General features: G+C 39.5%; 4 protein-coding genes across 9 annotated transcripts; all 4 read left to right on the top strand.

Annotated features, from left to right (window-relative positions):
* The first annotated feature begins 2,955 nt into the window (after nucleotides 1–2,955).
* On the top strand, nucleotides 2,956–12,671 carry anxa13 (annexin A13). The gene is made up of 11 exons (XM_026180172.2): nucleotides 2,956–3,111; nucleotides 6,920–6,995; nucleotides 7,109–7,203; nucleotides 7,297–7,467; nucleotides 7,558–7,591; nucleotides 9,101–9,180; nucleotides 9,415–9,483; nucleotides 9,572–9,673; nucleotides 9,847–9,922; nucleotides 10,211–10,323; nucleotides 11,392–12,671. Exons 1-11 carry the CDS (start codon nucleotides 3,097–3,099, stop codon nucleotides 11,509–11,511), a joined length of 951 nt encoding a protein of 316 aa, XP_026035957.1. The 5' UTR covers nucleotides 2,956–3,096; the 3' UTR covers nucleotides 11,512–12,671.
* A 1,595-nt stretch (nucleotides 12,672–14,266) lies between these two features.
* On the top strand, nucleotides 14,267–25,641 carry LOC113029909 (uncharacterized). Of its 3 annotated transcripts, none has more exons than XM_080306107.1 (5): nucleotides 14,267–14,617; nucleotides 21,607–21,824; nucleotides 22,129–22,329; nucleotides 23,259–23,465; nucleotides 24,806–25,641. In XM_080306107.1, exons 2-5 carry the CDS (start codon nucleotides 21,617–21,619, stop codon nucleotides 25,183–25,185), a joined length of 996 nt encoding a protein of 331 aa, XP_080162233.1. In that variant the 5' UTR covers nucleotides 14,267–14,617; nucleotides 21,607–21,616; the 3' UTR covers nucleotides 25,186–25,641. The 3 variants fall into 3 exon arrangements, with proteins under 3 accessions (XP_080162233.1, XP_080162234.1, XP_026036711.1); XM_080306108.1 differs by having other exon boundaries at nucleotides 14,268–14,617; nucleotides 22,132–22,329; XM_026180926.2 differs by having other exon boundaries at nucleotides 14,275–14,617; nucleotides 22,117–22,329.
* Nucleotides 25,642–40,567: 14,926 nt separating this feature from the next.
* myo3a (myosin IIIA) lies at nucleotides 40,568–106,625 on the top strand. 4 transcript variants are annotated; one of them, XM_026180076.2, is made up of 38 exons: nucleotides 40,568–40,704; nucleotides 41,672–41,855; nucleotides 45,950–46,084; nucleotides 55,858–55,962; nucleotides 56,071–56,170; nucleotides 62,063–62,139; nucleotides 65,330–65,475; nucleotides 69,264–69,329; nucleotides 69,467–69,622; nucleotides 69,996–70,037; nucleotides 71,497–71,590; nucleotides 73,527–73,643; nucleotides 74,045–74,149; nucleotides 75,065–75,148; nucleotides 75,421–75,623; nucleotides 76,917–77,015; nucleotides 77,122–77,236; nucleotides 77,940–78,066; nucleotides 78,513–78,720; nucleotides 79,683–79,830; nucleotides 81,433–81,586; nucleotides 82,083–82,171; nucleotides 82,262–82,391; nucleotides 82,771–82,853; nucleotides 83,123–83,164; nucleotides 86,414–86,455; nucleotides 86,676–86,756; nucleotides 87,231–87,436; nucleotides 87,531–87,642; nucleotides 88,957–89,119; nucleotides 89,206–89,292; nucleotides 89,378–89,501; nucleotides 89,594–90,800; nucleotides 90,893–91,043; nucleotides 97,445–97,536; nucleotides 99,053–99,093; nucleotides 103,131–103,442; nucleotides 106,016–106,625. In XM_026180076.2, coding segments are annotated over exons 1-38 (5,544 nt in total). In that variant the 5' UTR covers nucleotides 40,568–40,702; the 3' UTR covers nucleotides 106,131–106,625. The 4 variants fall into 4 exon arrangements, with proteins under 4 accessions (XP_026035861.1, XP_080162230.1, XP_080162229.1 ...); XM_080306104.1 differs by lacking the exon at nucleotides 69,996–70,037; XM_080306103.1 differs by lacking the exon at nucleotides 86,414–86,455.
* A 1,714-nt stretch (nucleotides 106,626–108,339) lies between these two features.
* gad2 (glutamate decarboxylase 2) lies at nucleotides 108,340–123,939 on the top strand. Its single transcript, XM_026180074.2, has 16 exons — nucleotides 108,340–109,149; nucleotides 109,459–109,521; nucleotides 109,670–109,813; nucleotides 110,473–110,706; nucleotides 111,964–112,054; nucleotides 113,035–113,147; nucleotides 113,812–113,927; nucleotides 114,346–114,425; nucleotides 115,602–115,656; nucleotides 115,829–115,945; nucleotides 117,837–117,901; nucleotides 118,022–118,100; nucleotides 118,190–118,339; nucleotides 119,612–119,719; nucleotides 121,043–121,132; nucleotides 123,626–123,939. The coding sequence occupies exons 1-16, from the start codon at nucleotides 109,074–109,076 to the stop codon at nucleotides 123,797–123,799; spliced, it is 1,755 nt and encodes a 584-aa protein (XP_026035859.1). The 5' UTR covers nucleotides 108,340–109,073; the 3' UTR covers nucleotides 123,800–123,939.
* Nucleotides 123,940–125,877: the final 1,938 nt, after the last annotated feature.

Genomic DNA, 125,877 nt, shown 5'->3' with positions numbered 1-125,877 from the left:
CTCACCTAGCTTGGGGGTCACCACAACGTGCGCTCCAGGTACAGATGTTTGTGTATACTATGCCGACCACTTGGTTATGGCATTCCATGTATGCTCTGCCAGCTAGTATTTTGCACCCTGCTGTTATGTGCTGGATTGTCTCAGGGGCATCTTTACACAGCCTGCACCTGGGGTCTTGCCTGGTGTGATAGACTCCAGCCTCTATGGATCTTGTGCTCCAAGCTTGTTCCTGTGCTGCCATGATTAGTGCCTCTGTGCTGTCTTTCAGTCCAGCTTTGTCCAGCCACTGGTAGGATTTCTGGATGTCAGCCACTTCCTCTATTTGCTGGTGGTACATACCGTGCAAGGGCCTGTCCTTCCATGATGGTTCTTCCTCTTGCTCCTCTTCTTGGGTTTCTGCTGCCTGAGGTATTCACTGAGCACATGCCAGCATTAGAAATGTGTACATCAGAGGGACAGGTCAGGTTGAGCAGGACCACTCTGTGTGGGACTCTCTCAGCCCTCCTAACTTCACCAACCATCCTGTGAGTATATGTCTTATTTATTTATATTTAATCTAAGTTTAGTCCAGGTCTACAGCTCTGATGTTAGGAGGAATTTTGAATTGCATCAGCACAAGCATAATTGCACAAGACCTTGTTTACTAAGTGAGCTGCAAAAGTGAGAACCGAAGCTGCAGAAACTTTTATGAATGAGAAATTACAGTGTGGACAACTGTTATTTAATTGGTTTCAGCAAATTCATGTGAGCTTACAATGTGTGTCATTACGACATCCTACACAGGCCAGTGAGAATCACTACTGATGAAACTTAATCTGGCTAGTGATTGTTGTCGCTGAAAATGACTCACATTTTTTAGAATGTGTTGCTAATTTGCTTATTATAGTGTCTCACATTAAACTGTGTGAGTAATCAGCCGAAATAAGTTTAACTTTCCCTGATTGATGTTTCAGGAAATCAGCATTTAATGATATATCAAAGAGAGGTGACTCATTCCCTCTGATTATATGGCTTTGTAAGTGTGACGATATCAGGCATTTAATTGGAAACCGTGTATTATGGAGGGCAGCGGCAGCGCTATCATTCAGTGGGTGAGTAATTATGATGCAGTGACAGTTTTAAGGGACAGTAAAATACTCACTGTTGGAGCACAGGCTGGTAAGGTTGGTAATTATGCTGTAAGAAACTAAATTCTTTAACGATTTAACAGATCATCTTTCTGACTCTGGTTTATTAATTATATAAACGCTTGTTAAATTAAAGAAAAGGGGTACAATAACTATAATAAATGAATAAAGTGTTTAATTTCGTGTCTCTTTACTTCTTTGTGGGAAAAACACGATGTGTGAACAAGTTAAAAATAACATTAAAATATATGTAGGAAAATATTTCTGAATGATTCAATTAAATGAGATTCATTTTGGTCAAAGACATTAAAAATGGTTAAATCACACCTAAATCATTCTGGGTTGGTTCTGGCCAGCCAAGAACAGGAAACAAAGGAAATGATTCATACAGACAAGAGAATTAGACAGCAGAAGATTTGAAAAACATCGCCTGGTCTAATGAGTCTTGATCTTTGCTGCATTGTTCAGAAGGGTCAGAATTTGGTGTACGCAGCATGGATCCATCCTGCCTTGTATCAACAGCTCAGGCTATGGGTGATGTGGGGGTGTTTTCTTGCAACACTATGGGCCCCGTAGTATCAATTAAGAATCTTTAAACACTACACCCCACCTGACTCCTGAGTGTTGTTGATGACTGTGTCCATCCCTTTATGACCACCCATCTTTTGATGGCTGCTTCCAGTAGGATAATGAACCATGTCACAAAACAAAGATCATCTCCACCTGGTTTCTTGAACATGACAATGAGTTCACTGCACTTAAGTGACATCCACAGTCACCAGATCTCAATCTAATTGAGCACCTTTGGGATCTGGTAGAATGCCTTATTAAGTCTGACTAATTTGTACTGATCAGAAGCAGTCACACCAGGTGTGGTTAGTATCTGAGTTACTGATGGCGATCTAATAATCATTACCCAATGATTTATTATATCTACTACAAAGTCTTGTAAAGGGAGTGGACTGATCCATGACGATCTTTTCTGGGGGGGTCTGTATTATTGTACAGGAGGGCCACAGGGAATCCATATATTATCTAAATCACCTCGCTGCCTCCTATATGGGACAACATGGATTCTCAAAATGTTCTCATCTAATGTATCCATTCATATCAATGTATGGTATGCATATAGGACAGTGGATCTGCAAAAAGTACAAAATGTTCAAATGCGATGTTGTTTTTATATAACTAAACAATATTTCTTCTTTGTGATCCACACAGATTTTCATTATTTTTGTTGTAATTCTGGTATCACATAGGAAGAGGAAAAGGGGAAAAAAAAACCAATGCATTTTCCTGATTTGAGTTATTAATTAACTCGACTTTGGTGGGATGGCTTTGACTTCTGGGCTACGTTAGACCATTATAATTGTACTATAAATGTGTTTAAGATGCACACTGTCCCCAACTTGAAGGGGCATTAAGAGAAAAAAGTATATTCATACTAATTTTTTTAAATATTTTTGATAATGGTAAATGATCAGGAGCTAATCATGAAGTGAGCAGGAAGAGTAACTTCACTATAAATAATGACCATATAATCAATATTGGGGGGGGGGGGGGGGGGGGTTGGTGCCCTATGCCTCTCTTCAGTACACGCTCCTGGTTGCTGTGTAATAAAATCCTCGTTTGTGCACCATATCTTCATACCGACTATTAAAAATATTTGTATATTGGCTAATTAAACTATTTAATCGGAAGAATTACTAATATGTTCTTATATAACGCAACATTTCTGGAGTGGATCTTTACAGTAAGCATGATTAAGTCAGACAGAAACCGGGGGAAGGGCCATGGACGTTAACTGCGCACGTAACCGGGCCACGCTGTGCTCCGCGGTGACGTCACATTCCAGTATGTGCAGCTGAGTCGCAGTTTGGTCAGAAGAGGTCAAATATCCCCCAAACCCACCCAAAGGCTGCCAGTTCAACAAGAGATCAGCCGCTGCTGACGGATCATCTCCACGAAAATGGGCAACTGTCAAGTAGGCGTCATTCTCCTCCTAATCTCTCTGAGAAAAACACTGATTAAAGGCTAGATTTTTTTTTAAAAAATCTCTTGGCTTCGCTGGTTTAAGTCTGTATGAACCATACTTTCGGTTCGACCACCGCCAGGAATGACGGCTGGATTATGTCTTTGTAGGAGTTTAAAACATGTTTTATTTGCATCATTTTAGTCCGTATAATGCGAGCCGCCCTCCACTTTTAAGGCTTTACGCACAACCCATTTCATCATACGGAACCTCTATTATTGCGACTACACTGACGAGATAAAGAGCTGTGAATATAGATTCTCAGTTAGCGCTGTTTCTTTAAGGTTCAAGCGGTGTAAACGCTGCAAATGACACCGTCTGGGAGACGCCGTATCGGGGTTTACGCAAAGGAAAGGGCCACTCCTTTGCGGAATTTCATCACGGTCCCGTTACACTAGTTCTTTTTTTCTTTAATGAGTTCGACTGTGCGCAATGAAAGGATTTCACGGGAGGCTGGATCCTGTCCTATCACCATGTTATTAATCAGTACAAATGGTTGACACTACTCTTTTTATTTGAGTGAGCAAATACTACAGCTATACTTTTAATGATTCAGCGCTGGATGTAGAGAGAAGAGCGTGAGATGAATTGTTTTTGTCAACACTCGACCACTGGAAACGTACTAACCATGCTAACCACTTCCTGGCTGCATTTTCCAGCCTGAAATGTAAAAAAAAACTAACAAAAAAACAAGTACAATATATTTTCTGAATCCACAAAGGCTTATCTCAGTGAAAACATATTCTATCCACTGCAAAAGACCTCGACTTTAAAATCTCATCTGGAAATCAGGGACTTTTCAATATTAGTCATATTTAATATTATAGAAGGGCAGAGCAGAATAGTCCAGGAGATGTCTTTCAGATGCTTCCTTATATACTGCTATAGGTAATATGGCTTGGCACATTGTTGTGAATAACTTGTGAACCTATAATATGTCAAACATTTTAAGGCAGAAAGAAAATTTCTGTGAGAAGTTTTTGGCAAAGTTCCTTTAAAAATGCTATTGATATATTTTAACTGGGAAAAGAAAAATAACTGGACTGATTAAAATGCAGAAAGAAGAATAGGTAGAATAAGGTCCAGTTATAAGGATACTTGCAAAGGAGATTTATTTCATATTTATTTATTTTATATGTAAGTATACAGGCTCTAATACATCCATAGACTCCGCCTGATATTTTGTTAAAAGTTGATTTGAGGTGAAGCTGAAGAATTCAAAACTCTCCACCTTTATTATTCCATCCACTTTGTGCAATGTAGCAGCACCACTGGCAGCAAAACAGCCCCAGCGCATGATGCTACCACCACCATGCATGACAGCTGGTACAGTGGTCTAAGGTTTGAAAGTCTCATCTTTACTCCTCTTGTCATTGTAACCAAAATAAGTCAGTCTTTGGCTCGTCTGACCATAAAAAATTTTTTCCCAGAAGCTATTTGGCTCGTCCATTTATGGGGCTGGAAATTTCAGTTGATTTTGAAGATCTTGACTTCACATTTTAAGATTTGCTGAGTATTGTAAAACTCATTGCAATTATAATGTGATTTAATTGCAAATTATTATTATTATTAATAATAATTAATATTTTTGTTTGTGCCTTTCAAAACACTCAAGGTCACCTTACAATACAAAAATCAGGATGGATTATCACTGATGTGAAAATGAAAACAGATGAGTTTTGAGCTGAGATTTGAACTCTGTCAAAGACTCAAGCTGACAAAAGTGCAGCGATAATGGGTTCAGAAACAAGGTGCGGCACAGCTGAAAGCTTGAGCACCCGTGGTGTTAAATTTGAAATGAGGATCAGTCAGGAGATCAGCTGAAACTAAACAAGGGAAGGGGGCACAGGAAGGGGTCCTCAAAGTTAAACTTTGTCAGTATCTGTTTTATCCAGTATACAGTTATCTCACTTAAGTTATTTTTTTTTTTGCTTAGAAATGGACAAAAAAAAAACCCAAAAACATGCCAGCCCCTATCAGTAAAACCTGCCACAAATGCTGCCATAGGATGGAGTCAGTCTGCGATCAGTCTGCAATTAAAGGGTGTCAAGCCAGTTATTAAATTTTTTTGACAATACACCAATGAAATGTCATAAATCATCAAAAATCCCATATCTGATGTTGTCTACACAGACAGAAATTCACATTTGTTACCTTTGTGCTCAGAAACCTTTGTGTTCTATAGAAATATAACCAGAATAAAACCAGCTGGGAGCATACATGCCAACCCTCCAGATTTTTCCGGGAGAATCCTGAATTTCAATGCCCCTCCCAAAAATCTCCCGGAGCCATCATTCTCCCGAATTTCTCTCGATTTTCCACCCGGACAACAAAATTGAAAAACCATATCCCACACTGGCCCAGTCAATTCCAGTTTCCAACAATGGCTACTACTACTGCAGCTACTTAGTTTTTATATTACTCTTATTACTTTTTCTGGGTCGCAAAATAAACTTTTAACATATTTTCAGGCGAGAATGTAGCTGTGTAAACTTCAAATATCTGAGCTGACGAGAACAGCAAACTCCCGGCACATTAAACATGACATATAAGTCACTTAGATAACGTAAACATGTTATTGTTTGGCTTTTTTCAGTGTCTTATTTGTTCGTGAGTAAATCGGTTTGGCTGAGTTTAAAGTTATTAGATTAGATTAGATTAAATAAAACTTTATTAATCCCTCGGGAGGGTTTCCACACAGCTGAATAAACGTCAAACAGAAGAAGGTTAGACCCTCCAATTTCACAGTTTCTCACTTCCAGTCTACCTGGCTTTCGGAGTACCCGGCCCACTTAGACCGCGAAGGCCAGTTCCGCCGGACAATAATAACGGTGACATTTAACTTATTTTATCCGATAAATAAACACTGCAAAATTAAAGGTTTTTTTTGTAAATATATGTATATGTATACCCCCCCCCCCCCCCCCCTTTTGAATGTCTCCCTAATTCTGAGGTCTCAAGGTGGGCAAGTATGGCTGGGAGCCAGCTGAGATCAGACCCTTGAGTTGGGCTTATTGACAAAGACTCATTCAGACTGATGGCAACATGTTGGCATTGTCTGCAATTTTAGATTAGAGAGTAATACAGGCCTACGACAATCTTTCTACGTCTGTCCCAGGCAGATTGTGACTGCAGAAAGGTTGCCTCCCATCAGGCAGAGGTTTTTTGTAGATGCAGGAAGGTTGCTGTCCTGTCGAGCGAAGTGTGTCCAGTATTTGAATTTGTTTAATAACATATCGATATTTGGCGTTCCTATCGCCATACAAATATTAAGATACTCGGCTGTATCAATGTTTCCCCTCACCCCTAAAATATCGCATATGTTATTTTAGGGGTGTTGTATGAACCTGTATATATGAAAATACCATAATATTCATGCCCATATATGTAGTCTAATGTATCTTTGCTATGGGAGACTGTTCTCTCTCTCTCTCTCTCTCTCTCTCTCTCTCTCTCTCTCTCTCTCTCTCTCTCTCTCTCTCTCTCTCTCTCTCTCTCTCTCTCTCTCTGTGAAACCCCTCTCAGCTTGCTTTTGGTCCCTCGATTGCACTTCACTGACTGCTTTCATTCATGTGGCCTCCACCAAGTTTGTTTAAAGAGTTCAGTTGCTGAATTCCTCAACAAGGAGCACCATCCCTTCCCCCAGCTGCCAGCTGCTCTTGCCTGCGATCAGAAATCCTTGCATAAACAGTGATTAGCTGTAATCAGTGTGTGTCCATAACAGTTACTGCATGTAACATTATTATTTTTGTTTTCTCAGCCCACAGTTTTTCCCTATGAAGATTTTGATGTTGTTGCTGACATCAAGGCCATTCGCAAAGCCTGCAAGGGGTTAGGTAGGTTGTGAATATGATGAAAACGGTACATTATTTAATTAAACTAGTCTCTTTAAACTTTGAAAGGATGCATCTGATTTCTCTGCATCTGATCTGTTGTGACTTCTTTTCAGGAACTGATGAGCAGGCTATTATTGACATCCTGGCAAACCGGAGTTCAGCTCAGCGTCAGGAAATTAAACAGGCCTATTTTGAAAAATATGATGACGTGAGTGCCATTTGACATGTTTCTCATTTCAAATGTGTAAGAAACATTTTTTTTTTATGTTTCTGCTAAAATCAGCATGTCTGTCTGGGATAGGAATTGGTGGATGTGTTGAAGAAAGAGCTGTCAGGGAACTTTGAGAAGGCTGTCCTTGCCATGCTGGATCCGCCGGTTATCTATGCTGTGAAGGAGCTCAGGAAGGCAATGAAAGGTCCGGGCACTGATGAAGATGTCTTGGTGGAGCTCCTCTGCACCGCTACAAACGCTGTAACTAGCAAAATATATATTTATATTGACAATCATATTGCAATTCAATTTCAGAGGAAATGTCTAACTTCCTACTTTTTTTTTTAACAGGACATTGCCATGTTCAAGGAATGCTACTTTCAGGGTTAGTACAATAAGCAACTTAGCAGTTTTTAAATCTCTTCTCCGTTTGATGAAATTACTAAGTGTGAGTCATCAACCTACACCTCATACAGTAGCTTATTATTTTTGTCTCTAGTGCTATGTCACATTTTGTTTAGTCAAGGCCCATCCTGTTTCCACTTCCCTTTCATTATTGTGCTGGCGCTGAGAGTTGATTATACTTACCACTATAGCTGGCTATATCCTCTGTGGTTATAGGCACTGAAATCTTATGAGTTTTGAACAGAGTAACCTCTGTTTAGTTTTCTTTTTATAATTATGCATGGAAGGAATTACATCATCATTCAAGTTTGTCGTTGTAATTTTCTACAGAGTGCGTATGATTATTTAAGAGTTTGTTTTATTAGGATTTAGAATGACTAGAACATTCTTTGGTTGATGTGTTTGATGGCTTTTAATCAGCCTGTGGATATGCTGGTTAGCTGAACAGATTATTAGCATGCTTTGTCCTTATTCTTCGGGTGAACTAGCTAATATGCTATGTTAGCACACTGATAGCTAAAGCTTACATTTTATAGACCTGAGCGATGACTTTGCTGACTTTGCTAGGTATTGTTGTTTTACTTGGGACAGCATAAAGCTAGCACAATAGCATATGCAGGGCACACTGCTAATAAACGTATAATGAGAAAATTATTAAATGTAATAGCAAGCTTCCATATAGTAGTCAAGCACCATGTTATAGTTATCAAATGTTTTATTGATGCTTTACGGGCCAATAACGAATAGCATAAGAGATAAATAAAACACAAACAGCAATTCAACAGTAGTTCAACAATTTTTATTATTAATTTATTAATTATAATAAAATATTAATAAAATCTTATTTTCTCACTTCAAGTAAAAGAAGGTTTGTATTCAAAAATAAAAAGGCTGGTTGCAAAATCTTTAAATAAGTTCTCTTCCTGTTTCCATACATTGAGTGTAAATACAAAGGAAAAAGGCTGTGCAGGTTAATATAACTGTGACAAATGTTGCACAGAGTAAAATAGAAATGGTCAGACAAATCTAGAAAGACCACTAGATTTGTCTAGTAATTGGTCTGTTGGTCACCTCAGCTATAAAGAATAAATAATAGCTTGTTAGAAAGATGCCATCATTCCAGTGCCCAATCCTAATAGTTTAGAGTGCTGCCCCATTTAACCAGGACTATGACCAAGTATGTGAAAATATTTACTTGAGTCATGTGCTCTGCTTCCAATATTACTTGTGAAGCTAACTAAGCAGCTAACTGCACTACTTCACTTTACACTATTAACTAGTTTTCTGATTGTTGCTGTACACTTTTATGCACAGCAAGGAAATGAGAATAGGTGAATGGTTGCAGGAAATGGCTAAAATGGTGGATGAAATCTAGGAATATACTAACATAAAATACTATCCAGAAAACACCAACACACTTGTATCGTATGGTAAAAGAATATCTGGTGGTCCTCATGCTTTGTGACTTTTCTCGGTGTCACTCTTGCAGTGCACGAGCGTGATCTTGAAGCCGATATCGAGGGAGATACGAGCGGGGATGTTAGAAACCTTCTCACAGCTCTTTTGCAGGTAAGTGGCCCTGAGTTTCTACTCTACTCGTGTAACTAAATTCCTCCCATCTGTCCCTGGACTGAAATCGAGCTCACTCTCCCTTCGCCAAACCATGCCATGTGAACACACACACACACACTGGCCAACATCCAGACAGCCTCTCACGAGTAAAACGGAGCCCAGATAAAGTTGCGTGAGTCAGATAAATAGACCTCAGTAAGGACCAAAGTCCTCTTAATTGTCTTCTTCCAGGGCAACAGAGATGAGAGTTATGAGGTGGATGAGAATTTGGCTGAACAAGATGCTATTGCCCTGTTTGAGGTACAGTTTCATTTTTAAATTATTCATAATGGCATCGTGGCAGATTTATTGACCCTGAAAAACATTAATATTCGCTGAACTGATGCAGGCTGGTGAAAGCCGTTTTGGGACAGACGAATCCACTTTCACCTACATCCTGGCCACCAGAAATTACCTGCAGCTCCAGGCCACCTTCAAGATATATGAGCAGGTTGGTATTTGTGCCCACTGCTGCAGTGATATTGCATATCTGCTTGCACATATCACATCACTGTTTCCTGACACCTAAATCACTACATAAGAAATATTTGTATATGGAAAGTGAAAGGTTACTCTGTAAGACATTTACAGTGCTTAACTCAGCTAGTTATACTATCTCAACAGCTCTCTGGAACAGAAATCCTCGATGCCATTGAGAACGAGACTGGAGGGACACTGAAAAAATGCTACACTGCTCTCGGTTAGTATGAATTAGAAAGCTGTCCATATTAAAATCTATGATTCTAGATTTGATTTAATTTGATTAGAAGATTAGAGAAGCAGTGGTAGCATCAAAATCACATGGCAAACTGCTAGTTTTTTATATACTAGATGACAGGAAAGTACGTTGGGTAAACTCCTATTGTGCTATGCAAATAAAAGTTTCGTGTTTAATAAGCATATTGAAGAATAATAAATTGTTGCTGCAGGAACATATGGTTCATAATCTGCTGTGGAATTTAATGAAACCCTTTCCTCCTCCTCACAGTAAGAGTTGCCAAGAATCCCCAGCTTTACTTTGCGAGACGTGTGAACAAAGCGATGAAAGGAGCAGGCACTGATGAGGACACCCTGATTCGCATTATTGTGTGTCGCTCCGAGGTAATTCCGCTAATGATGCATGACCTTGTTTATAAGAAGGGGCCAAAGACTGTCAAGCTAAAATACACGATAAAAGATGATTAAAAACATTCACAACATGCTGCGATTACTAAACAGCTCACTGATTATTACATCTTTTTTTACAGTATGCATGTTCTTACACTTTAAAGTCACTTATAAGACTGTTCACTGCCATCTTCAGGCAAACTCTGGTAAATCCTGTCCCCTGGTTTATGTTAAGATACAAACGTATAGTATACAAGACATTTTTAAATGCTAATCAAAAAGAATTCAAACAAGTGCAGAATGTGGATCAGAAATCTACTCCAGAAAATGTAAATGATTTAGGCCCCAGTCACGTAGGTTAGAGACCAGTTGGCAACTGCCTGGCAACCTTTTGTCACTATGGAAAAATTTGTATTCTAGATAAATTATGAGTAGTTGCTTTAGGTTTCTGACAGTCACTGTGAAACTGATGTATAAGCCCTACTCACAGAGATTTAAAGTCAGTAACCTCATGGTAACCACTGGTTGCTAGAGAAAAATGTGTATTCCCAAAGTGGTTGGCAAGTGGTTGCAGAAGACTGGTGGCTCTAGCTTTGTAAAAACTGGTTGCAAAAACAGGTATATGTTGCTGCAACTAAAACTTCTATGTGATTGCTTTGGTCACCACAGTTATCAGCAATTTGCATAGAAGCACCACTTCAGAATTAACTCCCAGATGTTATCTGGTGATACTGGGCAGTACTCCCAGTAACTCCAGGTTGTCGATGCCACACCGTCTTTGCGACCACTTTCACCCAGTAACTTATAGTGACTGCTAATCAACCAGTTGGGGAATACACATTTTTCCCTAGTGACCAGAGGTTTCTAGGGAATCGCTGGCCTGTCTCTAGGCCTGTGTGAGTGAAACTTTAAACATGAGTTTGTCTTCTCCACATTTGTTAGAGGGTCAAGTTGAAACTGATTATTTCCATCATATTATATTTGGTAAATTCCCATGAGTTGACTTCTGGCAGGCTCGACATAAAGGCTAATTTAATTTTGTGGTTCTCTTTTTTTCAACAGTATGATTTGGAGACCATCAAGGACATGTACCTGGAGAAGTATGATGTGTCCCTTAAGGACGCCCTGAGGGACGAGTGCAGCGGTGACTTTAAGCGCCTCCTTCTCGCTATCTGCCACTGAAAGCCAGAGAGGCAGGCAGGATGGACGTGGGTTGTCTGGTTAACAAACTAACTTTACTCGGTCTCTCTGTATGATATTGTGACCGGAGCAGGAGGGTAGTGGGGCGATTAAATAATTAACTTGGCTCGTGTCTTGTCCAAACTGACTTACTGTTAATGTGGTTGGCTCTCTATTTTACCTCCTTCACAGACGCTGACCTTGATTCTCTTACTTAGAACTTATCAGTGAGTGAAGCTGTGTCTCACAATTACTGCCCATTTCTTAGTCAATTTTTAATCTTTAATTAACCAGCATTTATATAGTGGCCAGTATAAAGCACCAAGATTTCTACAACACAAACAGGAGCCAGCTGTAGTCACACTGAATCAATTAGATCGAGCGTGGTGTGATCAGGTGGCTTAAGACTTGATAAGATAATGACGTTAAAAACATAAGACCTGTATTTACTTCGCTACCTGATTCTCTTGCATTCACTAATCTATTAAGACTTTCATGTAAGTATTATGCTTCTTTAGATCAAATACTTCTTTGACCTTTTTCACCCTCCGTGCCCCAAACTGTGCCTGTTATAACTAATGCAATCAGTCAGCATGGCTTTGTGCTTTTAAATGAAGAAATGTGAAATTTCGAGTTGAAGGAGTATTAGCTGGCATTATGAAGGCTATGCAATGCAATGGACTTGAATCTGAACTGTTCTCACAGCAGCGGTTATATATTTTATCAGTTTCTCATTGAAATAAATTATATATTGATATATATTTAGTTGCAAAAAAAAGGAATTGACAAATCCAAATACACCTCTCCTTGTTATACATGTATTTTTTTTTTATATATTTTATGACTAACAAAGAAGAGTGTTTAATACGGAGCATTATTTAGCATACTGCTTAGAATAGACCAGAGGGTGTGTGAAAAGAAATCTGATCGTGATGTTCAGGTTGATTTTTAACATGTGGAGAATCTGATGTCTGTGTCACTTGTGTGTCCGTTAATGGCAGCTGAGATTTATTCTTATGAGTGACCACTATTATAAACATATTGCAAAAAGATACTCAAATGACTTACAGCACATGAGATAGTCACAGCATCAGCCTGCTTATTAGCTTCTATATAGCCAAAGAATTTTAGTCTTACTGCTAATAAAGTTTCCTTTAATGTCATCATGTCTGACTTTATTCATACCTCAGTAATCCAAATGGCCTGGAACATGAACACTGAACATGTTACACTGAATGGGAAAAGGCTTACTATCATTTTATGTTCCGTGAAAGGAGACCCCACCTTCAAGTTTGTCACCACCCCTTTGCTGCTTTCGAGGACAGTGGGAAATATGGGAACAGCACGTAAATGTAATTTAATTTAGGAAATCAAAATGGGAAATGTTCACATGTAAAGGACACAGTTAACCAAGTTGGGAGGTAAGTGTTGAGCTTTCTTTTATTAACCTCAAAATATCTTTGAGATTGTAAGAATATTTGTTGTAACTTAACAAACACATTAACTCTGTGGATAAAAACAAATAAAAACCAAAGAAAATAGGTTACTATTGTTGTGTGCACTGAGGAAGATGGAAGCCTCAGTAATGAAATTTACCAGAAACCCCAGACACAGACAAGTACCTACTCTTTGACTCACACTGGAACATAAATTTGGGGTGATCAGAACCATACAACACTAGCCAGAGAAAATTCTCTCTGTGGAAAAAGGAAAAGAAAAGAAATACACATTTGAAAAACAAAACAAAAAATAACTCTTAAAACATGTGGTTATCCTAACTTGGCCTTCATAAAATCAGCAAAGACGCATAAGAAATAATGTCAAACATGAATAAATATTATTTCCTATTCTAGTTCTGAACTTAAAGTACCTACTCTGGTGATGGTGTGAAAGAGTTTAAAAACTATTTTCCATAGTATTATTAGAAAGTTTAAAGATTTAGAAACACATTTGCAGTCATTTCTGGGGGAAAGAAGATCATGGGTGATTGGCATTTGCAACAGACAACATTTGCAACAGTGAATGCAGCCATGATTGTTGTGTCATTGTTGCATCATCATGGAGATGAATAATGAGCCCAGACACACATCAAAGCTTTGCAAGAACTATGTGAAGACCTTTTGAAAGGGAGAAACTATCCAAAGATTATTTTTAATTATTTAAAGTTCGACTTTTTAGCTCTGGATATCACAATCAATATGCTTTTGGAGCTAGCCTCAAATGGCCACTGCTTTGAACATGATTAATCAAATTTTGATCACAAGTCAATCACATCTTAAAGTTTTACAAACTCAGAAACAATTTGTTGGTGGGATCTCCTGAACCCATCTCGGCTATTATCCTAGTTGTTCTTTCTATAATTTTTTTAAGGTTTTCAAATTAAGGTCATATGCTTTATCCCATAGCTCAGAACAATAACTGAGATAAAGCAAGATTCAAAAAAGAAAATGCTTTTTGAGATTTGATTCACCATATCTTATATTTTCAAGAGAGCTTATGATCTGCTAGTAAGAAATTTGATTCAGTCACCATTTCAATCTTTGTTCCAGTAATATAACACCATTGTTATTTAATTATTAACAACGTCCAACAATGCATTTAATACATTGTAATCCAGCCGGCGAGAAAACACACATTTGCCTGGTAAGTAAAAGGTCTGGTTTGTTTCCAGCTGGTGACACAAGTCAGGGCATCCGGTGTACAACTCATCAGCAAAAGGTACATATTGGATATATAGAACATTCACACTCCAACTGTTACATCCAGAAATTGCTTTTTATAATCATGGAGCTCTACTAATGATTTCCTGTTACTTCAAGAACTTTGCAACCAGTTACATTGGCTATACCTCTGAAACGACAGCGCCACAGTTTTGAAATCAAAGTTACAGTTACGAGAAGCTTGACTTTCTGTGGAGCACCTGAAGGCAGCTCCATGGCCCCGCCCCTCTGCCAGACACGCACGTTACAGTACTCCCTCATTTTCTCACCCGTCTCTGTTTATATTTCCCTCCAACCAAGTGATTTACTCCAGGTGAATTTTCAGCTGACAGCAGGACAAACAGGACGACATTATCACCTCCACTTTTATCCACTGGACTCTCTTAAAGGTACGTTGTCCCGCGTGTTTCACCGGCTTTGTTGCTTGCTCCCCTTTCCCCTTCTTTTGCTGGTAATTACAGTCATTAGCATCCATCTTGGTAGGAGCTAATTAAACCCACTGCAAGGAGACATGTTTAGCCCTGTGTAGTCTTCTAAACGTTGCACCTTTGTGTGTTTTATAAGGTTTGTAACTTCTGTCATGCTAAATATCCTTATTTAAAACAGTTGCCGAACACATTTATGCTTCTGTAATTAACATAGAGGTTAAAAAAAATAACATTGGTCTTCCTTCTGCATTGAGCCCCATGTTTTTCTCTTAGTAGCTTAGGATCACCTCACGGATATTAATGTGTTTTTTGGACTCAGATTAATCACTGCAGCACTTACTCACTTACTTGTGTTTTGGTGCTTCAGCTTGTTAAAGAGTTAGTCAACATCTCCATGGAAACACCAAGTTAAGCAGTGATGTCCACTTCCTCCAGTTTACACAAGCAGATAAACTACTGTCATTTTGATATACTGCATTAAGGAATTGAGCACCTAAATGCACCACTTATCTTGTGGCTGCAGCCATTACATCTTACACTAATACTGTGCAATACTGCAAATTATCGATCGATAACTGGTATAGATCAGATACCTAGTAAATACAAGGCCAGTATTCTGAATCATCATGAGTTAATGCAGATGTGTCATTAGTTTTTTATCATGATGTTGTGATTCTGTGTTAATTTTGTGCTAATTTTACATATACTAAAGTCTCATTGAGATGAGACTGAATCTCTTTCCAGAGAGATCTGGCCAAGAGGTTAGAAGAAATTGCCACAAACATCACAAAACTTTAGTATTTCCACAAAAGTTGCAAGAGAGAAATTATACAATGAGGACTTTGATTACAACTACAAAAAATGCATCTTCAAATATTGATTCTGTTCATCTGGACGTAGCGTTTTCAGTGGGAGAAACGTTTCGTCACTCATCCAGTGACTTCTTCAGTCTCAGATGAACAGAATCAACTTTTGGAGATTTACTTACCTGGATGATTGAGCATGCTTCAAGATGTTTTAATACAAAACATACAGTTTGGTTGCATTCTGGGCAATGGAGGTTTGACATAGCTGCTTCATTTTTTGGCCCAGCCTTCAACGATTAAAATAATATATACATATATTGCATTCATTAAAAGGGATTTTTCTTACAAACGTTAACCACTGACATTTGTCCAGTCTCTCACGATTGGCGTCTGCTGGTGCAGGAATTTATGGAGACGTATGATGAACTATTTTTGCTTAGCATTTAGTCAGTGTGTTGTGATTTCATTATTTTGTTTTGTTTTTTCTTTTTTGGTTGACTTTTATACAGTGTTTAAACAGAATTAATGTGCTACAACTGAAATTGAAAGGTGCTGCTCAGTTGCATTATGGGAAATGTTTTGGCCTCACTGGTTTAAGATATGATGAGAAATTCTGCTTCAGTTTTGGCCCAACTTCCAGCAAATAAAGCTTCATATTTCTAACAGAAAATTGTATGTATCTACATTTTTTTAAGTTCAACTCCATCTGCCTCCATGGCACTCTATCCCTAGCATCCTCCTCTGTCACACCAACCACCTGTATGTCCTCCTTCACTACATCCATGAATCTTCTCTGTAGTCTTCCTCTCATCCCTCTACCAAACAGTTTATTATTCAACATTGTTTGTCCAATATATCCACTATCTCTCCTCAGCACATGTCCAAACCATCTCAGCCTTGCCTCTCCAACTGTGTCTCCAAAACATTCAGCAGAGCCGTCCTTCTGCAGCGCTCATTTTTAGACGTGTCCATTCTGGTTATTCCCAGTAAAAATGTTAGCCTTGAAAATCTTCAGCTACGTCACCTCCAGCTCTTTTTTTTTGTGTGCCACTGTTTCCAAACCATACATCATAGCAAGTCTCACTACCATCTTAAACCATTAGAGAGATTAAAGAGACATTAGATCATTTTGGTTTTCAGTGCATAATTGTACATGCTACACTTTGCTACTTTCAGACAAAAAGTTTGATTGATAGAAACCAATTTTGAGTTCATTTGGTGGCATAAAATTCATTATGTAAAGAGAAAAGTGTCTAAACTCACAAGTCATGTTATTTACATCTCTTTTATAGCTTGTCACCCACTCTTCCTCCTACCTTTAAGAGTTTTTATCGTTTCAACACAGAGCCAAGTTCACCCTTCAAAGTCTTGTAAATGCAGGGTGTGCGTCTTCATGTGTTGCAGGCAGCCTCTGATATTTGATCCCACTGTAAGTGCCACAGTAGAAATGGTAAACAAAGCTTTCTTTACCTGCAGAAGCAGCTGTTTGTTTTATGCATGTGAGGAGGCTGAGCCGCATTTGAAACTGCTACCAGAAGTTTGTGACAGTAAACACTAGAATTTAGCTTAAAACATACATCACTTTAGATGGAGCGTTGTTGCATTACTCAGAAATATTTTCCACCTGGAGTTTCCTTTCCACATCTTCCCAGCAAAGGTGTGTCTGATTCAGAAACCTCTCCTGACTAACAAAGTACATTTCATGCTAATGAGTGATAAAAAATTAGAAAAACAGCATAACACTGTAGTGAAGCAGAAATTAGGACATAATCAATCAATGCTTAACTTGTGCTTTGTTCATGATCTCCTATTGAGTGTAGTAATGTGTGATATGTTATGAACTCATGGTTCTTGATTAATAAATGACGAGGCCTTTGCACAAAGGTAAAAGCAATGCTCACTGCAGCAGTAAAGCAGACAGATTATTTTTAGTTTAGTTTTTTATCTTTTTCAATCATTAATCATCAATCATTTACCAAAGGCCCACAAACCCACTGATGTCATGAAAAGCTAACACTCGGGTCACTTACTTATTTAACTGCACTCAATTTCTGATCAATGTGACGTCAGTTATAGAGGATAAAAATACCTTAGTGGTTCCATTAATGCACTTAGTGCATTATTCTGATGTATAGATACTCAGAAGTTGCTATTCCTCGCTATTCCTCATGCATTATTACTGTGTTTCAGACGTGATAAACGTCATATAAACGTTTTGCAGTTTATACCTATTCAGTTCAATTTGATTGATATAGTACCAAATCACAAAAACAGTTGCCTCAAGCCACTTTAAGGTAAATGCCACAATATTAGGGTTAAATTAAACCACAACAGTCAAAGGCCCCCTGTGGGCAAGCACTTGGTTACAGGGGGAAAGAAAAACTGCCTTTTAACAGGAAGAAACCTCTGGCAGGGCTCAGGGAGGGGCAGACATCTACTGCAACCAATGGGGGTTAACAGGAGGGACACAGGACAAAAGACACACTGTGGATATTCATAGTAACTACTGATTAAAACAATAACTAATGATACATGTGCTTTTAACTAAGTGTTTTTGTTTCAGTGTTTTAGCACAGAAGAGATTATCTCATAATTTGGATTGAAGATCTCATAGTGCTGTTTAGTGTTTCATTCAGGAGCAGAAAAAGTAGCAAGCACCCTTCACTGATCCATGAAAGGTGTCTGAACATCGATGTCTGAACATAGTTTGAAATGTGAACATCTTCGGCCACCCAGTAAATAAAATTAGAAAACCTTCATCAAAAGTTCTTTAGAAGAACAGTAGAAACATTTCATAAAAATTTGATTTGATTTGATTGAATTTCAGAAAACCAAATAAAAAGTTTATTTATTGTAAATGACTGTGGCCCCTGCAGTGGATCAACTGCCTGTCTAGGGTGAAGCCTGCCTCTCGCACTATTACAGCTGGGATAGGTCCAAGTTCTCCATGACACCTACTGACATGACATGTACTGGATATGTAGAAGAAAATAGATATGTGGCCTACCTGCAGTACCCTCATATCCCACCAGAGGACTGTGGCCCACACTAGCATAGATGTTTTTGTGATGTTACACCAGGGGTGGGCAGTAATTTTCCCAAGGGGCCACATGACAAACAGGGATTATTTGGGTTGAACCAAAAAGCTGAAGTCAGTTCTACTCAAAATAAATTTTACCCTTTAGAAACTGTTGTTGGTTTCTGGTAGTGAATGATTCAATAGTGTAGAAGTTAAGATATTCGGCCAGCTCAAATATGTAGATCCATACTGGTTGTGGTGACTTCTTCTTCTTATACACTTTATTGTGTTGTTTCTTTGTTTGCTTTTTATGCAGTGTATGCAAACACGTTTGTTTTTCTTGAAAAATCTGCCACATCTCTATCTATCTTTGTTTAATAGTCTTTATCCAATAATTGTGGCCATATACGTTCAGGTTAGTATGTTAAACTATGACTCTCACTATACAAAGTCCGTGTGTGACCATTCCCATGTTTGGTAACAGTCAGCTCACAGAGGAAAACTTTGCACCTCTATGTTTTAGACTCACTGTCAACCTCTGGATCTGTTATGATGACGATGATGGGAAACAGAAACTATTATGTGGCTGTTTTCCATGAGAGGCCACATGAGTCATTCTACATGGAAAAAACCCTGCTAACTTCTTCAGGTATCCTGTATAATGTTATGTTAAAATAGAGGTAAATTAAATAATAATAATTAAACTTCTAATCAAGCATCTGATGACCTTTCCTTGTAATTATGAGTGAGTAAATTAGAATTATGAATGACAGAGATCATAATTGAAGAATAAAATATCCTGTTCATCTTTTCTTTAATGAACATAATGCATAAACAGATTTTCTTTCATTATTTAATATACAAAAGTCATATTTGCTTATTAGTTTGTTTCAAGCTATTTTAAGCATTGCTAATTAATAAATAATAGTTGTTTCAGTCCTTCATCCAGATGACAAATTCAGTCATCAACACTTCTAAAACTGGGTGCATCCTTATATACAATTTGGAAAATGTTCTTTTCTTTACAAGTGAATCTAGAAGATAAAATCTATTTTCTTCTCAGAGTAAACCTGACTGCAGCTAAAACTATATGCCTCAGACCTACGTATGGACTAAAGCCTGCTGTGCATGACCTACAGCGTGATAGTAATATCGCCTTTGTTATGTTAATTTTGAGTGACAGCTCTTGATGCAGCCAGCCATGCATTAAATGAGGCCGTAGAGGGCCGTCATACTGCGTGAGCATTGTTCAGGTACTAAAGCGCTTTGAGTCATGTTTCAGTTTTACATCAAGCCTTCATTTGCTCAGTAGCACGTTGCACGAACTGGTGATGTTATCTCGTAATTATGACTTCTGTAGCTCGTAATTTTAACGTACCATCTCATAATTAGAAGATCTGCATCTTTTAAAAATATCTCATAATTGCAAGATCTTCATCTCTTAATTACAAGATACACATCGCTTAATTACAAGATCATATCAAGTTGCCATGGATACAGCTTTGGTGCAGGTTTACTTGCAGAGAGCTGTTGATGGTAAACATTGTAACAATGCAAGCCACCACATGTGAGTAATCCTTTGGTTTGAACCTGTAGCTTTGTGCAGGAACAGAGGGTGGCTGACTTTTTTCATGGTTATAAATCACATTTGCTTGTTTTTTCTGAACAATAAAGAAATACTAAATGATCCATTCTTAAAACTGTGTTATGCATCAGGCAGTCCAAAAACCTCATGATGCTTCATTGTCTTAACTTTTTACCGAATGTACAGAATTGTTCTCACTTTGTATCATCTCTTGCTGACATCATGTAAAACCAACAATGAAAACCTGAGTGTCGAGAGCTGTCTGGAACCTGAGGCTGAACCTTGGCTCACAGGGATTACTTGCACATAGGCCAACCTCTTCATTTTAAACTGTGGTCACATTTAACATGAGTAACATAAGGAAGTCCACATATCCATTAATTAAACCAAAAAAATACAGCTGCAGTCCTGAGAAAAATCACTGCCAGTGGCATCCTGTAAATCTCCATGAACAGAAATTTGCAGATGATTTTGCAGAGTCAAACTCAAGATTGTTGGTAATCGAAGAATCCTGGTTTCTTTCTGTAGTAATGACTAGTTAACATTTGAGCATGGCCCCGTTGAACAGCACAGGAAGTACTACATTTGCTGAATAGTACTCTCAAAACCAGTAAATATTATTTAAAATGTGTCGACATTTTGTAAAGAAGTGCATGTGACGAGGCACCTTCTGTGGCTACACATGAGTCCCTGACATTACATTGTTTTTTCCAGAAGTTGAAGCCCTTTTTACAGTGACATCAAAACGCCTTTGTAACTTGATTCTGGTTCCCTAGAAGCACTTCAGTCTTCTCCTGAGCAGTACTGTTGCAACTTTGAAAAAACTCCTCAGTTGCTTTGTTGTTTTAATCAATGTTTCTCCAGATATTGCATTACCCCTATGCTCCTGCATTAATGTAAGACTGAAATTTCTGTGACACAGTAAAAGTTGTTTTAGGTTTAGTACTGGAGTCATCACCAGTACTAAAGGCCTCAGCAGGCCTACAGGCTAGTGTTCCCCTATTGCTTGGTGTGTGGTTGCTGGAGGTTTCTGGCTGTTGCTACATGAAATTGGTCAAAAGAGGCTGCTGCACCAAAAACCTCCTTTCTTTGGTCACTAGCAAATTACCCATAGTTTGCATGGAAAATGAAGATACTCAGCAACGACTCACCATGGGATAATGCAACCCTAAAACGTGCAACACAAACTTTACACTGCGAATGTTTGCCTTAAAAAAACCAAATTAAAGTGCTACCTTACCTTTCCCTTATCACTGGTGGTTGCCAGGGGGATGCTACCTGGTCTAAAGGACTGTGTGACTGAGGCTTAAGCACTTAATCTATCACACTCACTGATAAATGCATCAGGAGTGATTTTTGAGATTCATTGTCTTCCCAATGGGCACTTGTACAGGTGAGGTGTCATTTATACCGCCAATCTTCTGATTGGTGAAAAACCTGTTCTCTCTGGGGTGTCATCCATATAGGAACTCTTACATCATTCTGTCCTTTAGCCTTTGACCTTTTTGGCTTATGATACCCCCTTCTTGTCCTTTTCCAGGTTTGAAGAGATGTCATCTGTTTGGCATCAGGAGCCGTCATGTTATTCGCCCTGTGTAGAAATCGACTCCAGCTCCGTGAGGACCAAAGAGCGCCTCAGCTCTCCTGCCTGGCTAAAGCAGGAGCAAGACGACCTTCGTATCATTAAGTGGGAGAATTTTCAAACGGGAGCATCAGCAGATGCTGTTCAGGACAACACACCCAGCAGTGCCATGTCTGGTATGGGAAGCTCTGACAGTATTTGCTGCTTCATGTAGTTTACTTTTTATGGTTATGGTCCTTTAAGCTGAGCCAGCATCAGCCTCTGGCTTAGCAGTGATGTAAACATGTTGATAGTTAAGAAAATAGATAATAATTTGTTTGATTTTATCTTCTCATCCTGAACAAATACTGAAACGACTGCCTGAAAAGCACACCATCCTTTCTACAGACAAAAACTGATAGAAAAATGATAGAAGTTTAACTTGTGTGCTTGTAATCCTCTTTTGTGTGGCTGTCTTGTCTTTTCTAGCTGCTTCCCAAGTAGAGGGTCTTCCCCCGAGGGTGCTGCTGACCATCACCAAGCTGCAGTGCATGCTGGAGAGCAAACAAGAACGCATCGCTGCTCTCGAGAGGCAGGTGGAGGATTTGATGCAAGACCGCAAGTTCCTGAGAAGCCAGATTGAAAACCTCACAAGTAACCGCTCCATGCCAGCGTTTGCTGCCCCCAGTCCTGTGACTGAAAGTCAGTAACTGAAGTGAAGTATACTGTTTCTTTACTGTACTACAGGCCTTTTTTTATGAGAACTAGTCTAAAACTTTCACTTGCCTCTATATGGTCTATAGTTATTTTACTTGAAGAACTACATTTAAAAAACATAAAAGATGCAGATATTTTGCCCCACTGCCTCTTAGCTGTTCCCCTGTGGTTCCATCATTAGCCATCATCACCTGCTGCTCGTATGAGGATCAGATGATTCTTGAGGTTTTCTCTATAATACTGAAGTATCTTTACTGTATAAAGCATCTTAAATAAACTGTTGTTTTTAATTAAATAAATGATTTTATTTAAGTTGATCCTGTATTGCTATATTATGCTGAATAATGTTATAATAATAATGGATTGCATTTATATAGTGCTTTTCGAGACCCTTAAAGCGCTTTACAGTTCCAGTATTCGTTCACTCTCACATTCACACACTGGTGGAGGCAGCTACAGTTGTAGCCACAGCTGCCCTGGGGCAGACTGACAGAAGCGAGGCTGCCATATCGCGCCATCGGCCCCTCTGGCCAACACCAGTAGGCGGTAGGTGAAGTGTCTTGCCCAAGGATACAACGACCAAGACAGATCGGCAGATCGAACCGGTAACCTTCCGGTTACAAGATGAGCTTCCCAGCCCCCTGAACCACCGGTTGCTCCAATGTTGCTTTGCGCCAATTGTTACTAGCTGTGAATGATGCTAGTAACAATTGGCATCAATTGGCTATCGATCTAACAGCTAGCCAGCTAGGTGTTAGATCGATAGTATGTTTTGGTAGGTTGAACTGCCCAGGTCAACTTTGATGTTACTATAACGCTACTAAGGTATACAGCATATACTGTATAATATTATCGTGCACACAAAGTTATTTATCATACTGTCTCTTATACGCTTTTTTTTTGTCTTTTTTCAGCTCCCAAGCTGAGCAGAGTGCAGCATTCAGAAAATAAATCTCGAAAGAGAGAAAGAGCTTCTTCTAGTTCCTCCACCAGCAGCGACAGCGGCTCTGAGGCATCCGACTCATCGGAAGTGTCTGCAGCATCTAGTGAACACAGACGCAAGAAACACCATAAGGATAAGAAAAGATCAAAGAAAGGGAGGGACTACAGCAGGAAAAGGGGTAATAATTCAGTCTTGTATTGAGTTTGACTAGAATTTAGCGATGCATCAGTATAATCAGTACTCATTGGTCCTATGCTTCACTCATGAGCTATATGTATTCTTGTAACTGGGGATTTATGCTTCAGTGGGAAATCTACTTGTAGCTACGTCATAACTACAAACTGCTGTAAAACCATACGCCGTAACTCACAACTTAACCTGAATTGCACCGCCCTTGAAATGTAACAACACATCAGGTTGATGCAGTCGGTGACTTCTGTGATTGGCCCGTCCTGTACCATCGATTGCTTTTATGCATTTCCAGCTCTTTTTTTTTTTTTGTGCACAGTTTTTGAATTTCTCAGTGGCAGAATAACAATCATTGTCTGAAACTAAGGATTAATAATCATAGCATCAATATAAGGACTCGTAAATGTCAGCAGGTTCCTGGAGGGAGGCTGCTGAAGCTATCAGAATGTGAGGGAATGTACAAAGAAGTGGCAAAAACTTGAGGGATAGATGTATTTGCTCCCCCCCCCAAAAAACGGACCACGACAAAGCGCAGGGACCCAGGAGGGGAAAAAAGTCCTAGTATTTTACATGTTTCTGTCATCTGTCGCCACATATAAAACACAGTGAAATGATCACTTGGTAATTAACACGTAATATAGCACACAAGCATAAATGCCAGCACAGTCATCGGCACTTAAATAGGCAACATTGTAGACTCTAGAAAGATTCACTTAGGTCTGAATCAGGCCTAAGTCTTGTTCCAGCATCACCATTTTAAGGCAGCAGTAACTGGTTGGTTGAGCAGGCAAATGAAAAGCAGTCAGCAGGTTCTGCATAATAACCACACTTTCATAAAGACAACACTGCAGATAATTAGCTGCTGTTAAAAAACACAAGTTTGATGTGTTTTCCCACCTATCAGCTGCAGTCTTACTGTAGGTGTATGACTTTTTAAAAAGGACATTAACAGAAAATTAATTCTTCACTCAAACTGATGCAGGTGACATTTTTAACGTCATGTAATATTACAAAGGATAGTTAAGTACCCAAAGGTGGTATCAGTGCATCAGTAACAGAATTAAGATTTGTTTGTGGATATTAGCAGCTGAAGGCTTAGTGAATCCTAAAAGCAATGCTAAAAATTATAGGAATAAATAAACAAATGTTACAGTGAGTTAGACGATTTCCCTGTTTTCAAAATAAAATCTTTCAATTAAAATTGGAAGGCTGAAACTATATGCATGAATTATTTGTATGTGTGTCCAGTGAGAGTTGAGATTGTTACTAAAACTAATAAAAAGCAACAGCAACTCATATATTTCATAACCTGTCATCTATTTCCACAAGCCACCGGAGTCCAGTACGTCATTCACCGCTACAAACAAGTCCTGTCCGCTTTCATCAAGAAGAAAAGCATGAGCGAAGCGTTCCGCCATCTCGGAATTGACCGGAACACCATCGCCAACACGGCATCAATTGCCGAGCTCCACCTGGCGGGTAAAGACATGGTCTCCTTGGTTGGCAATTTTCGCCAAGGGGAAGAGACTCTGGTGAGCTACGCCCAAAGGTGCACTTTGGTCATTGACAGCGACGCCGACCTGTCCAGGAAAATAGACCAGATGAAAGCCAACGGCGAGCTTCTGCCCATCTCAGGGAAAAGGTCAAGGTTGTTGCATTCTCACCTGCCGCAGCTGGGTGGTCCTGCAGAGAGCATTTTAATAGGTTAATGGTTGGTGTGATAATATATTGAGATGGTGCACAATGCCTTCACAAAATTCTGTTCTTTGTTTGTTTGTTTCAAAATGAACTGCTGGATTTGAATGACTTGCACAGCATTGTTTTGTTCCCTATTTCTTTATGCTGATGCCTCAATGGCTCAGGAATGTTTTTAATATTCTCATTTATAATGAAAAATGTCGGCACCTGCTTTTTATTGATGCAAATATTTTTTCCTTCTGCATGTAGTATTGGAAATGGCCACAAGATGGCAGTGCTCACATGCTAAATTATGTTTACAGCTCATGTCGCTTGTCATTTACTTCAAAATGGTGGCTGGTCAATTTCCATTTTCAAGCCTTTTAAAGATGTAAAAAATATGTTTCATTATGTAGAGTTTCATATACTGCAAGTGATATAAAAGCTGCCTTTAAAGAAGGAATTAAAACACTACAGATTTCACTTAAGTTATGTTTCTGTTCATGTCTAAAGACGTTTGTACCAAGAAGCTATGACTCCTATTAAATCTGTATTTCTTCAGCCAGGGAGCAACAATTATTTAAACCCAGTTAAAATAATGAACCTGACATAATCTCGTCAACTGAAATGCGGCTGGACGTTTTCAAGGTGTTTTCTCGCTCTTGAGGAATAGGCCGAGCCAGTTTTGTACACAGATGGGTGAGACATCCTTGGCCAATCTTAAGTGTCAGTGCAAAGTGTTGCCATTGCCTTTCCTGCTGTTTGCTTTTCACATGGAGTGACAAATTACTTGTGCAAAGCCATTACAGGGGCTGCACCCAGGCTGTTTATCTTTCCATTGGACTCTGTCACTGTCACTCCCATTCTCACGCCCGCTATCTGCTTATCGTTCACATCCCTCCTCCCTCCCAGCATACTCCCTCTTCTGTTATGCACAGATTCAGTCATTTCCAATTATGTGTTGCTCCTTCCATCTCTTTTTATCCTTTTCTTTATGTCTTTTTATCCCGATACAAAGGTTGGACAGCATAGGGATATTTCATGGCAGTGGAGGCAATCGCAAGCGACCTGAAGTTTCTCTCAGGTTGTGTACAGCCAGAAGGGACAGGTGCATGCTGGTCTGCTCAGACGCATAAGGTGGAAAAGGGTGGGTGTATCTCCTGCCAGCACTCTTCTCTTCCCACCTCCTGAGGCATGCCAATGTCACTTCTGCTCTCTCTCATCACTGAGATGAGGTGTAAAGGCAGCTTTTCTGCAGAGAGCGAGTAAGGTGCACGATGTTGTTGAGGTAGATGACTATATCTTTTTTGCCTCCAAGGTTGATCAGCACGTTTCAAAAACCCCCCCCCAAAAAAAAAACAGGCCACATCGTGCAGCAGCTAATGCTGCAGAATGGCAACTGTGAATTTGGTGCTAATGACTCGGGGTGACAGAGCTCAGAGCAGAAGATGGAAATACGATGTGGGACTAATCGAGCCTGAAGCATTCTCCATTCCTCCCCCGGCTCTTTGACTCACACTCATGTGAGGCCAGCTGGGACTCCATTTTGTGCCTTTTTCTGGTTGCAGGTGCCACGTCACTGCGGAGGCTCCAAGTGCCTGATGGGTACAAATTTAAACCCCCGCCTCCTCCCCTGTCCACCTCCAATAATCCTGACCTTGACAAAAAGAGCATCTGGACGTTCTGACAGAGAGTAGCTTGTAATAACCACCAATCACAGTCTTAATGGTGCAAGTAAAATGTGTTTGAACTGGCGAGTTCAAATGGGCCGGGGTTATGTTTTGTTGTTGTAATGGTGGGGTGTTTCAGACCTGCTGCATAATAAATGCCTCAGACATGTTATATAAAGGATTACGAGGCTTGTAATGGAGCTAAAGCACTCAGACTGGTGAAAATAGGGTTTGAAAACAGCGAGTTTAATATCAGTATCATAATTACTGAGATTATTGTGAGATGTTGAGTAACGTATTGTGCCGGGCCTATTGTTTGAAGGTCTCAACAGATTTTAAATGATGTGCTATGATAATCTAATGAAAATGAGTAACAGCGTGTGCATAACACCCAGTTCATGGGTCTTGCATGTAAAGACTAGTTTTCTGTGTTTGCATCACTTTTAACCTTTGCCATTGAGACCCTGTTATGTTTTTATAATCCACTCTGTTGTAAGAACATGAGGTGCCATTCTTACAATTTGGTTCTTCGCTTGGATTGTTTGAGTACAGTGAACTCATTGCCATGTTCTAGAAAACCCTGAAACTATGCTTTGAGTTGGTACTAAGGAGCCGAAATTGTACCAATCACATCACCAACCCCATGACCCAACCGATAAGACGAGAAGGATCTGTGCTTTTATGTTGCTTGTGCAGCAGAAATGGACAGGAGTGACACTTAGTGTGGTCTTCTGTAACTGTAGCCCATCTGCTTCAATGTTTCATCTGTTATGAAACCAGAAGAGAGGCTCTTCTGCATACCTCAGTTGTAATGTGTGGTTACTGTTGCCTTCTTCTCACCTCGAAGCACTTTCTTCCTCATTTTGTTGCTTGGTTTAAATGTCAGGAGACTGTCTCGACCATGTCTGCATGCCTCTATGCACCAAGATGCTGCCGCATGATTGGCTAGTTAGATATTTGCATTAATGAGGAGTTGAGCAGTTGAAAAGATTCAACATGACAGCAAATTTCCTAAAAGAGTAAAAAAGAAAAGAAAATCGTTATGCCTTTTTAGATCAGAACTATTTTTCTTGATAGAAAAAAACAGACTACAATCTGTTATTTAAGTTTACGATTTTATTTATAATGTGTTTATTTACTCAGTTTGTCTCCAGGTGGTGTCTGGTGCTTTTGAGGAGGAGGGGTGACACGTTCTCCCTGAGGACATGTAACCATAACTGACAACTCGTCGCTTGTCATCAAAGTTACTTGGTCCTGCATTTAAACCTGGTTGAAATGTGGTTGCAATTCTTTTGCCAGCCAGGCTGCACAATAAAAACAGGACAGACGCTCAAACCAATTCCATTGAAAAAAGAACATGATAGTTCATTTGACTGCGGGTACGAGATTCTTCACCTTTCATTTGCCCTTGATGTTCCCGCTAATGAAATCCTAAAATAACCTGCCGGCTGCTGAAAAAGTGGGTCAGAGCACCATTGTGACGCGGACTCAGTACAAAAGCATCAAGTAGTGCATTGTGGGTATTTACCCCTTCGGTAGAATTGAGGTAGAGACCAGAGACTGCGCACTGGTGGATGCCTATTCTTGTGCTTTTCTCTGCAGTGACATGGTTTTGCCGGTGGAGCAGTCAGCATCAGTTTATGTCAACATGCAATCATATTTTTATCTCCAGATTTTAACTCGGCATATTTCTGCTCTGCCTGCTTTTATGTCTAATCTTTCTTTACTGCAGGACATCTCGTGGATGAGTTGCCACTAGTGGTAAGAAGCACTAGAGGACAGTGTGTACTGGTGTCTGTGTGGCCAAACCTATCATGCAGACAGCCCTTCGGTGAACATCTTCTCATACTGCAGTTGATTAGATTACATTTGATAGGCTATTAGGACATGTGTGACATCCCATTATTAAGCCAAATATGTGGAGGTGTGGACAAGACAACGTGGACCAATGCTTTAAAAAGGACACCATAAAAAATGCAACGCCAGAGTTTTCTTCTCCTTCAAGCTGTCCATGCTGACAAATCAATCCAACCAATGAACAATCATTAACGAGACCTCTCTTAGTAATTATAAAATGTAGAGGGGGAAACAAAGCCAAGATGCTAATCTCAAACCACAGAACCGCTCCACAATGACGGCCTTTCTGGCAGCACTGCTCGATCAACAAGTCTTGAGGTATTGCTGGTGCGCTCTCCATCTGGCTGCCACTGATAAGAACTTACTGGGAGCTGCTGGATAATAGTCTCGCAAGCTTAAAAGCGCAGAGGGGGGCATAATGTATTCTGAGGGTATCCAGCAGGCTTGGCCTTATAAAGCAAAACCTCATCTTCCCCTTTCTGAATGCATTTTGGGCAAAGACAGCCCCTTCGATGTAGCCAGTGGGTGCTGAAGGGATGGTACTGCGAGGACATCACGCTGACATAGTCATGATGTTGCCTCAAGCTCGTTTATTTCCTGAAGAAACAGGATGGCAGTATTCAGTCACAACATATGCGGAACATCCATGATATATGTCGGTGTTTGCAGGACATTTAAAATGAAATGTTCCTGTGTGGCAGGCCCCCATGGCTCTGCCTCTTTGTACTGAATGGAATATATAAAGCTTGTGTGACCTCTATTTTCAGGGTCAGAGCAACTCCATGTTTTTTTTTTTAGTTTGTACCCCTTAGGTGTCCTCAGACAGACAGAGGGGTGAAAAAAATGATGAATGGTTATATGCTGTAGGTTCTTTTAATATCTGACCAACTGTGCACATTTTTGTGATAGCAGTTGCACAAACAGTGGACATTTTGTTAATCTGCATTCTCCCACAAAAGTAAAAAGAAAAAACCCCAGAAAAGACTATTTTTTACCCTCTTCTCCATAGAAACTGGTGTTAAGAGGTGATGCTTGTGACGTAGAAGAACACGCAAAATGACAGCTTGAAGGAACCCCAACCCCACCCTTAAATCCTGTTGGTTATTCGTGCAGTGACGCAGGGCAAAGCAGACATCTTTGGGCCAAAAAAGAGAAAAAAAATCATTTGAAGGGGACTGGGTACATGCAGACAAACAACTTAGACAGTGAATGCATCACAATATGTTTCAGAGACGAGCTTGGATTTCATCCAAACGCCACACGAATCAGCATCATCTCAGCGGTGGCTGTTTGTCCCCAGATGTATTTCAGCATGAGTGATTCATTTGCAGGTCCTCTGGGTCTTTTGGGGTTTAATGATAAGGAAAAAAATGCGTAGATTATTTTAAAAGAAAACGAAGAAAGCGGAGGAGTGAAATGACTAAAATGCTGCTGGCCATTAACCGCTGATCAGAGCTGTCGTATTATCTGGAAACACAGACAGATGTGAGGTTTAGCCGCGAGGCAAATGCGAGTGTCTTTCATGATGACAGTAGAAAGCCAGTCAGAAAAGGCAATGAAAGAAAGACGTGATGATGTGTAACATACAGCATCTCTGGTATTTCTCTCATAGGATGAGTGTTTGCAGTTTTTCATGGAGGAGGGATTTTTATCAAATTAGCAGCAGCAGATCTTTCCTTCAACTTGACCTTTGTTCTGATAACACATGTTAATTTCACAGTGATGGGTTTTCCAGTCTGTCTGTTTTCACACATTGCATGTTCCCTTATACGTGCCTTTATAGATTCACAGGATAATAAATAAATAAATATATCTGCAGATAATGAAAGGTTTTAAGGACAACTGGCATTCTTGCTATCAGTTGCTGTTATAGTTTTTTTCATATGTGTGAGATCATATCTTGAGAAGACTTGTATATGTACCCATATTTGTTTGGGACTATACAAGTCTAGTAAAGATGGCAGCATTTGCTGACCATGTCCATCCCTTTATGTCCAAAGTGTAGCCATCTTCTGATGAGCAGGACAGCACTTCATGTGAAAAGCCCGGTAATGTCAAAGTGGTTTCCTGAACATGTCACTAAAATGGCCTCAGGCACAGTCACCAGATCTCAGTACTAAAATACTTGAATTTCATAGCTTCTAATGAAGCTCCAATATGCAGTTGGATGGAGAACCAGGCCATATGGGTATATTTTTAAGCCTTTTAATGTTAGGCATTTGTAACAGGTAATATGGGAGTGTAGCTATAAGTAAAATCAGAACTTTTTTTCTCTGGATGTCATCCTTTATATAAGTCAAGTCAACTTTTACCACGGCTTAAAGGGATGCTATAACAAAAACTCCCAAAATCACAGACAGAATTGTTGATAGATAGATATGAATACTGAAGCGCAAAGCGGGGCATTTGCATTGCCAAGTTATGCAACTCCTCTCTACCGGTGAACAGGACAAACTCTGTTTTGATGGTGAGTCATGGCTGGGACTGTTCAGCACAGGGTCATGAACCCCTTCTGGTTTTTCTAATGTGGGATGACAGTGGAGTGGGCAAACAGCGTGGTCAAAAGCTGTTTATTGTTCACAGTGTGTACTTTATTTAATGCACTTACTGAGATTCCTGGGCCACAAACTTTTTAACCATGCCTCTGGGGATGGCAGTGTTTTTCTTGCATTTAACTTATTGGTTTATTTGACTTGATTTATATTTATTTGATTTTTTTATTTATTTAGTGCTATCATGAAGTCAGCCTTTAACCCTTTAATATATTCTCCCCTTTTTGTTTCACCTTGAAAACCATGGTGAAACAAAAAGGGGAGAATTGAAGTAATTTATGACCACATTATATTCAATATAGGAATACTTTTTAATGGCTGTGTTTCCATACATATACCCTTAGTTTTATTTATTAGAGATATTCTTAAATTTAGTCATTAGAAGTTGAAAATAATATATTTAACACTTGTATTGTCAAAGAGGCATGAATGTATTTCCATATATCATAAATGACTCAACTACAAACTTTAAAGGCCCACACACAAAGTTTATGCTTTTGTTTAGTGAAGTCAGTCACAAAGCACTGTACCAAAACATTTTGGTTATTATGGTTGCTAACAGATTGCCATAATTGCCTGTAAGTTTGTTTGAAAGATCCAGACTAGCGTTTAAACACTAGCCAACACATCTTCGAAACAGTGACCAATCACCTTCAAGGTCAATGATGTGTCTTACTGCTGAAATCTACACATTTTAAAAGATGCAATGGCCTCTTTTTGTGTCACAGTTTCATTACTAATTAGTAAGTAGTTGGCCAGTGTTTGCACACAAGCTGGCATCTTTCATGCAATCTAGCACTGACCAGAGAAGTCTGCTAGCAACCAAGGCAATCGCAAGCATGTTTTTGGTACAACACGAAGAGCCTCAACTGCCAGAAACTAACCATTAACTGGTTGGAGAATGACCATTTTCCCTAGCATAAGTAGGCACCAGTGGGTTTTAGAACAGTCTCTAAGCATGTGTGACAGAAGGCTAAGATGGTAAACAACATGACTTAGCATAAATTAGATAAATTACCATGTTAGCATGCTGAAGTTTAGCATTTGACTCAAAGCACCGAACCAAGTATTTGATATCTATCAAACCCTTCCAGTATACACACTGTGGTAAAAGTCTTATGCATATTTATAGAAAACTAATAATTCAACATAATTATTAGCTTTCTGTGAATAGCTCGAATTAGCATTTGTAGAGTTGCAAAGGGTGCTAATGTCTCAAAGAAATACTGTGTCCGATTAAGGAGATCAAAATGAAAATTAAATGTCTGAATATCAAAGGCAGCTATAAATAGACTGTCATTCATCCAATTCACATCCTACAGCCTTCAATAAATCCATTCACGAAGCTCATGAGATACTTAGATTAGCTATATATGTTGAGGTTGTGCTGCAGTTCCCCAGTTTTCATGGTGTGCTTGCCTGCATGATAGCAAAAGAAACCAATTTGCAATTAGAGATTGTCTAATTTCATGTGACTCCCAGCAGTAAAAGTGTCCCAGACTATGCACATTAATGTTATAATGAGCAAGGTTGTCAGGTCAGCTGAACAAAGGCTGACCAAATTGAGCAGCATGCATGTATATTGTAGTAATGATTGCCTAATGATCTTTCTATCAACTGCACAATCCCAATACTCATTTCAGTGCTTCATGATATGTGTGCACCACAGCTGGGTAAGTCACAGCCCAGTGGTTTGCCACAATGGCGGCCAGTCATTGACGCCAGCCATGAGCCTGTCATGCATTCACACCACGTACCCACGGTCACAATAGCCTCATCAGTAGCCTTATTCAATCAGTCTTCACAGACTGAGTCGACTCGGGTGCTGCAGACCCAGCCAGCCATCCACTGATCTGCATGACAGCGGCATCAACAATCAGAGCGTCACTCCTTAAATCTCCTTGAAGTGATCTCTGATTTCCCTTGATTGTGTCCTACCATTATTCCACTCAGCATTTTCAAGTATGTCCATGTGATTAGTACAGCGAATGAAGGGAGAATGGGACACTGTGACACTGTTTCTACTAATTACTTTAGCAGCAGTGCACAAAATAGGTGGACGGAGACATTGGGCTTATGTAGGTCAACGAATAGACAGGAAATTCAAGATATTTACATAAACATTTACATTTCTGTGGCTTCGGAATAGAAGCTTGAAGGATAAAGCAATAAAACACTAAGACACGATGGTGGTGCAACACTCATGGCTACCAATATCATGAGAGCGGTATCGATTCCTACATTCCACATACAAAGTGTCAGATGGGACTTATCAATATCTTTATCAATCAGTCAATCAAACCTAATGAATTCTTGCTTGTCCTTCAGGCCAGCATATTATGAACAGAGGTTTGAGGCCACAAAAATGCTTATGGCTGCTTTTAAAGCAGCATGCTCTAGAAAAGGCATAAAAGGGAGAAATTGAGCCCAATCTTTATGAACATTTATGCTTCAGTTTTCTTTGTAATGTGACGTCAAAGTCACTAAAGTTGTGTAATGTTAAAGAAAACTTGCTCTAACCAAACTTTTAAGTGTTTATTGTGATTATCCAATCACTACTATGCTTTCATATACTGCACAATATTCATTATTTCTGCATAACACCAAAATAAATGAATAAATCACAATGCAGTGATATCTGTAATATTCCAGAGTTTAATGAGTGGGCTAGAGCAGACAAAGCTGAATGACTTGCTTGCAAGTGGCACTTCATTTTCAACAACATAATTGTTCTCAACCCTTGCACTACTCTGAATCCCAACACATTTCACAAATGATCTGCCTGTAAAGGACTGAAGACATGTCTGAAAGCAGCCTCTTTCATTTCAGGTAAGACTCTCTGTTTCTTAAACTGTGTTCCAGAGATTTTTTTTCTTTTTGTTGGAAAATTAAGGTAATATTTCTGCTTTTACAAAACATGCAGGACCTAAACTGACTGAAAAAAATCAGTGTCGGATCAAACTAGACGGATGCACAGTTCCATACTGTATGCAGAAAGGATTATTCAGCCATCATGCAGCCATCTTACGTGTGTCGAGCTATCTCGTCAGCGCAGCATCAGTGCGAAAGGATGATGCTTCACGGTGTAGAGACTAGCGACTCAGAGTGCAGCAGAGCAGTATGTAGGTTACCTGTCAGGAAATTAAGCCTATTAACCGCTTATGTAACACGTAACACATTTCACTGTGGGCACGTGGGTTCTCGTCCAATATTTCATATGTGGTATTTGGCAAGGAGGGATTTTTGTTAAACCGGTGTACTTTGGAGTAAGTTGTTACACAACCTACTTGTGTGTGTGTTGGACATATAATTTTGTAAGAGTGATGTGAATGTTTCAATGTGGGAAAAAATTGTTTAAATCAAAGAACAATCTCATACTTCTAGTTTTCAGTTCTCTGTATGTTTGTTTTCTCAAATGTCAAGCCTTAGATTCAAGAGGACCAATGCTCGTTAGGCTTCATGGGAGGGGGGTCATCATTAAGCCACTGACACTACAGAGTTTTATTCGTTTGTAAGAGTGTGAATGGGTGAATGAGAAACACACTGTGAAGCCCTCTATAGAAGCAACCTAAGGCTAAATAAGTCCAGACTGTTTCTCATTCCCTTGAAGAAGTCCTATAACCTTGTGTCCCAGGGAAACCTGTATGTGCTCATATGTGAGTGCAAGGTAATGGTGTGGTACTTCCAGCCATTAGGTTATTATGTAACCAAAGTGAGAGCTGTGTTGGTCCATTATATTTTCAGTGTGTGGTGGACTCTGTTCCTATCCCTGCATGCAGGATCTCAAGGTGCCGCTAGGATGTCAACTTTAGGAATCTCAAAACGGCACTTCAGTGTGTGCTTTTGGCACACAGTGACGAATCAGATGGTAATCTTCGCCAAGGTGTTTACATCTGAAAGTGAAGCAGCCAGGTTGAGAGTCAAATCTCCAATTCTAAGGCCAGTATCCTTTTGGATTGCCAGAGGAGTTTATGTCTTGTTCACACATGAAGGTAGAGTGTGAGATAAACAGGTTTGTTAGACCAGTGTTAATAGTAATGTGCTCATTTTACTGGTGAAGAAGGCAGCTTTGCCTCCACGAAGCAGAAGACAAAGCAGAAGAAGAGTTGTTGCATTTTTTAGCAACACATTCAAAAATATCAACTTAATAGTCAGAGCATTGCCATTTTTTGATCCATTGCCCAGTAACCATGAGTGAAAATGTCATATCCACAAAACATCCTGCGCTCTGCGTTTTGGTAAGTGAATAGTTTTTGATTGCTGTGGGAACTAATCAAAGTCAGATGATTGTGACAGTAAATGTTGGTATTTTGTGACAGTTTGTGCTTTAGCTTCATGACAATACAGATAATAGTTGCTGAAATATTTTACCTTGTACCTGGTGAACATAAAACAGTGCTGTAAATTAGCTAATATCAGAGGAAATGGGCAAAATGACCAAGTTGTATAAAAATCACAAGGACAAGCAGTAAATGAAAATCATCCCTGAGTTGTTTTCCTTTGTATGTTTCTGGTGCTAAACTGGTGAAATAGTGAGGACTGGAGCACAGGGAGAGTCTGCACACTGTACTGGACCTTTGCCCGCTCTAATCACGAGGCTATTATTGCCATCAGTGCATCTCCATCCTTGGTTTTGGTTCAGCTTCCAGGAGCCATTTGTGAAGCAGCAGAGCAGGAAATGAGGTTGGTGCACTGCAGTTGCCCAAGCCCGGAGGTTGTGCTTGAAGGACCCACACTTTAAGTCAGCACGTTGATTATTCAGCCACCCCACCCCCACTTTCCCCCTCCTCCCAAGGCCGGACAGTGTGGGTCATCGGTGGGGGGTACTGGTGCTGAAGACAGAACTAGGATTCATAAAGTGCCGGTAATAGACAGAGACATCACTGCTCGCCAGATTTATTATTGGCCAAAAAGCAGGCGCCGCAAAGCCAAATGATTGATGAGGCTTTGTGACATGGTCAAAGCACTGGACCTACTGTTGTTTTTTTGGGGGGTTTTTTCAAATGAGACTGGAGCCATTTGAAATTAGTTTTTTGGACGGTGTCTTATTTTTCTTTCTCCTTGGAAATTGTTGTTTCCTTGTTATGTCTTTTCCAGTCCATCCTACCAAACTTTCTCCGGACTTTTCTATAATCAGAGTATAATTTCAGCCTTTGTGTGTGTGTTAGTTATCAGGGAAATGCCTCCATTATTCATAATGCTGTTTATCTAGGAGTAATTGCTTACAGTTCCCCAAGTCACAAATTTACTCCCTAAAAAAAGAGTCAATAAATGCAAACAATAAAGTAACTGCCTGTGCAAAGAGAAAAGACAAAAGTACAACATTAAAGAGCCTTTATGCATGTGTTCCTGTGAGATAATACCTGAGAAGCTGCATGAATATTTCAGCTTAAGCGTGAGGTTACCTAAATCAGTTAACTGCCTATTACATGTCATCTTGCAGAGTGGGTTGTTTTCCTTTACTGAACGGAAATAACAGTGACCCTAATGGTCACAGCTTGCCTGATGGTTTATGAATTACAGTATCTGTGGAGAGCATAAAGCCTTATTCATTTCAGAAATGAAAGAATCGAAGCATATGTGGAGCTACACAGAGCATGTGTCATGTTAAACAGAAGAAAATCCAGACTTTTATTGTAAGAAACTGTCATACTGAAAGCGTTTGTCTGTATACAAGTGATTGCTAATGCAAGTCTGTGTGATCTTTGACTGACTGTGTCAAATCAGCTGTACAGTACCCAGAATCTTCCAATTAAAGTGGTGAATTGGTTATGATCAATCAGCCAAACACGTGTAATATTCTTCCTGACTCGACTGCACGACACGATGAAGACACGCCTCTGCGTGTTCAGAAGAAAATAATCGCTGTGCCATCTGTTAGTGTGTTTGATAAATTATCAGCTTCACTGCTACAACAATTACTTTCTGACAGTTTTGGCAGAATCAATAATTTACAAAGGAAACTATGCTGCATGAAGTCTCACTTCTCTCCTCTGGACTGTTAATTGTTTTTAAGTGTTTGGTGCACTGACAAATCAAATGTACTATTAATGTAAACAAACGAGATGACTGAAAGGCAAATGATAGCTCGCTTCACACATCATGAGCACTGATAGAGACCGGTTTTGTCAAAATTAAGAAGACAAACAGGTCGTTATAGATTTGTTTTTTACTGGCTTTTCCCTGTGTTGTGAAGCTTTTAAAGAGTCACTCTTAAGCTAAAGAGTGATGAGAGTTTCTTCAGCCATCATGTCTGCAGCTTTACATCTTAAGAGGCTATTAGTGTGTAATGGATGCAACTTTCTAAGAAGACTGTCATATAGTTCTAAAAGTCATGGCCACTATATTAGGTATTTTTGTTCAGCTGCTCGTTAATGGACTGGCAGTTCTTTGGGTTAAAATGGTTTGTTGATGCCAGACATCAGAGGAAAAGTGCCAAGGGTAACTCGAATAACCAACGTTTACCAAAGTGCATCTCTGAACAAACAGCACATGAAATCTTGAAGCAGCAGAACAGCCACTCCTGTCACCTGACAACAGAAAACTGAGGCTGCAATCACAGGGGCTTGCCAGAATTAGACAACTGAAGACTGGAAAAATCTTCCCTGCTCTGATGGGTCTTGATTTCTGCTGCCACATATAGACTGTAGGGTTAAAATTTGGGTCAAAGTACATGAAAGCATGGCTCTGTACTGCCTTGTATCAATGATTCATACTGGTCATGGCACAGATTTTGTAGCAACTACTAGCCCCAGCTCAGCTGAGTCAGTCTTTCCCTCATTCCGAGACCTCTGAAAACGCTTCCCTGATGGCTTTACAGACTCAGTCACTATTTCAATGTCATATTAAATAAACCATTACGTTCATTTGGTAAATTATGGTCATTATTAGAGTCAAGAAGGAAGATCATCCAGAATATCTTGATTGGCTAATGAGGTGTGGTGCCTTGGTTTCTCACACCTCGCTTTCAAAACACGAAGACGGCAACGCTGAAAACATCAAGGTCAGTTTTTCATAATAGGGCTAATCAATAGATGATGTCACGTTAGTCTTTTTTTTTTTACAGTCTGTGCAAACAGGGCGCTCACATGCAGTGAAAATAAATATAATCTCTTTCTCAGGTTTTGTTCATCCTTACAATATTTGACTCTCTGACTTCATTCTACGCGTCAAAAACGAGAAAGAGTTGGATTTACTGATATAAAATGACTGCATTAAATAAACTTTATGTGAAGCAGGTTTCAGATAACATCACTCGAGCCCTTTGAACTGAACTCTCAGCCGAGCTCTGCTGGCACTGCTGGGACTCTTTGCCCAGCAGCACCCGTGTAATGGGACACTGCTGAATGATGCTGAGAGGAGCACCAGAGCAGCCATGGCCTGTTTCACCTGACTCGCTCCTTGTTGTCGTCCGTATACTCGCCCATTGTTAGCTTGTCTTCTGCAGGTTAATTTATGACACTATCAATTGATCGGCTGCTGGCTACTGGATGTCCTCATGCCTAAGATAATTACTAAAACCAATTACTTGGGGATAATAACTTTGCGAGTGTTCCTTATTCTTGATGTATAATACATAGCAGAGGTGGCTGGGGCACACAGGAACAACATCCTGCTCTGGTCTGTTGCTGCTGCTGCTGCCATCCACAACTGATACCCAAGCATGTTAATGCACTTAGGAAAGAGTAAGTATGATACTAACTTTTTATACTGGCTGATCCAGCTTCTTGACTTACCTAAACATGTTTTCAGCTTTGACTGCAAACATAAACACGTCAAGGCTGCTTCATTTGGATTTCTTATTTGCAAACTTTGGGAGTGGCTCAGTAGTAGCCCAGTGCAGGCTGTATGGATACCGTGTGTGTGTGTACGCGTGCATATGTGAAAGTGCAATCTATGCTTTATCCTTACCATCCATGTGTCTCTGTTCGCTTTGTGCCTTTTCACTGCAAGCCATCAAAGGTCAGTAAAGTTAGTTCACTTGTAATAATTTGGCAACATTTAAGTCTGTAAAGATTGTAAAGTGTAACTTATGTTTACTATGTGGAGAAGTTAAGCTGCTACAGCTGTCGATGAACTGTTTGCAAGATTTGACATGCCTTATTGTTTGTACTTTTATATTATTTCTAATAAATTCTGTGGCTATGCTTTCAAGTTTCATCTATTCACATGGGCTTATTTGGCTTGATATTATGAGGATCTTTTTCTGTGTCTTTCCAGTCGTAGCCACTTGCTTCACAGAATTCTTTTACCAAGCTCATGTTGTCTGAGTGGGAGCGCTGCGTTTTTTGACTTTGATGAGCCCAGTGAGGCAGATTATCTCAGCTTGTAGACGGGCAAACTTCATGTGCCAAGGTTAAGCTGAAACGTTAACCTATTCATCAGGGTTACAGAGTAGCCTCAAGTGGCCAGACGTCCTGATCAGATGCCACTCAGATCAAGGAGTGTGCCTTCACTTGACTTAAAAAAAACCCCCACACATTTATATTTAATTTTCACATAAACAAGACACAAAACAACAGCAACAAAACTGTATTATTTCTATCAAATAATAGCAAAGCAGTAAATACATGCTCAGTTACACATCTGCATTTCATTATTTGTGCACACAGACTATGGTTAATGCCACAACCTTTAACAGCTAATGAAAAGTGACAGGCAGCCAGTACTCTGGGGCACACAAGCTTAAATAACCACATGCATGCAGTCACAAACTCACGCACACTGCCTCCTCTAAAGGGTTACTTCCTTGCAGCTTGTGATCCTGTTGGAGGTGTCCACTGTGAGTCCTTAGGTTTCGCCCTCCCCTCTCATGTGTCGCAGCATGTTGACACACACAGGCAATGATGTATTATTGAGGATGTCTGTGGATTACTTGGGCAATGTACATTACAAGTGCAATTACCTACACAAGGATACATGTATAGGAGTCTAATTGCTCTGCATGGGCAATGGCTGATGATATCTCTGCAAAATAATGTGCCTGTCTGCCAGTTTTATCTTGCTGTGTGCAGGAATCTGTACAATTTAAATCATCTTAACTAGTTCAGATAAAATAACTGCAGGAGCTGAGTATAAGATGGCACCCTGGGTGGCAGTCTTCTCTCACCGCAAAATAAAGTGAAAAATGATAATAAAAAGAAGAAGAAGGCTTTTTGCATCACTGTGCACTTCCACTCGAGCTAGTTTTCTTTTGTGTGTGAATGGGCATCTATATGGGGAAAGGCTCATGCTGCAACAGAGACTAATTCCTGCTAATCCCACTGTATCTCCAATCTCTCAGAGCTAGTTTCCAATGGCAGCCCTGCAGCAGGGGAATTGCTAGTGAGATTAGCTTTCGTTAGCTCCTCCTCTGTTTGTGGTACTCACTGCCGGGCCAGGCTGGCCTGCCACTGCTAACCTTTTGCACAGAAATGGATTAATTGCTTTGTTTCCCCCAAAAAAATGTGCTGCATTGATTTCGGAGAATAATGTAAGTTTGATTTAGAGAGTTGTGCTTTTCTCTTTGCTTTAGCTTTGTGGATGTGGTTCTTTGAGTTATGGGAACAAATCTGTGATGACAGACAGACACCTTTGAGGGATACACGAAAGACTCTCTTGAGATTTGGCTGTAATTGCATTTCATGTAATTATCTGATTGATCTGCAGAACCTGAACTTTCCTCTGCATATTTCCATGCAAAGACAACATATGGGTTTATTTACTAATAGCTGTTTGCTTTTTAAAATATATGTACATATTATCACCTTGCCATTTTGGATGTATCTTGCTGAATATCTTGATCAATTTGGTGCTGAATGATATCAGCCTTAAAAATTGGGAATGTGTCTTATTGGACCTGAAAGTAGGAAGCACACCCCTCTGAGTGTTTACAGAAAAGCTGTGACTTAAAGCTAAGACATCCCATTTATCTGTAACAGGACACTGAAGAGTCTTAATGAAGGCAAGCACAGTTGTTGCCTTTATTTTTATGCATTGTTATGTTATAAAGCTTCAATCTGCTGAAAATCAAAGCTATTTCCTCTAGATGTAATATTTACTGCAGATATAGATGGGCGTTAAATCCCCTAAAGACCCAATTTAACCCCCCATCTATATTGCATCCCCGGATTATCCTCAAGTAAAACACTTCCAGTTTAATTCCCAAACAAACCGTGAACTTTGAACACTCATCTGATTAAGCTTCAGGTGTTGAATTTAGAATCTGAAGGAAAAGATCTACTGTACATTATGTACTTGCACAATAGCTTTAAATCCCCTTCATCTGAGCTCTTTACTAATGTGTTTACTCAGTTCAGACATGGATTAATAACAGTATAGCTGCACTAACTGGTGTATAATATAGGTCACACACAGCACAATGTCCCCCCCCCCCAACTTACCGCCTGCCCCTTCTCTATCACTGACCCACATGTACATGTGTTTTTCCCATTCTGCAGGAGATATCTCCTAAAGATGTTTCCACGATCAGGGAAATCGATTGTCTTTGACAACTTTCCAGATCCGACCGACACCTGGGAAATCATCGAGACAATTGGTAAAGGGACCTATGGAAAAGTCTATAAGGTGCTTAATAAAATAGATGGAAGTAAAGCAGCTGTGAAGATACTGGATCCGATCCATGTAAGTTGAGTTTGTTACATAGTAAGTACATTGTGAAAGAGCTTTAAGACTTCTTCAATATTTTTTATGACTGAAACAAAGAAAGTAACGGCTACAATCTGGAATTGTAATATGTTTTTGTAATTTTTTTCTGTAAGTACTGGATCATATCACTTAATCTTTGAATTCAGGTGTTTTCAGGGAATCCAGCGCTTAGAATAGGTCATTCTATAGAGTTCACTGAATTTCAGTATGGCACTGCAATGGATGTTGCCATTGCAACAGGTGCATTTGTGAAATTTTTCCCTCCTAAATATTCCACATATTTCACATCTGACATTTAGAAAACACAGTGATTCAGCCACAAAATGTCAGACCAAGAACTTATAGAGCGAAACTGATCAGTGCCAAGTGCACAGTGTGTAAAAATTACCAAAGCTCTGATGACTCACTGACCAGCTACAGATGAACCAGCAACAGTGTCATGGACAGTCAAAGCTCATTGATGTACACAGGGAGCAAAGGCTGACCATTGGGTCTGATCCAACAGATGAGCAGATGAGAGTAGCTCAAATCGGTAAAAATGCAATGCTGGTTGTGATAGAAAGGTGTCAGAATACACAGTGCATTATAGTTTGTTGCTTATGGGGCTATAGACCAGTCACCGTGCCCATGCTGAGGCTTGTTTGCCACCAAAAGCGCCAACAAGATGCCAACAATCGACCATCTGTGGATTGTGCTGGTTAAACAAGTGAGGCCCCAACTACAGCAAAAGGGGGACCAACACAATTTTAAGCATAATGTCATGTTAATGCCTGATTGGTATATATATCTATACATATTGTTTTGCTCTTAGTGATGGCACAAGAAGTACACGTTTATGTCTTGTGACATGGCAAGTGTTTAATTTACATCATCGATTTCTGGGTGTTTTTACTTTCCTGCATCTTTACTTTAGTTTTAGTTGATTGTTAGTGTAGTTTTCCCTGTTGTATGACACCTTAAATGTGATCAAATTTCATCTTTTTAAACTGAAAATGTGTATTTTATATGTTTCATTATTTTTTACCTTTTACCTTTTTTTTTTTTTTAGAGATTTATATCTGGAACAGGGAGTGCACATGATCTTCCAAGGTTAAAAGTTATGATTTTTCTTTACATTTCATCTGAAGCGTGCCCATAGGCTATGTATACCAGCTGGTATTTAAAAGGAAATCTAAATAGCTGGGTAGAAAACTTACTGAGAAGTAAACAGTAAAGGCCCCACCATCTCACAAAGAAAGAAAAACCTTTATGATGTGAAAAACCTCTGGCTTTGCAAGCACAAAAAATCGAATCGTCAGTGTAGTCTGACTTATTAGCTCTGCCCTCGGTAAGATAAACATCACTCTGCTCTGCTTTGTTCTCAGCCTGTGAAGAGAATAAAGCCAAGCAGGTTGGAAACACCTCAAGCGAGATTCTTGTAACTATTCTTCCCATCTACAACCATCAGCAAATTATCTCAGCAAATTGCCTCTGATGATATCAGTTTAGCACTCTGATCATTTTGGACTTGCGTTGCTTGTGGGGTGCTTTAGCACAGAGCCAAAACACAAATTTGGCATTACAGCAGAAGTGTGTGAAGAAGGAGAAGAAAAAAAAGAAACGGCCTAATGAGAAGAAGACTTTGTCATGCTGCAGGGAAACATGATGTTAAACTTGACATTGTGGGACTGATCTGTCCTATAGAGTCAACATTTTTTATAATTACTAGATTTACCATTTACAGAAGATTACTTCAGATGTGTTACATTTCTGAGCATTACCATATTTGAGTAGTCTGTTTGTTACCGTTCTTCATCGATTGTGTTGTCTATTTTGAGTCTACGTTATAGTGCATGGTTTATTTAGAGGCATTTAATGAGCAGCAGGGTTCCTCTATTAAACACACTCTTCAAGTCTCATTAATTTGGGAGGGGATTTGTTTCTAATTATTAAGAAACGCAAAGCGCATCATTACCATAATCTTAATCACTGCACTCATTTCGTTCACATATAGAAGATGCAGTACAGATTTTTTTAAATACTGTATGTTATGTTTAGTTTCAAGCTTTATCTTTTTCTTTTTACTTTTTTTGATGAAAAGCGATTTGTAGTCCAGTAATTTTCTGTACTTTTGCTTTCTACCTTAAGCTACATTAAATGTATAAAGCAAAGTCATTTTACATTGTGGGCCACATATAGCCACTTTGATCTTAAGTGGCCTGGATCTTTGAAATTCCCATTTCTGTCAGTGTAAAAAAAAGTTTAACTGCACATTTAGTCCCTGAGAAATCTTCATATATCAAAGGTGCAATTTCAACAAAGTGTTAAGTAGTTTGTTGCCCTGTCTTTGTTGTAGTTATAAAACTATTTTTTGTTTTTGTTTTTTACAGACAAAACATGAAAAAAAATGTTAATTACTTTGGTTTAGTATGAACGCAGGAAGTCTAAAAAATTATGCCCTCCTTCACATTTTCCAAAACCATCCATTGGAATTAGAGTCTTTGCTGTGCCCATTTTGACCCCCAAACCATATGTTTGAAATAAAAAATCTGGTTTCAGGACTCTGTACGAGGGGTGTCAGACTTCCGATGCCACCAACTACAATAGGATTCTGCTCAGTACTATTTATTGTAGTACTGCTACTGTTTATCACTTGTGATATAGTACTAAATACTGTACAAGATTAAATGTCCACCAGCACGATTTGCATTATATGCTAAAAGTTCCCGGTCTTTAGGCTTTAATAACCATGCAACATTCAGAAGAAGAGTATACGATGACTGCTGTATTTAACATGTCCTGGATATGTCCTTTCGCCCACATTAAATTGCAGAATAAATGGTGGAGACTTTGCATAGTGTCCGAAGGTCGGTCGCTCTGTTTTTCTTTGATCAAATCAGGCAACCGATGACGTTCTTGATATTTAAAAAGGTTGCAAAGCAGTTAAATGAGGAGCTGCAGATACATGTCTTAGAAATCACAGGACAAAGAAATGAATCATTCTCAAAGTCTGGTTTATGGACATTGCATTGGCTGTGTATCTGTGATATCACCACAACTCTGTCACTGTTCTCTTGAATGAAGATAGTTGAGAGTATCCTCCTCATCACTACTGGTGTAGGAATAGAAAAAGTTGAGAGAGAAAGCAAATAAATTACAGTTTTCTCCACAAAGTCTAGAAGGTAAATAAATGAAAGAAAAAATGTAAGCAATAATAACAAAGTATCCATTCAGCTGATCTTTATATTGTTATTTTCTTGGTTAGAGTTAAACTAAGAGGACCGAGAAGCAGGATCCAGTGGATGGTTAGCTCTGCTTAGCATAAACACTGTAACAAGCAATAAATAACTTTGTAAATGTAACAACTTGTCAATCAGCCAATCCAATCCAACTTTATTTATAGATCACTTCAAAAACAACATGGCTTGTTGTTTTTGAAGTAAAAAACAGTGATAAAAGTATACATTATGTAACACTTTCATACACTAGTTATTAATGAGCATGACTGTTACTGAGCCACTTACATGTCAGCTGATATTTGATATATTTATTGTACTAAATTCATTTGAATTCGGTTTTTGCTTTTTGAATTTTAGATATTTTACTCTTATGTATTTCTTGTCATTTCTTAAAATTTGTATTTAAACATAAAATTATTTTAATATACAATTTTTGTTCTTTTTACAAATTATTTTTTACTTTAAAGTAAGATTGTATTTTATTTTATTAAGCTAAAATTATTCAGGCTATTAATTGGGTGTGTTTGGTCTTATTTTTAGCTTCTGTAACAAAAAAATTCCCCAACATTGGGATTATTAAAAAAGTAATAGCTTTTATCTTATGTGAAGTAACCCTCTCCAGTTCATAATTTCAAATTTTTCTACCAGTATGAAAATGGTATTAATATTATTTAACTCATGCCTAGACAGTAGTCCAGGTAGTAATTAGTATTACCTCTATTACTCTGTTATTTGGCATTAAACATTCAAAGATAAAATATGGCTGGTAAAAAAAATAGCTAAAGATGAGATTGTAGGTGTTAAAATGTGTGTGTCGTACACACTTAGCTGATGTTTGCTCTTGTGTTTCAGGATATCGATGAGGAAATTGAAGCTGAATACAACATCCTCAAAGCTCTTTCTGACCATGCCAATGTGGTCAAGTTTTACGGGATGTATTACAAGAAGGACATCAAATGTGGGGATCAGCTGTGGCTCGTACTAGAGGTAAGAGCACAACATTGGCTGTGTTTTTGTCACAGGCAGATTTGACTTGGATCTTAGAGAGCATATACTGTAGGTGCAAAAGCCTTATTATACTACAAACAGGAAGTCTTGCCAGGTATGTACAGCGGTCAGGGATTATGTAACAGTTTTAGCCACAATGGGCAGTCTAGGAGTTTACTTATAGAGCACCTGGGGGATTTGGTCGCAGGCCAGTTAGTACCAGGAGGGGGGGAGGTTAGATTGCGTGTTGTGAGCACCCTGCTGAGAGCAGCACAGCAGGGATTTCTGTTAACAGGAGCTGTCTTCATGTATTAGTTTATACACCCTCTGTATAAAGTTGGAGCACAGGTTGAAATGTTCCTTGTTGTAGTTGATTTCTGTTGTAGAACTGAAGATACAACACACTGAAATTGCCTTTTTTGAATTAGCCTTTCCTTGTTTGCACCTGCTGATGCACGAGAAAAGCCACATGTAGCCGTGATATTTTCATGAAGGTTCAAGGAGACCTTGCTACTGCTGCTGCTTTCAGTACTCCTCAAAAATCCTTCCTGTCAGCTCCCCCCGTTCTCCATCTTTCTCCTTTTTTCATTTTCTGCTGTAGCCCTTTAGAAATGTCAAGCTCCAGACAAACATGTAATGGAGGTCAACCTCAGAGGAGAGAAAGTGTTTGTGGGGTCGAACACTGTGTCAGATATTGGTTTTCTTTGCCTTTTGGCAGTCGGACCATGTAATTTGTGTTCCTGCTTTGATAGAGAGCAGTACAAACCTGGAGATGTCTGGAAAACACTGTCAGCAATCTCAAGGAGGTTTGATAAGAAATGAAACAGCCATCGTCCAAAAGGGTGGTTGATGTGTTTCTTTGTGTGTGTGTGTGTGTGTGTGTGTGTGTGTGTGTGTGTGTGTGTGTGTGTGTGTGTGTGTGTGTGTGTGTGTGTGTGTGTGTGTGTGTGTGTGGTGTTTCTGGCGAATGGACTATAATGTAATTTGTCTCAAGGGATGGAAATGTTGGTCTGCTGGTTAATTAATCACTTTTTTTCTGAAATATCCCTTAAATACACATGCATGAGCCCCAGAGAGCATTTCTTGCTGCCATTGGTAAACCACTGTTTTCTGTATGACTTTGACAATTTATGTCACTGGGAGGAGACTTGCGGATAGGCGAGGAGAAGCCTTCAGAGCTGGCTGAAGTAGTCCTCCGGTGATTAAGTCAAAAGTCTGGCTGTACTTCACAGCAAAAGATGCAAACTCAGCAGCCTGCAACAAGTGCTTTAAGGTGATACTGTGCAAAGGAGGTAACATCTCGACTCTGATGAAACACCTGGCGACGCATAGCGGTTTTTTAAAAGCCGAGAAATGCGCTGTATTTGATAGCTTGCTGCGAGACCTCACATGGAGCACATCTACTGCGGGTGTGGTGCCTGTTATCGGTCCCGGAGTTAGCAACATCCCCCAAAAACCCGAAGAGGAGAGTCCTGGCCCCAGCCCTGCCAGTGTAGCAGAAATGATGATGATCATGATGGCAGCAGCAGCCGTGCTTCTCTGCGTGAGTAGCTTAATGTTGTTCGTGTATGTCTGTGAAGGTTCTCAGTCATCCAGGTCATCGTAGTCAAAGGAGCTTGCAAAGAAAAGCGTCTGGACTTCTGGACTTCTTTTCGTTGTTCGTGTGTAATTTACGTTGAGTAGGCTAACCACGTTATTAAATTAATGCAGGTAAGGTGAACTAGCAAACACCGTTGTAGTTACATGCGGCTGTCTTCTTGTTTGATGGCAGATGCTCCCTTCACCCTGGCCAAAAAGGCTAAAATGACCAAAGAAAAAGTGGAAAACAGTTAAACATGAGAAGTTTTTGGACAAAGTTTGTGGGTTTTTTTCCATTGTTTAAGCACTGCTTCCAGCCAAGAGTGATATCATAAATCCCCTATAGCTGCAGAAAAGGCTAACATTGTTATCTTTTTACAAAAAAACAGCTAAACATGAGAGGTTTTTGGACAAAGTTTGTGTTCTTCATTCTTTAAGCACCGGTTCGAGCACCGTTTAAGCACCGGCACCGTTTCAAAAGTATCGGTTTGGGACTGGTATTGGATAAAACCTAAACGATACCCATCCCTAGGCGTACCTATTTCACATTTGGATTGGATACTAGACTGGATATTGGTGACAACAGGCCAATCGATTCACTTCAGTATTCAGTATTCACTACACTGTGTATTAGCAGCAACTCGGGATTTTATTTCAACAGCATGCTGTGATTAAATTAGCTGAGATGACTGAACAGCTATATTGACGTCACTCTCAGACTTAACTATGACAAGAACATGTTGTCACCAACTCCATTAATATTATTTAAGTGTTTTTGTGTGAGGAGGAGTAAAAGGAGGTGCACTCAGACTGAGAGTAGGACAAAATAGGCCAGCTAGGCTCTAAATAACAGCAGTATGCAGCAGCCTGTGACATTCACACTTCACATGAGATGATATGAGACCAGTGTAGACCAGTGCAATTTTAAAATCTTTATGTATTTTTGTGCTGTTGTTGCTTATCATCTTACTAATAATTTCTAGTCCTAGTTAGTGATATTATTGGTGTATCTGTTTATTTGTTACCTTTTACTTTTTACGAAGTTAAGAAAGCATTATTTAAATCGAGCCTGATGTTGAATATAAAGAATGATTTTCAATCTCTTTTTCATGCTTATATTTTTTTTTTACTGATGTTGGATATCTCAGTGGCTCCATGCTGTGGTATTTTATACATTTGCCTAACAAACAAAAGCTCCCCTGGGTCATTTCTGTGAAAAGATTTTTTAAAAGGTTTAGATCTAAATGTGCTGAAATAGTTGATGTTGATACTTAGCTTGAAACAAAACCACGTACAAGCTTGTGGCATAGATAAATGAACCTCTTAGTACCACTGTTTACCCAACAAAAAATTATGCTAACCTTTAACCAAAAGCTCCATTTCCCCAGGCCATCTACAACCAGTTTCCCTTCCTAAACATCCAAACAAAGTCTTAAGGCTAAAAAAAAAAAACAAATACAAAAGCTAAATGAAGACCGACAGGATTTCCATTTAAGATACTCATCCTGTTCTTCTATTACGCTACCTTTTTTTCCACTGTTAGGAGATTATTGTTTCACACTGAACATTTTTCCTTTGTCAGGTACAGCAGTGCTAGAACAAAGTGTCCATATTTCTGTAATCCAAGCTCAGTGGGCTTCACATCAACAGCAGCACTGTTATGCTAGCCCAATAGATAGTTTTCACCTCTCCATCTTGAGTTTCCTTCCCCTTTCATCAATCTCCTTTCTCCTGACCTTTGCAGAGGACCCTGCATTTACTTCTCTCAGATATCAAGATGCTGACAGCACCATCCTTTTGAAGGAAAACAAAGAAAGTGCTATTGTTTTTTTAAGATAGTTTCATGTGAGTGTTCAGTGAAATTATCTACCAGGGCTTAATTCCTATGAGTAAAACTATAAATCTGCTGTGATCTTTGTTTATTCCCCGTGGTTACATATCCACTCAAAATTTCCCTTGCAAATCTGCAACCAGCAGTCCAAATCTGGTGGCTAATCCTGAGGCTGAAATCACTGCCTGACAGTTTAATAAGTGGCTGTGTTGTGCGTGTGTGTTTTTGTGCTCTGAAGTAGATGCACATGGGGTTTTAGCAGTAAAAAAGACAGGAAAGCAGGGAGTGAGGTGGTCATTCACCATGGTTACTGGCCCTCCTTTCTAAACTGTAATTTTCCATCCTTTAGCTCTGCTGAGAGGAGCCTTTCTCTGCCCTGCACTGACAGCAGACCGCTCATTATGAGCAGAATTCATACAAATTGCATCCGCTACTTTGTTAGCCCTTCATTGGGGTCTACGAGCTTTTGGCTTTGCCTCTGTAGTGTTCTCCTTTATCACAGCAGATGTGGGCAGAGATGAGCATGCTTTCATGTATAAAGGCCTAATATTGCTACCAGAGAGCTTGAAAATACTTCAAAGAAAGTGACGCTAGAGCGACTTTTATTCTCTGACTGGAAATAAGGAGCTAATTTAGATGTGCATGTCATTTGTGAGACTTTAAAAGGTCATTTGTTTTAAATGTTCACCATCTTCTATCGAGCTAAAATAAAAAATGTTTTAAATCAAAATTGCATCACTCTGGGGATGTGCTTTTTAAAAAAAAATTGGGATTGCTAAAAAAATGTCATTCGTCATTCATCTATGTGTGCAGATTAATTAAATTAAACCCCGGCCGCTAAAGTGAGCAGCTCAGAGAAGAAGCAGAAAAAGATAACTCAATCTATTGAAGCGCAAACCTTTACACCATCATTTTCTATCACGGAGGAAATGAACAGCAAAAGCAAGCAGCAGTGGTAGGAGAAATTGGCTTATGAAGATTCTTTGTCAGGACCAAAATTGCATAAAGAGTCTGCACATGAAGAAAACAATAATTAGCATTGTTGTCTGGGGAAAGATAAATGATAAGTGGAAAAGAGAGATAAATCTCTCGAAGCTTCTCATTAGTAAGCCTATACAGCTTTCCCTTTCAGCGTGGCACAAAACACAAAAACTGGATCGCACGAGGACTTGACTCGAAGGTTCAGGAGAAACTTAATCAGGGCTCATCCTGGGCATGTCGCTAGTCTATCCCAGAGCGACAGAAAATCACACACTCTGAACTCTACACCTATGGTTAGTTTACAATCACCAACTAATCTAACCTACACATTTTAGGACATGTGTTAGGATGTGAGCCTTAATCAGTTCACAAATTCCCTAGTCATTGAATCAGTGCTTGAAAACACATGAAAAATTTTTTGCTTGTCCCTTTTTTGCTTTCCTCGCTTCATTCTACTTGGACACCCTGTCAAAGTCAACAATTTGTCCTGGATTTTTCAACCCATTTTCTCTCTCCAAGCTCATCCTCTTGACCTTTGCACTCGTTAATTGACAATGATGTTTTGAAATAGTTTCCCTCTATCAGACCTTTCGATAAACGGTGCCAGAAAGTGGACACCTCGGCTATTATGCTCCGTGTAAACGATAAGGCCACGGTAACAATGGGAGTGCTCTTCTCTGGAGATGGTCCAGCATGCCGCACACACGTTTGTTTTCAGATCTTAATGAGGACATTGAATAGATACAATGCCTCGATTTCACTAACACGAACACTAACCCCCCAGAAATGAATGCTTAACCTTAAACTGAACTATAACCTAATTGTAACCCTAAACTCAAAACAACATTTTGAGCCTCAAAACATGCCTTCAAATTCACAAGGACTGGCATTTGGTCCTCATATTTATTGGTGGTCCCCACAAGTATAATGACAGTTCTTGGTCCTCACAAAGATATTTAAACAAGTACAAACACACACACACACACACACACACACACACACACACACACACACACACACACACACACACACACACACACAGGGAACATGTTTCTTCGAGCCTTTTGCAACTCGGTATATCCATCCATAAATTAGGTAATTAAAAAAATACAATGTAAATTTAAACTTTTATGCAATCACACTGTTAATGAAAGATGGCTAAAGCGAGCACCTGTGTTTAGTTTGTTTCATCTTTACCTTTCTTTTATCTACTTCTTTGCTCGTCTTTGATGCAAAACTTGCATTTACATGACTAAACAAGCACCTGACCTCATTTGTAATGGAGACTAGACCACTCAATATTCAGTGTGTTCCTTTGTTTATTCTTTGACATGATGAGCAAGACAGAGCGCAAATCTTAACAAATCTTTTCATGCAGTGCGTTCCTCTTCCAAATCTGTGAAATGTGTAACAAGGAAAGATCAAACTCCATTGAATCGTCTCTAACTGTAAAAATGACTCATGATTTTTATGAGTGTCAGAAAGAAAAATAATTTTGAAGCCCATTGCTGGTACATTCTTCAATAGTGAGCAACATGTCAACATGGTTTTTCTCAATAAGGCAAAGGAGCAGATGAGAAGCCATCCACAAAAACTGACCAAGTAACCCATTCCTGATCTCGGTGTGTCAAATACTATGGGTTTTTTTCAAAGCTGCTGGGGTTTTGCAAATGTAGAAACGGTGTCCTGGGAATACAGTACACTGGGTTACTAACTGGTCTCATAGCTAACCAGATTTAGCTGCTGAAGCGTGAGAGTTTTACTTCCTTCTTTTTACTTCCTGATTGACAAAAGGCTCTCTTTCAATCATCTTGTACTGAACTTTTAGGGAGTGGAAATGCTAAAGGAAAGGGATGTACTTCATTTATAACACAAGAAAAAAGTGCTTGAAAAGTGAGTACAACAAGAGTTCAACAAACAGTTTTTGTTGCATTAACCGTACCAAGGATTTTGTGGTACTTTAAACCTTGCCAATTATTTGTGATGCCTAAACATAATGACTGAATAAGAGTAAAGATAAAAAGCAAGTGAAAACTAATAAGAGTGTGAAAACATAGCCTCTAATTGGGCATGAACACTGGGCTCTAGGCTGAAAGCTTAAACAACGTCAAAGATTAACTGGAAGATGGCAAAAGCCATGGTTCAAAGCAGCCCAGTTCATGCATGAGAGATAATGCTCAGCAAGTGCAAAAGTAAAGTAAAGCTGACCAGTTTGCATGACAACATGGGATTACAAAATGAAACCGGAATCAACGAGCACCAAAGAGGTCATAGATTAAAATTAAGATCCATGATTGACATTAAAGGCTAAGTTTTCCTGTCAGTGTTAAAATTTCTGCCTCTGAAAAGAAACCGTAATCTTGAGGTGTTTGAATATCTGTGCTAAAGCTCATAGAATGGTTAGTAAATGTGATTTAAGCAGTTAAACAATTAAATTCAATCATCTATGACATTCCCAATGTCGTTTCCTTTCTGCAGAGATTTAGGTCTTCACCACATCTCTAATAATTAATGTTCATGTCCAGGATCACTTGTTGATGTGGCCGCTGTGGCTAAGGTGAGAGCACTAACGTTTAGCTCACCTAAATCCGGGACATCGGACCTCTCATTAATATGGATTCCTTTGTCTGCCTCGTGTAATTTAATGATGACAGGTGATATGGCAGCAATGATGTGGACTGACGTCAGGCCCCGCTCATTGTCAGAGTGCTGTGCTGTCTGTGAAAACCTCTGCGGTATTCTCTGCTTAACTGCAGTTTGTCTGCACGTCTGATAGCCGAGAGGAGACGTGATTAAGCTTCCTATGTGGCAGCTGAGATACATGCCATCCATCCTGCAACAGTCCTCCGGGCTCCTGATGAATAGGCAGATTGATAGGCAGATAGAAAACAGACAACAGGCACATCATTGAAAACTTATGCCAGTGCACCGTCAAGGTCAAAGAATTGCTTCACCTTCAGTGTCGTAGAAGGATTACAGATTATAGTTACCATTCCAACCTTGGGCCAGCATTTCAATTTGAGGTTAACATACAAAGTCAAATGAACATGACACAAAACTACTAATGAGAAATAAAATGTATTTGCAGTGATATATAATTCCTGAAATGCACAAGGAAAGAAAGACAAAGTGTTTCAAAGAGATATGGAAATGCAAGATACACAAAGAAGTAACTTTGACTTTAGTGGCTCTTGTTCCGCCGGTACCACCGGGGCCTTTTACCGTTGTCTTGTTGAGGTATAATGCAAGATTACAGTACAGTATAAGATAATAATAATTGCAGAAAGTTGCTTCTTTTCATCTGGACGCAGTGCTCTCTCTAGGAGAAACATTTCATTGCTCATATTTCAGTCTTAGATAAACTTTTCCCCTGCAGATGAACAAATTGAACTTTCTGGGACAAGATAATAACTAGCTCAATTTTAAAAAGCTGTTAATGCTAAAATGCCACCCATCAGTCTATTATCTGCTGCTTATCTGGTCTGGGTCACAGGGGCAGCAGTCTAAGCAGGAATGTCCAGACCTCCCTCGCACGAGTCACCATCTCCAGCCCAAAACACCTCACCAAGGAGCTGCCATAGTCAGATTCCAACTCGATCCTTTAAAGCAGCTCTACAAATTACCTACTCCTTGTGATCTCACTCTTTTGGCCACCAACTACAGTTTGTAGCCGTAAGCAAGAGGAACGTTGATCAGCCAGCAAATCAGTAGCTTTGTCTACATCTTCAGTTCTGTACCAAGCTCTAGAAAATTACTGCTTTGGAAAATGGACCAATTTTTATTACTTCCAGCTTCCCAAATGCCATGATTTGCTGCTTATATCAATTTTATGTGAATACCAATAGCGTCTCATCTATATTTATTATGTTTTAGACTGTTGGATGGATTTTTAAAAAGCATTTTGAAGATGAGATCTTTGTCTTCCAGTTAGTTTATAGACTAAATAAATCAATAAAATCAGTAATTGCAATGCTAGGTACTTGTGACCCACGAATTAACTACATTTAGTTAGTATTCACTGAGATCTTTAAATAAAGGAATGACTTTGTAGCTTGCTGTTGTCAGCACAACATTTTTTTAAAGCCCTGTAGGTTGAATTATAAAGAGATCACTCATTGTTTGGCTATTTGGGCCCTTAGATGTTTACTTTACTCTTTTTGTTGTGGTGCTATTGTTGAGCTATGCTGTACCTTTTTTCTTAGGACTGCAGGTAATGACACTGCAAGTTAGCATCATTATTTTCCATCTAATAAGGAGCTATTTCTTTACCCCAAATTACACAACACAGTGGGTAAACATCCCTTTCCCTGAGAAAATAAATATTACACTGTAAGCCTCATTGTGTGCTTCCACTTGCAGTAACCTACCATTTGAAATGTGTGTTAAAAACTATTTTTGTTGTATTAATTGTGAATGGTAGTCTTAACATTTTCTCGCACGTGTTACACATTTTAAACAGGCTGATTTTATAGGCTGATTTGCTTTTAAATTACAAGTTAGGGAAATCAGTGTAGTTATAAAAGAGCAAGAGATCACTACAAAAAGCTATAATGGAAATTTCCTGTCTACCAGAAAATGTCAAGGATGTTTTTTATGCATGCAGTTAAGAGTGAAGATGAAAAATTGCTCATAAAAAGTTGAATGATGCATGTGTAGATGATATCTTTTACCATAGAGAGTAACAGCGTCTGTGTTTACAAACAGGGTTCGTATGCAAAGAGACACCATTTCAGTCCACTTCCAACCCCCAGCGTCGCTGATTGACATCTCAGAGCTTTTTATTTTTTATGCACTTCTGGCATCTCCCAAAGAAAGACCCAAATTAAGGGTTATTGTTGTTGCCAAGGCAACCTACTGGGTAATTTTCTGTAATTTTCCGGGAGGGATTGCTATTGACGGTGAAGTCCATATCAAGATGCTGTATGCTGCAAGGAAACACCTACAAACACAAAAGTCTATTTTTCGGGGGAGGAGGTGTTCTGCCGCAGTGAGGAATGTCCCATAAACGGTGTATAATTTCTAATATAAATCTTGGCTTTGTCTGAATGCATACGATTATTTGCTTTATTTGAGCCCGCTTAGTCATCACCGCATAGATTAAACCCTGCATACAAAATGTACATTCTCTCCCGCTAAGCTGCCTGAGAAAGATAAGCCTCTAAAGATTGATAGAATTACTTCCAGCATCATCCCCCTGTTTTCTCGCTGTGAAATCTTATGATCAAAACGCTTCACCCCGTGCTGTTTCCACATGAAAATTCGGCATATCTTTCCCAGAGTTTGACACATTGTATAAGCAGAGTGTGTGCTGACTCATGGTGAGTTTTTGCTCATTGTCCTCTTTCCTTTGTGGACCCCCCACCCCCCCCACCCCCCACTGCAGCTCTGCAATGGTGGCTCTGTGACAGATCTGGCCAAGGGCATGCTGAAGAGAGGAGACCGAATGGATGAATCCATTATTGCCTACATCTTGCACGAGTCCCTCATGGTAAGCATTGGAGGGGGGTGACTATGATGTACCCCAGAGTAAACGGGGTGATTTTACAGGCAGGTGCTCATCAGGATAAAAGAAGCTGTTAACCTCTTTGTTTCGCAGGGCCTCCAACACCTGCACATCAACAAGACCATCCACCGTGACGTCAAAGGCAACAACATCCTATTGACGACGCAGGGAGGGATCAAGCTCGTGGACTTTGGTATGTGCCTCTTTTTGCCTTTTTAAAAATTTTTGGCATCCCTGTCCTCTAATCAGCAAAGAACATGTTATAGCTCTATTTAACGAAATCAATTACCTTCAGCTGTCTTACAAATAAACTGTGACAACAATTAGTTTCCCTGAGAGGCTGGACTACATTTACACAATCCAACAACGTGGTGGATGGTTATACTTTTCCACTGTGCCACAAACAGCTGCAAACATTGCTGCTGCTCCCACTGCAATTTCTTAACCAAATGAGGCTCGCTGTAGTTCCTGGGCTCAAGGATCGGGATAGGCAAATTGATTCTGATGGTTTTCCGGAGATGACTCACCCTCCCCCAAAAACCCCCAGCTGCCTGTTTTCATTACAAATAAAATCCCCCTCTCCATTTGTGCGTAGGTTTGCATTTACTCCTGCTAATTGTGGGCTTCTCTTAAAAGCCCTCTCCTAACAATGAAGCACAAAGTGCACTGCTTTTACACAAGAAGAACTAGAGGGTGGGGAGGTATTAATGGAATCACTTGATACTTGAATGGGAAGTAGCTAATACTGAGCCAGAGCAGCTTCTTCCTCCTCGCGCTGCTGTCATGGAGATTCTCAGCACCTGTTTGTTTGTTTGATGTTTACTGATGAAGTAGATCGAGATGTCCAAACTCTGCACCCGGAAGCATCACATAAGTATTCATATAATTAAACAGAAATGTGATAATGCTTCTGGTGATAAGAGATGAATCCTAGGATCTGGTATTCTTGGATTTTTTTAACAGCTGTGTGCTGTGTGTTTTATTTGTGCATACAGAACATATTTGCTTTAAAAACTAAAAACAGTTACAAATACAACATATTCTGAACGGAATGGCAGAAAAACATCCCTCGTAATCGGTCAAAACTATGGCATCAGTACTAGTGGCTCTTATTATTGCATCTGAAAACTGCTTTATTTAGCTAAAAAAAAAAAACATTAAATACCTCTTTCTACATAATTTATTAATTGTGTTTAGTGTGATTCATTTAAAAGTATTTATGCTGAAAGAAGAACCAAACAATCCTCCATGAGTTTGTAATTTCTCAAATTATTCTGTATGATCTGGTGGTTTGGCCGAGACCACACATGTTGCTTTCTTAGTTTTTGCTGCTGTACACTGAAAATCAGCTGTCACATCTTCAACACTGTGAAATGCTGGAGTATTCATAGACTAGAAAAAGTAACCTGTTATTGGTTTCAGTTTTAAAGTGAAACAAAATGTTTCAGTCTTGTGCAAAAGTCTTGAGTCACCCCTCATGTCTTTATATTTTGCTTCCAAGGAGTAAGGCCTTCTTCTAATTCTGTACTTGACAAATAGTTCTCCCATCTCTCTCTGAAGGTCTTTCAAAGATTTTCTTTGACCATTTTCAGAGGATTTTTTTTGTTTTTGTTTTGTGTGTTAAGCCACTTAAGCCCGACCTATGAACCATTCAAGCATAAAAAAGCACCTAACTCAAGCGATGAACCAGTGTTGTGTCTACACATGAAAGACAACTTAGCAAAGAATCAGTTCTAGATGGTATCTGTCTATGCAACTTTTGCCTCACTCTGATTTAAATTAAAATGCTATAAACACTCACAGACGATATCACACAAATTGTCTGAAGCTATTAATCAGGTTATTGCAATCCTGGCATCTCCAACAGCATCCAGCCATTATTTCTGCGATATATCATCTCTTGCTTATTTACAATAAGAACATCTTATCAAGTGTTTGATGTTTCTCTGGCTCAACCTGTAATGAATGTCCAAGATAGGAAGGATATCGTATCTCTGAAAATAATTTATTACATACAAACATTGTTGGTTAGACCAGAGAGCCAATTTCAATTCACCGTGTTTAGTGCTAAGCTCATGTAACTCTCACAGGAAGTAATTATGTTTAATGTTGGGACACGTTATCATCAGTAAATTGTTGCTGCATTCACTTTAAGGTATAAGAAAGCAGTGGCACCGCTGATCAGCTTATCTTCTATGAATAAATATTTGCCGCTGTGCATGACTGTTATCTGTTCGCACCATATTTGTGGTTGCTGGTTAGAAGTAATGCATGTGGATCAGTTTAGGGAAGATGTTAGAAGAAGCTGTATTATAAGAGGAAATAAAGTTTATATTGAAGTGTGGGTTTAAAGGAAGAAGAGCCACAGATTTTCCTGACAGAAATCTCTCGACATCTACTGGATGGTTCCCACTGGTTGAGGTCTTATCTATTTTAATTCCCTAGCAGATCAAATCGGTCATTTGTCCTGTAACTTTCAATTCAATTCAGTTTTATTTTTGTGCACCTCAAGCTGCTTCATATTGTAAGGTAAAGATCCTACAATAATACAGAGAAAACGGCAACAATCAGACGATCCTGTTTGAGCAAGCACTTGGTGACAGTGGCAAGCAAAAACTCCCTTTTAACATATGTATTCAAAACCACAAAACTAAAAAATGAAAAGCTTAGTTGGAAGTCAGAGTCACTGTAAATAGCAGGGTTTACCCAATAATTAAACTTTGCCCCCCTTGCACCATAAATAATAATTCATTTTTATAGTTTTTAAGTTTTTATATTTTTGCCAGATTAAAAAAACTGTCTGCTTTCAAGTTTTCTCTTATTATTCTATGAAGTGTTCACATCATAGGCAGCACATTCAAGTAAAACAAGCTGTATGCATTACAGGAATTGTTAGGTTTGAGTGCTGCCAGCACAGAGATTCATAGGATTTGTATGGAAAATAAATAAGACCACAAAAACAAATGTTGTTAATTTTAGTCCACTAGATTAGTCTAAATTAAAAGGTCCATTTACTTTTAAAGTTGTAACTAGGGACACCACTGTATTCCTAATTTTGTCTATCAATTTTAAAGACAGCTGTCAGTCTCCTGGTCCTCTAATCTACATGCTGAATTGTGTGTGTGGTAGTAAGTAAGGGCTTAAAGTCCCAGAATCAAGAGCCACATGAATGTGTGTGTGAACGGTGAATGTGGTTTGTGGTGAAAAGTCTTTGTTTACTGGTTCACACATCTGCTACAAGCTCCTCCACTACAAGCTCTCCTGTAAATCACACTTCTTGCTTTGTCGCTGCTTGATCTTCACTCTGGGTTAGGCTTTTCATTGCTAACCTTTGTTGACTTGACACGTTCTTGGTAACACGTTGTGTGTGCTATGGTTAGTTTCTTCTGGCCTCATCACAGTTTTGCACTTTATACATATATATACTCCATACATACTCCAGTACAGCCTGTAATCTACTGATTTGTGCTTTTGAACAGGATGTTTTCATTTGTCTGGTCCAATATGATGCCATATGTATTGATTCATGCCCATGTACTCAAAAAGAATATTTTTCACTTTTGAAAAGGAAAAGAATGTGTATATTTCGAGAGTGGAGGGGTTGCTGGTGGAGTGACTCATTTTGCTGAACACACTAGAGGTTTAAGTTAACATCATAAACATCACACATTCTTTGTATTATTTTTTTAATATTTTATTACTTTCATAGCGTTGAGCATTAAACACTATGTGGTCAAGATGAGAAAAATCTTTGTGGCTTGGGTTAAAATACATAAAAAATACTCTGGTTTCTTGATTTCAATCGTACGTGCTGCAAACATAAAACGGACTTCCTGTGAAAATAGTCAGGAATTCATGCTGACTGTCATGAAAAAGCGCAACAGTTTCTGTTCATGGCCATGCAGAAATAATTGCTTTTGGAATTATTTCCTGTTTTGCATGCTCATGCCATTTCAAGTAACGTAGAGTATTGGAGCAGGTGCATCGCCATCTTTGTCTCCCATTCTTACCAACATGAACTGAGGTCAGGCAGTTTTTGCAAAAAGACCTTAAAAAAGCATTTTCATTTATTTCTTCTGTTCTTCGGATAATTAAAAACAGGATTATTTGATTAGTTTCCATTTCAATTACAACAAGCTGCAAGGTCACTGTGAAATGTTTTAGTGCAATGACAACAGGCTGGATTCGAAGAGTATGCAGGCACCTGGGTTGAATCTCATTTATAAAAGTAGCTCCAACTTCTTTTGTGACGTCCCGCTTGCCAGCTTGTACGCTGCTGACAGCTGAGATTTGAATGAGGTCTGTGACGTCACGAAGGAGGAGAAACAAACTCGCAGAGTGACGAAAATGGCGGGGTTGGGGGGGGGTCCGACTCGAGCTTCCACGGGTACTGCGTCACGCTGGGATTAATGGTTTTTCGTGTGGAGGGGCACATGCTACACTGAGCAGCTGAAGAGATAAAGCCCCCGCAGTGACTCATCACCAGCGGAGAAACAGAACAGCAAAAAAAAGACGGACCCAAAAAAGAGCAGCAGAAGAATGAGGAGAGCTGCTCGTTCATCGGTCTCTCATGAATATTCTAATTGACGGCATTATCTCTGTGATGATTATTAAGTGTGTGGCCCACCAGGCTGCACTCCGGGCTAATGTAGTGGAAACAGAGGGGTTGAGAGAGCTTTAATAGGGGGCTCTTTGTGTACCTGTACTTTCACGCGCTGATATTCCTCACACGCCTTATATATCATAACAAACATACAAGTTTGTGTATAAGGATGAATCCCTGTAAAACTCTGAGTTTGTCCTCACTAATGCGGGGTGATGTTAGTGTGTTTGTGGTTTTATGACACGATGTGACTGTCCCTGTGTGTATGTTCGCCTTATGCCTACACCTCCCCGCCCTGCACATGATTATAATCCCTTTTGATGTTTGCCACAGAACCATTTTCCTTTACACTGCTCATCTCGGCATTTCTCTCCACCCCTGGATTTAACCCCCAAGCTCCAACAGTGACAGCATTTAAATGGATGCGCAGAATCATCACCATGTCTAAATTTGCTGACATGGTTGGAAATACATTCATGTGGTGTAAATGGCTTTGTTCTGTTACTTAGAGATTGTGCCTGTCTGCACACTTTTGATGTTTTAAACAGATTTTTATGCAGTTCACCATCTGGATGTTTTGTTGGTACATTTCCTCAAATTGCCCTTTCATTTCTTAAAAGCTTTTATGTTGCACGTCTGGCTGCTAAAACACATTTTGCAGAATCTGTGCGCCTCATATTCTTCATGTAAAACTATGAAGTAGAAGACAGAGACGCGGTTCTGCAGCAGCATGTCGTGCATCACTACATCACCTTTTGTTTGTGGGTTGCCGCTTTTGTCTCGAGGCTTTGCTTTTGTCCCGGTCGCTGCTCTTGATCTGGCCGGCTGCTTCAGCAGAGCCCGCCCTGGGATACATCACAGTGTAGCGTAACACTGATTTGTCTGGACTGGACCGAAGTCACAATTGTGGGTCAGCATGTTCCTTGTCAGGCACATTAACACAGCACACACACACGTAATGACACACGTGTCCTCTTTTTCTCTCTGCAGTCCCATTTCTGCTGAACGTATCTGCCTCTGACTTGACTGCTGTAATGTGACTCGGGCCTCTCTAGCATCAGACAATAAATCACTCAGATGCGTCTTGTTCTGGGAGGAGGTGACACGTCTCCGGCCACCAGATCGTGCTCACAGTTGAATTGTATTCAAATGTTGTTCTTGAAATGCCAAAATCGCTTGCAGTCAAATAAGAATTTGTAATTCATGGCAGTCTATCATTTGGATAAAGAAAAAAAGCACTGCAGATGTTTATGCGTGTGTATTGTTTATTTCCTTCGTCACTATAGCGACAGCTCTATCAGTGCACGCTTCAAGAGCCGTTGGGCTCTCTATCATTTGAGCCGTGTCCTGCTGTTTACTGTGCACTGTTTCCCTTTTCACAGAGCATCACTTTTACCTGCCAGTGTGATCTTTGTAGAAATAAAAACATGTTATTGAGATATTTTGAATTGTCTCCACTGAGTCTTGTTTTCTACCCTGCAGGCGTTTCAGCCCAGCTGACAAATACCCGTCTGAGGAGGAACACCTCAGTGGGAACCCCCTTCTGGATGGCTCCCGAGGTACGGTAAAAGTGGCCTATAAATGCTCCCGCAGCCTCGTCTCTTTCTGCTACATTAGCCTGGAGCAGATCCCAGTGGACCACAGTTAATAATCATCAAAGAGATAACACTGTCAAATACAATGTGCATGGAAAAAGTGAAATGGGCAGCCTCCATCGTTCATCTCTTGTATAATCATGGCTGAGTGCACTGACAGTATGTATAGCTTGTGTAGAGAAGTGGCTGCAACAAAAATTGAGCGTTTTATACCAGTCGTATGTGTTTGAACCTTATTCTTTTTATAGCAGGTTAATGTGACTTTGTGCTGTGAGCTGGGCTCTCAGCTCGGGGTTCTTAACGACTCTCTGACACTGACTGAAAGGCTGTTTCTATATGATAGTGTTTTTCTTGCTTCAGTAATGCATTAGGGTTTTTGCAGTTTTTGTATGCTGTTATCTGTGGCCACTACTGTCAATGTTTATTGACAGCGTTGGAAGCTGTGCTTCCTTTATATTGCAAGTTAGAAGTTCAGTGGTGGTAGGTGAGAGTTTGCACATCAAAGTCTGTTTACAGGTCTTGAGGATGTGCTACTGCGTATTTGAAAAAAACACCTTCTGTGCCTCCAGAGGGATCAGTGTGAAGTCCATTAAACCGCCTCAAGTGTTGTCACTTGCATGGAATAAAAAAATAATGTTTTTCAATAATGTAAAAAGTCAAAATTCAGAATAAATAATCTAATTTTTTCTTTTAAGTTGACTGAGAAAATATTGTAATTCTTTTTAGATAATTCATAACTTAATGAAATTTTTAAAAGCGAAGAAGAGGTGCTCATTACCATGTTATGAATGTTGATGCTGCACAGTTTATTCAACAGAGGTCACTTTGGAACTTCCCTGATGGCACCATGGTTGGAGCACCAGAAAAGCAACAACCTGCTGATCTGAGTAATAAATAATAAATAACTAGAGATACTACTAACACGCAGTCAGAAAATCATGTGTCTAAAATAACAGTAGGAATCAGCTGACATACTGGAATATTATTGGTCCTGAAATTCCTATACTTGTCAGGCTCTAAACATCCCTTAATATCAAGGAGAGCAGGTGAACACACATGTTCCAGCATATTTGGTCTTGTATCCTGTATATTTTGACTTTCATACTCCCCCTCCGAATTGGCTCTCCAGATAAGGGAACACAGTGTGTCTCTGCATTATTAACAAGCAGCCAGGCTGTCCATAAGTCTTTTATAGATGCAAAACACCCCATCATACTTCCAAAGGCTTCAGTGAGAATGACATTCCTGTCGAGACTTCACCATACGGGGAATCGGCTCCTGAAACAATCCACTGCTGTCATGAAATTCAAGCTTAGTTCCTTTAATGGATCAGTACGATTTAACACATTTCATAATGTGCAAAATAGTCTCCATTTTCAGTTTGTGCTGCAGTCTTTGCTGTTTCACTACTGCTCAGCAAATAGTTGGCAAGTGTTTGCAGACAAGTCAGAACTTAGCATGCAAACCACAGGCAACCATGACAATCTGCTAACGACCAAAGCAATCACAAGGAGGTCTCAGTTTACCAAATATAGCAACCAATTTTACTGAGCAACTGCCAGCCACCCCAGTAGGTTTTTAAGGAGTAAGACATTTAAATGGATCTTAGAATGAAACAGGGACAACAAACAAAACACACTGCAGAGCAAAACCAACATTACGCTGTTTTCCAACAGCGTAATGTTGGAAAACAAACTTCAGATGACGTTTGGACTGTGCAGTGAATTGATTCATCATGAAAAAGGCTCGGCAACCCCTAGTGGAGCAACGGCATAGCAGAAAACAGAGATAACCTGAATGTTAGGAGATGCACTTTTAGCCTCTCAGTCAGACACCATTCATTTATTTTTCATTGAACTTGAAGCAAACACTTTTGGAAACCCTCAACAAGTAGAGGAATCTGTTAACCACCCATTTGCACGCTTAACCTCAACACTGATCAAGATTAGATGAGTCATTAGCGGAATTCGTGGGGATGAGATGGGTAAACTTATACTCAGCATACATGATCACCCCAGATCAACTTGCATGTTCACTTGTTAAATCAAAATAGCTTTTACATGAAGTTTGCATGCCGTGCAAATGCAGGATGCTGCATGACGTGGTGTCGTTAAGGCTCAAGGATTTTAATCTTATTTGTTTAAGACATTTATTCACAAAGGTCTAAGAAAGGGCATTTACCTGAGTGGACTGAGTAGACAAGAAGCACTTGACAGAGCGGAGGTTTCTTCTTTCTAAATATACACTTTGGGGACAATATACAGCGCTGGCTTTATATAAAGTCTACTTCTAAAGAGGATTTGCTTGGAGGTGAGCTGCATCTTTTCCGCACTGTGTTATACACATGTTATGTAGATGAGCTTTCTTTTCCAGAATAATTGTGTTTGGTTGTCGCTGTCGAGTTGTGATTTTGGCCGCGTTATGTGTCTATATTTGTGTGTTGGTTGGAAATAATTTTGCTGTTTAAAAGTCAGTTTGTCATGTCTTTGCAAATTAGTCTCCTTGAGGACAGATTTAACATTGATTTCTTTTAGTTTTCATTAAGTGTGTTTGCCAGCAACATGACGGAATAATGAAAGTCTTGGGGTTTTGTGGAGTGTGTGTCTTATTGGTTATCTGGTAATGATTTGTCTGGTTTGCATGCATTAGACTCTGCCTGTTCAGAACTAGAAAAACAAATTACTGATTACTGTTAAATGTGTGTATTATATGTGAGTGTGTGGTAATAACAATATGAATCTTGAATGATTCATACTGCTGATTGAGTGCCATACTGCCCGCAGGACAGTGATGATGGACTCTGTGTGTGTGTGTGTGTGTGTGTGTGTGTGTGTGTGTGTGTGTGTGTGTGTGTGTGTGTGTGTGTGTGCGTGCGCGTGGGTGTGTTCTGCTCACAGCCAATGATAATGACGAAGTTGTTTTGGCTGAGCTGCTGCAGTTTGTTTAGTTCCTTTGTTGTTAGTGCACAACTTTTTAATGACATTTTATATTCTTTCACATTTGTTTGTGTAGAAGCACAAGAAGAAATAAAAAAAAACTTAAATACTGACTTTCAAAGAAGGAAGCAGACCCTGATTTAATTGCTTTACTCGTGATATCTGTAATCAGACATTAGACCACCTGTTATATGTTCTTTATTTCATCATCCCTGCAGGTAATAGCATGTGAGCAGCAGTTGGACTCCACCTACGATGCCCGTTGTGATGTCTGGTCCCTGGGCATCACAGCTATAGAGCTAGGAGATGGAGACCCACCGCTCTCTGACCTTCACCCAATGAGAGCCCTTTTTAAAATACCCAGGTAAACCTGCCATAATTGCATCATATTCTGCTGTGCTGAATGAATTTAAATGATTTGGTTCTTATGACAAATCTGAGCTGAAGGTTGCAAATAAACCAAAAACATGTTGTGCTCTCTTCAAAAATGAGATTGATTCTCAATAAGACATATTTTATGTTTTATCAAACTGGACTCTGCTTCAAGCCTAATGACAGCTTTCCTGCACATGATTAAGTTCTCATATAAATAATTTACTTAATTTTATTTGTACTGTGTTCGCATTTTGTTTATGTAATGTGATTTTACATTTTTGATATCTTGAAAGGTGCTATTACAGATTAAAGCTATTATTATGCTGTTTTGCCATCCCTGGATTTGATAGAGCTGAGTACTGACTTTGTCAGAGTGATAAAATAATGACTACCCTTTTAATTTGACCCTGTTGTGCATCTTTTCTTTTCTTGTTTTGTCCTCTGAAACACTTTTCATGACTTTTTAATTACAGTTTATGGGCTGAGAAAACACAGCTCATTGAAAATGCGAATACAGGCATGAACAGTATTAAGCTTTCAGTCTATATCAGTAAATACATAGATAGTACTCAATATGAGTTTATGAATATTATATTCTGTAGGTTTTAGAACCTAAAATAGTCATAAAAACTAAACTAACTAAACGAAAACCGTCAAATACACTCTGAAAGAAAATAAAGATAAAATTTAATCAGAAACTACAAGATTATAACCACTCTGCTTCCATTTTTAAAGCTGGAACCATGCATGCAAATAGCCTTTGCCTTAAGATACAGCTCACCCCAGGCAGAAGTAGAATAAGATGATATTTTCTTCACTACCCTGATACGGACCATCTCACAAGACTGGGCATGTTTTCATTATCTGACTCCTCGGCTTGTAAAGATAGCATAATGTATAGCGCTTGCACTGCAATAAAGAAAAGTCCTCTCCTACTTCCAACATAGTGATTTGTGCCTCTATACAGACTGTCACCACACTAAGTACAGTCTTTTTAGTTCAAATGGCTTTTTTCTGCTTGCAGGGCTTTATCCATTACATACTCCCTCCCTGGCACTCATCCCAATGATCCTGCTGGGAGGAGGCTGCGGGCACAGCCCCTCTTTCTCTTTGTTTCTACTGTGAGCTGAAGCTGATTTTCTAATTGTTTATCTTCACCTGATTTCAGTGTGAGAGCATTTAACCATCACAGCACAGCTCTTTGTCCATCACTGCCCTGAAACACGCACACGCCTACACACACAGACTGCTGCTGTGTCACGGCTGTCCTGTGTGTTTGCTCTGGGGGTCGTGCTCCAACGGAGCCATCACACAGCTTTCTCACAATCTATGTGACTGCTGCAGCCAGAGCTCCGGGCTCCCTCTTCACACTCCTCACTTCCCTCCGCTCACTACTCTGGCTTCATTTGTCAAGCAGTCTTGGAAAAAGCCACGCTGAGGGCATTAGTTCATCCACTCTCTCTTATTTAGTACACATTTGCCCTCCCCCCCCCAAACAGCAGACCACTGAAGCCATTCCTCATTTTTATTATGATTGTTATAATCCTGATTTTCTATCAATAACTAGTATGGTTATTTTTATTAGTACAGTTTTACCTACTAATTGAGGCACACAAGAGCTTGACACAATGCATGCAAACATATAATACTATAATGTATTTTATATGCAGTGATGCCATACAAGCCCATGCCGTTTCTCTATTGACGTTTCTTGAGAATTGTCTGCCATATTGGATGTGATGCAACCAACAGTTGTGAGGGAAAATGCATAAAACCTGCTGGTTGGCAAGTTGTTTCTTGAAGATTGCTGGCTGTTGCTGAGTGAAATGGATTGCAAAGCTGGCACTGCATCAAAAACCTCCTTGTGTTTACTACGGTTCCTGCAGCTCCCTGTGGTTTGTATGGAAGGCGCTTACTTGTCTAAAAACTCTCGCAAACCAAACACAAACCAGAAATGGAGAATTTTCGCCTTCGAAGTGAGTCGCAGCTCAGCTCTGCAGCCAACACACTTAAGAAGACGCAAATTTTAACTCTAGATTGCTTTGGTAAACAAAGCAGTTGGTATACATGGTTGACTCAACGGCTGCAAGGTGCAAATCAGCCCATCACCCCTCCACCACCGTGCTTGACAGTTATGCTGTGTTTGTGTTTTGCCAAATGTGGAGCTGTGAAACATCTCCACATTGGTCCTGTCTGTCCAAGAACATTGTTCTAGGAAGGTTGTTCCCATTTAGGAAGGTTGGCAACTGTGTTGAATTGATGCGCAGAAGTACTTGTTTCTTTCCTCCTTGGTATTGTGTTAACACAGACCTGAATCCTCCAGACCTGCAAACTAACAAATCTTCTGCTTTCATAGAGAAGATCAGACTTGCTGATGATCATTTAACTAAGTGCATTTGATAAGCAGCACCTGGCTGATACGTTTCCTATTTATTCCTATGGAAGGCTGTACTTAGCACACACAATGTTTCTGCATTTTGATTTCACTTTTGTGTAAATAGTGTAATATGTCATGTGTTGCTCTTCATATGTGGTTGTATTTATCTAACTTTAAGTCCTCCTACGGACCAGATTACTTTCATTACGTACTGATGGATTACCGTTATTTTCAACATGATTGTTATATTTTGCCAATGTATCATGGATTATGAAAAAACATAGGTCTACACTGAAAGGAGTGTGCAATGGAAACATTGTATCATATTTCAACATATGGAGCTGAATCCAAAAAGATAAAGAGTAAACATACAGAGGAACAAGTCCAGTAGTCTTTTATGTTGTTTCCTCATTGCCTTATATTTCAAGGTTCAAGGTTCTTTATTCGTCACCTTGAACCTTGAACCTTGAATTTAAATAAGAAGAGAAAATGAGGACTGCAGAGAAGGACTAAGACAACAGTATATGTATGGAAGCCAAATCTGTGCTCAAAGCTTCGGTCTCTGGAGCGGATAAAAGATTTAAAGTGCTATTATAATTGTGCTCAGTTGTTAATAGCTAAGCTTTCATTTTCATTATGTGTAACAGAGAGGATTTAAACTTGCCTCCAATACTTTACTAAGTGAACTTTTGGCAGGCGAAACTGAACAAATTGCTTTAGCGAACTGGGGTACAAACAAGAAATTATATTTAAAACAGTCCAAGTCCTTGCAGCCTTTATAGTGCTTTAAAAAGCAGCTTTATTATTCAGGTAACCCAATGCAACTACCCCAAGTTATCTCTGCAGGGCTCTCTTTGTCTTTCGGATAAGAAAAACACTTTAATGATCACAGTATTAGCTGAACAGCCTGAAAATAAAGGCCTGATGCATTTCCTGTCTATATTGGTTGTGTTGTGTGATAAAAAGGAGACGAATGTCCTCTCATTAGACCAATTATTTGCTGTCAGAGCCAACGTGCGAAAGGCCTCCATGCATTAACAGGCAGCAGTGACTTCGCTGCCGAGTACCTGGAACCCTCTCGTAAAGAGGTACTTAAAGCCGAACAGGGAATCCAATTAACCGAGTTGTTTTTCTGCTGTGAGGCCTTGTTAAGTTTAACCCCACAACAATGTGTGTATGTTTTCAGGGTAAAGTATTTAAGAAGTTCTGGTTTGAGTCTATACACAAGTTTCCAGCTGCACTGCTCTGATGGCTGAAAGCTACCACTTTTTGCCACCAGAGAAACACCCCTGGATGCCCTCAGTGACGAATCGTCCCAGCCTTCTGTTCTCCGCCCTGCCCGCTTAAATCCTATCTCATCTTATCTTTCCATTTATCTTTTCCATTTCTTCCCGTAACAGAAACCCGCCGCCTACTCTCCACCAGCCGGAGCTCTGGTCAGATGAGTTTAATGACTTCATCTGCAAGTGAGTGTGGCTTCTAGTGTTTATCCTTCCTGTGTGAATAATAAATATTTACACAGATAACCCGCTGCTTTGAATATGAATCTGAGAAACGCACTGCACTCCTCTTTCTGCCTCATGCTCGTTCTCCCACCTCACAGATGTCTGATTAAGGACTTTGAGCTGAGACCGAATGTGCAAGACCTGCTCCAGCATGTGTTCATCAAACAGACTGTCGGCAGAGAGAAAATCCTGCAAAAACAATTGATTGAGCTCATTGATCTCAACCAGCAAATTGGAGTGATTGAAAAAACAAGGTATTGTGTCCTTATGGCTTTTGTCTCTATGTTTTTGTCCTGATATCTCGCTGTATGAGCCAAATACTCCCACACCGTAAAGTGTTTGATCGATTTTGATACAAAGCCCATGAAAAACTTAAAATATAACGCCCTTCCTGTCAGCGGTTGTTATATGCTAGGCTGTTGCTTAGCTTTTGCCGACAGTATAATCCAAATTACCCTACTTGCTGGATGTTTTACAAGCCCTGTCATCCTCACACAAAAAACAGGTCAATCCTGCACCGGCTGCACTTGAGCTGTAGGCTCCTTAGCATGAGTTAAAATGTTGCCCTTTAAAGTGAGTTTCTCCCTGTACAGTGATAACATGTCGATCCCGTTTCTGTCATTTAAGCCATCATGGAAAGACAGACAGAAGCTCAGACAGTAATGACAGGTAACTATAGAGGATGCTTTTGTGACGCAGTAGGAGCTTTTATAATTCAGTCAAAGCTCTTGTTGTAGTTGTGATTGCACACGTATTTGCCATCAACTGCCACCCTGCCCTTCTTACATCGTTGTCTGTTTTAATGTTCAAATCATGTTATTGTCGCTGTTTGTTCTGTTTTATGAGTTTTCATTTATAATACTGTAATGTCATTTGATGCTGTCAGTGGTTATGATATTTACTGTAAATCAATTACAGGAGCTTAAAAGCTCACTTGTGTTCAGCATTACCTATCAGATAAATGATGCTTCAGTAGAGACACAGTGAAATAGGATTCCTGGAACTTGACCCTGGAACGTTTTCAGGGATTGAGCCTCTGACCTTCCGATTTATAGATGACCTGCTTTACCACCTGACCAGCTTAACCTGTAGAAAGGCCATATCCCATAAATGAGGTGTACTTCATACCATGAAAAAATGTTAGAGCTTGAAAATAGAGGACAACTAATTCATGCACATGAAGTAACAACCAACTTTTCTTAAAAGAGTTGGTGTCTGACAGTAACATCATGATGTGTTCTGCCTCACTTTCCCCAAAATAATTATTTTCATATTGATATTTTTGTTTACAGGCAGCATCCACAGCCTTCAGCTACACTCTTAAAACTGTATGTTGTTGAAATCATAATATAGTAACTAATATTTGACATGAACATTTGAGCGACCTAGCTTAGGTAGTTCTATAGCTCTTTGAAAATGGCACAGAAAGCTAAAATGTGACAGTTTTCCTATTAAAAGTGGATCATCTTGGAATTATTTAAGGATATCTGGTATGGTCAGGCTGGAAGCATGTGGTCAGCTGACATGGAATGAACGTTATGCATACAAACCCCCAAATTACAAAATTACTTGAACCCAATCAACAACACGTAAGTATAAGGAAACATAAGAGTCATGTTGTCTTTCTAAAAGTTAAATAACAATAAAGCTAAAAGCTTGTTCAGTAAATTATGTTCATCACTAAATTTGCTGGTTTCCTGATATCACTTGTCAGTAAATGAACTGACTTGTGGTAATAAGATGATGTTGCAATTCCTACAATGGGTAATTGGAATCTTGTGGGATTATTTTATTCCCTTGTGCAGATTTAATCTCTTGAAAGACACATTTACTTAACTAGAAAAGATTTGTTTACTAAACTTAAGTCACCCACTTCTGAAGTTTATCCTCCCTGTGGGACTATTTTTGTTTTATTTTATCCCTCTCTGTGTCTACTCTTTCCTTGATTAAAATAGAAGATGCTTGAATAGAGACGCGTCCCTGAGGTTAGAGTCATAGTCAGACCAGTGCGTCCCAGTAAAAGCTCCTCTGCAAAGTAGCGGGGCTTGCAGTTCTAGAAGAATCTGCAAAATTTAACATTCATTTTTTCAGAGCATGCTCACTAAGAGATGTCATTGTTGTGTTCCAGGCATGAGCGTATTCATACCAAAAAAGGAAGCCACATGAAGACACAGGACGCAGACGAGGTGGATGACCTCGCCACCCTTGAGGTTCTAGATGAGGTAAAAAAAAAAAATGAATTAGGCTTTTTCACACAATTTCTTTTTTCCCCTTCCTGGCTGCACAACATCAGATAACAAGTTAGAGTTAGGATGAAGTCACTGAATGCAGCAAACATTTTCTGGTGAAAAAGAAAAAAACCCAGAGAATTGATGGGAGTTAGAGCTGAAAATCTCTGCCTGTTTTATTTTTCTCCTTGAAAGCATAGGTAGTTTCTATTGAGATACATTTATGAATTTACAGCAGAGTGCTCTGCTCTCGCTCTCTCTTTGCTGATAGAGTTAATGTAGCTCACCCAACAGCCTCTTTCTCTCAGTCACTTTCATCTATTTTTTAATTGCACTTTGGTGTTTAAGTGAAAGGATAACTTGTGCTGGTCTTCACAACCCACACCAAAAATAATGATAGATCAAGTACTGTTTTCTTAACTTACACACCCGTATGTACGCACATATAAGTGGTATTAATAAAATATTAACTTTGTAATTACCTGCTAAGCTCAAACTGCTCTGTCCCAATCAAAATTGGAATCCTGGCACCGCACTTAGCTGGAATAAAATGGAAAAAATTATTTCTTTTATTTTTGCCCTTCTAGATGGTAACAAATACAACAGTTAAAATTTTCATGTATGATATGATGGAGAAAAAAATATTTGGTTTATTTGATAGATAGTGATTAATGCGTTTAAGTTACAAAATGAGTTACAAAAGTATTTTACTTATAACAAGTCAGGTAAATTTAAAATATACACTGTAAAAAGCTGCCAACATGTTGTTCTAACATTAACCAAGAAAAGTCACCACATATTATTTCAATTCTGTTCAATTTGGTTTTATTTATATAGCACCAAACCACAACAGCAGTCACCTAAAGGCACTATATTTAGGGTAAAGACCCTACAGTAATAGAGAAAACCCCAACAATTAGATGGGCCCCTGCGAGCAAGCAACAGTGGGAAGGACAAACTCCCTTTTAACAGGAAGAAACCTCTGGCAGAGCCAGGCTCAGGGAGGAGCAACTATCTGCCACAAAAACAAACAAAAACTCCAAAATGAACATGGCTTTGTTTCCTTTTGCAGAGGAACATATTTTTATGATATGGTGAATTCTGTGTTTATTATATTCAATACTAATACTGTCCGAAGTCCTCTTGTTGCATTGGGTGTTGGGGTGGCTGTAGCTCAGGTGGCAGAGCAGGTCAGCCACTAACCAGAAGGTCGGTGGTTTGATCCTAGGCTGCTCCAGTCAGCATGCCAAATATCCTTGGGCAAGATACTAACCCCATGTTGCTCTCCGATGCATCCATCGGAGTGTGAATGTGTGTGAATGGTAGACTACTTAGCACTTAGGTCAGAAAAAAGTGCTTGTGTGAATGGGTGTGATTGGGTGAATGAATTAGTTGTATAAAGCACTTTGAGTGCTCAGACAGAGTAGAAAAGCGCTATATAAGAACAAGTCCATTTACCATTGGACAAAATAGCCAATATTTGAGTGATTAAACAACTAGTTTAGAAATGATAATCAAAAATGAACACTGATTGAACGTTTACTGCATCTACTGTGATATATTTGTATTTAAGCGCTGTTGAAGGTACACTATGTCACATTATGACATTTAGCATCATTTTTCCTAATTGCCCATTCTGGTCTTTCAAGAACCAAAACAAAACAAAGCAAAAATACACAGCAGCATCTTTGACAGAAAGAACATTTGGAACAATTTATCAAATCTGAGGGATGAACTGACATATTGAATGAGTTGCCAGCGGATATTTCCACCCATCCTTCAAGCTGAAATGGGCTGCTGGTTTGATGGGAACGTTGGCATAAACTAAACTTCTGTGGGTTGTTTTTTTTTTTTTTATAAATATAGTTCTGACTGTCATTTAGCAAGCATCTCATACTGATATTTATTGTCTTTGTTTATTTTTTTCCAGAACACTGTCGCAGATCAGCTTCAGAATCGCTATGGAAATGATCAAATTTACACATATGTGGGCGACACCCTCATTGCAGTCAATCCTTTCCATACAATGGAGATATACACGCCTGAGGTCCGTGGAGATAAATAGACCTTTGTTTTATTTGGATCTGTGTTCTTTCCGTGTACATGCATCTCTACATTTGGTCAATAATGCAGTGAATGTAGCCTGGCATAGCTCATTAGAGCCTCTGCAGTTCTTCAGTCTGCTGCATCCCATTTGGCTTCAAACAGTGCACACACATTTTCACAGATACTACCGCTGTTTTTCTGCCTCGTCCATAACTCAGTGGCTCTATTTTCCTCTCAATTATCATGTTTTTGCCTCAAGTTTGTTGCTAATTGAGAGATTATTACAAATCCGCTTTGTAAAATCATTAATTTAGTTTTCTAAAAATATCTATTTTGTTGTATTCATTACACTCTCGAGCACGTCTTTAACAAGCTTTTATCTTTTTCTCCCTCTCTTCATAGCACACTAAGATGTACATAGGAGCTAAGCGTACAGTTAACCCACCACACATCTTCGCTGTGGCTGATACTGCCTACCAATCTATGGTTTCATACAATGCTGATCAGGTAATAAGCTCTTCAGTTATTACAAACTGTTTGAGTTTACTTGTTTAAGTGCTGTTCCACACGATGCCAGAGCAGCAGTTTGACAACACAGACCCTAAAAAAAACAGAAACCAGATACCAGAAAGTACCAAAAGCAGGTTCTGTTTTTTTAATTTTTTTCATTTATTCATTTTTTGCAGGGTTGGGGGGATTTTGTGCGTGATTTTGTGTGATGCTAATAATGCTAAATCTAGTTTGCTAGGATGGTTAGCATGGTGTGTCTATTATTCGATATTGGAGAATTGGCAAGTGAATTAAGGCCTTTTGATTGGATCGTCTTTGGGGAAATTCAAGTACATCCTTTCTAAGAAAGAAAGTTTGCACAAGACTCTGAACAGTACTGTGAAAAATTAAGTACACCCCACGATTCAATAGCTTGCAGAGCCAGTAGCTGTGGTCGAGCTTTAGCCCACTCTTCTTTACAGTGTTGTTTCAGTTCATTGAGGTTTGTGGGCATTCATTTATACACAGTTCGCTTAATATCCTGCTACAGCTTTGCAATCTGGTTCAGGTCTGGGCTTTGACTGGGAAATTTCAAAAACTGATTATTTTCTTTTTCAGGCGTTCTGTGGATTTGCTAGTGTGCTTGGGATCATTGTCTTGCAATATGATTTTATTGTTAATAAAGCTAATAATATAATATGCCTGTCCTATATGGACTCTGTATTTGAATTTTCTTTGTAAAAGAAAGCCAGTATGTTGATTCTCTCTCCACTGTCTGCATTCAGTGACATATTTTAGTGACAATGGTAGTTAAGCTGTTAATAACATTATTAATATTATTCGCGTTTAAGCCTCAAAGCCTTTTTTGTTGACACCACAGGAGTCAGAGTGCATATATAATTAAATGTGACTCAAGTGACTTCTTGTGTGCAGTGTATTGTGATCAGTGGGGAAAGTGGAGCAGGGAAAACAGAGAGTGCTCATCTGCTGGTGCAGCAGCTAACGGTTCTCGGGAAGGTGAGTCATGAAATCCAACCAGCACAACGCTTGATCGTTTGGTAGATATTCTGTTAACGCAGTTTGAAGATCTTGTAATGAGTTCGTTGGTGCTGCAGTTAGTACCAGTCATGATATGAAGGCTAACTAAAAAGGAAATGTCATTTCTCTTGACCTTTTTTGTATTTATATGAGCAGATTATAGGAAGTGGTAGTGCTACTTGTCATAGTGTAACACTTACTTTTTTTTTTTTTAATTAGTCCCCCATACTAAAGTGGAATATTTTGTTTAGGCCAATAACAGGACACTCCAGGAGAAGATCCTGCTGGTCAACAGCTTGGTGGAGGCATTTGGAAATGCCTGCACTGTCATCAATGACAACTCCAGCCGCTTCGGCAAGTACCTGGAAATGAAGTTCAACGGTGGTGGAACAGTGGTCGGAGCACAGATATCCGAGTATCTGCTGGAAAAATCCAGAGTTGTCCACCAGGCGATGTAAATATCACTTCCTGTTTCTTGTGTTGGTCCCGGTTTTGACTGTTATTACCTTCATTTGAGAGTGACATTCATAGAAAAATACAAATAATCTCTCTGTTCATTTTCTGAAAGAACATTGCCATGAAGGTTATTATTCTGCCCGCTTTCCACGGATCAGCGGATAATAGATTGTCTCTTTTTCTTGCTCTCTTTCACATCTGCTTTTTCATTTGAAACTGGTGGCATTTGCTTTCACCTGCATTTCACTCGGTCCATCATTTCTTCTTATCGTGTGTCTGGGGAGCAGACCGGGTCAAGTGGAAGGGCTAGCTTATTTCCTGTTGGATCAAAGATTGTGGTCTTGCGTGTGTCTTTAGTGGAACTTCAAAGACACACTCAAGTACTGCATTGGAAAACAGACTCATGTCAGAGAGGGCTCGATTAGGCCGTACATTGTCTGAATATTTAGTCTGTTAATGGCTGTCGTATTTGGGTTAATAGAACACAGGGTGAACTCTTATGTTTTCATGAATTAATCTTTATTCACATGTTGCATATTTTGTTACCCCTGCAAGATAATTTTCAATTGCTTCATTATGGATATATTTTAATGACACACACACACCTGAAATGATTGTTGATGCTTTCCGATGGGATTTGGTGACAGTATCCTGAATCAAATTTAGTTTGATTATCCTGTTGAAACAAAAATGGCTATTTACTAATGGATTTAGCAAAAGATTAGACAGGTTTTCCTTCACCATATTCATGATTAATATAAATTTAAGCTTAAATTGTATTCATAATAAACAACCAAAGGCATTCAGTGTTCATCATCATTCATCTATGCTTGTAATTTATTTCATAAAGTCTTACAATTTGTGTTACTGGTGGAAATACAACTTGGTTTTGAGTTTAAAGAAGGATCGTCAGCCTTCTTTATTCAAACGAATATGGGAAGGCGTAGGATTGTTTGCAGATTATATTAGTTTGTCTGTTTTTCCTCCAAATTCCAAAACTATGACATCACAACAATGGGATTGGTCAGTAGCAATGTTGATCCTGGACACTATTAACATGATGCAGGAGTAACACCAACATGGAGATATCAGATAACTCAGGTTTTTAAAAAGCTGGAAACATGTTAACTAACTATTCCTGTGCATATTTTAGCATTGATCATGTTTATTTTGTTAGAAATTTTCTTAAGAAAACAAAACTGGAGTCATGTTAATCATGTGGCGAAAACATTTACCTAGCATGTCTCCTTTTCAGGAATTTGATTTCCACTATATGTGCGTGTTTCCACAGGGGGGAGAGGAACTTCCACATCTTTTACTACATTTATGCTGGTCTGGCTGACAGGAAGAAGCTAGCCCACTACAAGCTCTCTGACAGCAAAACACCTAAGTAGGTTTGACATTCCTTAGCAATTTTCCCAAAACACTGTTATCTGCGTCCCATGCTGCAAACTCCCAACTTCCAGAGACCCCAGTGGTTCCTTTTTGTTTTGCAGGTATCTGTATCACGAGAACATTAAACTTGGGCCTGACATAGTGAACAACGCTTCCTACAAGGAGCAGTTTGATGCAGTCGAGCAGTGTTTCAAAGTCATTGGATTCACCCTGGAGGTATAAACTGATGTATTCATTACTGGGCCACAGGTTTAGCAGTATAACCTTGATCCCAGTGTTCACACTGACTTGTTCTCACTCTTCCCCATTAAAGTCACTCTATGTAAAAATAACATGTAAACAATCTTACTAGCTATAGCACCAGTATTGCTGGCATTTCAGAATCAGTGTGATCATGCCGGCTTCTTGTCTTGTATATGGCTTGTGATGGAACATAAAGCTGCAGGCACATGTAGGCAATCAGTTCTTGACATTGTGAAAACCTAATGAGGCTCAAAGTACTGATTGCTCTTGGGATCTCCACATCAATAGTACTTATGTTATAATCACTTGGTAGTGCTATTTTACTGTGTCGTTTTGTCGTCCATGAAATGCACTTCAAGCTGATCCCTTAATATATGTGCTGCAGGTGAATTAGTGTTTTGTTTTTGTTTGTTTGTATTGTTTGTAGATTTAAGATTTTAACAAACTGTGCCCTTTTTTGGTCTGTTTGAACTGCTTTCATAGTTCAAAATAATAATTGAGCCACCTATTTTCGGATTGGCTACTCCTCGCAAACAGAAGGTTTAAACAGCAGGTGGGTGGAGCTTCTGTGCTCAAAGCTAGAGCTTTGAGTCTGAGCTGAGGTGACCATATTAGGGATAGTTGCACACACTGATACATGTTTCCATACAAACTGTATTTGTTCTAATTTTTGCAGGAGCTCGGAAATGTTTACAGCACACTGGCTGCCATCCTCAACTCTGGGGACATTGAGTTTTCTCCAGTTGCCTCAGAGCACCAAACAGACAAGAGCAACATCTGCAACATGTCTGTCTTGGAGAATGGTAAGAAAAGAGAGAGAGAAGCACAGTGCATGATGACAGAAAACCAAATATGACTCTGAATTTCCTCTGCTACACCCCCTTCATCCGCCTCCCTCTTTTGCTAACCATCATTAACTCTGCAGGAGTCCTCCATGTTTAGATAAATACAGGAAATGATTTGGTTAAATCAATTACCCAAGACTGCATTAGTACATAAAAATCATTAAGAAGCATACATTTGTAATGGTTAGATATTATAATGCATGCTTTGCATTATATTTTCTGAATTCAAACACCTGTTCTGAATGGTAATTTAGAAAACAACATAGATGCGGCCTATTAATTGAATGAATATTCTCCTGCTCAGTCAGAATGAGGCTACATATTGCATAAGATGTGCTGCTTTGAGTAAACTCCACACTATAAATGCTAACTTTTATCCCCTTCCTTATCTCATGTCACCTCAGTGGCATCTCTGCTTCGTATCCGCTCAGACGAGCTGCAGGAAGCCCTGACCTCCCACTGTGTTGTGGCCCGCGGAGAGACGATAGTCAGACCCAACACAGTGGAAAAAGCAGTGGAGGTGAGGGACGCCATGGGTAAAGCTCTCTACAGCCGCCTCTTCAGCTGGATTGTCAACCGAATCAACGCGCTGCTGCGGCCTGACAGCCAAGGGTAAGATGGGGGGGCAGAGAGTGTAACGGTGTGTTTGGTTGTCACGAATGAGGTCGTCTGACAAAGTTCCTGCTTTTGGATTAAAATAGATACACAACTAGATTCACTGCCAAGTCTTTAAAACTGCAGAATATACTTTAAAATCTACTTGCGTACATATTACATCGAGTATAGTGAGCATCACTATACTCGTGAGCATCACTATACTGGTTTAAGTTGTAAAAGAATTAATGAAGTGTCAAAACACAAAAAAAACCTGTACATTTGAGATGTTAAAACCAACAGTTTAACAGTTTTAAACATAAAAAGACTATTAATTCTTTCTAACGTTCTAAATGATGTCTGTCTACTAACATCCTCTCAGCTGAAGTGCTAAAAATTGCACTTCCGTTAATGGCCACTAGAGGCTCATTCTAGAAGCCTCTAGAGTCATACACTCCATGCCCAGTTTTCAAGCAGAAATAAACATTTCTGCAGCCTGCTACAAATTTCTCTTTTGCTATTTCTAGCTAATTTACACCTTTATGACAGATGTATGTTTGTAAATTTAAAAAAAAAAAACTCAAATAATAAAATATTTTAAGGCTTTAAGTTTTACTTTTTACATTATTTTGTTCATTTTGAATTATTTTCTCAAAAGTCTGAATGAGTAAGTTTAAATTTTGACAAAAAATAATCTGAAATTTTGACTTGCTGTATGGATGGGGAAAAAAATCAGTGGCAGATAAGCTTCCAACTAAATATCCAAGACCTTTTGCTTTTTACACAAGTAAGAATCATAACTTAAAAATAAGAAAAGTATATGAGTGGTCAGCTAGAGTAGAGAAGTGCAAAATAAGAACCAGTCCACTTACCATTTAAGTGTCAGGCTACCAGAACAACATAGCCATCCCTAGCACCACACGGTTAGCTATTCTATGAATGCATTTAAAGATTTAACATTTTATCCTTGTCTTCTCCAGAGAGGACGACAAGGGCCTTAACATCGGCATCTTGGACATATTTGGTTTTGAAAACTTCAAGAAGAACTCTTTTGAGCAGCTCTGCATCAACATTGCCAACGAGCAGATCCAGTTTTACTTCAACCAGCACATCTTTGCGTGGGAACAGGTAAAGTTCAGCCCACTAACCTCACACCAGCATGCCCCCCAGCCTGTCACTGAATTCAAATAACACTTTCTCAGAACGTGAATCCCTCCTGAACAGCTCTCTGTGTGCAGTTTTCACCTTGGTTCTAACTCATTTCCATCTAAATTGAGATAACATGTCATCGTTTGTCAGTCTGCATTTTAAAAGAGATGGCAAGGGTAAAATATGCTGCTGTCTTTATTCACGGCAGAATGAGGTTCTCTGTTCTCCCCTCGTGCAGTCTCGTGAGAGGGTTTTGCCTTTGGGGGGGGTCAGAGAATGGTTTGCCAATGTTAAATGATTTGGAGTCACCCATTGGGAGGTGTTATAAATCATTCTAAACGAGGGTCAATTAGGAGTTGAAGACACTTAGTGCTGGACTTAAATTCACTCTTGGGTATTGTTGGAACCAGGCCCAGAAATATATTGTCCTATGCAACCATCATATGTATATCCAGAGCATAAGGGAAATGTACGGTGCTGTGAGATTAATAGTTCTACATAAATAAGGCAGAATTAAAGGATTGCTGTATGGTAAGGTTTTATCAGCAGTGCATTTACTCCGCTGCCCTCATGTTTTCATGTATGTTTATGCGTGTGGTTGCATATTGTCCCAATCTATCTGCATCCATGCTGATTTTTTTTTCTGCTTTACTTCATTTTCTTCACAGTGGCACTTCATGCTCGAATAAGCAGATTGATTTGATATTGTTTGTTCCCATTTTGACCTGTTCTCCATGGAGTAGAAGTCCCTGGTGATGTTGCTGAGTCATAGTAGCAGCTCTGAGTCAGCCTGATGTGATCAGGTTTGCTCACTTTGCCCTGCAGATCAGATTTATCAGAGCCGAGTTAAGAGGAGATAAAAGACAACAAATCAACATCGTTGATTTAATATAGTTATGTCCATAAACAGCTGTTTTGGGGCAATTTATGTAGGTAAATTTCTAGACGCTTTTATTTTAAAAGGTCAAGCCTTTGTGAACGCTAAAGCGTGACATTAAAGAAATAAAACCGAGGATATAAAACTGTACTGCTGTTTAATGGATCTTAAAGTGCATTTGGTATTGTAAGACAAGATTTCACTCATGCAGAAATACGGCTTTATTATTAAGGCAGCAGCATTAATAGCATCTTAGTATCAAGGAGATCAAGGAGTAATGACTATTGACCATGTATAGTAACCCAGTCCTAAAGGCTGTCCTGTGACAGTGAATATGTGTCATTAACCAGAGATCAGAAAAGCTACAGTGTCTTGCTAGGATTAGGAGATTAACCTTGGAATTAGTTTGATATTTAGAGCCAACTGGAGAGATCAGCATTCCATGAAAGGTTATTCACTTGTTCATAATTCATTCTAACATGTTATCATATATTAGGGTTAGCTAAAGGAATCCCAAACACACTTCTACTCCACGGAGAAGTTGATTTGACATCTTATTTGGACCTTTTTATTTGGTAACATGAAAATCGATGGAAAACTTAAGAAACTCAGGCTTTCATCAAGCTGTTGGAAGGTGTTTTGACCCATGAAAGGAGGCCATTAAAGACATTACATCACGAGTGCTTATTTCCACTCCTGTGCAGGATGAGTACCTGAATGAAGAAGTTGATGCTCGGATGATCGAGTACGAGGACAACCGGCCACTCCTGGACCTGTTCTTGCAGAAGCCCATGGGGATGCTGTCACTTCTGGATGAAGAGAGCCGCTTCCCGCAGGCCACTGACCAGACACTCGTAGGTGAGCTGCTCAGATTTCAATAGAGAAATGTTTGTTTTATTTGCTTTATTATTTATGTTATCATGTTTTGAGTTTGGTAACCTCGGTAACCACAACTTCCTGTTAGTGCAGGGGCTGATTACATATGAGGTGTTAATCTAACTTTTCTCCAACTACAGTATACACTCTGATATTTTGCTTTGTCCCAGAGCAAGATAACAAGTGTGGTTGAGTTGTGGTGATCATTTAGGTTGTAGCTCCAAAACGATGACCACACAGTGACAGATGTTTAAAGTTGGCTGCTGTGACGGTTTCACAGTCAAATATAGCTTGGAACAAAATATCAGAAATTTAGGTTGACCCTCTCACAAGCTTGGCTGCTGCTGTGCCCTACATATACTATACTATAGATTTATATGATATTTATATGATATTATAACTTGAATCTGGGGTGTGTAGGGACCTTCGGATGGCCTTGGGTGTTTGGATAATTAACTCATGCAGTCTGATATTTTAGAGAAATTTGAAGGTAATCTCAAGACAAAAAGCTTCTGGAGGCCAATGAGGGTTGACCTGGGCTTTGGGATTCACCACTATGCTGGAAAGGTAATTTAACATTTAATTCTAATCATAAACTGAAGCTGTTTGGCATTTGCTATTCATATCTTTCTTTATACCTCTCTACCAAACCTTAAGGTGATTTACAATGCCGCGGGCTTCTTGGCCAAGAACAGAGAAACCCTTCCAGCTGACATTATCCTGCTGCTGCGGTCGTCGGAGAATGAGCTCATTCGCAAGCTTGTCACTCACCCCCTCACCAGAACAGGTGAAGCAGACACAACCGCTCTTTGTGAATGAAGTTAAAATCAAGTTAAGAAAGAAAGGTAGAAGGTGAAAAGCTCCAACTTTTGCTTCAATTACTTGAAAACGGTGCAGAAGTACTTAAAATAAAATGACAGGCCATTCTTAGCCTGTTTAGCTTCCTCCTCTGTTCACGTTCACTGACTTGATCAGCAGTAACTCTCAGCATGACAGGAGCCTACTGTTTAGACTTAATGTAACCTCAGTAATTATCCCACCTGATTAAAATAACGTGCACTGCTCTGTTTCTTCAGATGGTTTCTGGATGTGTGACTAAGTCTCTTTTCTCTGTTGAGGGCAGTTTGTTCACTGACTCGCTCTCTAATCCACTATTCATTTCACAGGCAACCTTGCCCACACCAAGGGTAAAGGCATAAACACAATACGGAGCCCACGGACCCCGACACGCACCATCACCCTCGCCAAGGTACTTACAGCACTGTCTGCATTATCACTGTATTATCTCCCACATAAAGAACTTCCTCTGAAAAGTTGTTCAATTTATTTTCTCCATATTACTCTCACTACTCCAGTCGAGACCTGCTGCTGAATTACAGTTCAGATACTTGTGTCTACTGTGTTTTTCATTCATTCTCGCTCTGTTTTTACCCAACTGTAATTACTGCTTATTTTATTTATTTTCTCACCTTTCTTTCGTTTTTCTTTTTCCCTTTCGCTGCATTTCTGTTTCAAAAGATGGGAGTGCTAAGTTTATACAGTTCTTTTTCTTTTAGCGAGGTAATAAAGATGTGTGTATAACTATACCCTTTCCTCACTCTAGATATCCTTATAACAACCAATTGGATCCCGATATAGTGGCCTGTAGCTTGGTTTGAGATAGTTACAGTTAAAGTTACTTAGTTCAACAAAGTGAAAAGCGACCTATTATGCATTTCCTTATTTTCTATTTGATATACTTGTCAAAAAAAAAGAAACACAAGTAACATAACTATCATATACAGTATATATATATGTATAATATAAGACTTTTAACCTGCAGAATGGCCTCCTCTGGACGTGCAAGCAACACCTCCGTGCCTCCTGTGTTAACAAAATAGTAATTCCATTAATTAAAACCAGAACTGAAAGCTAATCAACGTGTTTGGGGTTTTTAAAAGATTAAAAATGCACAATAATCAGTTTTAAAACAAAGATATGATGATATTTTATATGTCATCATATACAACTTTGCATAGCTCCTCATGTTTAACGTGACAAAAGTTCTAAAGTATCAGTTCAGCATGAGCTCCTAATGAGCCAAAAGCTTGTTATGATGCCAAGGAGAGCAGGTATCCCTAATGTGGTTATCTCAGGCACACAGCTCTGTCTGAACAGAGGCCCCGCCTACCTGCTGTTGAAATAATGTGTTTGTGAGAGGCAGCCAATCAGATGATAGTTGGCTTAAAGGAAGAGGGAAAAGAGCTGAAGCAGAGAGTGATTTGACGGGAATCACTCAAAGCTATTTTAATGGACTCCAAGCATAAAAATATAAAGCTGGAAATGAGCATAAAAGGTCTACTTAAAAGTATTTTCCTGCATTAAGTCTCTGTGCAGATCATTATGTGTATTTGCAGCCTTGCTTTGCAAAATGCTAAATGCACCTAAAAACCCTTACTTCCTTCTGATGTATCTCTTATGCCGTGCTAATACTAGACTTGTTCATACAGGGAGTGCAGAATTATTAGGCAAGTTGTATTTTTGTGGAATAATTTTATTATTGAACAACAACCATGTTCTCAATGAACCCAAAAAACTCATTAATATCAAAGCTGAATGTTTTTGGAAGTAGTTTTTAGTTTGTTTTTAGTTTTAGCTATTTTAGGGGGATATCTGTGTGTGCAGGTGACTATTACTGTGCATAATTATTAGGCAACTTAACAAAAAACAAATATATACCCATTTCAATTATTTATTTTTACCAGTGACACCAATATAACATCTCCACATTCACAAATATACATTTCTGACATTCAAAAACAAAACAAAAACAAATCAGCGACCAATATAGCCACCTTTCTTTGCAAGGACACTCAAAAGCCTGCCATCCATGGATTCTGTCGGTGTTTTGATCTGTTCACCATCAACATTGCGTGCAGCAGCAACCACAGCCTCCCAGACACTGTTCAGAGAGGTGTACTGTTTTCCCTGCTTGTAAATCTCACATTTGATGATGGACCACAGGTTCTCAATGGGGTTCAGATCAGGTGAACAAGGAGGCCATGTCATTAGTTTTTCTTCTTTTATACCCTTTCTTGCCAGCCACGCTGTGGAGTACTTGGACGCGTGTGATGGAGCATTGTCCTGCATGAAAATCATGTTTTTCTTGAAGGATGCAGACTTCTTCCTGTACCACTGCTTGAAGAAGGTGTCTTCCAGAAACTGGCAGTAGGACTGGGAGTTGAGCTTGACTCCATCCTCAACCCGAAAAGGCCCCACAAGCTCATCTTTGATGATACTAGCCCAAACCAGTACTCCACCTCCACCTTGCTGGCGTCTGAGTCGGACTGGAGCTCTCTGCCCTTTACCAATCCAGCCACGGGCCCATCCATCTGGCCCATCAAGACTCACTCTCATTTCATCAGTCCATAAAACCTTAGAAAAACCAGTCTTGAGATATTTCTTGGCCCAGTCTTGACGTTTCAGCTTGTGTGTCTTGTTCAGTGGTGGTCGTCTTTCAGCCTTTCTTACCTTGGCCATGTCTCTGAGTATTGCACACCTTGTGCTTTTGGGCACTCCAGTGATGTTGCAGCTCTGAAATATGGCCAAACTGGTGGCAAGTGGCATCTTGGCAGCTGCACGCTTGACTTTTCTCAGTTCATGGGCAGTTATTTTGCACCTTGGTTTTTCCACACGCTTCTTGCGACCCTGTTGACTATTTTGAATGAAACGCTTGATTGTTTGATGATCACGCTTCAGAAGCTTTGCAATTTTGAGACTGCTGCATCCCTCTGCAAGCTATCTCACTATTTTTGACTTTTCTGAGCCTGTCAAGTCCTTCTTTTGACCCATTTTGCCAAAGGAAAGGACGTTGCCTAATAATTATGCACACCTGATATAGGGTGTTGATGTCATTAGACCACACCCCTTCTCATTACAGCTATGCACATCACCTAATATGCTTAATTGGTAGTAGGCTTTCGAGCCTATACAGCTTGGAGTAAGACAATATGCATGAAGAGGATGATGTGGACAAAATACTCATTTGCCTAATAATTTTGCACTCCCTGTATATCACTGTGGTGGATTTGTGTTTATAGCACCATGCCTAATTCTGCTACGCAATTTCAGAAAAATGGCTTACATAGTCAATCAAATTTTTTTTTAAATGCTTTTAAAACAGTGTTAAAACTTTAAATTTTGCACTCCAAGCATTCCGTAATCAGCCTGACTCTTTCAGGTGCCAGTATCCAAATAAAACTCCTCCTGGCAACTCAATTGCGTGGCTTTACGTGCCGGTGTGAATTAGTTTAGATTGCAGCCGTACACCATTGCTAAATGTAAGCCTCAAAGCCATTTGCTCACCTAAAACCAATCGACAGCGGCTACATTTACAAGAACTGTTTGATTAGTTCTTGAATTAATTTCCATTCATCTGCATATTTTAGGGAAAAAGCTCATCAAAGGTTTTGCTCTTGAGAAGCCACGATGAGCGATTTAAATGCTAAAAAACAGCATTAGGCTGATGGCGTGCTATAAAGGTGGTCTTCTCCCCGTTGTGTTTGTGTTGAGAATTAGAAGTAGAGCTTGTTAAAATGTTACCAAATATGTGGTAAAGGACAATTAAGTGGTTATTTTTTTTTTTTTATTTAGCTGTCTGTTTCTTTTTTTTTTTTTTGGGGGGGGGGTTGTTTTGTTTTTTTCTAAGCAGTTTTTAAGCATTGAGTCATTGACATGTGACCGATTTGGGTGTAACACTGTTGTATATAAGTAGACCATATTCTTGATTTGGCACTACTTGTTTATCCACTTTATGCGTCTCTTTTGCAGCGTTCTCTGGAATTAAAGCCTGCAAAAAAATTCTTGCTTGATGTAAGCAAATGAAAACGGTGATTGGTGGTTTTTCAAAAACACAATCAAATGTTTGGAGTAAAATTTGCACAGGAGAAAAAAGATAAACCACATACATGTTTTATTATTTAGTCGGATATCCATACTGTACAAGCAGAAATTATAGAGAGTAGTATTATATCATATACCCGGTATTATTGGCCTTTTTTAATATGTTTTATGTTTTTGGGGTTTTTTTTAGCCAGGTGAATCTGGAGACACGCCTTACCACCCTAGAGAAACCACCAACATGAGAACACAGACAGTGGCCTCCTACTTCAGAGTAAGATTTGAACATTTTTTTAAATTATTTAATTTTATTTGCTTGGATCAGTTATTTGGGAGGTTTTTAGAGAGAGCCACAAATTAACAAACAAATACAGTTGTACTCAGTAGTTCACATACACTCATCATGAGCATGATTTCAAAGTAATTTTGAGCTTTTAATCATTTCTTTTAAGTGTTTTGTTTCCAGGGTGGAATGATTGTACAGCAAAGATCCTAAAGATTTATGCATTTATTTTGAATTTTCTACACAGGGTCAGAATTATAAATACAAACATAGAAATGATACATACAACCTCAGATATATAGATACTCTTTTAGGGCCAGGGCTGGATAACCACCATCTACCATTATAGAATTGTACCATAAATTTCTAGCTGGTTTTCTTTGAGTGCCTTCTCTCACCAGAGACATTATAACTACCATATATTTGCCACAACTACCCCTAATCTTCTTCTTCTGCTCCTTCTAGTACTCTTTGATGGACCTTCTGTCCAAGATGGTGGCAGGTCAGCCTCACTTTGTGCGCTGCATCAAGCCCAACAACGATCGCCATGCCAACAAGTTTGACCGTGAAAAGGTTCTGGTCCAGCTTCGATACACTGGTGTTCTGGAGACTGCCAAGATCAGACGCCAGGGTTACTCTCACCGCATCCTGTTTGCTAACTTCATTAAGAGGTCAGTGGTGAAAAGCAGAGCTTATGAAGTGATTACAAAATCAGCGTGTAGAACCTTGATATTAGTGTCCAGATAATTACATTGATTGCTGCAGGTACTACTTATTGGCTTACCATGCTAACGAGGAGCCCGCTGCAACCCCAGAAACATGTGCTGCAATACTGGAGAAGGCCAAGCTGGAAAACTGGGCTATGGGAAAGACAAAGGTAAGGAGAGATTTCATTTCATTCATTCATTTCATTTCATTTATTTGTTCATTTTCAGGCACAACAAATACCTATATTGAACATAAAATGCACAAAACAAAAAACAAAAATTGCCTGAAATTTGGTGTTTACTGTTGTTTCTCACTGTTTGGTTAAGTTGAGGCAAGAAATTAAAAGAAATTTTCCACCTTTTTATTGTTGCATCCCTTCATGATCCAGCAGGAATCTCAAACATACGGAACAAACATCCAAATGTAGCACATTGAGCTCAGAGTTGTGCAGATTTTTTTGAGTCTCCTTTGCCAGAGGCCAATTTAAAACTTCAATACTAAATAAAACTTTTTTCCACACATTATGGTCATGAATAGATTCAAATCAAGTTAATAAAGGACTCCAGATGAAGGCTCATACACCCAAACCATTTAGGTTAAACAAGGCATGAAAATAAAAGAATGTGCTTCTGATTTTTTATTTTTTTATTTTAAATCTATAACCAAAGAGCATTTCAAAGATCATCATCATCTAATTTCATAGATTTGAGTGAACAACAGTGATTATCCCACAACTGTAAAAGGCTGATGGGGTGTGGTCGTCACCCTGCCAAGCGGTCAGGTGGTTGGGTGGCATGGACCCTCAAGTTTCTGTATTAAAATAGCTCGAGAACAAAGCAACATAAGATTTTGAAATTTATACCATAGATGTATCCACTAAAAACGTTGGAAAATGTTGAATCTCAGTGACCTCTTTCTCAAGGTTATGGTCAAAGGTCAGGTTTTCATCCAGTATGGACAGCTCCTGAAAATCTTGGAGTTTGAATCCCGATGACGTGATCTCAAGGTCAGAGGTCAGATTTTCAAATTTATACCTTAGGTCCATTAACTAGGAGGCTAAGGGGTAGCACTGACAGCTGCCAGTATTTTTATTCTGATTACCTAGGGTTAGGGTAAATATTAATACAAACTGAAGCCAGTTTAGTGAAGGCTCAATTCTTTGTATTGCTTTATCTTCTGCTGCTTTATGGATTAGCATTTATTTATTACTTTTCTAATCTTGATAACAACTTAAAACACTTTGCACTATGAGACTCATATGCATTCATATTGCACTGACGCGCACATGCAAATGCCACATACAAAGGTACCTTAAATTGTTGAACCCAGAAATCTCCTGCTGTGAAAGAACAATAACTTCCGCACTGTCGTGCCTGAAAAGGGAATCCAACAGTGCTTGCGTGATTCTGCATTTGAGGCTAAACCTACAGTGTTATGTTTGTATTTCAATAACTAACAGTTGTTTTTATCCCTCTGGGCTTAGGTGTTTCTCAAGTATTACCACGTTGAACATCTGAATCTGATGGTACAGCAGACAACACAGCGAATCATCCTGGTCCAGGCTTGTGTTCGAGGCTGGCTTGGAGCCAAGCGGTACCGGCGGATATTAAAAGAGCGAGAACAAAGTGCCCTGGTGCTGCAGTCAGGTTAGTAAACTGTGCACGCTGGTTGTGTACCACAATGTCAACAAGTTATAGAGGAGGCATAAATTTTATTTTTTTTTGTGCTGCAGCATACAGAGGACATCAAGCTCGGAAGAGGGTAGCTGATGAGAAAAGCAAAGCAAAGTTGGAGGCCTTCATCATCCAGTTTCAGGCTGGTAGGAGTCTGATATTAAATTAGTTACATTATCTATATGTGGTGCGTATTATATTGGCTTACCCTTATTCCATTTTCTTCTTCAGTTTGCCGAGGCTATCTCGCAAAAAAGAGGTACAAAGAGATGGTAGATGAGAAGAATAAAGCGGCAACCAAGATTCAGGCTCGCTACAGAGGGCATAAAGAAAGGAAGAGCTTTAAAAGAAAGCTGTAAGAGAGATGGAAGCTATGCACAAAGCAGCAGTGAAATGTCTTTTTTTCTTTTCTTCTTTTTAACATAAATGTGTCTATTTTGCTTCCAGGGAAGCCAGAGAGAAAGAGAAAGCAGAGACTGCTTCGAAAGAAAATGAGGAACAGATAGCAAAACCAGAAAATGATGCAGAGAACGAGGAGGAGGAAACTAAAGCTGCAGTGGTTCTTCAAAGCAACTATAGGGGCTACAAAGAGAGAAAAAAGTTTAAGGAGAGAAAAAAGACGATGGCTGGAGCAGAGCTGGAATTGCCAAATGCAACAGCGGAAGAGGGACAGGAAAAAGATGTCCAAGAGTTGGCTAACAAAGAAGGAGTAGGTGAAAAGTCAGCTGATAAACAAGAGGAGAATGAGGAAGATGAAGAAAGTACTTATGAAGCAGAGGAGAATGATGACAGTGATAATACTCAGGTGCCAGAAGATGAGCACACAGAAGTGGCAGAGGAAGCAGTGATTCAGGATGCTGAGCCTAAAAAAGAAGAGCAGGAGGATGGTGGACAGAAAAAAACTGCAGGTGAGGAAGCTGCTGATTTAGAAGAGGAAACCAAGGCGGCCACTGTTCTCCAGAGTAACTTCAGGGGCTACAAAGAGCGGAAGAAACTAGAGGAAGAAGGCAAAATCCCAGCTAAGAAACAGAAAGCAAAAAGTCCTGCAGGGGACGAAGTGCTGGAAAAGGAACCAGGTAGTGACGAGGCAGAAAAAGAAGCCTCGACAACAGCTGAAAATGCAGATGAGACCAAAGCGGCTGTAGTGCTTCAGAGCAATTTCAGAGGCCACAAGGAGCGCAAACGACTCGAAGAGGAGGGAAAGCTCCCCAAGAAAAGGCAGAAGGAGAAAGATGTTCCATCAGAGCCTCCAAAGGAGGAAGAGACAGAGGAATCTCTTCCAGAACCCCAGGAGAACACTTCTAGTGAGAACCGAGAAGGGCTGGATGAAGAGAAAGCAGCTACTGTCATCCAGAGTAACTTCCGAGGCCACCGGGACCGAAAGAAAATGAAAGCTGAGAGGGAAGCGCAATTGAAAGCTAAGGAGGAATCTGGGACTCCCACTGATGCAGAACAGGAGGAGGCTGTGGACATCACTGATGTGGTAATTGAACGTAAAGATGAGACAGACGTTGAAAACCAAAGACTGGAGGAAGAACACGCTGCAGTGAAGATCCAGAGTAACTTCAGAGGGTACAAGGACAGGAAGAACCTGAAGGCCAACAAGGAAGCTGCACAGAAAGAGACAAGAAGGCTGGAGAGCTTCTCCAGACAGGTTATAGCCTCAAACAGATTTTATTGAAAACTCACTATCTTGTCATTTTCTTTCCAGTCTTATATCCTTTTTCCTTCTAATCTCTCCAACAGATCGCAAAGACGTCTGAGGACTTTCTGACTCTGCAGCAGAAGCTGAATGAGATCATCCAGGCCCATCAATCAGACCCTGAGAACAATGGCATGTTGTTTGTGAGAGGAAACGCAATCAATGGTAGCTTCACTCCCCAGCGTCGCCATTCAAGTAAGATAAGTGAGGTTGGCTAGGTGAAAAACAGATTATAAAGCAATAAAAACAATTCATAATGCTGTCATGGATTGACCCAAAGTTAATTTGAAGTTCTGGTTCAGCTTTTGATGCACTGGACCTTTAGATAATTAAGAAAGACAGTCTGTCCATTCTCACTGTCTTCTCGGCTTCTCTAGTCTTTTTCAGTCTGCTGAACTGAAGATAATGGATATGGTGCCCAACTGCGCTCAGAACCATTGACCGAAAATTGTCAAATGCGACTGAGCTATTAGGTCTATTCAAACTGACTGAAAACAACAATCTGGGTCAGGAGTGGGTGCTCATTTTGAAGGATAATAAATTCCAGCTATTTTCTCCCTGTTCTTTAATTTTGATCGATAAAAAACAAAACAAAAAAAACAAGGAGATTGCAATTTTATTGCTGACTTCTGGTAGATGACCATGTTACTGATTAGGGATGCACCGATACCACTTTTTTGGAAAATGAGTACGAGTATGAGTACTTGCATTTCAGTACTCGCCGATACCGATACCGAATACTTACTCATTGACAAATGCCAGCCATTTGACTTTCTGGTAGTAATAAGGGAAATGTATTTCATGTATTTCATGTATTATATATATTGCATACATTTGTATTTGTGTATTTTAGTTACAAATAGACCCAGGACACGCTGGAGAGATTATATCTCTCGGCTGGCCTGGGAACGCCTTGGTATTCCCCCGGATAAGCTGGAGGAGGTGGCTGGGGAGAGGGAGGTCTGGGCCTCTTTGCTTAGGCTGCTGCCCCCGCGACCCGGCCCCGGATAAAGCGGATGAAGATGGATGGATGGATGGATGGATGGATGGATAGTTACAAATATATAATATTTCAGATGTAAAATAATCTTACATTTAGTACTGTAGTTTATCATTGAATACCTATAGCACACAGACTACCTTGGGTCAAGTATGGTGGAGATGAAGTACAGTGGGTTGGTCTCGACGTCACTGAAGCGCTTTTTGACAGCTGCCTGTAAGGTTGCTTTCATTGTCTTGACACCGTGGTCCTCGTCTGTTTCTCTGTTTAGAAGTCTCACTAGCACAGTCACAGCTGGGATGACATCAGAGGCTAGTGCGTCGTAGCTGCTCACTTTTTTAGTTAGTTCCTCAAAGGGGGCGAGGATGGCAACAGTTGTCTCCATAAGAGCCCATTGGTGAGCGGTGAGATAGTCAGGGAGTTCATGCTCGGACACATACACCTCCAGCACTCGCTTTTGCTCAATGAGGGACTGGAGCATGTAATACGTGCTGTTCCAGCGCGTCTGTACGTCCTGCTGCAGTCTCTTTATTGGCTGGTTGAGCTGTCCCTGAATGTCCTCGAGGCGGGAGTAGGTTAAGGCGGAATGTTTAAAATGCCCAACTATTTTCCGTCCCACTGCTATAGCATCAGCTATGCTCCTCTGTGCTAATAAGCGTGGGTAAATAAGCGTGGGTAAACTCTTTGTACTTGTTGTTGTGTTGGGATTTTAGGTGCTTGATTAAATTACTTGTGTTAAATGCGCTACCTTTTGAGCCTCCTCTGGACAATTTCGCTGAGCACAATTTGCAGTCCGCCTTTGTTTTCGTGTCTTCATTCACTTTGAAATAGTTCCACACGTCTCGGCTCGCCTTCTCCCAGCTCTGAACTGCAGCCGGGGCCTGGGGGCGGGCACTTGGCGCTTGTGATTAACCCCTTACATGCCGCTCAAACATAGACAGGTCTCAGACCGTGGTATCGGTCCCCGGTATCGGGGGACTTTTAACGAGTACGAGTACTTTAGAAAATGTGGTATCGAGGCCGATACCAGATACCGGTATCGGTATCGGTGCATCCCTATTACTGATGGACAGTATCTTCTTTCTGTGTCCTGCAGCTCTATTAGATTAGGAAACCTGAGAAGGTCAAGTGCCAAACAGAAAGCATTTCTCTTCTTCATGTGTCATCAAAGATAACATTTGATTTGCATGGGTGATATCTGTAATTGCTTTTGGGGTGGTCAATGAAGAGAGGCAGCAATTTGAAAAGTTCACTTTGCAAAAATAAAGATGACAGCTGTCATCTTTAGAGTCTTTTGAGTTTTATTACAAGGGCATTGCATTTGCAGTACCTTTTTAATCTTGTGTGATAGCCTTGTAATACTCTGTTTGTAAATTCAGTTTTAACTTTTTTAGTAGTCAACATTTTGAATAATCACTTTTGTTTTGGAAGTTGTAACAGTACACCAGGGTACCTTCAGTAAGACTAGCATTTAACTTTCACCTGTCACCAGAAAAGCCCACATTTTAATTAATTTTGTATTATGAATACATATTCATTCTTTGACTAGTACCCTAAAGAGTAATATGAAAGCAGTAATCTAAAGGGAGAAGACAAAACCAAAAGCCAGCCACAAAAGGATACTGCCCACAGACAAATGAATAACGTAAAGCCTTTGAGTTTCAGACTATGCTTTGAATGTACTGAATGATCTTGCATTTCTTTGATTTCAAATAGTTTTTTAATTTCGCAGAAGAGTGTTTTATTTTTTTCCTTCAGTTTGTCACTAACTTAATCCCTTTGACCAAGTGTTTACATTATTTTATGGTGTTTCTGTCCCAGAGGTGTGGACTCGAGTCACATGACTTGGACTCGAGTCAGACTCGAGTCATTAATTTTATGACTTTAGACTTGACTTGAAAAAATGTTCTAAGACTTGTGACTTGACTTGGGCTTTTACATCAATGACTTGGGACTTGAATTGGACTTGAACCGGTTTACTTGAAAAGACTTGATATTTTACCCCAAATATAAAATTTAACATGCATATTATATAGAGATTGAAAATGTGACGTCATTCACGGGTAGAACCGCAAAGGATTCTGGGAACTCGTGGCAAGCGGTACTAGCGCACGCAGACTTTCAATTAAAATCAGTTATACAGCGATAAAAAGAAACACAAAAATGTCAAGAAGCTGTTGTATTATTAACTGCAATAGCCGGTCGCATGACAGCCACGGGAAGCCGACGGGTAAAGAGATCGGTTGTTATCGGATTATGTCGTTGAAGAGAAATTGTTCAAGCCATGTTTCCGAAGTAACAAAGACGCGACGGATGGCTTGGATTGCAGCCATTCAAAGATCAAATATAACGTCCCAGAACACTCCAGCTCACAGGTTAGTCTGCTCCAAGCATTTACACGAAGGTCAGTCTGCTGTTGTAGTTAATACGTGATTTTCTTAACATAATTGGTGATATAGGTTACAAGCAAGTCTGGCGCTGAACAGAAATGGTCGCGCTATGCTCCTTTATTTATTGTGCATAAATAGTGAATTGTCCTGACACAATATTGCGTTTCGCTTCTGTTATTATGGTACATTGACAAAAACATATACTTTTATTCACAGGGTAAAACAGGTTTTTTGTATCACTAATTGCCCAGTACGATTACAGCATACAATATTGTTGTCACTGCTACATTTCTGTGATGGGTACCAGAAATTATTTCCACTACTAATTAATTACCGTTGAGCTCAAAGGTCCTATTAATAAACGGTTAAGGAATGTGTATTTATGACGACAATTTGTGAGACTGGTAAACTTATGATACGTACGATGGTCTGTCGTTCTACACGGTGCATTTCAAGGTCCTGCACCCATCCGTCGGTAAACTGTACCTGGGCTTGTTGCAGTGACCTGAAGTTACTAAACTTCATGAGTGTATGCACTCACTCCAAGAACCGTATGATTATAAATATGCATATAAATATGCTAAGATGAGATAGCTGACTTCATCTAACTAGCAAATGTTGTCCAGGCTACGTTGGTGATACAGTTTTTTTTAATGTGTATGATATTTTTGTCATGCGATTTTAAAGCTGGTCCTACAACCGCATCCAAGAATAACATGCAGCTTATCTCAGAACTGTCGGTGAAAATTATTCTTGGAGCTAGGTTTAATTGAGCTGCATTTTAAAGAGGTGCAATTTCACAATTTGTGTATATTTTCTAAGTTCACTATTTTGTCATGTGTTGAGAAAAACACAGATTTTAAAATTACATGGTCTAATATTTACATTTAGCATAACTGCAACATTATTTTTTCATTTTGTTTTTTTTAAAGACTCGAAAGGACTTGAAATTCAAAGTTTCAGACTTGTGACTTGACTTGGACTTTTACACCAGTGACTTGAGACTCGACTCTGACTTGCCTGACATTACTTGAGACTTGACTTGAGACTTGAGGATAAAGACTTAAGACTTACTTGAGACTTGCAAAACAATGACTTGGTCCCACCTCTGTTCTGTCCTGAACATAATACTTTTTTATCCTTAACCATGCTATATTTAATATAAAAAAGATATAGTAAGTAAGTCTTAAAGCCTTACCACAAAGAGAAAACTAGCTAACTCAGTTGATAACCTGGTACTAATCAATTGCACTGGGTTATATCCTCATTGGTCTTTCCAAGTAATTTTTCTTCTTTGTGACATGAATTCGTGAAGGTGCAGAATACATTTCTCAGATATTTGGTCCACGTTGACACTACACAGTTGCTGATTTGTTGGCTACACATCCCACTTCTGCTATTTACATAAGCAAGCAGCTAAAAAGAAGTACCTAATACAATGGCCAGTGAGAGTGTGTTAACTAGAGAGCATTTAATGACTCTTACTCAGTTTATTTTCTTTCAGAAAGAGCCCGAATAGATGTTTTTGTTTCCAGTCTGTATGCTAGGCTAAGCTAACTTGCGGCAGTGTACAGATCTGCAGACAAAAGAGTGGTATCACAGAGTGAGCTACACAGATAACAGTCTTCCTTTAATCCAGGCATGTTTGCCCTTTACAGACTCTTCTCCAGCACAGTGCATTGCCTGAGGTAAAGCAGAATGAATTATCAGTGTTATTTCCAGGGGCTAGTGCAACTCCTATGAAATTATCCTTTTCAGCTTCACAAAGTCATTTCTCCATTGACGGCGCTAATCTGTCCTCATGAATTTCACTGACATAATAAATCAAAATCATTTGCAATACACACACACACAGAGAGAGAGAGAGAGAGAGCAGAGGAATCCCAGTCACATTGTTCTTCAGGAAAGGTCATCAGATTTTAATCATGTTTTGCGAGTTAGCATTTCCAACAATTATGGCAAGAAGTAATAAGTAGGTACGTAAAATTGGCTTTAGTTGTTTGCAATTCAGAATGACCTTTGGATGGAGTTGTTCAATAATGTTACAAACTTTTTACCTTCTTCACCTGAGAGCTTCTGTACATGATGGATTGTTTTTTTCCCGTATGTGAACAGCGATTAATAATGAGCATCAAACAAAGGTCACTGTAATATATTTATAATTGCAATAACATAGATGAGGGTTGTTGATACAGTACATCATGTATGACAAACATGATAGATTGCAGTACAGCCGCTGCAAGGTGGGAGATGTCAGGCATGAAAGCTGCCCACCCAATCACTGCATGTTCAAATACCGTACTCGGAATTAAACGTGGATTATTACGAAGTTATCAAACACTGCACTTCCACAAGTGCCTTAGAAAATATACACTAAAAAATATTCCTGAGCCTCATAAAAATGACACAATAATCTTGAGTAAGATATAACTGAAATATATAACATCAAATGTTTATACCTGTATCATTAATCTGGACTACACTGGTGGTTCTTGCTTTGAATCTAGTCATCTTTCATTTCACGACTTCTCTCTAAAGTCATCTGTCAAAAGTTAAAAATAAAAAAAAAAAATATATATATATATATATATATATCATAATGTAAAAACGCATTATGTGCATGTTATATGTTCAGTTTTCTACTCTAATTTATTTGGCATCTTGCAGGAGAAAATATTATGAATTGCTGAGGCTAACCTCCAGATGTAGAAATCCATCAGAGAGTAGAAATACCTCCCTCCTCTCCAATTGACCATAATGCTAACATAAATCCTTATATATTTCCAGAAATCTGCATTTTACAGCAGCACTCTTTGTTATTAAAGGCTGCAGAAACTTCGTATTCTGTGAAAAGTAGGAAGTAAAAAGATGGAAATACAAACTGATTTGAAGGCAGCAATTTCTGGCCAGTCGTCTCTGTCTCAACATCCCCCATCTCATCTGCCATGTTTGCTCTTTAAGAAGGGAAGAAAATGCCCCAAAATACTTCAGCTAAGAGTACTTTTGTGAAATAAGAGGCTGCAGCAGTGGTGGGCATGCCATGAAAACCAACTGACACTTAAAAAAATGCAAACTGATCATGTGTTGAAGACATTTTGAGAGTTTATCAGGAAATAAAGTTGTGCATTTTTGTCAGCCTCATTTTGCCCAATTATCATCAGCAAAACCAGTGCCGGATGCATTAAACTGTCTGTGTTACTTTTCAGCTGACAAAAGATTGTCGAGAACCCCCCGCAGGAACCAGCAGCCAAAGACCCTGAATACACCAGAGGACTCCACCTATTACAACCTGATTCATGTAAGTCTAAGAGAAGGCGACGAACGATTTCAGATATTTTCTACAACAAAGCTTTGCCGTCAGCTGCAACTGTAACCGCCTTCCCAGCATCTAGCTTTAATAATGCACTATTGATTGTCAAATTTTACCCTGTAGTAGAGCTCTTTACCACACACTGTATGTTGCCAAGGTGAGAAATATCAGACTATTATGAAGCTGTCTGGAAAAGTATTTTTGTCAATGGAGTGATTTTCTTCAGAAGTTTCCCTTTTGTACTAAAAGTAGTCCCTTTTTATTCAGTGTTTATTGTTAGAAATCTTTTAATCATTTTGGTGCACAATAGCACCTGATTGCTGTTTACTGTTCTGTTTATTCTGTAGTGTAGTAAACACTGCAGATACAATCTATCTAGTCGATAATTAGACTGACGATCTCTTTAGACATTTAGGCATTCAACACTCAAAGCAGCAGAGTTTTACTAAATCGATTACTGTGCTTTCACATTTGCTCAAGTAGTTTTAAAACAGAAGAATTCCGTTAAACTTTAGTGGAATTAATATTTAAACAATATTTCATTTTGCATTGTTGAAAATATGAGAGAACAGCCACTAACATGGTGGTGCATCCCATTAAAAAGAGACATGTCACAGAAAACCTATGGCTAAGGGGAAAAAAATCCACTCGCTGGACCCTTTATTAGCTGCTATGAGGTTGGACCCTCTTTTACCTTCAGAATAACCAAAATTCTTCATAGCAAAACTAACTACTGAGTTTAAATGAGGCTTAGTTGGTACTACAAGGCCCAAAGTGTGCCAAGAAAATGTACAGTGACACCATTAAACTATGGTGGATGGAGAGATGTTTTCATGTTGTTTACACCCAGATTTGACTCTGCCATCTGAATAATTCATTAGAAATCATTAGACCAGAAAATGTTTTTTCTTCTGCTGCTGTAGCCCATGTTCTTCAAGTTTCAACATGTTGTGCTTTAAGAGATGCTCTTCTGCATACCTTGATTGCAGCAAATGGGTATTTGAGTTACTGTTGCCTGCTTGATAGTTGTGTGGGAAAATCCCAGCAGATCAGCAGTTTCTGAAATAATCAGACCAGTCTGCCACATTCAAAGTCACTTAAATTACTTTCTTCACCATTCCGATGATCAGTATGGACTTCAGCAGGTTGTGTCTATATGGTGCAATCAAATTGGCTGATTAGATACTTGCATTAATGTGCAGTTTGGCTAGTGGGGGTCTTTTATCTGACGTTTCTCACTGAGTGACTGAAATGCCTCTCATAGACATCAGTGACCATCATGCTTCAGTTTAACGCATTATTTCCAAATTGTTGTGTTTTTCTCTAGATTAGTTGATTGTGATTAGTGGTAATGCTCTCCTATAAGATGATATGTCACCATCTTATACAACAAGATATGTCATCTAGAAACCATGAATATAGAGTGTTTGTGGGTAAATCCATCCAGATATTACTGTTGGCTGTTTGACATTTAATAATCAGTTCTCCATCTCTCTTCATTCAGCGGTCTGTCCAAGATGATAAACGCAAACCCAGGAAAGAGGGGTAAGTGTCCCACTCTTATTTTAACAACCTATTAGCTACTGTTTTATGAGGTTGGCATGCTGCCTCCTTGCTTGCTACTCCTGGGCCATAGTAACAACTACAGCCTGGTGTCAACATAGGGACAGTGCAAGGGCATAGGGTCCAAACTTAATGATCCACAGTGATACACACATCCACAGTTAAATTAATTGCCCTCATCTTTTACCTCTTTACATTGGCTGAATATCATATTCTTAGAGAAATGTAATGTAAGGAATCCCAAATTGGTGGTTTGGTATCATTTATAGGAGTTGTTCTGTGGGTTTCTGCATTATGTGACATGTTTCGAATATACTGGTAAATGTTTTCAGCATTTTTGTTAAAGAAAAGAAAATGAAACCAGAAAGTATCTGTGGATGTGTGCAGTCATGCATATGTATGTGCCGTACAGGCCACAAGGTGAGCATCCCGCACAGAGTGAGGGGTTGAAGATAGACCGATAGCGCTGGCTGAACAAGCAGGGGCCTGGGTACTTTATCACAGCAGTCTGAGGAGACACAGACATGCACACACACACACTGAGCCCCCTTGATGTGGACACACACAATACAACACAGTGCTAGACATCAAGGGTAATAATTTGTTAGCAAATAAATAAAGTCAGCGATGGACAGGCGCAGTTTACATGCATCATTAAGGATGAGAAGGTCAGCAGGAACAATAGTGTCTCTGGCTGAAGCTGACAGCAATTGGGCTTGGGAAATGGGAAAACGTGGGTGGTAGGGATAGAAAGCTGGAGAGTATACTGATGTGATGATAGTAAATGAGAGTGAATACATGAGAAATGGGGAGGGAAAGTGTGATTGCATAGCACAGATATCTATATTTTAGTACCACTATCAGAACTCTGAAATCTACAAGTTGGTTGGTTATTCAGCCTATTTCAAGCTTATGAAACCTTATAGGCTTCTCACCACACTGCATTTCAAAAATATGTCTGTAATCGTTGTGCATTCAGTGCATAATTAATTCTGTCATATTATTTGGGACATTTCAAACAAGTCTGCAGCTATAGGTTAATGTATGCTTGTGGCTAATGATATATTGCTACTTTAAGCTAAATACTAAAATGTTGATCTCTGGTAATATTTTCTTAGAGCATTAAAAAGGCCTGTAACCCTATTTTTTTTTTTTAAAAGTTGTTATCTAAGTTATTAGAACTCAGGACATTTAGATTTGCCTGTTTCTTGTTGGTATGAAATAGTCTTCCATCTGCTTTTTTCCCCAAGGGGTGATAACATTTTACATTTTACACCACATCTTCCTGAAGCAAACGTCCCTTTTTTCCAGGACTACACTAACATATGACACACTGCGGTTGGATTTCTTGCCAGAAATAAACCAAGGATCTTTTGTATAAATGGCAAATGTGTTAACCACTACACCACAGACAACTCATAAAAAGCTAACTGTGAGCTAACCTTTTGTGTTCTAAAATGAGGCCAGATTTAGACATTAGCTATTTCTTACCTCATTAGCTTTACTTCTCAGTGTAAGAGAATGTTTACAAAAAAAGCCACCATGTTAATTTTGGTCTGAAATTAGATACCCCACAAGTTGCATTCATCTTGCTCATCAAGCATACAATGCTGGGAAGTCATCCAAAAATGCTTCCGTGTGCATATCAAGGTACTTCACTTGAATCAAATGAATCATTTGTCTAAAACAATTTCACTTTCAGTCTGGAGTGATATATGGCTGTTGCTGTCCCTAAAGCCATGCATGGCTACATAAATCAGTAATGACAACAGTAATTAAAAGTAATCTCTGAAATGTGGTAATACATGTATGTACTTCATGTCTATGTAAATTATATGAGTAAAATCGAGTGTAGAAAGGCAGAAATATAAAGTCAACCTTCCCAAAAATTAAAGAAAAAATAGTTTTTAGTCTACCCAGAAGAATTCAAAAGATCCCAGACAAGCCCCCCTTTTTTGTTCTGACCCAGCTTATAAGCCACTTCTTTATTTTGGATTAAGGGCCTTGTAAAATGGCAGAATAGCCACCTAGCTTTAAAAAGAAAAGAAAAGAAAGTTTGCTCAGTCTCTCCTCAAAGCTTCTCTCACCTTATCAAAGAAACTCAAATGTTTAGTCAACCCAGAAGAATCCAGAAGATCCCGGACGAGCCCCCATTTATTTTCTGACCTGGCTCATTAGCCAGTACAAAAAATGAAGAGTGATTTCAGAGCTTTAGATTACTGAACAATCAAAGTTAAAAATTGAGATGATGCAGTATAAAACAACAGTGAAGACTATATGCTGTACTTTACCAATAGTGGCAGGCCTAAGCCGACCCCCAACCCAGGTATACCTTTATCTGATATGCCTGAATAAGACTCATGCACTGCCACTCCAAGGTCAATAAGGGGTTCAGAAGGGCTTGTTAAATGTGCCATATCTGGTTAGTTCAATGTGGCAGGTGCCTTGAGATATTCAGTCAATTTATGTTGTCGTGTTAGTAATGTTTGAGTTGTATATGGCATAAAAAAAGAAAAATCAGTGGATGTTGTAGGGAATGGCAGTACTTCAGCTAGTTAAAACACGACCAGCTATAACCTGAAGTCTTTGTCACAGAGCCATCTTAACAAACAAACTGAACATCTGCATTCCTCTGTGAATTATCTAGTGCTACAAAAACTTAAAAAAAATTAAAAGCTCTTATATAATAGATCTAAATCTTGTGCTAGCCATTGTCATTGTGGTTTTTCTTTGTCCGTGCTGTGTCAATCACATAATTGAGCTAATAGTTTAGAGGACAGGAGAGGTAATTATAATCAAGGAGAAAGAATGTATTTCAGCTTTAGAATAGCACATTTATTGTAATTCATCAGTGGGATAATTGTGTGCCAACCCCGCCTCCAAAAGTACAGTGATAAGTTCAGGTCAAGCTTCAAACACATCACAATGTAAGAATGAGATCAGTGTACTGGTAGTACTGACTATATATTCTGATAGTGGTTGTTACCTTATGTTAACAATGTGTGAGACATATTGATCTGCACATTGAAACTGTCCTTTTCACACTTCTGTTCAAATGGAGGTCAAAGTGACGGCTGAGAGAAGGGCTGCACAGTGCAGATGGACAGTTTACACAGTCTGGTGAGCAGATACCTGGATGATGAGGACTTGATAATTATCCTCTTCTCAATAAGATTTGTCTTCTTTCTGCTGCTCAGTTAATTTTATAGTCACTGCTATCACAGAGACAAATTTTAAAGATGTGAAATCAGCTGGTGAATTAACTTGGGGAAAATATTTTTCTCCTTTTCTACAATAAAGAAATAGTTATATTGATGCCAGCATTTAGTGGCTTCTAAAAGAAAAAAAATCACAAAAAGCAGAAGATCATGAGTATCTCAAAGACCTGCTTATAGACGAAGAAAGTTAGAAAAAACAACAGCTCTGCATGTGAGCAGAATAGCTACACCCTCGGTTTATGAGGGGCAACCAGTCAAAGGAAAGTTAGCCTAAAGGGGAGTGGCCTTAAAGGAGATGTTTTGACTTGTTTTAGACAGGAAGCAAAGAGCTTCACAACAGTCAAGTATAAGAAAAACAAGTATTATTTTTGAAGTCTGATTCATGCAGAGCAGCTTCAGTCGAGTCAAAATTAAAAATTTGAGTATGAAATGAGCACATATGGTCCCCTTTAAAGAGTTGCTGAGGTAGCTGCATTGAAGTCCATATAGCCAACCTGCGCCTGCTCCTAATTTTAAAATAAAAACTTGAATAGAGTTTTATCTGACCTTAAACAAATGACTTTATAATCAGATTTGAACGTAAAGTAAGAAAAACATAACGAGAGGAAAAGCACTTAACTTCAATCAAAATCTACTATTGAGGTTATTGTGTTTATGAGAAATGCGTTGTATTGATTTTTACAGCATTCGTGTCTGGTTTCAGTCACACCTGTGCTCTATTTGCATCCGGAGAACCTGTTTAAAGACTGTTTGATGACACTCTAATGTCTGTCTGACCCCGTCCTCTTATTTTTGCTGTAGCTCAGGGAAACTGTTGGATGTGGATGACCACTACTACCCAGCCCTCTCTACCAGCCGTTCTGAACCCTCCATGTCCAAAGAGAACACATCATCCATGCCTGAGAGGAAGCAATCTATAGGGAGGAGGCAGTCAATGGAAAGGAGGCGGTCCGTAGAGAGGAAGCAGTCCATGGACAGGAGACGATCTATGGATAGAAGGCAGTTTGGGGACAGGAGGCAGTCTGTAGAGCAGAGACTGACTGCTCCCAGTCGACAGATCCGAGAGAGGGCCGCCACTGAACCGGAGCGTCCCAAATCTGCCAAAGAAAACAGGTGTGTCATTTATGTCCTCTTCATAGTGTCTCTGGCAATAAGTACATGTCCTGTAAAGTGTCCCTGTATTTTTGTGAAACTGTGCATGACTGCATTAATTACTTGTTTCTGCTTTAACACTGAACCAACCCCATTCAAAGCACCTGAGAGATAACTGCACGATCTGATATCCTCGTGTTGGTGTTGTTCCCAGATCATCATACTAAATGTTGTTCCAGGATCAACATTGCAAGTGACCAATCAGAATGTTGTGACGTCATACTTTTGCGACTTCGGGAAAAACCGGCGTAAAACAAAAAACTGTACTTAAGCTGGGAGAAACCGCCTCTGTCCGCCGATCAACGGACCCTAACCCTAACCGTAACCCTTTAATAAACAGTAAGCAGAATTTATATTGTCCTTGCAACATTGGAATTTCATAAATGCACGAATGGCTTGGCGCGCAAAAGAATAACGTCACAACAATGTGATTGGTCACTTGCAATGTTGAACCTGGAACAACATTTTCATGATGGTCTGGGAACAACACCAACACGAGGATATCAGATCATCCGAGATAACTATCAGCTATGTTGTAATCAGCACCATCAATAAGCTTCAACAAGGTGGAACCACTTTTAAGCTGGAAATCAGTTTCCACTTTTTATGATGCCATTTTAATCTTTGTCAATACCAACCACGAGGTCCCATTATGACATTTTTGGGATTGTTTTTCCAACCATCTCGTCATCATTTCCATCGACTCGCATTATGTGAAACAGATGAAAGATAGGTAATGGCCTTCAGGATTTTTGTCCAGCTGACCGCTTTGTTACCGTCTGCACGTACAATTTATTACAGTTCAGCTTTACTGATTCACAAATATAGTCACAAGTTACATTGTTAATGTTTGCTAACTGAATTTGTTACGTTTCTACTTCAGTATAATAATGATACTACTGTTGCTACTGTTTAAAAATAAATGTAATCTCAGTGAATTTGGATGATTTGTAAAGTCAGACCTTAGTTTACAGAAAGAGGGAAAAGCATTATCTACATAACCATAATAAGACAAAGCTATACAGGCTGTATATGAAAGATGGAAGTTCTCACCATGATATCACCCACTGAAGCCACTTCTGAAGCATCTTGGATTTAAGAGACAGATCTGATCGTATTTTAATGAGGCTGGAGTACTAAGCTAGCAGCTAATGTTGGCTAGCTGGTAAGGCTATAGTTACAGTAAGGACAATAGTGGTTAGAGACCATGGCATGCTACAATTTTATTGCAACTGTGTACAGTAAACTTTGTAGTTTTGAAAGTCTTCACAGCAAGTCTATGAAAACTCAGTCAATTGTTTTCTTCAAAGTGACTTTGCTGCTTTAAAGTTGGTAATAAAATGGCAATAAGATGAAGTCAGTCTGCTAAATAAGGTCAAGTAAATAATTACACGCAGTGTGTTTATGATAATAAGGACAATTGCTGTCATTCGTTGCTAATCTGTTGCAGTCTACACATTCAACAGACGTTCGCATAAATTACTTATATTCATAGTCCAGTCAGAACCTCACAGATATAAGAAAGAAATTCTGAAATTCCTTCACAAATAGTGATGTAGTTGTCTCTTGTCTTTAATTCTAACGTTGTGCTTGAATGTATAGGCACAGTTCACAGATGTCAACTAATTAGTGCTTTGTAACATGCAAATAAAATACCAGACTTTAACTCATCACAAGCGTAGACTTGGAGAGTTTGTATCACTTAGCTGGTCAAATAATTTCATCATAAAGGCTACAAAAGGCAGAAACACCACAAACACAGTCAAAACTTCCAGTTCAGTGACTTTAATTAGCTGAGGTGAAGCCTAGCAGACAGATTAGCAGCCTAGCCTGCATCCACCTGTCACTCAAACCAGTCTCACCCATAATAATGCATAGTTTTAAGCCTTGACTAAATTTAATTTGCTGATTCATAATAAAAATTTCACTCCACAATAAAGTTTTTGTGAAGAGGTAAATTATCTGCAGAGCCAACAACTGGGCTGTAAACATGTTTATTTTTACAGAAAGTTGTTCAGTTTAACATGAGCTTACTGCAGTCTGCCTCAAGTGGCTGTTTGAGGAACTGCAGCTTTTGGCACTTCAACTTTCTTTTATTTTTCAGCGCTATTCTGCTGCCTGTCACTAAAAGATATTATTAAAGATTCTTCAGATCTGGACTACAAATCAGCTACTTGATTTGTAGTTTTAGTCTGGCCACATCCTTACTCCATAATAGGACTTGTGAGGTACCAGCACCTCTGTTTATGAGTCTGGTTTTTGAATTTTAGTTTTTACTTGCTCGAAGGATAAATTCATACATGAATTTAATCTATTTTCCCTTCAGCTTGGCCGCTCCCTTGGACAGCTCATGATAAATGGCCCAAATATGATAACCAGTATGAAAACCTTGAACCCTGAACATGAATCTTTTCATCTCCTTTCCATTTAATTTTGTTTGTTTGTTTGTTTACATCCCCACGTCCTACCTTGTGTTCAACATTTCTGTTTTTATCTACTTGTGCTGAAATTTGTCTCCTTTGTGTAATCGACAGACGCTCTGTTCCCAGAATGGCCTCCACAGAGAGCCGGACTGAAGAGAATCCATACGACTTCAGACATCTACTGAGGAAGACCTCGCAGAGACAAAGGCTGATCAAACATTACTGAATACAGGAAGTGACTTTTGGCTATTCGGGACTTGATCGGTCGGGATCGCTGATCGCACCATGTGGCAGTTTGTTCTGGTGTCCTGCTAACCACAGCACATGTTTCATTTATTTTATTGATCTTCAGACACATTGTACAACAGTTTGGGTAGGAAATGAAACTCCTCTGGACTTAACTGGACAGACTGTATTGATTTTCATGCATACAGTGAACACAGAGTACAGTCAATGTAAATAACAAGATGTCATACTTTTAAACTTGCTGTAAAATAAGGTTTTATTTATGAGACCAACAGTTTAGTTACTGGTATTCTGTATTTCCAATGTTTTTTCTTCGATATCTTTATTTTCTTTCAAAAAATTTGCAGGTTGTGCTCTTAAAACTTTGCATTTCAAGTCATTCCGAAGACTAATCAGCTTCATATTGTGAAGAATGTACATTATTTTATCTGCTCAAATGTTCAGTTTGTTCACTTAAACAAAAAAATATATTAAATTCCTCGTCCCATTTCATTATTTTTAGTTCGCTGCTCTCAAATTAGCCGAAATCGCAAACTTTTCATAACCGTGCAAAATGAATAACGTAGAAGGAAAAATGCAAAGACATTCAGTGTTTCATTGCCTGTGTGTATAAAGTACATCAATTCCTCGCATTATCCTCCATCCCGCGTAATTGTTGCTTTGTGCGCAATAATTACTACATTTGAAATAGCATTCACTCAAATGACAGCCTTTGATTCTTGTGAATATTTGGTGGAAAAGTAAGAAGGACAGAATGTTTTTTATTTATGTATTTATTTGAATATTGACGCCAGATTCAACCTCTGACCTTTATGTGACATTTTTGAAAGAGAAGCCCCCCTTGGGGGCTGTTAGTGAATCCCCAGCTACATGCTGACTGCACACAGTGCACAGTGGCATAAAAACACGTAGGGCTGAAGAAATACTGACAAAATGCAGACTACGGAAGAAAAACTGTTACAGCTTCCTCCACACACAGGATTCACAGACAAATTATTTAAAATAAAGAAATATTACAAAATGTTACACCAAGTTTGAACAAAGAAAAAAAACTCGGAAATGACACAATAGAGTGATCTCATAACACACTGTGTGTGTGTGTGTGTGTGTGTGTGTGTGTGTGTGTGTGTGTGTGTGTGTATATATATATATATGTGTGTGTGTGTGTGTGTGTGTGTGTGTGTGTGTGTGTGTGTGTGTGTGTGTATATATATATATATATATATGTGTGTGTGTGTGTGTGTGTGTGTGTGTGTGTGTGTGTGTGTATATATATATATATACACACACACACACACACACACACACACACATATATATATATATATATATATGTGTGTGTGTGTGTGTCAGGAACTTCTGACTTCAAAGAGACACATCACAAATTTATAGTCACATGTTGACATTTGGGACTTAAAGTTTGACTTTGTTCAAAAGACTATGACCCCATATATATATATATATATATATATATATATATATATATATATATATATATATATATATATATATATATATATATATATATATATATATATATATATATATATATATTAAAGGGTTCAGTTTATGTTAATGAGGCTTTTTGGGTATTAGATAACTGTTGACCAGTGCATTTATAAATCACTGCAGATGGGGCTCAGTGTCGCTTTGATGCCTGCAGGGTTAATTTACACTAATTCGTGGAGACAGAAGGTGACAGTGTTGGAGTTCCACGTGGTGATTTGTAACTAGATATTGTAAGTAACATAAAATGTTATTTCTGTAGCACCTTTGCAGACAAACACACACTGCTTCACAACACAATACCAGAGCAAAGAAAAACAGAGTTAATGTTGTCTTTAACTATTCCCATTTGTTTTCCTCCTTGTATCCGGATATTTTGACGCAGTTAAACTACAGATTTAACGGCTTAACTTTATTTTGGATGGGGTGGGTGGAGGGAGGTGTCTCAAAATCAGACAAAAAAAACCCACTTTGTGAGTAAAGAAAGTAAAGCAAGCCCCTCTCTCGGTAATAAATATTTTAGGAGTAACGCGCCCCTGGAGTGAGCGGAGAGAGGAGGGACCCACGAACACTCTGTGCATTTGAACCGAGTCCCCTCTCCGCCCCGCTGTCTCCTCCACCGGAGGCGGGCAATTAGAGGTCTGAAAAAATAGGTCTGCGATTGCTGGGCAGATGAATTAGTTGGCGTTCAGTGTCTGTATGGAGGGTAAGTTCTGTGCGCAGGGGGCCAAAAATGTCGGGGATGTATGGAGTCACGACGCACGACGCAGCGCGGCTCGTCATGACCTGAAGTGAATCACCACGGGATTGCGTTAGTGACGTGAAATTTAGGTTGGCTGCAATTAGGCATGGCTTGTGCGCCGCATATTTACCAGCAGCTGTAGCCTCATAGCTGCTTTTTCCCCCTCCACCATTTTCATCACCATTTTCTTTTTGCTTATTGTTTTTCTCTGAGTCATTTTTTATATAATGTAGCAGCTTTGCATCAAAAGACATTTCACTACATCCGGAACTTGCGCAAACTATCTTGCGCTGTATTGCATTTTTCCCCCTATTAAGTAAAGAGCGTGGCTGCTCTGCGCCGGTCAAGTGTTTGCGGATTTCTTTCTGGACACGGCGCTTCATGCTTCGTGCACCTGTGGACGCCTGCAAAAGAGGAAGCGAGGACGCCTTTTGTGATTTCTTTTTTTTTTTTTTTACCCACCCCACGCTCACACACGCACTTACGAGGGTCGGTTTATTTGTAGTGTCTTTCCAGCGAATTAAAGCGTCTGTCGGATGCACGGCTGGATTTCAAGCAGTCTGAAAGGTCTGGTCAGATTCAGCACCACATCGGCTCTGAACAGCTCCCGGTCGTCGCGTGTGGATGGGCTCTGTCGGTCTCCGCGCCTCCTGCAGCTCCTAACTACCGGCAACAATGGCATCACACGGGTTCTGGTCTCTTGGCGGAGATAATGCCGGGGCCAATACCGGGAGTCAGAGCCCGAGTACGCGTGAGTGGCTTTTTGTCTTCAAACCACATCCTGATGGACCGGGCGCAGTAATTCCTGAGCGTTGTCTCAAGCCAGTGCCCTGCATTCACCGAACCACCAGACAGGCCTTATAATAGGCAACAATCCTGCTTTCTTTTTTTTTTCTTTTTGCTTCTTTCTTTCTTCTTTTTCTCCACATGAGACATTTTTCGTGTATCTAAAGAGCTGTTTTATTCCAAGTTGCATGGCGCCTTTTGTGTTTCCCTAAACTTGGACTGAAGCTGAAGCCAGCACATCCCTTATCTGATTTATCCCACTTCTCTCTTTCAGCCAGGGCTTGGTGCCAAGCAGCGGCCCAGAAATTATCCGGAGGAATTGGATCGAAATTATGTGGTATGTTGGGGAAGGAGCGGGGGTGGGGGTGGAGACGGAGGGGAAGCTATTTTTAGGCAAACGTGCCAGCTATTTCCATCATAACTGTCTGGCCCTAGAGTAATAAAAATATATATATTTCGATGCTATTTTTTGTGGGTTTCCAAAGCGCTGCTAAATGTCGGGGAGGTGGAGAAAGCCGCCGAGCCGGGCGCCAAGCAGCCGCCAGAGACGGCTGCAGGAACCTGCGGCTGCAACAAATCCTGCAACTGCACCAAAGCTGCTGTGGGCTTCTCCGACCTCTATTCAACAGGTACGAAAGTGCACTGTGAAGCTGGATTAATTTTAAGATTTATTTTCTTCCCCGAGTCCAGACTTGGCTTTACATTGAGCAGTTTTCACTGTGCGAAGTAGGCTAGAAAATAGACATTGTTTATATACAATATTTGTATATAATCATCTTAACTATAAAAGGAAATAATCTCAAAATGCTTCTCAAATATTTGCATCTGATCGCACAAACTCCTGAGAAATGTTTGGCTGAAGTTATCCGCTTTAATCTCAATTTATAAAATAACACATTGTGTATTGGATGAATAGTTTTGTCCATCATTTTCATTTTTTCACCACATTCTGAAAGAGGAGTTATGTTGGTCTGTTCTCCTCAGAGAGGGGCTATTTCCGAGAGGTCACCTTCACCAGAATCGTGTGTTTTGATGTGTTGAGCGCAAAACACGAGATTTTCGTATAAAGCAGAATCAGTGTTCGGACGTGGAAACAATATGACATATTTATTTGTTTGTATGGAGGAAAAATTCAAAGACAAAAAAATAAATAAAACTTTGACTCGTGTAAATATGAATCCTAATATTGCGTGGGAGCATTTTTTTGCACACATTCCTCCGTCCTCAAATAAAAATCACAAAATGTCTCCACTGTAATCCACCCCCCCCCCCCCCCCCCCTCTCGCAGACCTGTTACCGGCCACGGACGGTGATACCAAAACGATGACCTTCCTGCAGGAAGTTGTGGATATTTTACTGGCCTACATAGTGGAGTCTTTCGACCGGGAAACGAAAGTTATTGATTTTCATTATCCGAACGAGCTGCTTCAGATGAACAACTGGGAGCTGCAGGACGAACCTGCGACTCTGGACGACATCTTGATCAGCTGTCGCGCTACATTGAAATACGCCATCAAAACAGGTAGGCCTGGGTATGATTTTATTGCATGCATGCAAATCAATAAATTCACTTTTTAATATACATATATGTTTATTTAAAAAAAAATAGATGCTTCGGAGTGTTGGAAAAAATTTCCCCCCAGGCTGTATCATCACGCGCAGGCCTGAATCCCGGCCTTTCGCTCATCTTTGTGTGAAATCTGCCAAAATTCCAATATTCACGCATATAAATGGCAAATTAAAAACACGTTTACAATAAAATAAAAAGAAAAGCTGTATAAATTACAGAGAGCCACTGTGAAAATTATGTTACACCCTAAAAATTATTTAAAACTCGAGTTACTGCAAAACTAAACTGGAAACACGAAAGCGGTAAGCTTAAAAAACCGACCCGGAAAGAGAGAGGCAAACAAAGAAAACGTCTTTAACGTGTTCCGGGTTTAATAAATAAATAAATAAAATGATAAATGATGCCTATAAAGCATCAACACAGTTGTCCTCCTTTTCCTCCTCCTGACCACCAGACCGATAAATGCAGTGACGCAGTAAATCTGGTTCACCAAGTAGGAGATAATAGGCTAATAACCAGGCTTCATAGGCCAAGTCCATTATTCTCCCCTGAGTGACACACGCAGGGGGGATTTACAGCAACGCCACAGGACAGATTTCAGCCTCCAAAAAAAAGAAAGAGAAAAACTGAAAAAATAGTTTATGGTGGTGATGAATATTTAACAACCTTAAAAACAATTAAAATCACACTGTAATGCAGATATGAGCAAAGATGTGAGGATTTCAATCATTTATTGTAACCATTTATCAGCAATTTTCCTCTGCTACGAGAAAAATGTTTATTATTATTATTTAGGAATTATATGGTGTTGAGAAGGACTTGCACCAGGTTTATAAGTACAGTTATATCTTCCTTCCTTAATTCCTTTGTCTTCTTTCTTTCTTTCTTTTTTTTTTTTTTTGCTTGATCACCCCCATAAATTACTCTTTATTTTAACGCCCGTGTTTATGACGCACACTGAGATCTAATCACGTGTCAGTGCTGTAACATGGTTTGTGTGTTTACCTTTTACATTACACCAAATGTTCTCATCATTTGGTGTTTTCATTCAGGTGGTTTTTTTTTAGTTGACTCTGCAGCTACAATTCTAACCCGCAATTAAAGCGCTCAGAAGATGACAGCTTCTGCTCGCTAAGGAAAACCTTAAAATTGCAGCCATCTCACACTCCTCCTCTTTGCCTTCTCCATCCTCTGCTCCTTTCCCTTCAGCCCACCCCAGGTACTTCAATCAGCTCTCCACGGGATTAGACATGGTCGGACTTGCAGCCGATTGGCTAACATCCACCGCCAACACCAATATGTAAGTATGTGGCCTGCTTCATCGCGATTTTAAGCGGTGATAGCGATAATGACAATGGATTCCATTTCCGGACCATCCGCGAACAGTCTGCTCTGCGTCTGCATGGCCTGATAGCGCGCCTCCCCCCCCCCCCCCCCCCCCCCCCCCCACCACACACACACACACACACACACACACACTCAGTCATGGCAAATGAAAAGGGGTGAAATGAAAGGCAGGCCCCCACCCCTCAGCCCCCTCCTTGCACCCACAAGGCTCCCCCCTCTTCCCCCTCAGCCTTTTATCCCCCCCCCCCCCGCCCCCCCTTCACCTCTGATCCTCCTGGGGATTCAAGAGGAGAAAATTAGCTCTGAAATTAAATTCAGACTAATCTGGAGCTAATTTCACATGTGTGTTTTGGGGGAGATAAACTCTTTTGGCAACTGTGAGGAAATGAAAAGTAAACCTGCTGTTTACAGTGGAGGGAGGTTCAAATGAATACAGCCAATATCTTAATGCAAGAATATATTTAGAAATATATATATAGAAATATTAGGGAGCACACAACAGAGATGCAAGTTTTAAATAGGAGCAGGATGATGAAAATGTGGGAGTTCAAAATATTAAAGGAGTGCATTTTGTCAGTAAAATTTTGGGTGTTTGGCTTGAAAAAATATTTTCATGTGCATTTAAGTGTTTCTATATAAATGGAAAACACTTGAGAATGCATCAGAGCTGTTAAAATGTGTGCACACGATTGACAGTAATTCTTCACTTCTTCAAAAGTGAAGCCAGAAACCTCCAGACAACCTCAGAATCTGAGCATTTTTTAAATGAACCTCTGCACAGGCCAACGACAACCCTCCTTTCCTGAAACGTCCAAACTTCAGATTTTTAAAAAATAATGTCAGTTTAATGGCAGCTTTTTATTTGTTGATGAGTCACGATGGCACCGTGTTCATGTAACGAGCGCCATGTGATGCGTCTTGTGTAACGTGCAGGTTCACCTATGAGGTAGCTCCTGTCTTTGTGCTGCTGGAGTACGTCACTCTGAAGAAGATGAGGGAGATCATTGGCTGGCCGGATGGGCGAGGAGATGGCATTTTTTCTCCTGGTATGTTTGCATGGCAGGTGACGCAGAGTGCTCTGACACCCCTCTGTTTGACTGGAGATGGAACTGGCTGTATGTGTGTGTGTGTGTGTGTGTGTGTGTGTGTGTGTGTGTGTGTGTGTGTGTGTGTGTGTGTGCGTGTGTGTGTTGTAACGTGTCAATTTGCATTTTGATGATATAAATGGAACGTGTTTCAAAGCCAATTAGCATAAAATAATTTTCAGTTTAAGCCCCCTCCCCCTCACCCACCCCAATCTTTAATTTCTCCCATGCACTTCATAATGAGAGGCAATCATCGGAGAATTTACTGACAAAGCCTGTGATTGGCTGTGACATTGTGGACAGCGAGATGCAATTTTGGATGCTTTGTCATTTCTTGATATGCTCTTGATGAACAAAAGTTTGTTTTACATGAACATGGACATCTTGAAACAATGTAGCAGCCTACTTTTTTTTTTATCAGTAGTTTATTGGCTTACACATTTACCTAACAAGCAAAAGATTTGTGGTTCAATCCAAGGAGAAGACAGATTCCTTTGGGGTTGTGTCAGTAAACATGCAGAGCTATCTACTGTGGCAGCTCCTTGAGAATAAGGGAGCAATCGTTTAGAAACCCTGCATCACTCCCTGGAGACACGTCCCTAACTCAATCCTGTCTGTCCTCCAGGTGGTGCTATTTCTAACATGTACGCCATGCTGCTGGCCCGCTTCAAGATGTTCCCTGAGGTGAAAGAGAAGGGAATGTCATCCGTTCCCAGACTGGTGGCCTTCACATCCGAACATGTAGGCATCCGTGTTTAAAATCCGATTCCTCACGGCATCGTCAGTGTATGTCTGCTTGGCTCAAACGGTGAACACTGAACACTATTTGGACATTTCTTTAAGTCAAATGTCAAAAAATGTATCTTTCAGCTGCTAGAATAACACAAAAAAGATCTCATGGTAACTGTGGCTGTGCTTGATGTGTGACTACGTGTCACTTTAACTCCACCGCTGCTGATAAAAAGCTGACATTATGCACGTCGCATGCAGAAGGACACGAGGTGACTGGTGTGCATGTCACCTTCATCTTTAAAGGACAGCTGAAAGATGCTGTGAGGAAAAAAGCAATGAAATTACAAACAAATCTGTCATAAGACGTACATATTTACGGATCCGGTCACTCATTATCTTTTTTTCCCCCCTTGTCTTCAACTCTTAGAGCCATTTTTCAATCAAAAAAGGTGCAGCAGCTCTCGGCATTGGGACCGAAAGCGTGATCTGCATCAAAGCAGATCAAAGGTAAAACTGGCTTCAGTCGTGCATCATACTTCAGTTAAACCATGAGGCATATTCATTGTTTTTGATGTTAAAAACACTCGATATAGAAACAGTTATTATTGTATTATTGTGGAGAAACACTACAGCCTTCTAATCTTCACAAACTTGTTTTACCCAAACCAATAAGGCCTAAAGACCTGATAATGTTCACAAGTAACAGTAAAGATGTGTCTCTCCTGTTCAGCTTAGGATTCAAATTTATATTTCATCTTGTGACCCTTTAAAAGAAATCCAAACCCTAGACTGGAAAACACTCAATGATGTGTAACTACAATACTTAACAATGACTCATGACTATTTGTAACCTTATAATATGATATGAAATCCTTTATATATTACTGCTTATAGTTGTACTTAAAGGGACAGTTCCTCCCAAAATTACATTTATATTGTTTTCTCCCTCTCATCTGTGTTTCACTTTATCCATCTTATCTGTTTTGTGCTCAGTTTTGGAGAGATGTCTTCCTCTTGAATCTGATGGAACTCTCCTCGAGGCGTTAAGAGCATCAAACAGAGTATCAGCATTGTCTCTTTCAAGTAATCGTGAATAGGTCAACCGAATAACCTATAAAACTGTTTCCGTTGCTCACATTCCCCAACCAACGGAAGCAGTAGCTAACATTAAACATTAAAGTCAAGAGAGGTGACATTAATGTTTACAGCGTGCCTGGAAGAAAATGGATGAGCGGGTGGACTTTGGCTTGTATAGTCGCAGTGTGAGCATTATGGGCTCTGGGGGTCCAAGTCCATCCATAAAGGTCACTGTGCCCCCTAAGCTGAATTCTACTGGCATTTAGAACTAAAAGTAAAATTAAGCAATAAAATTTGGCAATAAAAAAGTTTAATACCTCAAATGTTGTAGTAACAATCACGCCAGTGTTAATTATTAGGTTAAATACCAGAGTAAGTCAAGTCTTATGCCTCCCTGTCAAAGTTAGTTGCCCATCCACTCCATGTGCTCTGGTGCCGACGCTGTCCTGTCCCTTTAAGTAGAATTTCAAATGCAATACTTGCACTTATATTTTCTGTATTTCTGTTCCTGTGTTGCCTTTTGTTTTTAAGGTAGAGGCCTTCTTTGCCCACTGACAGTATGACAAACAACTTTAAAGCCAACTAAAGCTTGTTTTCCCTTTGCAGCGGTAAATTGATCCCAGCTGACCTTGAGAGGCGAATACTGGAGGCAAAACAGAAGGTAAGATGATGTACATTTATTACCCTGCTATAAATAGACAGATATGACTTCATACAGTTTTGATTTTATGGGGTGCGCTCGACTGAAACTGCAGAGATGATGAGGGAAATTTGGGAACATATTGTAACAACATAACGGCCTCATATGCAGTATTTTGGTTGCTCTTGTGCAGGGTTTTGTACCTTTCTTCGTAAGTGCGACTGCTGGGACAACAGTGTACGGAGCTTTTGACCCCCTCATTGCCATTTCTGACATTTGCAAAAAGTACAACATCTGGATGCACGTGGATGTGAGTAAAGCTTCCTGATTCATTTAAAGTGTCATATTGACCTTTCACATGTGGGATTTTTGGAGTGTTTGTGCACAAGAGGGATTTTAATGGAGGCATACACAGAAGCAAAGAGCTCACCTCTGAGTTTGACAAATCTATTATGTCTGTCTCGCCTCTAACTGCTTGCGGTTGACCCAGATAGAGAGCGCGCCATTTCCTATCTAACACTGGAGATTAGAAAAACTGGAACAGAGGCTGTAAATCATCTCCTCCCCTGACTTTACCATCATGGGCCGTCTCACTGAAGGAACTCTATCTCTTAATGAAAGTGATTTAGTCCTGACAGGGGGACACCTCTATTAAGAGCAATAAATGGCCTTGTCTGTCATCCCTCAACTAGCTGAGATGGGTAAAAAAAAGCACGCACGCACGCACGCACACACACACACACACACACACACATTGTGATTGTTAATCATTTTCATTGGTTTATCTGCTAAATTTTCTAGCTACAGCTCCCAGAAAGACATATACTCACTTATTAATGCACTTTATCTGGTACACCTTTGGCCCCCTTTTTGCCCTCAGGTCTGCCTTAATTCTTCCAAACATAGATTTAGCGAGGTGCTGGACACGCTCCTCAGGGGTGTTGGTCCCTTTTGACATCACACCATTGCACAGTTGCTGCAGATTTGTTGTCTCGACATCCATGCTGCTAATTTCCCATTTCACTCCATCCCAGAGGTCCCTATTAGATTGAGATCTGGTGACAAAAAGTCAAAGTTGTGCATTCAGAGATGCTCTGCTTCATACTTTGGTTATAACGAATAATTATTAGAGTTACTCTTGCCTTCGTATCTGCAGTGTGGCCATTCCGTTAAGACCTCTGACACCGGATATTTTTGCTTTTTCCGGCCATTCTCTTTAAACCTTAGAAATGGTTGTGTAAGAAAATCCTGATAAAACAGCAGTTTCTGAATTACTGAGTCTGACTCCAACAACCATCCCACATCAGTTAAATCACCTTTCTTCCCCATTTTGATGCTCAGTTTGAGCTTCAGCAGGTCGTCTTGACCATGTCAGTGTCCATGACCACATCACTCAGATGTTGCCATGTGATTGGCTGATTAGATATATTCATTAGGAAGCACTTGAACAGATGCAGTGTATATATTCATAGACAAAACAGTGATATTAAAGTGTACTAATACTACTACTGTGTGTGTGTGTGTGTGTGTGTGTGTGTGTGTGTGTGTGTGTGTGTGTGTGTGTGTGTGTGTGTGTGTGTGTGTGTGTGTGTGTGTGTGTGTGTCACAAAAATAGTCCCTGTTGTGTTTTTAAAGCTTAAATATTAAATGAGGTTTGGCTAGTTGGCAGAACTTCTACAGAAATCAAAGGCTTTAGTGCTGGAGTGTTAAACATGTGGCCAGGGGGCCAAAATTGGCCCACCCAGGTGTCTAATCAGGCATTGTAGATGGCTTTGCAAAATAGGAAAAATGCAGAGGAGCTTGGCATACATGTTGGAGTATTTACTGTGTGAGTGGATGAAGTCAGTAGTACACAAACCATTAAATGACAGGAAATCGGATAGAAATTTTTTTTACAGTAAAAAAAACCATTTTGTATTAATTAAAACAGCAATTCTTTTTTTAAACTTATGGCACAAAGTTCGGGTAATGAGCTGCCAGTATGATGTCTGTCATTTTGTGCTCAGACTTAATTTTTGAAAGTTTAACCACAAGGAGCAGTGTTGAGGTTTTTTTATTTACTACAGCAGTACTTCTTTGTATTGTGGAAAGACTGAGACAGTTCATTTTTCTTAAGACGCGTCAGGATTTCACTATCAGTTTTATACATGGATGGTTTATTAAATGTGGATGCTAATGTCTTTCATCTCTTCGTGTTTCAGGGAGCATGGGGAGGAAGTCTGCTCATGTCCAGGAGACACAGGTGGAAGCTGGACGGAGTTGAGAGGCAAGTAACTGTTTTATGTGGTTTGGCCCCAAATGGGCAAATATTACAAGCTAATGAGCATTTGATATAACGTTGAATGATGGTTGGTTCTTTTTGTTTTGTTTTTTTTTTAAACTGCAGGGCCAATTCAGTCACATGGAATCCACACAAAATGATGTCCGTCCCTCTGCAGTGTTCTGCCCTGCTGGTCAGAGAGGAGGTAGGCCTCAAATTCTCAGACCCATGCTGCGTGTTCCTGCTTTTGTTTATTGAGGTGATTCTGTAAATGCTCTGGCTCTCACTTCACAGGGTCTTATGCAGAACTGCAACCAGATGCACGCCTGCTACCTATTCCAGCAGGACAAACACTACGATCTTTCTTACGACACCGGAGACAAGGCGCTGCAGTGTGGACGTCATGTGGACATCTTCAAGCTGTGGCTCATGTGGAGAGCTAAGGTAATATAAATATAAATATAAATATAAATATAAATATAAATATAAATATAAATATAAATATAAATATAAATATAAATATAAAGTTTGATGATTGTAAGCAGCTATTAATAGGGTATAAATAATAATAATATGCTAGAACACTATAATCAATGAAGATTAGTGTACCGTCTGCAAAAATGTATATATTTGGCAGCATGGGTCTGTTCTGGGACCTCCTTGGCCTTCTGCATCGTTACATGGAAAGCTAGAGGCAGGGAGAGCAGCAGCAAGACCTCACCTTTGATTGATAAAGTGATGGCATGCTGCTACAGAGCAGAAATAAATAACAACAGCCATACTGTTAAGTCAGACACAGCTAGAAAAGGAAGAGCTGTGGATCCAGATGTGTTGCAAAGCAGCTTGCAGATTTAAGGATGTTAAACTGTCTTAAAAAGTGCATCTTGTGCAAGATTTGTCAGACTAATGGTTAGAAGAGTATCAGATGAACCATCAGCTGATGCTGGCTGTCATTAAGCTAATCCAGCTGTTGTCAGACTGTTGCAAATGCTTTCTCTCTTTTCAGTTAATTAAGCTGCTTCCACTTGTTTCACTTTTCATCTTCGTTTTGGCTCTGCTATATTATATTAATGCATTTTTAAAAAAAATTTCTTATGCATAGATTATATATGAAAGCTTCTCAAAATTTCAGTCATTCACCCTTCTAAGAAAATGTGTCAAAACTCAGAGAAAAACTTTGTGAGTTATTAAGTCAAAACTAAAAATAAAAACCTGAAATTTTGAATTATGGACGTCAAATAAATTAAATGACGGAAACTGAGTTTAATTTCGGAGAAGAGGACAAACTCTGAGATCCTACAGCAACTTCTAAATGTCTTTTATTTGTTTGTTGTCATTTTAAAATTGCTTTTATACTTTAATCTATATACTAATATATATTAATTCAGTATTTATTTATTGTTTGAAAGTGTCTTGTGTCGTGGATATGTGACATCAGGTGGGGGGAAAGCACCACTTTTAAGTTTTATGGACCAAATAAGATGCCACACAGGCCCCATTTCCAGGGACCAGATGACCAGATTTAAATCACATGGTCAAATATTCAACCTATCCTTGTTGGTCACTCATTGGCTAAAATGCATTTGGCTGCATATGTAACACGTTTTAGATTGACCCTGATGAAGCCCAAAGCCAAATGTTCTCTATACTATATAATAAATTTATATACTGCTGTGGAGTTTGAGCAATTACAGATAAACATCTTTTCTTTGACAGGGCACCATTGGGTTCGAGGCTCAGATTGACAAGTGTCTGGAGCTGTCCGAGTACCTCTACAACAAGATTAAAGACAGGGAAGGATACGAGATGGTCTTTGATGGCAAAGTATGTTCACATTCATCTTTCACTCTCTCTAAAGGATAATTCATCTGCAGTCACACAATCATGGAAAAGTAGCTGACATTAGCCCATGTCGCTCCTTTTTCCTCAGTGTCATTATTGCTGACTTGATTTCCATGCAGAGTGTTCTGGCTTTGAGTTGGATGAATGCCATTTTTACCTCCAGATGCCAGTGTAATGTGCTGCTATTATGTTTAATGAATAGCATAACGGCCCATAATTGCTCATATGCATATGAATAGCGTGGTGTCTGAAATATCCTGCACTAAACGGAAGTACAACACAAACATATGTGGGTATGAAGAAAACTCTCTTATGAAAGGGGTGCTTGGACACATGGGGTAATTTATTATGAAAGCTCTTTAATGTTTCAAGCCTTATTGTTTTCCTGCTGAGCCCCAAAAAGGCTATGAGCATCATAACCCAGAGGGGGATGAGAAAAAGCCAAGTCCTCTGGGCAATGGCCCAGGTGCTCACTTGTCTGTGCCTTCCATTGAGCCATTACATCAATCTGATGTTGAATATACTACAGCCAAACCAGCCCAGCTGTATAAATGAGGCTGGTGTGCATGGTTAGTCAGCTGTTGGTAATGAATGCCCTTCCGCTCTTATGCAGACAGGCAGGCGGGGAGTTCTTGCAGGGATTCGGGTGCCAGAAAATAGCACTGTGAGGAGCTTTCAGACATCTAGTGACAGAAGGCACGCTACCTGTCCGATGCTGTGAACTCATATTGGATTGTTGCTCTGGGATGCAAATCAGCATTTTCATTCAAAATCAGTTTGGCTTAGGATACAAGCATTTTAATGTCATAAGATTTCTGCAGGATTTTAGGCATGAATAGCTTTGAATTCTACAAAACGGCTGTATACCATGTTTAAACTGCGTGTATAAAGGTGTAGGTATATGTAATACGCACACAGACTGTATATAAAAGATGGACATAGCCGCCTCATCCATGTTGAATCCTTAATTTTCAGAATTGGTTAGTGCTAAATTATATCACCTCTGCTGTCTGGCCCTGCCTACTATATTTTTTTTACTTTGTCATATATAATTAAATTCATAATTCGCCATTACATAAAAAAGTAGAACATATTCTGCACCAGGGTCATTTTGAAGTTTTAAAGATATGCACACCAAGACCTGCTCTAAAATTTAATGGGCTTATGAGTAATCATTACTCTCGTGAACGCCAAGATAAATCAGCATTTTTTTAAATTATTTTTTTTTATACAACTGCACTCAGTCGCTGTTTGTTTTTCCTCAGTTTATTCCTCTGATATCTTGTTGTCTGTGTGTCCCCTCAGCCTCAGCACACCAACGTCTGCTTCTGGTACCTGCCGCCTGGCATCCGCTACATGGAGGACAAAGAGGAGAGAAAGAAACACCTGCACAAGGTGGGTACTCTCAGATAAGGAGTCTCACTGTAGTATCTCCCCCAACACAACTTTCACGAGCCCCGTCATTCATATCCAGCCCGACTATCACACATCTTTCTAATTAGGGGCAGCTTATACTCAGGATTAAAATAATACTTTGCCCTGCACATGAGGAGAAAAAAATGGCAGCGGTCTTAAACAGGACACAGAGTACGGGTTAAAAAGAAGTGAGGCTTTTCAGCTGGCTAATGTGCTGGCCATTCAGAGGATACCACAGCAGCAGGGGCCTCATAATTGACAATCAGGACAAACAGATGGCGTTCATGTCTGCTATACAAAGACCACTTCTCTCTCTTCTCTCTCTTCCTGTTGACTAGAAATCGTTACCAGCTTCATCATTGCTCTGCAAATGCAGATGTTTCCCTTTGTTTTCTTTGAAAAATTACTTGAAAAAACACCATGGTCATGCTTCACCGAGTAGACAGACTGACTGGACAGCTTTCCACACTCTGACTCTGAGCCTGAGGGGTGATGTAATGCTGCCAGATTAGCACTTTGAGGAAGAGCTGAGAACTGAAGGAGCCCTCATCAGTTTCCACGTGTCTTAATGACATCCTCTAATGGATGAGGAGAATGGGAGGAACTGTTAAAAGATTGATTTGAGGGAAATCAGCACACAGTAAATTATTTTGCAGCAAGCACGCCAACTGCAGTGGGACACCTGCAAGACATTAGGAAAGAAATGACTGATTATGTGATGAGAGCTGTATGGAAACAACTAACTAATCTAGCAGGCAGTAATCTGAAACTGAAGCCAACTTCCTCGAGAAGTTAGCTGAGTGTTAAAGCCTGTTTTGGTAATACCCACAGACTTATTAAAATTCTTGCACGATTATTCTGGGTCATATGAGCCACGGTTAACTTAAGCCCTTAAGCTAAAGCTGCACTCAAACTGTCACTTGAACTTGCTGGATCTCATCTGCATATCCTGAAGTTGGTCACGACGAAACCTTTTTATACAAATCCTCTAACCAACCAAGCCCTAAAAACGATATTCCAGAGACACAGACGCAGAGGAGTTTTCTCTCAGTGAGCCGTCTAACAGGCCGAGCGTCGGTCAAAACGAGCACTGAGAGTTTCAGACATGAAATTGAATCTGTCGCCGCTCATCACTGCAAAGAATCTACACCAGCATCGTGACTCTGCTGAGTACAAAATAAATGAGCATCACCCCTGGCTTCACTCTTAGAGATAACCTCTCAGCATGGCAGGAGCAGCAGTCATGGGGCTGTGCACCCAGCTGCTGTTACATTTAGCTGTCAGATCGATGGGGGGTAAATGACCTACATGGTCTGTAGGTCTGATGAACCTGGGAAGAACTTTGACTTGTATAAACAAACAAGCACCCATTTAGATCCGATTACACAGAAAGAGAAGTAGTCAGGCAATACTCTCCCAAACTGTTCCTGCAATTTGAGTTAGACGACTGTTAACAACCATGTAAAATGTAAAAACACGAACTAAATGCTAATAAAATGGGATATGTGATATGTGAAAAAAAGTAGTTCTGCAATCAAATCATTTAAAGTACTGAGAATAAAATATTATTTTCCTACATTTTTATTTGAGAAATTTAAAAATGCAAGTAAACAGTGATTTTATTAAATGCTGACACAAAATTTATGAGAAAATGTCAAGATCCTACAGTCGTGCAGGGTTTGCTGAATTCTTGTTCTTTAATAGTTTTGTGTTTCTTTTTTTTTAGTTTTGTTTAGGTTTTGTTTTGCTCTTGAGCACTTTTAGCCTTTAGGTGTCATTATATTTGAGTTCTGTTTACTGTATGCATTATTGCAGCTTTATTTGCCTCGTTGGTATTTCCCTTCATCTCCTCATCTCGTTCCATCTCTTCTGTTAAGTTCACTCGAGTTCTGTTTGTCCTTATTTGAATATATTTCCTGTTTTTGTTTTGTGGTTGTTTGTCTCCTGTGTTTTGCATTTAGTTTTATTTCCCCTTCAGCCTCGTTAGAAAATTAATAAACTGCTGTAGTAATCTGCACAAAAAGAGTATGAGTTGACGTAGATAGAAGAAGGACACAAAATGACCATAAACAAACTCAAAACAAACACAAAGTCAGGATATAGTCTGAGGATATCCTTTCTCACATTTAACACTAAATAGAGGACAGTCCACTTCAGGCCCGCTCTATTTATTGAAAATACTGTGTGCTGGTCTGGGTGTTTCTTGCTTAGAGCACGCAGGAGGTAAGACACGTAACGCTGTGAATTCACAGGATGCTTACCTGCTTACCTATTCTTTGTTAACATGCTTAACTTTGCAAAGCATCTAGCTGTATAGCTCACCATGTTTGTGAGGTACGGTTGGGAGACTTTTTCATTTGCGCCCAATGGCCCATTTTGTCTCTGCCCTGACCTTCTGTGTATCTTTCACATATTTTATTCTCTCTTCCTGAAGGAACAGCAATTCATGCTGTATTTGTTGCATGTTGTCAGGTGGCTCCCGTCATAAAAGCCAGAATGATGGAGTACGGGACAACTATGGTGAGCTACCAGCCACAAGGGGACAAGGTCAACTTCTTTCGCATGGTGATCTCAAATCCTGCTGCTACCTTTGAGGACATCGACTTTCTTATTGAGGAGATTGAACGACTTGGCCAGGATCTATAAGACACATCTCTCCAAATCCTCTTGTACTTTTCCCCTTGACGGATGAATTGTTTGTCGTGAATGTACTGGTAAACTTATTTTCTTTTCTCTCAATCTTTCCTCCAAAGTCTCATATTTAAGAGTATATTTGAGACAAAAGATCTGCAGATATATCCATATATTACGTATTGTAGCTTTGCCGTGGGCTGACTTGGTCCAAAGCTATGTAAAAGTGCTTCTGTCTGCTTCTCCTGTAGTGTAGTAGATCCCAGAGTAGTGTAAGTGACGTAACTTTATATGTAATTTTTGTGATATGAAATGCTTGTGCAATAAGTCGATGAGAAAGAGTTTATTTCTCAATCATTTCTCATTTGCCGAGTCCGTTGTTAAGTGCCAAACGTGGTTGTGTTCTATTGTAACTTTAAAGCATTTTAAACTTCTCGTTTAAAACAAAAATAGCACTTCACCTTACCTCAGCTTAATCAACTGCCTTTACATCTGCACATTACACTCAAAGCAGGGCAGAACTCCTTCTCTTACCTGGTGTTGTTACGCAGTGCCAGCACATGTTAAAGACATAACCCAGCCAGAGCAGACTGCATGATGGAAACGTGAAAACAGAGCAGTTCAAAGCATTTACAATCAAGCCAGTTCACCACCCATCACCTCTGCCTTTGACAGTTCAACCTGCAGCTCATGATGCTGCTCTGCTTATTGATTATTAAGACTTTTTTACTCTCTTTCTAATATGTTTAGGCGATAAAGGCTTGTAAAACCCATGTCGCTGGACATTGTTGACTTGCTACATGAATACATCGAAATGGGATCCATTTCCATCCTTGCTGTATAATTAGCTTTGCTCCATATGTTAGAATGAAGATCGGCACTTGAGCTATAATCCTTAAGTTTCCAGTGTATTGAACTGCATTGAATAGATTTCAGATTTTCTGCAGTAGTCATCAACTGTATTTGTGTCCTGTTACTGTTGCTATGTGTGGTAGTAGTACCAGTTGTTTTCCAAAGCATTTCACCTAACAACCTTGTTTTTTCATTGCATATTTGACAGACTAACTGCTGAAAGCCAATCTGCTGCCTCCAGGGGCCATTACATACATGTATTCATTTCCTTGGACTGAGTAGCACACCAAGGTAGTAGTTGAGTAGACTTTTTTTTTCTCTTCTTGGAAAGGACACCAACTGTGCACATGACCAGACATGTCCAAGGGTCTACAGTTTGCTTTATGTAGGCTGTGTTGGGAACATTAGTTTAGTCCAAACAACATAATGAGTCTAATGTAAATTACTTCAAATTCTCTTGACATTTTCATTTTAAAGGAGGACAAATTAGGTAATTGTTTGACTATTTGATCACAACCCTGATGTTTCAATACGGCTCCCAAATTAAATTCATTGCTCAGTAGAGGTATACCCCAAATACGTAGGGTTACCTTCCTGCCAGCCTGCATCATTAACTCACATCTTTGAGACTTGAAAAGGGGAAGACGTACAAAGAAGCATGTTGAAATTTAGTCCTTGCCTTGTTTCTTTTGCACAACAGTATATGGGAAGTATGTCCAATTGATCATTTAGGCAAAGTGCTACCAAGGTGCCCCAAAGGGCATCATAGCCCTGGCTTCACTGCATGCCCACTGCCATTTATATACAGGGAATTTGCAGTACTAAAGATTCACTATGAATGGATCTGTTATCTAACTTTGTGGATATTCCTTGTACAGAGAGTCTATGTCAACGTTTGGCAAAAAATGCCTATATATTTTGTTTTATTTAAAATGTTACAAATGAATTGCTTTTTAGTGCTGGTTGCAGTGAACCTACTGGAACTTGGATGTTACAGGGTACATGGTGCATTGCCCAGGTGGCAGTTTAAGTCATATCCCCTTTTTTCGCCCCATCAGGTTCTTTAATTCCAGTACCATCTCTGGGCACTGCTCCCAAAGCTTTGTGGCACCGAATTGCCGCTAGCCTGCCAAATAAACCAGGACAGAAATCTTAAGGATTATAACTTTAAATATGAAAGAAAAGATTTTCTTTTTGTAGTCATGCTTTTGAATGAGCACTTACTGAAAGGTTGTGAATCT

This window comes from Astatotilapia calliptera, chromosome 9, assembly GCF_964374335.1.
Source record: "Astatotilapia calliptera chromosome 9, fAstCal68.1, whole genome shotgun sequence".
In the NCBI taxonomy this organism is placed as follows: Eukaryota; Metazoa; Chordata; class Actinopteri; order Cichliformes; family Cichlidae; genus Astatotilapia; species Astatotilapia calliptera.
Note: the sequence above shows the minus strand (reverse complement) of the source record. Positions and strands in the feature narration are given on the sequence as shown.

Excerpts from the sequence above, each read along its gene's own strand:
- myo3a (XM_026180076.2), top strand. Across the intron at positions 86,757-87,230 it reads CAGTGGCCTCCTACTTCAGA|TACTCTTTGATGGACCTTCT; the intron begins GTAAGATTTGAA and ends TGCTCCTTCTAG. Across the intron at positions 89,293-89,377 it reads CATCATCCAGTTTCAGGCTG|TTTGCCGAGGCTATCTCGCA; the intron begins GTAGGAGTCTGA and ends TTTCTTCTTCAG.
- LOC113029909 (XM_026180926.2), top strand. The coding sequence starts at position 21,617 with ATGTCATCTGTTTGGCATCAGGAGCCGTCATGTTATTCGCCCTGTGTA. Across the intron at positions 22,330-23,258 it reads CCCCAGTCCTGTGACTGAAA|CTCCCAAGCTGAGCAGAGTG; the intron begins GTCAGTAACTGA and ends GTCTTTTTTCAG. Across the intron at positions 23,466-24,805 it reads GGACTACAGCAGGAAAAGGG|CCACCGGAGTCCAGTACGTC; the intron begins GTAATAATTCAG and ends TATTTCCACAAG.
- gad2 (XM_026180074.2), top strand. The coding sequence starts at position 109,074 with ATGGCATCACACGGGTTCTGGTCTCTTGGCGGAGATAATGCCGGGGCC. Across the intron at positions 109,814-110,472 it reads CTCCGACCTCTATTCAACAG|ACCTGTTACCGGCCACGGAC; the intron begins GTACGAAAGTGC and ends CCCCTCTCGCAG. Across the intron at positions 110,707-111,963 it reads GAAATACGCCATCAAAACAG|CCCACCCCAGGTACTTCAAT; the intron begins GTAGGCCTGGGT and ends CTTTCCCTTCAG.
- anxa13 (XM_026180172.2), top strand. Across the intron at positions 9,181-9,414 it reads TTCTCACAGCTCTTTTGCAG|GGCAACAGAGATGAGAGTTA; the intron begins GTAAGTGGCCCT and ends GTCTTCTTCCAG. Across the intron at positions 9,923-10,210 it reads AAAATGCTACACTGCTCTCG|TAAGAGTTGCCAAGAATCCC; the intron begins GTTAGTATGAAT and ends TCCTCCTCACAG.